General features: G+C 41.1%; 1 protein-coding gene across 1 annotated transcript; it reads right to left on the reverse strand.

Moving 5' to 3' along the window:
- Positions 1-18,004: 18,004 nt before the first annotated feature.
- lrrc73 (leucine rich repeat containing 73) lies at positions 18,005-121,394 on the reverse strand. The gene is made up of 6 exons (XM_069883587.1): positions 121,005-121,394; positions 118,425-118,585; positions 82,279-82,401; positions 28,456-28,556; positions 25,618-25,807; positions 18,005-21,068 (listed from the first exon to the last, which is right to left on the reverse strand). Exons 1-6 carry the CDS (start codon positions 121,274-121,276, stop codon positions 20,998-21,000), a joined length of 918 nt encoding a protein of 305 aa, XP_069739688.1. The 5' UTR covers positions 121,277-121,394; the 3' UTR covers positions 18,005-20,997.
- Positions 121,395-129,082: the final 7,688 nt, after the last annotated feature.

Here is a 129,082-nt window from a genome sequence, read left to right on the forward strand (position 1 = left end):
CGAGGATAGCACTAGATAAATTAACAGAATGGTATAAACAAGGAGGCTTACAACTACCAAACTTTAAAAATTATTATAGAGCCGCACAATTAAGATACCTATCAGATTTTTATCAAACAAGGGAAAAGCCAGATTGGACTAGATTAGAACTAGATAAAATAGGGGAGAAGATACCTGAACATATATATAAATGGGATGAAAAATTGGTACAACGTAGGAATTCTCCAGTATTACATCATCTGCTCAATATTTGGAAGAAGATTCATGTAGAAAGAAATAAAACAAATTACCTACTACCAAAACTAATACTGACGCAAAATCAGCAAATCCCTTTTACAATAGATAACCTTTCCTTTAGAGAATGGGAGAAAAAAGGGATCAAAAGAATAGAAAATTGTTTTTCGGGAAATAAATTATTTTCCTTTGAACAAATGAAGGATAAATATAATATAACTCACGATACAGTGTTGGCATACTACCAACTGAAATCCTACTTGAAGGACAAATTGGGATGCAGTCTGAGGTTACCAGAGGGAAGTAATTTTGAATATGTGATTACAGACACAATGATAATCAAAAAATTTGTAACAAACATGTATATTAAACTACAAGAAAAGGAGAATGAGGAAACAAATGGTAAAACTAAACAAAAATGGGAACAAGATCTAAACATAAAGATAAAGAATGAAACATGGGAGAAGTTATGCTCAGGAACTATAAGAAATACAATAAACACGAGGTTAGGTATGATACAATATAACTGGATACACAGGCTATACATTACACCTCAAAAGTTAAATAAATGGGACCCAACAGTATCAGACAGATGTTTTCGCTGTAAAAAGGAAATGGGAACAACAATTCATGCAATTTGGACATGTGAGAATGTGAAAAAATTTTGGGAAGATCTAAACCAGATATTAAATAAAATCACAGAAAGCAATATACCAAAAAACCCAGAGATCTTCCTCCTAAGTAACATAAAAAACAAAGAATTTGGACTCGATTTGGATGGTGCACGAAAAAGATTTGTTATGATAGCCCTAGCTGTAGCAAAAAAATGTATTATGTCAGCCTGGAAATTAGAAGATAACTTGAGAATACAACAATGGTATACAGAAATGAATAAAAGTATTCCATTAGAAAAAATAACCTATAATTTAAGAAATAACATTACAATATTTGAACAAATATGGGAGCCAGACATGAAACATAATAGAGAAAACCTACCGTGGACATCTACCACCTAAAATGACAGAAGGAGAAGAGAATGAAAAGAACTGACTCAGTGGAATTTCTTGTTTATTTTTATTGAGTGACAACATTGTTTGACGGATTTAATGTATCTTAGATTCTGAACTTTAAATAAATGGGATGGGAGGTAGGGAGGGAGGGAGGGGAGGAGGGAAGGGGGTGGAGAAAATGACACTATATATTTAAGAAGGAAAATGTATGTATCTTGATCAATATGGTTTATAGTGTGAAAAATAAAAAAATTAAAAAAAAACCTTCTCCAATGTCAGCAGACCTTTCCTTAAATAAGGAGCCTAAACTGTTCTCCATACTCCAAGTGAGACCTCACCAGTGCCTCAACATAAATGCCAATATTAAATCCACTTTCTTCACTAGTGACTCAACCTGGAGTTAACCTTTTGGGATCCTTCTTGAGGACTCCCAAGTCCCTTTGCACCTCCAAACTTTGAACAATCTCCTCATCTAAATGATAGTCTGCCCTTTTAATCCTTCTACCAAAGTGCATGACCGTACACTTTCCCACTTATTTGCCCATTCTCCTAATCTATCTGAGGTTCTCTGCAGCCTCTCCATTTTCTCAGCACTAACTGCTCGCTCCACCTATCTTTGTATCTGCACACGTAGCCACAAAGCCATTTAATCCAAAATCCAAATGGCCCCAACACTGACCTCTGGGGGGGATATCACTGGTTACTGGTAGCCAACCAGAATAGAATCTTTTATTCCCACTCTCAGTTTCCTGCCGATCAACCAGTGCTCTACCCATGCTGGAATCTTTCCTGTAATTCCATGGGCTCTCATTTTGTGAAGGGACCTCATGTGTGGCACTTTGTCAAAGGCCTTTAGAAAGTCAAATGTACACAATCCACTGCATGTCCTTTGTCCAGCCTGCTTGTGGTTTATTCAAATAAAATGCAGTAGGTTTGTCAGGCAAGATTTTCCCTCAAGGAAACCATACTGACTTTGGCCTATCTTACTCGAATAACTACTCTAATATTCAGCTAACAGGTCTATAATTTCCTTTCTGCTCCCTCCCTTTTTAAATAACGGAGTGACTGTTGCAATTTTCCAGTCCTCCAGAACCATGCCAGAATCTACCGATTCTTGGAAGATCATTACCAATGCCTCCACAATCTCTGTAGCTACTTCTTTCAGAACCCAAGGGTGCATTCCATCTGGTCCAGGAGACTCTTCTATGTGTAGATCTTTCGGCTTCTTAATCATCTTCTCTCTGGCGATTATGACTGCACTCACCTCTCTTCCTTGAATATATTGCTTATGCAAAAGACTGATGCAAAATGCTCATTTACTTCCTCTGTTATTTCCTTCTCTCATAATTTCTGCAGTGTCATTATCTATCAGTCCCATATCTACTCTCGCCTCTTTTTAGTTCTTAATGTACTTAAATATCCTTTTTGATATTTGTGATAGTACAGATTCTATCACCAATGTGTATATGTACAGATTGTAGTGTAGGATGACTGTGATTGGCTGAGAGTGTAGCCACACCTACTGGCAGGTCTTAAAGGATTGCTCCTAGCCAGACCAAGTCATTCTGGACTGGTCGACCTACTTGTGATATGCTCCAGTCTTTTAGTTAATAATAGCCTTGGTTTAGATCAACAAGTCTTTGGTTCTTTCGACGCGCTCTACAATATTATTTGCTAGCTGCAGTGAGCTGGAATTCACTGACTGTGTGTTGTTCAGATGGTTGGCTCCTCCCCTGGCTCCACCCTCACCTACCCAAATAGAAACCCTGGTTTCCCACCTTACCTCAGACTCACCTGAGGATTATTGTGTCTACTGGCCATTGATTGTAAGCTATTAAAAGCGTGTTTATACACCTCACTTGTCTCTGAGTGCAATCAGTCATGTAACACTAGTTTCCTTTCAAATTTCACCTTTTCCTTCTGAATGACCTTCTTAGTTGCCTTCTGCATGCATTTAAAAGTTTCCCAGTCCTCCATCTTCCCACTAATTCTTGCTTTCTTGTATGCCCTGTCTTTTGCCTGTAATTTGGCTTTGACTTCTCTTGTCAGCCACAGTTGTCATTTTGCCATTTAAATATTTCTTTATTGGAATATACCTATCTTGCACTTTTCTTATTTCAGGCAGAAACTCCAGCCACTGCTGCTCTGCAGTCCCCTTTGTTCCATTGCTATACAGACACATCGGATGAACTTGTGGTGAGGATTGACACGTGGCCTTATGATGTGATAGCAATTAGTGAGACATGGTTGAAGGAAGGTTGTGACTGGCAGCTAAATATTCCGGGATTTTTCTGCTTTAGACGTGACAGAATTGGCGGGGTATGAGGTGGAGGTGTGGCGTTGCTTGTCAGGGCCCTAAGATATTACAGTGGTGCTGAGGCAAGATAGACTGGAGGACTCATCACACGAGGCTCTGTGGGTTGAACTAAAAAATAAGAAAGGTGAGGCTACAAATATAGGGGTATATTATAGGCCGCCAAAAGAGGATGGGAACTGGAAGAGCAAATGTGCAGGGAAATAGCTGAGATGTGTAGTAGAAATAGGGTTGCGATAGTTGGGGCTTTCAATTTTCCTAACATTGAATGGGAAACACAATCAGTGAGAGGGCAGGATAGCTTAGTCTTTGTACAATGTGTTTAGGATTGCTTTTTATAGTAGTATGTTGGGGTGCCTACTAGAGGGGAGGCAGTGTTTAGGGAACAGAATAGGGCAGGTGATCGAAGTGTGCGTTGGTGAGAACTTTGGATCCAGTGATCCCGGGTCCATAAACTTCAACTTAAATATGGAAAGGGATAGGTCAGGTGCGAGGTTGAAGGTCTTCGAGTGGGGGAAGACCAGATTTGAAGAAATTAGAAAATTGTATGGGCTGATCTTTTTTCTGGAAAGGATGTAGAGGAGATTTGGAGGGTATTTAAAGAGGAGATATTGAGAGTACAGGATCTTTATGTGCCATTCAGATCGAAAGGCAAGGCCAAAGGTTCAAGGGAACCGTGGTTTTCTGGAAAAATAAGGAAGTTGGTTTGAGATAAGAGGGGGGAATTTACTAAATTTAAGAAGCAAAAAATGGATAAGATGTATGATTATTACATAGATTGGAGAAAAAAACCTGAAGAAGGAAATTAGAAAGGCAAAAAGAAGGTATGAGGTGTCAATAGCTGATAAGGTAAAAGTGAATCCTAAAGGATTTTACAGATAGGTGAATAGTAAAAGGAGGGTTAAGGATAGAACAGGACCGCTGGGAAATGGGAGCTGTGAATTGTGTAAGGAACCGTATCAGATAGAAGAGATATTAAATGATTTTTTCTCATCTGTGTTCATGAAGAAAAAGGACATTGGACTATGTGAGATAAGTGAGGCAAATGACTTAGTTATGGAAAAGATAAGGATTAGTACAGAGAGGGTTTTAGAGCTTCTAGGGTCAGTAAAAGTGGATAAGTCTCCCGGTCCTGATGGGATTTTCCCAGGACATTAAGGGAGGTCAGGGAGCAAATAGCGGAGGCACTGTCAGTGATTTTTTAAACTATCAATGGAGGAGGGTGTTGGTGGCGTGGATTTGGAAGCTTGCTGATATAGTTCTGTCCCATTCTTCAGTTCCACCCACATAGCCTCAGTAGAAGAGTCCTCTAGTCTGTTCTCTCTGAGAACTGGTGTGACATTTTCCCTGAATAGCAATCCCACTCCTCCCACTCTATTGCATCTGAAAGAATGGAAGCCCCGAACATTGAGCTGCCAGTCCTGTCTCTCCTGCAACCAAGTCTCACTTATGGCACATGTCGATCCATCCTTTAGGCTCATCTGCCTTTCCTCTGATACTCCTTGCATTGTAATTGACACACCTCAGAACATTATTCCTACTATGTACAACCCTTTGATTCCTTACTTTGTCTGCAGTCTTAAACATAATCTTTTTCTTTCTCCACTCCTCTATCTGCTCTGACACTTTGGTTCCCAACCCCCTGCAAATCTAATTTTAGTCTCCTGAATCTGATGTTGTAATCCTTCCTGCAAGGCTAGAAGTTCCCCTCCAGTTTAGATACAAACTGCCCCGCTGGTACAGGACACCCCAGTGATCCAGAAACCTGAAGCCCTCCCTCCTGTACCAAATTGTTAGCCTCGTGTTGAGCTGCATTATCCTCCTATTTCTACCCTCACTTGCATGTTATACAGGTGACAATCCTGAGATTACTACCCTGGAAGTCCTATTCTTCAACTTAGTGCCTAACTCCCTGAACTCTCCTTGTAGGACCTCCTCACCCTTTCTACCCACACCATTGGTCCTTACATGGACCACAACATCTGGCTGCTCACCCCCTCTCTTGCAAATGCCGGTAACTCGATCTGAGATATTCCAGACCCTTGCTCCTGGGAGGCAACATATCATCCAGAATTCTCAGTCTTCCACTGAGCCTCTTATCTGCCCCCTAAATATGGAATCCCTATCACTTTTCAATTGGATTTAATTACTACCATCAGGAAGGAGGTACATCCGCCAAGAGATTTCTGAGTGGACAATGAACCATAGACACCATAGACATAGGGACAGAAATAGGCTATTCAGCCCATCAAGTATGGCCTGTCATTTAACCATGAGCTGATCCATTTTCCCACTCAGCCCCACTGCCCGGCTTTCCCCCCATAACTTTTGATGGCCTGGCTAATAAAGAACTTATCAATCCCTGCCTTAAATACACCCAATAAACCTGGCCTCCACCTATGGCCACAAATTCCACAGATTTACCACCCTCTGGCTGAAAAAATTCCTCTGTATTTCTGTTCCAAGCGGATGCTCTTCAATCCTGAAGTTTAGGCCTTCTGGTCCTAGACTTTCCCACCACAAGAAACAACATCTACTCTATCCATGCCTTTGAACATTCAAAATATTTCACATTATTCCCAAACTTGCTGATCATTTGTGCTACACTCATGTCTAAAACCTCCATCACTGATCCCTGTGGAACACCACTGGTCATAGACTTCACATCAGAAAGGAATCCTTTCGCCACTCCCCTCTGCCTCCTATTACCAAGCCAATTTGGATCCAAGTAACCAGTTACTTGGCCTTAATCTTCTGGTCCAGCACACCATACCACAATAATTTCCCTTCTGCTTAGTAAGGCACACCTGCCTGTGGTTACATTGTCCTTTGTCTTCTGAGCAGACTGCAGTGTCCCCTTCTGTCATATTATAAGACTGCAAAGCCACCTTGTCTTTTATTGCTGGACTGCAGTGCCCCCTTGTGTTTCACTCTACGACTACAAGTTCCCCTTTTTTTGCAGGTCATCCCATACTCATTTGACCAAAGTTCAAGGAATATGGTGATGCACAATTGAACTGACAATGACCACACCAGCAGTGCGAGTATAAGAGAACTTTAATAAACTAATATGTACACTAAGAGGCCTTGTCTCTCTGCAAGACAAACCTGGAAGGCCAGACTGTAGCTCTGGACTGCTTTCTATACAAGGTCACTGGGATGACCCCTGGTGACCTAGTGATGTAATTACATCTCACCACACCGATCAATCACACAAAAACTGAAGTTGCCGAAACTGAACGGTTTTATTTACAAGAGATGAACGGCGTCCCTGTGTTGGTCCAACTTAGTAAGAAATTTAGCTTTGCCATTTTTATCAATACAGTCATCTATTCTTGGAATAGGATAATCATCTGTTTTAGTTACTGAATTAACCTTTTTGTAATCTGTATAAAACCTAACAGTTCACTCTGGTTTCGGTACCAGAATACAAGGAGAACTCCAATCTGAGTTTGAAGGTCTAATAATATCATTTTTTAACATATATCCCACCTCCTGATTACTTTTCAGAATGTTTATTCTGTATGGGTGTTGTTAAATGGGACTTGCTTCCCCAACATCCACATTATAGTAATTCACTGATGTATTTTTTGGAATATCAGGGAACAAATTTGTATATTTTAAAATTAATTCTTTCAACTGCATCTGTTCTTGTGACTTAATATGGCCTAACTTTTCCTCCAAATTTTCCAAAATTGCTGAGTTAGACAGGCGTACAGGAACCATGGTTTCTTTAAGGTTACCCTCACAAGATTCTGATTTCATAATCTTATGATCCAATACTTCCTCAACCCTGTCAACAGCTAACACCTCTGATACAGATTGTTCTCCACTACCATTATCCTCATAATTCTTTCTTTGGCTTGGCTTCGCGGACGAAGATTTATGGAGGGGGTAAAAAGTCCACGTCAGCTGCAGGCTCGTTTGTGGCTGACCAGTCCGATGCGGGACAGGCAGACACGATTGCAGCGGTTGCAAGGGAAAATTGGTTGGTTGGGGTTGGGTGTTGGGTTTTTCCTCCTTTGCCTTTTGTCAGTGAGGTGGGCTCTGCGGTCTTCTTCAAAGGAGGCTGCTGCCCGCCAAACTGTGAGGCGCCAAGATGCACGGTTTGAGGCGTTATCAGCCCACTGGCGGTGGTCAATGTGGCAGGCACCAAGAGATTTCTTTAGGCAGTCCTTGTACCTTTTCTTTGGTGCACCTCTGTCACGGTGGCCAGTGGAGAGCTCGCCATATAATACGATCTTGGGAAGGCGATGGTCCTCCATTCTGGAGACGTGACCCATCCAGCGCAGCTGGATCTCTCATAATAAGGTTTCAACAATTCACCCTTTAAGTAATGACCACAAGACATTTCTTTAATCTCCTGTTCATTTATTGTTTTGTCTGTTAAGTCAACAAGACCTGTATCTGCTCTCTGCAGCCGAATTCACTTTTTTCTTGACAAAGAGAAATCCTTACTCACTATTACCCTGCTCTTTCAAAACCATTTCAGAAGCACTGGGCAAATCTCTGTCAACAGGATCTTCTTCATTTCTCAATAATTTCTTAGACACCGACCTGGTTACTGCACACGCAGGATATTCCTTCCAAGGGCTACCTATTAATCTCTAAACTGAACCAACTTTATCCTCTGCCAAATCATTCCCTAATAAAAATGAGACCCCCTGCATGGGTGACTTTGAATTTACTCCTACCACAACAGGTCCTTTAACAAACTCTGAATTTAGTACTATATTGTGAAGAGATATCGACCCCACCTCACCTCCAGCACCTTTAATCAAAAGTTGTCTCTCCTGTGTCAGTCCTTTGATCTAGAGATAAAACACCTTGTACCAACAATGACTGTGCAATAGACAATAGGAGCTGGAGTAGGCCCTTCGGCCCGTCGAGCCAGCACCGCCATTTTACAGATCATGGCTGATCACTACCATCAGTACCCCTTTCCAGCCTTATCCCCATAACCCTTAACTCCTTTGCCCACTAGAGTCTTATCTAACTCTCTTTTGAACATAATCAGCGAATCTGCCTCTACCACCCTCTGTGGCAGAGCATTCCACAGATTCACACTTCTCTGGGTAAAAAAATGTTTTCTCATCTCCGTCCTAAAGGGCCTACCCTGTATTCTTAAACTATGCCCTCTAGTCCTTGTCTCCCCCATCATTGGGAACAAGTAATCCGACTTCACCCTGTCTATCTCCCTTATAGGACCAGTATCTCTAAGAATTTTAACTGGAAACTGATTCTCCTTCCTTTACTGAAACAAAACCCTCTGAGACAAGGTTTGAAAACATCCATGACACCCTTATCAGGTTTGGAACATCTGCTCTGCCTAAATTCAACTGCCTGAATACATGCTTCTGGTAAACCCTTCTTTCCTCTTTTGTTTTTTAATACTAGATAATTCGCAATAACATGACCAGGTTTCTTACAAAAATGACATACAAATCCAGAAATTCTGTCTTTTCCAACCTTCTCTCCAGACTTAATTTCAGGCTTACTATCCTGCTCCATATAAACAGGCATAATAATCTGTTCCACATGAACTTTCTGAGATGTATTTTTGTGAATCAGAGCAAATTCGTCTGCTAATCTAGCTGTTTGTCAGCTCGTCCCCATTTCTCTCTCATCCAGGTATAATTTAATCTCCTTTGGGACACCTTTTAATTTCCTCAATTAGCATCTCAATCTCTCAAAATCATTATTTATTCCTTTTGAGGCTCACCAACGGTCAAACCATACAGATTTCTTCAGAGGAAAATCCATATAAGATTAATTCCATGTTTTAATCAAACTCCTAAATTTTTGTCTATACTCTTCTGGAACCAACTCAGAAGCTTTCAATACTGCTTATTTAACATTATCATAATTTGCCAATTTGCAGTCAAGCTAGAGTATGCAATTTGTGCTTTTCCCTTCAATTCTCTTTGGAGTATTAAAGACCACTTTTCTTTTAGCCATCTTGAGCTCTCATCAACCTTTTCAAAAAGCTGAAAATAGGTATCTATATCTCCCTCATCAAAAGGAGCCACTAGATTTACTTCTCTACTCGCCAAAACCCTCTCCCCAGGAGGTACAGCCTCAGCTCTCTTACTTTCCTCCCTCTCAGTTTTAATCCTCTCTAATTGATACAACCTGTCCCTTTCAATCTTTTCCAAGTCATATTTTCTCTGTCTTTCACCTTCCTCTGCCTGATATTTCCTTTGTCTTTCAGCTTCCTCTCTTTGCTTTTCAGCCTCTTCTCTTTTGGTCCACCTCATACTGTCTCTGTTTCTCAGCCTCCAACACCTTGCATTTTTCTCCCATCCTCAATTTCTCCAATTCCAATTGCAATTCACCAGATCTATCCTCTGGAAAATCTTCTAAGCCTTTCTCAACAAATTTGCTCTCCCCTATATAATATTTCACTATAATCCTCTGTATTTGTATTTTCCTCATCCAATGTTTAACTTCAGTCAGTTTTAATGCTTTAGAAATAACCATCAGTTCATCTTTTCTCTTGCTCTGTAGGTGATGGTTGAAACAAAAATGTATCAACATCCATTGCTGCTGTTTTTCAGACACAAGCTTTAAATTAGCTTTGGAAAAAAAACAATTGACTAATAACCCACAAAACTTGTGTTCAATCGACTGGATGAGCCCCATAAAATGTTACGAGCCCAAAGGCCCCCAAAACCCACCAGCAATAGATATTGACCACGACAGGTAATTACTTAAACAAAAGTTATTTTTAATTATCTTTAAACATAAAAACAGAATCAAACTTTACCTTATAACTATTAACTTAACTAACCCAACTTAACCCCCTTCTAATTCTAAGCGCACATGTGTGTAATGTGTGTGTAAATTTAAGAAAAGTTCTTTGGTTCACAGTTCAATCTCACTTCTCATTCTTCCAAGTTCTCTGGTTGCAGGCAATTCTTATACTGTGCACGGAATTTAACATGTATGGGGAAGAAAGGGGAGGAGTCACAAGCCGGCCAGTGAGAGTAGGGTCAACCAGGAAAGGTCATGTCATTTACATTCATCATGTTCACCCCATTTTTTAAAAGAAAATGCTGGGGTGTGTGGTGTAGTTAGCTGACCCTCATAAGTTCAGTCTGTCCGGCAATCTTCTTTGGTGTTGTGACCAGCGAGTTCCTACCTGGGGTTTCGTAGCGGTCTCTGATGGTTTCATCTGATCCATCCTGGGGTTGGCAGGGGTGGTGGGGGTTGGGAAGTTGGGCCCTGGAGAGTTAGGGAGCCATACCTGTCAGTTGGGGGAGGGGTCCAGATGCTCCTGGGTGTGTCAGGTCCTGGATAGATACCTTGTCCTCGCGCTCATCCGGGAATGCCATGAAAGTGTACTCTGGGTTTGCTTGGAGCAGCTGGACTTATGGGTCCTCACATGCCTACAGAGTAGGAACGACCTGGGCAATATCACCCAGGGAGGTAAGGTAGTACTGACACCGATCTCCTGGGGAATGTAATCCAGGTGTCTCGTTGGTGGCCTACACATGAAGGACCGGATAGTGTGGAGCGCCTCTGGGAGGACCTCTTGACAGTGGGGAACAGGGAGGTCATTGGACTTTAAGGCCAGCAGTACTGTCTTCCAAACCATGCCATTCTCCCACTCCACTTGGCCATTCCCTTCAGGGTTATAGCTGGTGGACGAATCTAACATGTTCCAGGTGGAGACCAATGTAACCAGGTGGGCAGGCCCTTAGTGTTTTTTTTCACATACCCTCCAGGGTCCCAAGATCTGGCACTCCTCCACTGAGAAAGTGGCCCAGGCTATCATTGAAGTAGACGGCATTGGAGACATTATCTCGCTGGTAAGCGTTTTACCTGCTGACTGACCAATGGCAGTCGCTTTTATGTTTAACAATCAGCAATGGGGTAAAATCAAAAATGATAAAATTCTGAGTTGGAGAATCGAGCTCTCCACCTACAATTATGACATCGTGTACTGGCCCAGAAAGTTCAACGAGCCCTTGGATGTCCTGTCTCAGGGGACTTGTGCCAGTGCATAGATGGATCGATTGAAGGCACTGCACGAGGACCTCTGTCACCCAGGGATCACCCATTTTTTTTCACTTTATCAAGGACCGTAATCTCCCCTACTCCATCGAGGACATGAGGACGGACCAAAAATTGCCAGATCTGCGCGGAGTGCAAACCGTGCTTCTACCAGCCCAACCAGTCACACTTGATCCACACCATTTTCCCCTTTGAACATCTTAAGCATGGACTTTAAAGGACCCCTATCCTCCACGAACCACAATGTGTATCAACATCATAGATAAGTACTTGCGATTCCCCTTTGCCATCCCCTGCCTGGACATGACTGCAGCTACCATCATAAAGGCTCTGAATATCCTGTTCACCATTTTCAGATGCCCCTGCTACATCCACAATAATAGGGGTTTGTCCTTTGTCAACAACGAGCTGCATCAATATTTGCTGTCCAAGGGCATCGCTTCTAACTGGACCATCAGCTATAACCCCGAAGTTAACGGCCAGGTGGAGTACGAGAACGACATGGTTTGGAAGTCAGTACTACTGGCCTTAAAATCTAATGGCCTCCCCGTCTCCCACTATCAAGAAGTTCTCCCAGAGACACTCCACGCTATCCGGTACAGCCACCAACGAGACACCTCATGAGAGACTGTTTACATTCCCCAGGAGATCAGCGTAGTACTACCTTACCTCCCTGGCTGATATTACCCGGGCCATTCCTACTCTGTAGGCACGTGAGGACCCATAAGTCTGACTCTCTGATCAAGAGGGTCCAGCTGCTCCATGCAACTCCACAGTATGCTTACATGGCATTCCCGGACGAATGTGAGGACAAGGTATCTATCCAGGACCTGACACACCCGGGAGCATCTGGACCCCTCTCCCCAACCAGCTGACAGGTACCCCCACCCCCCCAACTCTCCAGGACCCAACTTCCCAAACCCCACCACCCCTGCCAACCTGACAGCTGATACACACACCCCCATCCCCCCAGCCCAGCCAAGTACCCCCACCAGGCCAACTGGGATGGATCAGTCGAAACCAATTGAGTCTGCTACGAACTCCCGGTCAGGGACTCGCCAGTCACAACACCAAAGAAGATCGCCAGACAGACTGAACTTATGAGGGTCAGCTGACTACTCCCCACACCCTGGCACCTTCTTTTAAAGATGGGGTGGATGTGGTGAATTTAAATGACATGACCTTTCCTGATCGACCCTACCCTCCCTGGCCAGCTCGTGGCTCCTCTCTTTTCTTCCCCATAAAGACTGTCAAGTCACAAGTCTGCTCCCAGTTCATTTCTGGGTCAGTGTGAGCAACGAACACAGGGATGTGCTCCATCTCTTGCAAATGAAAGCCTCCAGTTTCAATTACTTCAGTCTTTATGCAATTGATCGTGCATCATTAAGCATTTGTAAAGCAACAGGCATGAAAGTTGACATTGGGACCAAATGCAATGTCATGTTACAAAGAACATTCAACCAACTGAGGAAATCAGAATAGATCATGCCTTGCACCAAGTCCACAAGCCTAGTGACTTGCAGGGGTAGCAGAATCAGAACCGATGGCTCAGTGTGACTGCGGTGGTACACACAAAGATGGCTGCATATACTAAGTTGTTTTGTAGTTCAAGAAGATGTCCTGCCTTTGCTGGGCCTGAGTGCAAGCATGGACATGGGACTTGTTTCATTTAGCAGAGAGGTACACTAGCTAATCACGGCTGAAGATGATGTGACACAGAATCTTTTCTGAGTTCAGTGACCTTTTTACGAGGGAACTGGGGAAACTGCCGGTGACATATTCCATGCAGCTCAATCCGGAAGTGAGGTCCGTGATCCATCTGGCACACCGTATACCAGTAGCAATGAAGGGCAGGTTAAAGCTGAGCTGGACAGGATGCAGGACCTGGAAATGATTACTCCAGTCTCCAAGCCCACCGAGTGGGTGTCCTCCATGGTGGCAACTAAAAAAAAAATGAACTGGAGATCCAGATCTGCATTAACCCAAGAGACCTCAATACAGCTTTAAAATGACCACACCATCCAATGCGTACTGTGGAGGAAGTTGCCGTGCAGATGGCCAGCATGACCGTTTTTTCGGTCTTGGACACAAAGAATTCCTGGCAAATCAAACTTGACTACAAGTCGTCACTGCTGACCACATTCAGCATGAGTTTCGGCCGATACAGATTCCTGCAAATGCCATTTGGAATCAATTCAGCCAGCGAGGTATTTCGGAGGTCAATGGAGTAAATCTTTGCTAGTTACTTCTGTGCCATCATTGTCGATGACATACTCATAGGCAGCAAGGAGTTGGAAGAACACAATGCAAATTTAAAGAAGGTTCTCGACAGAGCCCAGAAGGTAAACCTTAAGCTCAAGCCTCAGAAGTGCAGGTTTCGGCTAGACCAGGTCAGTTATGTTTTCACAGGAGAAGGCCTGCAGGCGGACCCTTCTAATACCAGGGAAATCAGTGAAATGCCAGTACCGACAGATGTAACAGATGTTACCTGGGCATGGTCAACTACCTGGGCAAGTTCATCCCGAACTCCAGTGATCTTACTGTCCTGCTAAGGCAGTTGACGCACAAAGACATGGAGTGGTCCTGGCACAAGCAGCAACAAAATGCATTAAAAAGGCATATGTATGTCCACCTGTTCTATTGGACTATGACGTACGAAGACTAGTCATGCTAACCTGTGATGCATCACAGTACAGTCTCGGGGCAGCATGCCTGCAAGGTGGAAAACCAGTAGCCTAAGCATCCAGATAACTCACCAGCACAGAGACCAAGTACACCCAAATAGAGAATGTGTTGTTGGCAGTAGTTTTCACCTGCTCAAAATTTAACAACTACATCTATGGCAGACCAGTGACCATAGAGACTGTCCACATAATTCTGAAGAAGCCAATTCATGCAGCCCCTGCACGATTACAGAGAATGAAGCTCAGGCTTCAGAAAACCTTAGTTGACAAGTGTGGAAAAGAAATGCATTAAGCTATCCTGTGCTCCCAGAAAATGCATGATCCAGTAAGCTGAGGAAGATGACACTTTTGATATAATGAACAGTAATGCACATCTCCCCCTCCTGGTTGGAGGAGTTGAGACAGCACACAGCTGAAGACGCAACTTTGAGGACCCTGGGGAGTTTTATCAAGAGCAGCTGGCCAGAAAAGAAGCGCAGTCTTCCACCTGAAAGCAACCCTATTTCCCATTCTGGGACAAATTACTCATCAATGATAGAATCATAATGAAGGGCCCGAGAGCAGTAATCCCAAGTTCACTGCACATCTATTTCAGCGTCCTGCACAGAGGGCAGCCAGGGGCAGAAGCAACCAAACGCAGGGCTAGAGATGTAGTTTTTTGGCCAGGGATGACCGAGGACATAGACCAGGAGGTGCAAGCTTGCTCGATGTACAACAGCACTAGGCCACACAGCAGAAAGAACCACTGCAGCTTCACCCAGGGCCAGACACCCCCATGTCAATCGTGACAACAGACATCTTCAACTGGCACAGTGAGTAGTATTTGGTACTTATCAATTCATACTCTGGATGGTTTGAGATAAACCTTCTACATGACGTCATCTCCTTGGCAGTCATTAAGTTGAAGAGTCAATTTTCGGTGCATGGGGCACCCCACACTCTGCTATCAGACAATGGCACACAATTTACCAGTGAGAAATTCAGACAGTTTGCAGCAACATGGGAGTTTAACCACATCACTAGCAGCCTGGAAAACCCACAAACGGGTTGGCTGAAAGAGCCATGAGGTGCACAAAACAGCTCATGGAAAAGTCTCACTGGGGAAGATGGATGTGTTCCTCAACCTGCTGAATCTAAGGAGCATCCCTTGTGATGCCACATTGGGCTCTCCGGTGCAAAGACTTGCATCCAGGCAGACGTGGACAACCCTGCCAGTGGCAAGGAGGCTTCTGGAGCTTCAGCTAAAGGACCCACAAGAAATTAAGTCCCAGCTACTTAACACGAGACTAATTGTTGAAACAGCTGATCACTTGAGCCATTAGCAGAAGGGCCTTAAGACTTGCCACAAGGCTATGACCTCATGGGGATAGTCAAAGGAGCTGCCAAGAGCTCAGGTCATACTTGATAACATCAGAAGGGTGAATCAAAGAAACTGTTGACATATCCTACCCATAAGGGAGCCACCCCCATCCCGAACAATTCCTGATGAGACTGTATACCGGGATTTGGAATGTGAACCCAGGGAAGGCAGAGGTCTCTCAGGAACAACCCATGAAACCAATGGCTGCATCCCTGAGACCATGGATGGCACATCCTCTCAGGCTGAAGCACCCGAAACATCCACTTCCACTAATGGTTACTACATTACACGTGCTGGGCATATTTGTAAGCCCAACCCAAAATATTGGGACTAAACTGGACTGGGTGTTGTGACAGATTATGTTGTTTTGTATGGTATATAGATATTTTTTTTGGGAGATAAATTGGGGCAGGTTTTTTTTTAGTGTATGTCGTATATAAACACTTCAAAACAGATCTCATTTAAAATACTGGAGCTCAGCTCAAGCCTGATAGGACGGCTCCTGTGGGCCTTTGCAAAAACTTTGGGGAGTGCCCAAGAGACTTCACTAATGGATTGCTGTTTTGAAAAGCAACAGATGAAAGAGATTGGAGGAGTAGTTCAAAGCCACAGGCTGTCTGGGAGTGCAGCTTGCTGTTCTAAGTTGGTAATGTAGTTTTTGCAAGCAGAGAGAGTTGAACAGTTTTTTCTCAGAGAGAAAGAGACAGAAAGAGAGAGAGAGACAGAGATCAGTTCTGCAGTTTTACAGTCAGCAGCAGCAGCTGGGACTGGAACAGGACAAGCTGGCAAGCTTGTGGAAAACCCCATTTGGAAGATGGGTTGTGAGTGCTTAGTTCAGCCTGGTCAAAGCACTTGTGGTTCATGCAAGAGGAGAGGACTAGCTGCCTAATGTTTCACTTGGAATTAGAGAAACAAAAAGAAACTCTGTGGTGACCTAAAAGAAAGAGGTTATCATCTGGAAAACCCTGATGGGGCAAGTTTCTTCGGCAAGACACTGACATGGCTGATTAGAAGGGATCAGTTTGTGACCTGGAACAACAAATCTCTCTCTCTGAAAACTGACAAGAACTTTCCTGAGCAGTAACCATTTACCTTTCAAGCACCAAAGCCTGGTGAACTTCATAAGTGTAAATTCTGTGCACAGTATAAGAATTGCCTGCAACCAGTAAACTTAGAAGAATGAGGTGAGATTGGACTGTGAAAGAACTTTTCTGAACTTACATACACATTACATACATGTGCATTTAGAATTAGAAGGGGGTTAAGTTAGGTTAGTTAAGTCAATAGTGGTAAGTTAAAGTGTGATCCTGTTTTCATGTTTAAAGATAATTAAAAGCAACTTCTGTTTAAGTGACCATTTGTCTTAATGAATATCTATTGCTGTTAGGTTTTGGGGTCCTCTGGGCTCGTAACAAGTATTCATTGCTGAACTGTAACTATCTTGATGCATTGCACCAACGTGTATTGTGGTATGTGGGAAATTGCTCAAGGGATGTAGACAGCCACTCCCATTGGCAGCTCTGCACATGGTGCTGTTGCATTGCAGCCACCGTACTCACCAAAGCACTACTGCTCATGCTCAAGTCCCTTGAGGCACGGCAGTTGAAAACGGAACATGGCTGATGTTCGGAGCCATTAGATGAAGCTCCCATGGTAGATAGTGTTGTTTAACAGTAAAGCGTTGACTAAGGTTACCACTTGTGTTGTCTGCTTATTCGTTGCTTGGAAAATAGTGTTCAGTTCTGGTTGCCTCATTACAGGAAAGGTGTAGAAGCTTTAGAGAGGGTGTAGAGATTTACTAGAATTTTGCCTGGATTGGAGAACATGTCTTATGAAGCAAGCTTGGCAGAGCTAGGGCTTTCCCCATTGGAGTGATGAAAGATGAGAGGTAATTTAACAGATGTATGTAAGGTTATGAGAGGCAGAGATAGGGTGGACAGCCAGCACTCTTTTCCTGGGACAACAATAGAAAATACCAGAGGACATCTGTTTAAGGTGAGTGAGAGAAAGTTTAGGGGAGATATCAGAGGTAAGTTTTTTTTTACACAGAGAGTGGTGGGCCCCTGGAATGCATTGCCGGGATTATGGTGAAGGCTGGTACAATAGGGACATTTAAAAGTCTCTTCGACACATGGATATTTGAAAAATAGAGTTGTGGGTGTGAGGTAGGGAAGGATTAGATTGTCATATTCTATTTTCACATTACTGAAGAGAATAAAGGTGTGATTGTCATATACATAAGTACAATGTACAGGTGTACCAAAATTCCTACTTGCTGTAGCCTCATGGATACACCAGCAATAGTAGACATTAAATTATCACAACATGCCATGACACAGGAGGCAATAAATATAAAAGGATAGGTCAATACTCACAGTTGCAATTAATAAAAACAATATGTTTAATAGTGCAGACAAATCTTTTGGTGATTCTTAAAAAGTTTCTGGTTGGGGTAGTACAGGAAGTTCAAGAGCTTGATAACTCTTGGATCATTGTTAGCTATAGGTGAGGTGCTGGTCGACTGGAGGATAGCTCAATGTTGTGTCTTTGTTTACAAAGGGCAATCAAGGGAGCTATGAATGGTTCTGGAGACTGTTGTAGAAAAGAGAGAGCGAGGAGATACTGCACAAGCTGTTTGTGCGACCAGACTTGGAGTAATAAGGTACAGGTCTGGTCGCCCTGCTCACGTTGGTTGTATAACTGACTCTCAGCTCTCCTTCTGCAGACGCCAGTAATGACAGTCTGACACCAAAGTGAATGGAAAAAAGGGAGCTGATTAATGACACCAACACCTTCTCTCCCATTTGCCAGTCTGTGAATCACTGTGAATACTCCCACTGACCTGCAATTGTTGGAGGTCCTGAGCTCTAATTCAAAACCATCCAGAGCACCAATTTCTGTGCTGGACCTTTGACAGTTTCTCTCCAAAGGTTTTCTACTCTAGTTTGGTCTTGTCTTTACAAAACCACAGATCAGTGCTGTGGCCCCACTAAACAATGGAAACAGCCAATAATTTTGTTTCAATTAATTTTGAAGTGTTTATTTTCCAATTTGCAAGCAAGCATTGTGGAATGATAATAAAAATTGAAAATGCAGGGAATACTCAGCAGGTCAGGAAGCAGCTGTGGAAAGAGAAACAATTAGCATTCAATCAAAATTATGGAATGAGCTTCTGGCCAAAGTGGTAGATGCAGGCTCAAGTTTAATATTTAAGGGAAAGTTGGATTGGTATTAGGACAAGAGAGGTATGGAAGGTTATGGGTCAATGGGATTAGGTGGGAGATTGGCATGGACTAGAAGGGCCGAACTGGCCTGTTTCTGTGCTGTAATTGTTATATGATTATATTATATATATGAAATCATGGTTTGCAGATATCAACGACAACTTTCACAGCAATCTCTGCAGTCCTATCAATTGGTAAGTCATTTATTTGGGTTCTGTTGTGTGGAGCTCTTTCCTTAAAGCTGTAGTTCCTCCCATAGCTCACCAAACCTCAGCTGGCAACCTCCACAAAGGCCTGTGCAGGGCAAGTTCCACCTTTCTGCTCAGTAGCTGAGCCAATCTCACCACATAATGTAAAGTGATGAGAGATCAATTTTCCTTAGTCCATTGTTTATGGGCCTGTGCGTGTGTGTCCGTGTGTTTGTCTACACATGCATGATTGTGTGTCTCTGTGCGTATATCTCTAAGTATGTGAGTGAATGTGTGTGTGTGCAGGGCTCGCCATGAGTCTGCACTATTTGAACTAACGGACTGTGCAGATGCAAGCCAGACGGTCCACCTGACAGTCAGTGAGCTCTGGCAGGTTCTCTTCAGCTCACCTTGATCGAAAGCAGCAGCAGTTTCTGGTCAGCGCTCCAGTGGTGCAGAGAGCACACCACAAGCAGCCAAACATTCCAGCATTTCTGGACGCAACTGAGTTGCTTAAAAACAAAAATAAAGTTATCAAAAAATAAATTCTTCAATATTTCTGTTATAATTTCCTGTCTCATTCAAAGTCAATTTCTCATCCTATTCCTCCCTGCCTCAGGTCTCAGCAGATTCCGCACAGGATCACATCCTGACGTCTCTTTCCTTTATTTTCTCTAACCTAATCCTCAGTATGACTGGACAGGAGGCAGCGTCGCTGATCCCATCTACCTGGAGCTATCTTCATGTCACTGACCAATAGTTCTCAGTATACTGGTCTTGAAATACTTTCCCATTCTCAATGGTTAGGTATTCCTCACAAGGTGACGAGCCATTCCTGATCCTCCAGGAGCCCACATGGTGAAGATGATGTTACAAAGCGGGGATGAAGAAGGAAGAAGTGATATATTGCATCTCAGAGGGGAACCTACAGGTGATGTTCCCATGTGCCTCCTGCCCTTAATCCTGGTGGTCTAGGCCATCAGAGAATCTTGGTGAGTTGCTCCCATTCATCTTCTGAGTCATGGTCCATCAGTGCCAGAAGGAGTGACGACTTTGGGTAAAGAATTGGGTTCCAATCTTGAAACTTGTTTGTTTTGGATGGTGTTGGAACTTGTTGAGAGCTGCTGGAACTGTACTCATCCAGGCAGTTGGAGAGTATTCCATCACACTCTGGAATTCTGTCTTGGAGATAATGGGAATGCTTTGTGGAGTGAAGAGGTAAATCTAGTCACTATTACAATGGAAGTATACAAGTAGATTCCAGCTAAAGGAACAGGGCTTGCATCACTGTGGCGTGAATACCATAGTGTTTGTCCTGTTCATTCCATCAGAATCCAGTTCCCAGGTGGCAATTGCTGTATTGGAGATGACAGCAAAAGTTACGTGGGAACAATTTATATCATTTTGTTAGTTACTGCAGAGCTTAATGACCATTTCTGGCTCATTCTGTCAGCAGAGAGAATTGGTGTTTCCATTATCATTCAACAACTTCACTTGGAAGAGGTCACAGAAAGGTAATGATTTCCTTGTTTCACAGACAAAACAGTAAGAGCAGCTTTGGTGGAGGCAGCAGAGCTGATTGCAGAATCTACATAGTTGCTTCAATAATAGGTAACAACAATTCCATTCATACAGTGCATTATCACATCAAAACATTTCAGTGCTTCACATTATTCATTTCTTTTCTAGTGCAGTGACCGTTAATCAGACTCTGATTCCAAATAAATTATTGGAAGTTAATAAATACATAAAGGCAGGTGATGTGTTGTGACTGGAAGTGCTTCTCCAGTGCTTGTCAGGTAATGGCGACAGTTCTATGTGATCCAAGTGACACAATATGTTCAGGGTCTCGTTTCTGTCCATTGATAAAGTCTGATGGCAGCATCGCAAGACAAGGAGATGTGAGTGGCAGGTGCTGTGTGGTTGAGGGCTGCAGGGGCACAATGCACCCTAGCGTCAGCAGGCTGCTACATTTCTGTTTCAGCCAGCAGAGAATCTTCCAGGCCCGTTGACATGAGGATAGTTGGTGATGCTTGATCTGGTGAGACAGAGGTAAGAGCAGTCAAAGCTTGCAGAGAGGAAAGCTTCACCAAAATGATATAGAACACTACAGCACAGAATCAGGCCATTCAATCCATCTAGTCTGAGCTGAACAATTATTCTGCCTGCACCAGACCATATCCCTCCACACCACACCCACCCATTTACCTGTCCAAATTTGTTTAAATGTCAAAATTGAGCCTGTAATCACCAATTCAGCTGGCAGTTCCTTCCACACTCCCATCTCTCTCTGCATGAAAGTGACATCTCTGTGTTTTGGTAATGTTCATTGGGTATCTGATTCAGGGTATTAATTACTCATTCCTAGTTGACATGTGGGTATCCAGGAGTTGGGCCACATTGGCCGGTGAATCATGAACAAATATTTGGGTCTGATGAGAATTTGATAGTTTTGGGTTTAGGGTTATTCAGATCCAGATTCAGGGCATTTATAAAAAGAATGAGGTCCAACTTACAAACATTTAAATTAAGAGCAGCCAGCACCTTGTGCCTGCTCTGCCCTTCAATGAGGTCACAATGAATCAGACTAGAACTTCAAATCCACATTCCCATCTCCTCCTTCCATCCACCTCCTGCCCACGTGTTTCTCCCAATGGCTAATAGATAGTTAATGATGTACAGAGGGATCCAGGCCCCCAGGTCCAGAGCTCCCCGATAATGGCCACACATGCAGGCAGGGTGGTAATGAAGCATTGAGTACAAAAGTAAGCATGTAAGCTTGTTACATTGCAGCTGTATAAAACTTAGGTCAGGCTGTACTTGAAGTTTTGTGTGTAATTCTGGTCAGAGCATATGCAGTTTTTGGAAAAGGTACAGAAGAGATTTGCCAAGATTTACCAGAATATAGACAGGATGCACAGTTGGGCAGAAAAATGGTAGATGTTGTTATATCCAGACAAATGAGAAATGATGAATTTTGGAAGGTTGAACTTGAGGACAGAGTCCATGGTTAAAGGAAGAACAGAGGGATCTTGGGGTCTAAATCCATAAATATTTTAAGGTTGCTATGCAGGTGGATAGGTAGTTAAGAAGGTTCATGGTATGCTAGCCTTCATTAATCGAGGGATTGAGTTTAGGAGGTGTGAGGTGACTTTGCAGCTCTATAAATCTCTGGTGAGATCACACTTAGGTTATTGTGTTCAGTTCTGGTCACCTTGGGGGCCTGAGCTGTCGGGGGAGGTTGAGCAAACTAGGCCTTTATTCCTTGGAGTGCAAAAGGATGAAGGGTGATCTCATAGAAGTGTAAACAAATCATGAGAAGAATAGATTGAGTGATTGTGGAGAGTCTTCTGCCCAGCGAAGGGAAATCAGTAACCAAGACACCAAGACAAGCTGAACAAGAAATTATCTGGGACATGGTTGAAGGAAGGTTGTGACTGGCAGTTAAATATTCTGGGATTTTGCTGCTTTAGACGTGACAGAATTGGTGGGGTACGAGGGGGAGGTGTGGCGTTGCTTGTCAGGTAAAATATTACACTGGTGCTGGGGCAAGATAGATTGGAGGACTCATCGCGAGAGGCTCTGTGGGTTGAACTAAAAAATAAGAAAGGTGAGGCTACAAATATAGGGGTATATTATAGGTCGCCAAAAGAGGATGGGGAACTGGAAGAGCAAATGTGCAGGGAAATAGCTGAGATGTGTAGTAGAAATAGGGTTGTGATAGTTGGGGATTTCAATTTTCCTAACATTGAATGGGAAACACAATCAGTGAGAGGGCAGGATGGGTTAGTCTTTGTTCAATGTGTTTAGGATTGCTTTTTACAGCAGTATGTTGAGGTGCCTAATAGAGGGGAGGCAGTGTTAGATTTATTGTTAGGGAATGGAATAGGTCAGGTGATCGAAGTGTGTGTTGGTGAGAACTTTGGATCCATTGATCATGGGTCTATTAGCTTCAACTTAAATATGGAAAGGGATAGGTCAGGTGCGAGGTTGAAGGTCTTCGAGTGGGGGAAGACCAGATTTGAAGAAATTAGAAAATTGTATGGGCTGATCTTTTTTCTGGAAAGGATGTAGAGGAGATTTGGAGGGTATTTAAAGAGGAGATATTGAGAGTACAGGATCTTTACGTGCCATTCAGATCGAAAGGGAAGGCCAAAGGTTCAAGGGAACCGTGGTTTTCTGGAAAAATAAGGAAGTTGGTTCGGGATAAGAGGGGGGCATTTACCAAATTTAAGAAGCAAAAAATGGATAAGATGTATGATTATTACATAGATTGCAGAAAAAACCTTAAGAAGGAAATTAGAAAGGCAAAAAGAAGGTATTAGGTGTCAATAGCTGATAAGGTAAAAGTGAATCCTAAGGGTTTTACAGATATGTGAATACTAAAAGGAGGGTCAAGGATAGAACAGGACCGCTGGAAAATGGGAGCTGTGAACTATGTGAGGAACCGTATCAGATGGGAGAGATATTAAACGATTTTTTCTCATCTGTGTTCATGAAGGAAAAGGACATTGGACTATGTGAGATAAGTGAGGCAAATGGCTTAGTTATGGAAAAGATAGGGATTAGTGAAGAGAAAGTTTTGGAGCTTCTAGGGTCAGAAAAAGTGAATAAGTCTCCTGGTCCTGACGGGATTTTCCCCAGGATGTTCAGGGAGGTCAGGGAGCAAATACTGGAGGCACTGTCAGTGATTTTTCAATGATCGCTGGAGGAGGGTGTGGTGCCACGGGATTGGAAGGTTGGTAATGTAGTTCCATTGTTTAAAAAAGGCACGAGGTGACGGCCAAGTAATTATAGGCCTGTAAGTTTGACTTCGGTGGTAGGGAAAGTTATGGAAGGTATTCTTAGAGATGATGTGTATAAATATCTGGATAGGCAGGGTTTGATCAGGAGCACCTAGCATGGATTTGTGAAGGGGAGGTCATGTTTGACGAACCTTGTTGAGTTTTTTGAATAAGTGACAAGAAAGGTGGATGAAGGTAGGGTAGTTGATGTAGTCTATCTGGATTTTAGCAAAGCTTTTGATAAGGTTCCACATGAAAGGTTAGTAAGGAAGGTTCAGTCACTAGGGATTAATAGAGAAATAGTAAGATGGGTTCAGAGGTGGCTGGAGGAGAGACAGCAGAGGGTCATGGATGGAAGCCTGTGATGAGTGGCGTGCCTCAAGGATCGATGCTAGGTTCCCTGTTCATAATTTATATTAATGATTTGGATGATGGGGTGGTTAACTTGGCAAGTAAATACGCAGATGATACGAAAATAAGGGGAGTGGTGGATAACGAGGAAGGTTTTCAGGGATTACAGAGGGATTTGGATTGTCTGGAAAATTGGGCTGAAAGATGGCAGATGGAATTTAATGTAGAGAAGTGTGAGGTGCTTCATTTCAGAAAAAAATAATCAAAATGATGCTGTGACTGTTTAAGGAGTTGGTGAGGCCAGGTTTGGAGTATTGTGTTCAGTTCTGGTCTCCAAATTATAGAAAGGATATAGATAAGGTGGAGAGGGTGCAGAGAAGATTTACAAGGATGTTGCCTGGCTTAAAATACTTAGAGTACAGAGAAAGATTCAAATGGTTAGGACTTTATTCATTGGAACGTAGACAGTTGAGAGGGTATTTGATAGAGGTGTTTAAAATTATTAAGTCTAGATGCAAGGGGAGGTTGAAACAAGAGGACACAAGTTGAGGGTAAGGGGGCAAAATTTTAGGAGAAACATTAGAGGATGTTTCTTCACTCAGAGAGTGGTGGCTGAATGGAATAATCTTCCAGAGGAAATAGTTGAGGAAGAGTCAATTCTTTCATTTAAGAGGAGGTTGGATATATACATGGATAGGAGGGGGTTGGAGGGTTATGGGCGGAGAATACCAGTTGTTTGAGTGAACCGGCGTGGACTTGAAGGGCCGAGATGGCTTGTTTCCATGCCATAAACTGTTATATGGTTATATCTGGATTTAAGTTGATACATGGAAGGATCTTACCCCCCTCACTATGCCAACAGGTGCTCTGTGGTTAGTAAGGGTTACTTAAAGTGGTATATGAATGGAATAAAAAGGTTGAGAACCACTGGAATAGAGCAACATCAGCGATAAGTCTTTCGACCAGGAGCAGTGAGGGTCTGGAACTCACTTGCTCAGATGTACATGGCGGCAGAAACCCAATTTGGCCTGATGAATGCTCATAAAGCAATATCATGCATGGTCGTGGAGCAGGGATTAGGATTATGTGGGCCAAATGGACTTCTCTGCCATAAATTCTAGAGATTCATTGCCAGCATGAACATCAAATCAATAAAAAAATTAAAAGGATATATATTTATTCAGCAGTTGTTCATGGTTCTCAGAACCAACCAAAGGCAATTTCCATGCAATTAACATAGTAACTATTGCAGGTAACCTTGTCCATGGGTACCTCATTGAGTCAAAGGTCTCCAGAACTCCCATTTCAATCACTAGTCTCCAACTATTACTACTTATGTCATAGAATCCATGAACTATCTATCCCTCAGCTCCCATTTCAAGAGAGACATTCATTGCAACCTTTAATACTTTGATTCTACTGTAGCCATGACATATTTAGGTAATTTCTCACTGTTTTGCGAAATCCAGATATCCTTCTCTCTGTCTGCATCTTCTTGCTCTTCATTCTCATTGTCTTCCTCTTCTTCTCCTTCAGATAAGAGATCTGAGATTTGCTGTTGCAGTTCCAAGCTAATGTTATTTTCTGCAAGGATGAGGCTCCGCATGGAGGTGGGATAATTCTGCACCATATCCAGAAATATCTGAAAGAGGCAAAACAAATGCAAAGTTATGATAGCGTCCTTGAATCTCCACTGCCTATGTTATTAAAACATACCAACCTTGTTCTGGGTAATATTCCCCAGTAGATGCACATCACAACTCTTCCCAGATAGTACTCAGCTCCAGAAGAGGAAATCTACCTCTTGAACCAATCTTTTTTGTCACCTGCACTGTCAATCCACTCTGATTTTGATTAACAGTGTTTTTGTGAAACTCTATTGAACACTTTGCTACATTATATGATGGTGTCATCTGAGAGCAGTGGTTGAAGTGGGAGTTCTGGAGACCTTTGACTTAATGAGGTACCTGAGCACAGGGTTACCTGCAATACTTATTATGCTAATTGCATGGAAATTACTTTTGGTTGTATCTAGGCTCTTTCAGGTGGCCAGAATACCCCGATGTAAAGCCGCATATTCTAACCCTATGCGGCTGCGGTTGTAGGGGTATCCACCTGAAAGAGCCTGACACGCCGCCAAGGCACACTCATCAACCCTCCTCTGAGAGGGATAATCTGCGGATCGGCAGTCCCCTGACGCACCTGAATGCAGCCGCCTGAAAGTGGCTGCTAAAGGGCGGGCTGATGACACTATCAGCCAGTGACTCAACTCCCTGCTGCCTGACAGCCCCTCCCCCTGCTGACCAACAGCCACCCTCCACACTGCCCCTTCCCCGACGTCCCCTGCCAGCTGCCCCCAATGTCCCCCGCCAGCCACCCCTGCCCCAACGTACTACCGACCTCCCCCCCCCAGCAAGGCAGGGTCTGTCAGGCAGCAGAGAGGGGGGCTGTCAGGCAGCGGGGTGGCGGGCGGCTGTTGGGCAGTGGGGTTTCAGGCAGCAGAGCAGGGGTGGCCGGCAGAGCCGTTGGGGTAGGGGCGGCCAGCAGGGGAAGTTGGGGGCCGGCGGAGCGGGCTGTCACAGCCCGGCTGGCCGCTCCTGGACTGGGGCTGCTCTCTGCTGCTCAAAATAGCAGTCTTCCCTACCCATAAACCCCCATGCAGCTGGAACTGTGTGGGAAACACAGAGCAGTTCCACCTGCGTGGGGGATTATGGGTAGGGAATATGGCCATTGCTATGCAGCATATTTCTGATGGGTGGCACCAGTCGCCCTGTTTCCTTAAGATGCGGAGTGCCAGGAGAAGCCTCTGGAAAAACAGGCCCTTTCAGGTGGGCTGCCATCTGAAAGGTGAGTCTTCAGGCTGGAATCCGCTCCTGCAGCCACCCTCAAGGCAGAGGATGCACCTCAAGCGGCTTCTGAGAAATATCCCTATCAGGACCTTCCCGAAACAAATTTCAGATTTATTGTCATACATGACATCATATACAACCCTGAGATTCTTTTTCTTGTGGGCCAGACAGAATTATCACTCATTTGCAGTGCAAATAAAACTGTACACAATGTTCGCATGGAAACAAATAAACAAATGTAAACAACTGACTGTGTAATACAGAGAAGTGAAAAAAACAAACAATAAAGTCCAAGAGTCCTTAAACGAGTCTCTGATTCAGTTTGTTGTTGAGGAGTTTGATGGTGGAGGGTAGCAGCTATTCCTGAACCTGGTGGTGTGAGTCTTGTGGCACCTCCACCTCTTTCTGATGGCAGCACCAAGAAAGCATAGGCTGGATGGTGTGGATCCTTGATCATTGCTGCTGCTCTCCGACAGCAACGTTTGCTGTAGATGTTCTCAATGGCGGGAAGGGATTTGACTGTGATGTCTCGGGCTGTATCCACTACCTTTTGCAGTGCTTTACACTTGGGGGTATTGGTGTCCTCATACCAACCAGCACACTTTCCAACACACATCTGTAGAAATTTGCCAGTGTTTCCAATGTCATACCAAACCGGCCAAATACAATCTGCTAAAAGGTATTGATACTGCCCTGTAATAAGCTTGTAATCAGAAATGGATGCCATGGAATAAAATAGACTAAAGCAGCAAGAAAATTGTCAATGTAATAGGAATCACAGAGTAGTATTGCAAGGTGGCTTTCAAACTGGAGGCAGATTTATTGCCCATTTCTCATTTCCTGTTTGAGGCTCACACTGTTTTTTCTGCATTTCAGCTCTGTGCCATTACTGCTTTAGGCAGTGACTCCATGTTCATGTCCCTCCTCATAAGTTAGTTACATACTGACGTTGCTCTTCCATCCAAGGGCAATGCATTAGATAAAATCTCTTGATGTATTGTCACTTCCAACACAATTAACCTCTCAACTCCTTTCAAACCCTTGCACTCACAGAATTTAACATCTGGGCTACTCTCTGTGAACATGGAAAATACTAGTACAGATATAATCAGCTGGGCACAGACCATTGCTCAGTTGGAAGTTCTTTCTCTTTGCAAACATTACAGATATGGATTGTCTATTGGGAAACCTAACGGTGGCTGTGAAGCTCCCAGAGGACACAACCTAAAACCACTGACACAACATGCGTAACCACTACAATTGTGAGAGTTCACTGACAGCCCTCCATCTGGATTAGCTGCATACTTCCAACTCCACCTCTACGTCCTGATGAAGGAGGACCTCACAATCAAAACCCTTCATTTTGATGTCCTGAGACCCTTCCTATGAAAATCATACTCTCCCATGATCAATTTCTGAATGAGGACAAGTGGCTGTATACCTGAGCAGACTGATTTGTGAGGCTGGTTCCCTCCAGGTCAACCACTTCCAGAGTCCGACTAGAAGCCACAGCAATGGCCAACATTCCAGCAATGTGATCTCCTGGAGAAAGAAGAGCAGAAACTGTGTACAACAGGAAATCATGACATAACTGAATAACGTGATCAGTCAGACTTGCTCATTTCTAGATCCGTTGCAGGGTAAAGGTTCAGTAACTAAAATGCAAATGAACCTTTTCATCTTAATTTAACAGAAGGACCCTCTGGCCCAATGAAACCCATGATGTCTAAACACAACCAATTAACCTTCTAACCTCGTACATTTTGGAGGGTGGAATAAAACTGGAGCACTGGAGAAAACCCATGCAGGAAATGAGGACAATGTCCAACTCCTTTCAAACAGCATTGGATTTGAACCTGGCCATTGGTGCTATAAGAAGTAAAACACAAAAGTCTGCAAATACTGTCATTGAAGTAAAAACACAAGGTTGGAGAAATTCAGCAATCAGACAATGTCTTTTATATAGCAAAAATAAATAACTGACATTTTGGGCTTGAGCCCTTCATCAATGTATGGAAAAATGTCACCATCCAAAAAAAAAAGTTAAGGGGGGGAGGCATAGGGGGAGGAGCATGGTAGCAAAGGCAGGAGATAATAGGTGGGGAAGGGAGGGAGGGCACAGGAGTAAGGAGGGAAGGCAAGGGAACGGAGAAGAGAGCTGAGGGAAAGAAGAAGGGGGAAGGGAAGGGAAGTGGGGGCTGGGGGAGGGAGAGCAAGTTAGTAGAAACCAGAAATGTCTTGACTAACAAAATCTGGCTGGAGAGGGCCCAGTCAGAAAATCAGTTGCTGTTCCTCCAATTTGCGGGTGGTCTTGGTGGGATAGTACATGAGGCCCAATGATAAACATGTCAGTATGGAAGTGGGATGCAGAACTGAAATGGTTGGCCACTGGGAGATCCCTGTCACTGGTATGGACAGAGCAAAGGTGCTTGGCAAAGCGATCTCCCAGTCTGCGCACAGTCTCTCTGATGAAGAGAAGACCACAAAGGGAGCACTGGATGCAGTAAATCAATCCTGCAGATACACAAGTGTTGCTTCACTTGAAAGGCTTGTTTGTGGCCCAGACTGTGATGAGGGAGGAGGTGTGGGCACAAATGCGGGACCTCTTGCGACCACAGGGGAAGGTGCCAGGGACAATTGGTAGGAAGGGATGAGTGCTTGAATGTGTCACAGAGGTAGTGGTGCCTACAGAAGTTAAAGAGGGGAGGAGAGGGGAAGATGTGTCTGGTAATAGGATCCTGTTGTAAGTGCTGGAAATTCTGGAGGATAATGCGTTGGATATGGAGGCTGGTGGGGTGGTAGGTAAAGGCAAGAGGAATCCTGTGTTTGTTGCATCTGGGGGTAGAGGGGGCCAGGGTAGATAGATGAGTGGGAAATGAAGGAGATGCAGGTGAGAGCTGAGTTGAAGGTGGTGGAAGCAGGCAGACATTTTGGAAGGTCTGGATTGGAAGACCTCATCTTGGGAACAGATGTGACAGAGATGGAGAAATTGAGAGAAAGGAATAGAATGTCGGTGGAAAGCTCTTCTAGAAATCTCGAAAAAGGAGAGAGTTATCAGAGATGGGCCAGGCGAGTTTGAGATCAGGGTGGAAGTTGGCAGCAAAGTGAATGAAGTTGATGAGCTCCTCGTGGGTGCATGAGACGGCCTTGATTTAGCCATCAATATAGCTGAAGAAGAGTTGAGGAGCTTTGCCTGTGTAGGATTGCAGCATGGATTGCTCCACAAAGCCAGGAAACAGGCAGGTGTAGCTGGGACCCATGAGGGTACCCATGGCTACTCCTTTGATTTGTAGGAAGTGACATCAGTCAAAGGAGAAGTTGTTTAGAGTGAGGACAAATTGTGCCAGGCAGACAAGGGTGGTGGTAGAGGGTAACTGATTGGGTCTCTGGTCCAGAAAGAAGTGAAGTGCTTAAAGACCTTCTGTGTGGGGGATGGAGGTATAAAGGGATTGGACATCCAACCTGAAAATGGGACGGTCCAGCTTTGGGAATCTGAAGTCGTTGAAGAGATTGAGGGCACGTGAGCTATCGCAGATGTAGGTGGGGAGGGAGTGGATTAAGGGAGAAAAGATAGAGTCAAGGTAATACAAAACTAGTTTGGTGGGGCAAGAGCAACAATGGGTCTGCTGGATGGTTGGGTTTGTATATCTTGGTTAAAAGGTAGAAACAGGATCCCACTACCAGACACATCTTCCCCTCTCCACCTTCCATATGGATCTCTCCCTCTGTGACTCCCTCATGCATTTATCTTTCCCTTCCAATCACCCCCTCCCCCCAACACCTTCCCCTGTGGCATTAGGAGGTGTCATACTTGAGCCCACACCTTCTCCTTCACCACAGTCCAGGACCCCAAACAGGCTTTTCAAGTGAAGCAACACTTCACTTGTGTATCCGCAGGATTGGATTTACTGCATCTGATGCTCCCCTTGTGGCCTTCTCCACGTCAAAGAGACTGGGCACAGACTGGGAGATCATTTCGTTTAGCACCTTTACTCCATCCGCACCAGTGACAGGTACCTTCTTGTGGCCAACCATTTCAGTTCTGCGTCCCACTCCCATATTGACATGTCTATCCATGGCCTCATGTACTGTTCCACGAAGACCACTTGTAAATTGAAGGAACAACACCTGATTTTCCTTCTGGATGCTCTCCAGCCAGGTGGCATTAACATCAACTTTTCTGGTTTCTGCTAACTTGCTCACCCTTCCCTTCCCCCTGTCTTCTTTCCCTCAGTTCTCCACCCCAACCCCTCTCTATTCACCTCACCATCTCTTCTCCTCTTGCTTACTGCTGTGCCCTCCCTCTCTTCTCCACCTTTGCTTCCATGCTGTTCCCCTCCCATACCTTTTCATTTGGACGCCTGCTGACATTTTTTTCATACCTTGATGAAGGGCTCAGGCCCAAATGGGAGTTGTACATTTTTATCTTTGTCTAACCTGCTGAGTTGTTACATTGGTCCTATAATAGAGTTGCGCCAACCGCTACATTAACTTATGTTCATTAACACCTGTGAACAATTGTTTCCCCATCCTTAGTCAATCCAATCTCTCTAAGAGTAAATTGACATGGTCTGGGACTAGCATTGTAGATAGGTCAGATCAGGGCCAGTTCTTCCAATGCTCTGAACAGTTAGCAATGAATTTTGTGACAATGTATCTGCTTTGTGATTATCCAGAAAAAAGCAGAGGTCTTTCAACAATGAATTCTCATTTACTGAAGATTTAACCATTTCTCAGCTTATTGTGTTGACAAAAGCCTGCACTACATTATCAAATTGAAGTAACACAGTTTCTGTTTCCTGGCAGGTTTTATAAATTAATTATAATCTGTTTGTTTCTTGGAGTAAAGTGGTTAATGACAATATAAAGGAAATTGGTTGTCGTCATGGATACCAAAGACTCAATCATCTTCTCAGGCCATACGTTTTCTTGCTTATTCACAGCTTGTGAGCGTCTTTTGCAAGTCCAACATATATTCTCCATTCCCAAGTGTACTTGAAAGAAGAAATAACTTCGTATGGGCTCCATTCACAATTGGGTGCAAGACGACAGGAATTGTTGGCTTCCAGGTGGTGTATCAGCGAGTAGGCCTCACACAGCAAGATCAGCCTTGATCATTTGGAACAGCCGAGCACATGGATGGGTCAGATGACTTGCTCCTGCTGCTCCTTATGCTAGACCACAGAAACTTCCAGACTTCTGACTGGCTACTGCATGGGTTAGCAGCAGTAGTTAGGTGCTCCTGGTTTTCTAAAATATTTCTTCCATTCATTCATTTCTAAAGTTTCAATCAAAGTACTTTATACTTTTCCTCCTTGTTTCTTATCATCGCTAATTATTTTTAAAATGAATATGAGGAGTGTTAAAGCTGGAAAAAAAGGCAAAGAGGAGGAAGAGACAGCTATTCTGACTATGGACTCCATTTCTGATCTTTTAAACAACTATATATGGGAGATAACTGAAATGACAAAAGAAAGTCAACGTGAAGTCAAATCTACACTTGAAAATGTTTTGGAGTCGCTATCAGAAAGCAGTCTGTAATCTGTGGAGCGAGTCTTGGAAACAGTGTGGACAAATTAGAGGAACTTTGCTCGGGATTGTCTGCTAACAACCCTAAATTATATTCAAAAGTTATTGACTTGGAGAGCAGAAGCAGAAGACAGAATGTACGAATTATGGGCTTGGCTGAAATACTGAAACTGGCCAAATGAGATGCTTTTGGAAGTTTTGGAAATAAGTTATTTTCTTCTAAGCTTGAGCTTGACAGAGCTCATCGCTCTTTGATTTCCAAGCCCAGCTCCAGGACGATGCCCACATTCGGTTATTCTGCGGTTTCACCACTACCAAATAAAAGATCTCGTAATTTGTGAAGTTGTTGGAAAGGAACTCTTCGATATTGTGAACAACAGATCAGATTTGTATATGATCTTTGTTCTGAATTGATGAATCTGCATTTAGAATATAAAGAAGTCACAGCTGGACTGTACAAGAAAGGTTTCAAGCCTGCTTTGTTATACCCAGTACTCTTCTGAATAACACCCTTCAATGTTCACAAGAAGTTTTTGAATTCGGTAGAAGAAGCACAAAGATTCTTGGAAGATTTGCCTTTAACATCAAGTCTTGCATGAACTGTTATTTGGTGTCTAAAGCTTTTTGTTTTCTTTTCTTGACTGGGTGAAGTTCAGCTGCTCTCTCTCTTTTGTTAATTGGAAGGGGTAATGCACTTGTTTGGTTTACAGTTATGTAAGTTTGTTTCTCTTAATTTTACTACACTTTAATTACTTTTTATTGGATGAGAGTACTAAGTTGGATACATTAATTTTATCTAAATAATAATGATTTGTATCACTACCTTAGTTACTTACTAATAGCGCATGAAATGCTTTACGTGCTTACGTGCTCAGGTTATTAGATGACCATGGGAAATAAGGCTAATAGTTCTAATAATACATATGCGTATAGTCCATGTTATCTGTGGGAAACTTTAAAGTTTTTCATGTATGTGATTCGACTATTTGTTCTACTGAGCCTACAAATCTAAATGGGGAGTAAGTGGAGATTTTACATTCATTGCTCTTTTAATATTAATGGCACACTTTTTTTGTTATTTAGAACAGGGTTTCCCAAACTGGGTTTCATGGAAAGGTGTAGGGGTTCAAATCACTTATTACCTCTTTAATTCAATTTGTTCTGGGACAGCATCAAACAGTGCACTCCACCCTAAGAAAACAAAATGGCGTCATGAGGCCTGATGTCAGGAGTGCAGATGTCAGGCATGCACATCATTTTCAACCAATGAGAATCTGATTTCTTTTGGCGCGAAGCTCGTCATATTTTAAAGATATTCCACGTGTGCACTATTAAAAACCATGGATTGTTGGATTAAAAAGAAACCAGGAGACAGAAAAATTCATCTGAAGAAGGTATTGAGGTGCCATTGTTTTTTCATGAAGATTCTCCAATTACGTCTATATCAGAAAAATCAAGAAACTAAGGTATGACAAAAATATTTGTTGCTTGGATTCAGCTCAGCCAGGAATGAAGAGGTAACAGATGCACAAACATCTGTGAGGACAAGAAACAATTTTATTCATCTCACTGAATGTAAATTAGAGGCAACAAATAATTTCAACGTGGAGAATGATAAGTTTATTTATTTTCTTACTATGTGCATATACGAGGTCTTTTAAACTGTAATTGACAATTGGGGTTTTGTGATTTCCAAGTGCTCCCCAAAGGGTTCCGTGAGTTAAAAGGTTTTGGGAAGCCTTGTCTTAAAAATGCTTGTGACATCAATGCATTAAGCGCGCATTTTATTCAATAGCCGACCATGGTAAAGGGTGAACGAATACAACATTCATGCACATGCATTAGGGACCTGAGTGTGAATTTTTAATGTAAATTTTTTGTCTTTCACTTTGGTTGTAGCTTTAAATGCAAGTTTATATTGTTTGGAAACATTTAATAATGACTTTGTTGAAAAAAGTTATAATTAGAATTTACAGCAGAAAGTTAAAATGACTTTTTCAAAAAAACAACCTTCTGATTTTTGTTGTTTGGGAAGGAAGGTGGGTATTTTGGTTTACAAAGTGGTTATGGCTTTAAGTTCTGTGTAAGCTGTGTTACTGCACAGCTTCAAGCTGCGACCTGGAGTTTGGTGATAATTTGTGGCTGGTTTTCTTCGTAACATTAATTAAAAACAAAGAATACTTTTATCAATTTTTTTTTCTTTGAACGTGAAAGGTTTAAATAACCCATTTGTGACAGAATATAGATTTGTTTTTGGGAGAAAAATTGGAGCAGGTTTGTTAGTGTAAGTCATATATAAACACGTTGAAACAGATCTTATTTAAAATACTGGAGCTCTGCTAATGCTAGACACGTCGGCCCAAGAGCCTTTGCAAAAGCTTTGGAGAGTGCCCAAGAGACTTCACTAATGGATTGTTGTTTACAAAAAGGCAACAGATGAAAGAAATTTTTGGAGCCGCAGACTGTCTGGAGTGGAATTTGCTGTTCTAAGAGGATCATGTGGTTTTGCAAGCAGAGAGAGTAAAACAGACTTTCTCTGTGTGTGTGTGTGTGTGTGTGTGTGTGTGTGTGTGTGTGTGTGTGTGTGTGAGTGAGAGAGAGAGAGAGAGAGAGAGAGAGAGAGAGAGAGAGAGAGAGCAAGAGAGAGGGAGAGATCAGTTCCGCAGTTTTACAGTCAGCAGCAGCAGCTGGGACTGGAACCGGAGAAGCTGGGAAGCTTGTGGAAAACCCCATTTAGAAGATGGGTTGTGAGTGCTTAGTTCAGTTTGGTCAAAGCCCTTGTGGTTCATGCAAGAGGAGAGGACTGGCTGTCTAATGTTTCACTTGAAATAAGAGAAACAAAAAGGAACTCTGTGGTGACCTGAAAGAAAGAGGTTATCATCTCAGTGGGCAGCTTTCTTCGTCAAGACACTGAAGTGGCTGATTAAACAGTGGTGGGTTGTCCAGAGTACAACAAATCTCTCTCTGAAAACTGACAAGAACCTTCCTGAGTGGTAATCATTTACCTTTCAACCACCAAAGCTTAGTGAACTTTATAAATGTTAAATTCTGTGCATAGTATAAGAATTACCTGCAACCAGTGAACTTGGAGGAATGAGAAGTGAGATTGGACTGTGAACCAAAGAACTTTTATGAACTTACATACACACACATTACATACACTTGCACTTAGAATTAGAAGGGGGTTACGTTAGGTTAGTTAAGTTAATAGTTATAAGATAAAGTTTGATTCTGTTTTCAAGTTTAAAGATAATTAAAAGTAACCATTTGTATTGGTGAATATCTATTGCTGCTGGATTTTGGGATCCTCTGGGCTCATAACACAGTTAAGAGAAAGAAAGTTTTTACACATGTAAAACAATTGTGATTTGAAGTTGTTTTCTTACATGAAACCCATATTTATAGCTGTGATAATTCTCATGTCAAAATGGAGAGCGCAACTTCTTCATTGCTCCTTCAATGCTAAATCCAGGGGAGTCTTTATTTTAATTAACCAAAACATCCCTTTCATGGATCATAATGTTATATCAGATAAAATGGTTGATAGATTATCATTACAGGTAAATTATACAATAAAATGGTAGTTTTTGCTAACATATACACTCAAAGATTATGCTGGATTTTTTGAAAGATTTTTTTTTACAGTTCTACCAGATTTGAGTCTTCACTCATTTGTGCTGGGGGAAGACTTTAATTGTTGGTTATTAGATGACCATGGGAAATAAGGCTTGGATTGTTCATCCCCTAAACTTGCTACTTTGAACAAATCTGTCTGTAATTCATTATTTTTTTTTAAATCAAACTTTGGTATCTCAGATGTATGGCGTTTTTTTTAACCCCATTAGAAAAGAGTATTTTTTTCTCCTGTTCATCATACTTATGATTGATTATTTTTTAATAGATAATTAATTGATTTCATTGACTTGATCATGTGAATATCAGAATATAGTGATTTTTGACTATACTCCTGTTATTTTGTCTATTAATTTTCCGGATCTCCCTCCCACATGTCTAGTCAAGTTATCTTGTTTTTACTCAGATATAAATCCTCATTGTGATAAATGCATAAAAGGTGATGCTTCTTTAATCCATATCTTCTGGACATGCTCCAGTTTGGAAAAATATTGGAGAAGTTTTTCAAATATTATTGGTAATTCTCTATTTAAAATTAGAACGAAATCCCTCAATCATTCTGTTTGGAACTCTTGGAGAGGTCGATGTTTTACTAACTTCAATTAAAAGTTGCATTTAATCTTTCACTTCATTGTTGCCCAGACATGCTATTTTAATTAAGTGGAAAGATAATACCCCACCTTTTTCATGCACAATGGCTGAGGGACGTATAAGCCCTTACCCATTCCCTGCTTTATATAACATATGCTCACATCTGTTTCCTTTAACCATTCTCTCCTTCCCTTTGTCAATGCACCCACCACTCACCCCAACCTGCAAATGTTTCTCCAAATACCTTAACATGGAATATAGGACAGGACAGGGCCAGGCCTTTCAGCCCACATGTCTATGCTGTACATCATGACCAAACTAATCTAAAACTCTAATGCTTATATGTTACATATCCCCCTATTCCCTGGATATTCACGTATCTATCTAGAAACCTCTTAAATTGCTATTACAATGCTAGAAACCTGGGTTCTAACCTGGAACTGTATTGTAAGGAGTTTATACATTGTCCCTGTGGGGTTTTCTCTTGGTGATCTGGTTTCCTCCCACCCTCCAAAATGTATGGGGCTTGTAGGCAGGCACAGATTTCAAGGGCTTGGAGGACCTTCTTTCGTGCTGTATCGTTAAAATTAAATGCAATGATTGTATCTCCCTCCAGCTCTATCTCTGGCAGCAATTATAGGCACTCACCATTATTTGTAAAAACACCTACCCCACACATCTCCTTCTCACCCACACCTGAAATCCATCGTTTTAGTATGTCCCATTTTTACCCAGAGCCGAATATTCTATCAATTATAGGATTTTGCCTCTTGTGTTTTTATAAACTTCTATCAGGTCACGACTCGACCATCCACAGTCCAGAGAAAATACCCAAGTTTGTCCAATCTCTCCTTATAGATCACGTGCTCTAATCCAGGCAACATCCTGGGAAATCTATTCTTTCTAAAACCTTCACATACTTCCTATAACAGGGAGTCCAGAATTGTAGACAATACTCCAATTGTTATCTAGCCAAAGTTTTATATAGCTACAATATAACTTCTGAACTTTTATATTTAATATAATATGAAGGTGTAGCAGGCCGAGTGACCACGTGAGTGGACGGGCCAAATCGCCACAACAGTTGGCCATCCCAAGATGGAGCCGGCCCACCTTCACTACCAAGAAGAAGCCCGCAGTTGACAGCATGTGCAAAGTAAGGGAACCCACCCCACTTCCGTGGGCGTTCCCCACGGGGCAATATGGCGAATTCAAATAATAGTCACTTTTTTGTTCACCCTCATACTGTGTGGATGTATCTTCATTTCGTAGCGCTCCTGCAGCAGTTGCTAAAAAGGCAAGAATTATCATCTGGCTTCTTTACTTGTGTGACCACTCTCAGTGATCTAAGGACCCAAACACCAGGTCATTCTGCACATCAATATTTTTAAGAGTCTGCCATTTCAATGTTTCCCTTTCATTTGACCTTGCTACGTCACAGTCCAGTAGCAATAGAAAATCGCTAAGCTAGTATTATTTTCAAAATAATATTTTTATTATTAATTACTAATAATATAATACCTTATCTAACTTATCTAATCTTATCCCCCAATTCTGTGCAAATATATTGTGTGTGTGTGTGTCTGAAACCCAAACCATTACAGCTTAGGCACAATTCTGAAAATTTATTCCAAAGTCAGTCTTAGAAATTCCAGTGTTGACATGAACACTCTTAAACTGAGGCAAAGAAGTGATTATGAATGAGGCGAGGGAGACTGAGAGACAGATTGCCGCAAACTCATGAAATCTTGATGAGTTACCTCTAGAGTGATGTCCTTTCAGATGAATGGTAGTGACAAGTCCCCTTTTCCTCTCGTAGGGGAAATGAAATGAGTGACTTTCACAATACTTCCAGAACCTTGGCGTGGATCAATCCAAAATGACTGTCACAATGGTCACGCTCCAAATGCAGTATTTCACCTGCTACCAGAACCCAAATACGGGTCAGTCAAAGTGACCTTTCCTTTGATCATGGTGGGGTATAATAATTCCACTTCAAAGTGACCTTTCCTTTGGTCATGGTGGGGTATAATAATTCCACTTCAAAGTGACCTTTCCTTTGGTCATGGTGGGGTATAATAATTCCACTTCAAAGTGACCTTTCCTTTGATCATGGTGGGGTATAATAATTCCACTTCAAAGTGACCTTTCCTTTGATCATGGTGGGGTATAATAATTCCACTTCAAAGTGACCTTTCCTTTGGTCATGGTGGGGTATAATAATTCCACTTCAAATTGACCTTTCCTTTGGTCATGGTGGGGTATAATAATTCCACTTCAAAGTGACCTTTCCTTTGGTCATGGTGGGGTATAATAATTCCACTTCAAAGTGACCTTTCCTTTGATCATGGTGGGGTATAATAATTCCACTTCAAAGTGACCTTTCCTTTGGTCATGGTGGGGTATAATAATTCCACTTCAAATTGACCTTTCCTTTGGTCATGGTGGGGTATAATAATTCCACTTTAAAGTGACCTTTCCTTTGGTCATGGTGGGGTATAATAATTCCACTTCAAAGTGACCTTTCCTTTGGTCATGGTGGGGTATAATAATTCCACTTCAAAGTGACCTTTCCTTTGGTCATGGTGGGGTATAATAATTCCACTTCAAAGTGACCTTTCCTTTGGTCATGGTGGGGTATAATAATTCCACTTCAAAGTGACCTTTCCTTTGGTCATGGTGGGGTATAATAATTCCACTTCAAAGTGACCTTTCCTTTGGTCATGGTGGGGTATAATAATTCCACTTCAAAGTGACCTTTCCTTTGGTCATGGTGGGGTATAATAATACCACTTCAAAGTGACCTTTCCTTTGGTCATGGTGGGGTATAATAATTCCACTTCAAAGTGACCTTTCCTTTGGTCATGGTGGGGCATAATAATTCCACTTCAAAGTGACCTTTCCTTTGGTCATGGTGGGGCATAATAATTCCACTTCAAAGTGACCTTTCCTTTGGTCATGGTGGGGTATAATAATTCCACTTCAAAGTGACCTTTCCTTTGATCATGGTGGGGTATAATAATTCCACTTCAAAGTGACCTTTCCTTTGATCATGGTAGGGTATAATAATTCCACTTCAAAGTGACCTTTCCTTTGGTCATGGTGGGGTATAATAATTCCACTTCAAAGTGACCTTTCCTTTGATCATGGTGGGGTATAATAATTCCAGTTCAAAGTGACCTTTCCTTTGGTCATGGTGGGGTATAATAATTCCACTTCAAAGTGACCTTTCCTTTGGTCATGGTGGGGTATAATAATTCCACTTCAAAGTGACCTTTCCTTTGGTCATGGTGGGGTATAATAATTCCACTTCAAAGTGACCTTTCCTTTGGTCATGGTGGGGTATAATAATTCCACTTCAAAGTGACCTTTCCTTTGGTCATGGTGGGGTATAATAATTCCACTTCAAAGTGACCTTTCCTTTGGTCATGGTGGGGTATAATAATTCCACTTCAAAGTGACCTTTCCTTTGATCATGGTGGGGTATAATAATTCCACTTCAAAGTGACCTTTCCTTTGATCATGGTGGGGTATAATAATTCCACTTCAAAGTGACCTTTCCTTTGGTCATGGTGGGGTATAATAATTCCACTTCAAAGTGACCTTTCCTTTGATCATGGTGGGGTATAATAATTCCACTTCAAAGTGACCTTTCCTTTGGTCATGGTGGGGTATAATAATTCCACTTCAAAGTGACCTTTCCTTTGGTCATGGTGGGGTATAATAATTCCAATTCAAAGTGACCTTTCCTTTGGTCATGGTGGGGTATAATAATTCCACTTCAAAGTGACCTTTCCTTTGGTCATGGTGGGGTATAATAATTCCACTTCAAAGTGACCTTTCCTTTGGTCATGGTGGGGTATAATAATTCCACTTCAAAGTGACCTTTCCTTTGGTCATGGTGGGGTATAATAATTCCACTTCAAAGTGACCTTTCCTTTGGTCATGGTGGGGTATAATAATTCCACTTCAAAGTGACCTTTCCTTTGGTCATGGTGGGGTATAATAATTCCACTTCAAAGTGACCTTTCCTTTGGTCATGGTGGGGTATAATAATTCCACTTCAAAGTGACCTTTCCTTTGGTCATGGTGGGGTATAATAATTCCACTTCAAAGTGACCTTTCCTTTGGTCATGGTGGGGTATAATAATTCCACTTCAAAGTGACCTTTCCTTTGGTCATGGTGGGGTATAATAATTCCACTTCAAAGTGACCTTTCCTTTGATCATGGTGGGGTATAATAATTCCACTTCAAAGTGACCTTTCCTTTGGTCATGGTGGGGTATAATAATTCCACTTCAAAGTGACCTTTCCTTTGGTCATGGTGGGGTATAATAATTCCAATTCAAAGTGACCTTTCCTTTGGTCATGGTGGGGTATAATAATTCCACTTCAAAGTGACCTTTCCTTTGGTCATGGTGGGGTATAATAATTCCACTTCAAAGTGACCTTTCCTTTGGTCATGGTGGGGTATAATAATTCCACTTCAAAGTGACCTTTCCTTTGGTCATGGTGAGGTATAATAATTCCACTTCAAAGTGACCTTTCCTTTGGTCATGGTGGGGTATAATAATTCCACTTCAAAGTGACCTTTCCTTTGGTCATGGTGGGGTATAATAATTCCACTTCAAAGTGACCTTTCCTTTGGTCATGGTGGGGTATAATAATTCCACTTCAAAGTGACCTTTCCTTTGGTCATGGTGGGGTATAATAATTCCACTTCAAAGTGACCTTTCCTTTGGTCATGGTGGGGTATAATAATTCCACTTCAAAGTGACCTTTCCTTTGGTCATGGTGGGGTATAATAATTCCACTTCAAAGTGACCTTTCCTTTGGTCATGGTGGGGTATAATAATTCCACTTCAAAGTGACCTTTCCTTTGATCATGGTGGGGTATAATAATTCCACTTCAATGTGACCTTTCCTTTGGTCATGGTGGGGTATAATAATACCACTTCAAAGTGACCTTTCCTTTGGTCATGGTGGGGTATAATAATTCCACTTCAAAGTGACCTTTCCTTTGGTCATGGTGGGGTATAATAATTCCACTTCAAAGTGACCTTTCCTTTGGTCATGGTGGGGCATAATAATTCCACTTCAAAGTGACCTTTCCTTTGGTCATGGTGGGGTATAATAATTCCACTTCAAAGTGACCTTTCCTTTGATCATGGTGGGGTATAATAATTCCACTTCAAAGTGACCTTTCCTTTGATCATGGTAGGGTATAATAATTCCACTTCAAAGTGACCTTTCCTTTGGTCATGGTGGGGATCTAAACTCCTGCAGACAGGGAGAAGTAAACACGTTGACCATTACCACTCCAGTCCCTTCAGATGCTGCTGCTCAATGTCCCACTTCTTTAAAATGGCTGCTGATCACAAAAGTGCCTGTTCTTTTAAGTGTGTCACTCACATGTTTCTTCACACCTGTATCCCTGGAAAAGCAACACATTTCCTCTATTCTCTTCAAAAGTCGTGAAGTTGGTACATGCTGGACCTGATTGTTGCCACTTCCAGTCTCTCCAAAACTGCAGGGTTGCAGCTTGATTTGTTAACTCTTAAAGTGACAGCCCCACTAAAATAACTTCCTAGAAGTTCAACAGCTCACACTTGTCCAGATGAAGCTCCATCTGCCACTTCCCCGCTCATATGTGTAACCGATCCATATCCTTTTGTGTTTTGTGATAGCCTTCTACACGGCCCACAATCCCACCAATCTTAGTGTCATTTGCAAACTTGCTCACCCACTCAGCTACTTTTTCATCAGTCATTTATATCATATACATCAGGGGTGCCAACAGCGGCCCTTGCAGAACACTATATGTGAGTAAAACGCAATCTTGAGAAAGGATCCCTCTTCTCACTGCTACCTTCGGGCAGAAGGTACAGAAGCCTCAAAACCAGCACCCCAGAGTCAAGAAAAATTTTCCAACAGCAGTCAGACTCTGACACTACAAAAGGACTGCCTGTACTATTGGTAAGTCCCTTTTTTCCACTAGGTAACTGTGAATATTTGTTATGTATCTGTTTATTTTATTTTTTAAAATTTAAATTTAGAAATACAGCAGGGGAATAGGCCCTTTCGGTTCACGAGCTCATGCCATTCAATTACACCTAATTGAACAACAACCCCAGAACGTTTTGAAGGTTGGGAGAAGACTGAAGCACCCGAAGGAAACCCACGCAGACATGGGGAGAAGTACAAACTCTTTACAAACGGTGCCAGATTCGTCCCCAGTCACTGGCACTATAACAGCATTGTAACCACTACACTAACCAGGCTGCCCACTGCGTGAACTGTACCATATTTGGGTCTATTGTCTCATTTTAATTTAATTAAATATACTATTGTGGTTGTTTTTGCCTTTTTAAAAAACTTTTTTTTAAACAAAGTACTTGTTCAGCTGCAGCTAGTGAGCACATTGGTGTATTGTACAATGTATGTGACAATAAACTCATTATCACCATTGTTAACAGTAAGAACATCACTGGTCATGAATTTCCAGGCTTCCAATAGTCCCAGCCAATTGTGAATGCAAACTATCAATCCACTGTGGATCTCAAACACCTCGACCTTCTGGATCAGCCTACCATGAGTGCCTTAAAGTCCATGTGGACATCGGGTGAACAAGCAGAATTCTCCTAACCCAATATCAAATCTGGGAAATGACCACTGGTTTATCACGATTTATCCTAATTAATTATCAAAAACCAATCTATCTTGTTCAACTTCCCAAATTTAACCTGTCAAAATTTTTTATCTACTTTAATCAAATTACTCATCAGTAACTGGCTCACATAAACTCCCAATCTCAGCAATGACCAGAATCAGAGATTAGGGGATAACAGAGACATACCGGACTACAGACAGTGAAATCTGGAGCTGAGTTCCTCCAGCAGTTTGCTTCTTGTAATCAAGGATGACACTTTATGGTGCTTCTAGTAAACTGTACCAAATTGTGAATCTTACAGCTTCTGTTAAGGAACATGTGTGGAAGTATAGTTTATATCTTAATGCTTAAAACTTTTGCTATTAGAATTAGAAGGCATCTTATAATTATAAAATGGCTGAATCACATAGTGTGCCATATAATGGTTGAACTCATTTTGCAAACTGCAGAAAATAGGTTGTAGACCTTGTTAAGACAGAGGTAAGAAATGGTTTGCAGAAACTAATTAAAATTGAAATAAAGCTGGCATAAATGCCATTAAAATTGTATCCTTCAAGGTAATGTTGATTATTTTCCAGACAAAAACACATACCATTTTTTTGTGTAAGATAAACACCAGAAAACAGAGTTGAGAACATGGTTTTTTAATGATAAAATGATGTAATGCAAAGGTGGGGGGTCACTTCTACCCCTTACCCATTTGAAATTGTATAAATATAGGATGAAATCTCTGTATCTTTGGAGTGAGAACTAAAGGCTTCAGACAGGTGTCAGAAATTGACCTCCCCTGATTAGCCTTACTCACTTCCCACATACGAATTGACTATTACTGAAATAAAGATCTGTATGCTTTAAAGAGATATTTTGCTGTGATCAATTCTACTGTCTGATTTCATTTCAGAAGTGTGGGCTGACTTCCACATTGGCATTGTTGGCAGGATCTTGCAGAAATGATTGACACGGTTGGAATAAGTGGCAACAGTGAGACCGGGACTTCAGACAGAGTTGACAGTGCACCTCTGGGACCTTTGAGCCCTTGTTTGAGGTTGATCTTGTTCCCTGTTGAGATCCATAAAAGAACCAAGAGAAATACAGCATAGAGGTCAGTGGAGAAATAAGGTTTAAGGATACATGAGTGACTGCAGTGATTATACAAAATAGGGTTATATCGTTTGCCTGAAGTTAAATTTAATTTGAGCATTTGGCCAGAGAGGCTGAGATAAAAGGTTTTAATTTGTGAAACAGGCAGGACCTAAGAGATGGGACAGCAAATGGATAAGAGAGATAAGGCAGATGGAACTGCCCCAGTATAGCAAATGTGTTATTTGTATCCAAAGTATGGTAAAGATTAAGAGTAGAAATTTAAATTGGTCAGTGAGTTGCACAACTCAGCATATAAAAAAGGGGGGTAGGAATTGAGCAGGAGGGCAGAAAAGGGCTGGCCAAGTGAATTTATGATAGAGTTAAAAAGGTAATGATATATCAAAAAAGGGACTGGTCCCATCACGGTCCCATCCATGTCTAGCTTACCAGAACTGTTCCAAAATGACACAGAGCATGAGGAAGAATTTATAATACAAGGTAATACAACCGAGGCAGAACAATTAATGTGAAAAAAAGATGCATCAAATAAATGGAAGAGGAGTCATGTGATGGAGTAGTGGCGGGTCGGGGAACTCCAGCCCTCTCCGGAAAAGTTTAAAAAAAACACAGAAAACACAAAGGCACAAACATAAAAATTAAAATAAAGTGAAATTAAAGGTGGGAAAAAATGGCAGCGAAGAAAGAAAAGTCGAAAGCAACGGGAATAAGAGAAGAAGAAAGGACGTCGGAAGAAGAAGGTGAAGGCCTTACCTGTCCGAGGAGGCCCGCCGCGGAGAGAGAAGCCCGCTCCCTAAGGTCAGTCGAATTCCTGAGCTCGGGACAACAAAAATGGCTCGTGGAGCCAAGCAAAAGTGCGCAATGCACAAGACAAAAAAAACACTGACGGGAGGGGGGAGCAGCTGATGAGTCGATCTCCACAGCTGAGAATGACAGCTACAACACAACAACAGGAAGAGAGCATAGAAAACAATGAGAACAAGAAAGAAGAGAGTAAAAAGAAAACAAGGAAAGAAACAGATGACCAACCCAGAGGAAGAAGAAGAAGAAGAACATAGAGAAATGGAAGAAGAAGGGAAAGGCAAGACAATGGATATATTTTTTTTTAAAGAATATATGGAATCAGTAAAAGAATGGCAATCACAAGAATTTAGTGAAATAAGAAGAATTAAAAGTACAGAAGAAAAAATGAATAGATTGGAGATGGTCATGTCAGATATAGGAAAAAGAGTGGACAAGGTGGAAGAACGAGAAACAGCGGACTTAAAAAAGAAATTAGAAGAATCTAATAAAAAAGTTAAAGAGACACAAGAGCTGTTAGCTCAGAAGATAGATATAATGGAAAATTATAATAGAAGAAATAATATAAAGATAGTGGGCCTTAAGGAACATGAAGAAGGCAAGAATATGAGAGAATTTATAAAAGATTGGATCCCCAGGGTCCTAGGAAGACCAGAATTACAGGAAGAAATGGAAATAGAAAGGGCACATAGAACATTAGCCCCGAAACCACAACCACAACAAAAAACAAGATCCATTTTAGTAAAATTCCTAAGATATACAACAAGAGAAAATATATTGGAGAAAGCAATGAAGAAAATAAGAGAAGACAAAAAGCCACTGGAATACAAACGTCAAAATTTTTTTATTCTATCCAGACATAAGTTTTGAACTGAAGAAGAGAAAGGAGTTTAATACAGCAAAAGCGATCCTATGGAAAAAAGGATATAAATTTATGCTAAAGTACCCAGCGGTACTTATAATAGTTATTCCAGGGCAGCAATACAGACTATTCTCGGATCCAGAGGAAGCACGAAAATTTGCAGAACAACTACAAAACAGACAGAGAGATGAAGACATGTAACGAGAGTAAAAATGACCACGAACTATATATATGTGTGTATATGGGTATATATAAATGTATATATATATATATATATATGTGTGTATGTATATATGTGTGTACATGAGTGTATCCGTATTTAAGGGAAAATATATAGAGTATAGATAAGAATTAATAAGGGAATGAAAGGGAAGATAGGCAGTAAGGAGGGAATTAAGAGAGTGACCTTTGTTATATATGAAAATTAAAATCTTTTCTGGGGGGGCTGGGTGGGGAGGAGTTACAGTCACTGCGAAATCCTAGATGCTTGAGAGTGAATTCGCAAATCCAATTGGAGAGGGAAGATGTGGTTGCCCGACAATGGATAAAGGGCAACTCAGGAAGGGGAGGGGATAGTGGGGTTAAAGAAATTTTAGATAGGAGAATAAGGGAAATGTTTGATGTTTTAGAAATGTTGTCTTATAAAGTGTTCAAAACAAGAAAGCAGAAATGGATAAGAAGGAAAGGTGATGATGAGGAAACAGAAAGGAAAGATAAACAAAGTATAAAATGGCTACGTTGAACTATATGACTTTAAACATTAACGGAATACATAACCAATTCAAAAGGAAGAAACTGCTAAATGTACTGAAAAAAAAATTGATATAGCATTCATGCAAGAAACACATTTAACTGAAATGGAGCACAAGAAATTAAAGAGAGATTGGGTAGGACATGTAACAGCAGCATCATATAATTTAAAAGCTAGAGGAGTAGCTATATTAATCAGTAAAAATGTACCAATTAAAATAGAAGAGGAAATAATAGATCCAGCAGGGAGATATGTAATGATAAAATGTCAGATATATTCGGAGTTTTGGAATTTACTCAATGTATATTCACCTAACGAAGAAGATCAAAAATTTATGCAAGATATTTTTTTGAAGATAGCAGACATGCAAGGGAACATACTAATAGGAGGGGATTTCAACCTTAATTTGGATTCAAACATGGATAAAACTGGGAAAAAAATTAACAGAAAGAACAAAGTAACCAAATTTATAATTAAATCGATGCAAGAAATGCAACTTTTGGATATATGGAGGAAACAACACCCAAAGGAAAAGGAATATTCATATTATTTGGGTAGACATAAAACATACTCAAGAATAGACCTATTCCTGTTATCAGCTCGTATGAAAGACAGAGTAAGAAAAACAGAATATAAAGCTAGACTATTATCGGACCACTCACCCCTGATATTGACAATAGAGTTAGAGGACATCCCTCCAAGAATGTATAGATGGAGATTAAACTCCATGCTACTTAAAAGGCAGGATTTTAGAGAATTCATTGAAAGACAAATTAAAATGTACTTTGAAATAAATACGGAATCAGTGAAAGATAAGTTTATACTATGGGACGCAATGAAAGCGTTCATCAGAGGGCAAATAATAAGTTATGTAACCAAGATGAAGAAGGACTACAATCAGGAAACAGAGCAGTTGGAAAGGGAAATAGTAAATATAGAAAAAGAATTAGCAATGAAGTAAGACACAACTAAAAGAAGAGAATTGGCAGATAAAAAAAATATGAAACACTACAAACATATAAGGTGGAGAAGAACATAATGAAGACAAAACAGAAATATTATGAACTAGGAGAAAAAACGCACAAAATTCCAGCATGGCAGCTTAAGACAGAACAAACTAAGAGAATGGTATTGGCATCAAGGAAAAAAGACAAACAAATCACATATAATCCAACGGAGATTAATGAAAACTTCAGAGAATTCTACGAACAATTATACCAAACTGAAAACGAAGGGAAAGAAGACAAAATAGATGAATTTTTAACTAAAATTGAACTACCAAAATTACAAACAGAGGAACAAAATAAATTAACAGAACCATTTGAAATAGTAGAAATACAAGAAATAATAAAAAAACTACCGAATAATAAAACACCAGGAGAGGATGGATTCCCAATAGAATTCTATAAAACATTTAAAGATTTATTAATTCCTCCCCTCCTGGAAGTAATCAACCAGATTGATAAAACACAAAGCTTACCAGATTCATGCAAAACAGCAATAATTACAGAAATACCAAAGACAGGGAAAGATCCACTCGCACCAGCGTCATATAGACCAATATCTTTACTTAACACAGATGATAAGATAATAGCTAAACTATCAGCAAACAGATTAGCCGACTATGTACCAAAAATAGTAAATCTAGACCAAACTAGATTTATTAAAAAAAGACGAACAACAGACAATATTTGTAAATTTATTAACTTAATTCATGCAGTAGAAGGAAATAAAGCTCCAACAGTAGCGGTTGCTTTAGACGCAGAGAAGGCCTTTGACAGAGTAGAATGGAATTATTTATTCAAAGTACTACAAAAATTCAGTTTACCAGAGAAATATATTAATTGGATTAAAGCATTATATAAGGGGCCATTGGTGAAAGTGACAGTAAATGGATATATATCAAAGCAATTTAACTTAAGCAGATCAACAAGGCAGGGATGCCCACTATCGCCCTTGTTGTTCGCGTTAGCTATAGAACCACTAGCAGAATTGATCAGAATAGAAAATAAAATAAAAGGGTTAAAAATAAAAGACAAGGAATATAAAATCAGTTTATTTGCAGATGACGTTATAGTATACTTAACAGAACCAGAAATATCAATAAAAGAATTACATAAGAAATTGAAGGAATATGGAGAGGTGTCGGGATACAAGATTAACGCAAATAAAAGTGAAGCAATGCCAATGAATAATGCGGATTTCTCAAAATTTAAGAAAGAATCACCATTCAGATGGCAAATGCAAGCAATTCGATACCTAGGTATACAAATAAATAAAAACCTCGGCCATCTATATAAACTCAATTATTATCCACTAATGAAAAAATTACAGGACGACTTAGAGCATTGGAAAGACTTACCACTAATAGGAAGGATAAACTGTATTAAAATGAACATTTTCCCAAGGATACAATACCTATTTCAGGCATTGCCAATACACTTGACGGAGAAATTCTTCAAAGAGTTAAAGAAAATAATAAGGAAATTTTTATGGAAAGGGGGTGAAACCGAGGATAGCACTAGATAAATTAACAGAATGGTATAAACAAGGAGGCTTAAACTGCCAAACTTTAAAAATTATTATAGAGCCACACAATTAAGATACCTATCAGATTTTTATCAACAAGGGAAAAGCCAGATTGGACTAGATTAGAACTAGATAAAATAGGGGAGAAGATACCTGAACATATATTATATAAATGGGATGAAAAATTGGTACAATGTAGGAGTTCTCCAGTATTACGTCATCTGCTCAATATTTGGAAGAAGATTCATGTAGAAAGGAATAAAACAAATTACCAACTACCAAAACTAATACTGACGCAAAATCAGCTAATCCCTTTTACAATAGATAACCTTTCCTTTAGAGAATGGAAGAAAAAAGGGATCAAAAGAATAGAAAATTGCTTTTCAGGAAATAAATTATTATCCTTTGAATAAATGAAGGATAAATATAATATAACTCACGATACAGTGTTGGCATACTACCAACTGAAATCCTACTTGAAGGACAAATTGGGAAGCAGTCTGAGGTTACTAGAGGGAAGTAATTTTGAATATGTGATTACAGATACAATGATAATCAAAAAATTTATAACAAATATGTATATTAAACTGCAAGAAAAGGAGAATGAGGAAACAAATGGTAAAACTAAACAAAAATGGGAACAAGATTTAAACATAAAGATAAAGAAGGAAACATGGGAGAAGTTATGCTCTGGAACTATGAGAAATACAATAAACACGAGGTTACGTATGATACAGTATAACTGGATACACAGGCTATACATTACACCTCAAAAGTTAAATAAATGGGACCCAACAGTATCAGACAAATGTTTTCGCTGTAAAAAGGAAATGGGAACAACAATTCATGCAATCTGGACATGTGAGAAAGTGAAAAAATTTTGGGAAGATCTAAACCAGATATTAAATAAAATCACAAAAAGCAATATACCAAAAAACCCAGAGATCTTCCTCCTAAGTAACATAAAAAACAAAGAATTTGGACTTGATTTGGATGGTGCACAAAAAAGATTTGTTAGGATATCCCTAACTGTAGCAAAAAAATGTATTATGTCAGCCTGGAAATTAGAAGATAACTTGAGAATACAACAATGGTATATAGAAATGAATAAATGTATTCCATTAGAAAAAATGACATATAATTTAAGAAATAATATTACAATATTTGAACAAATATGGGAGCCATACATGAAACACAATAGAGAAAACCTACCGGGGACATCTACCACCTAAAATGACAGAAGGAGAAGGAAATGAAAAGAATTGACTCAGTGGAATTTCTTGTTTATTTTTATTGAGTGACAACATTGTTTGACGGGTTTAATGTATCTTAGATTCTGAACTTTAAATGAATGGAAGGGGAGGTAGGGAGGGTGGGATGGGAAGAGGGAGGGGGTGGAGAAAATGACACTATATATTTGAAAAGAAAAATGTATGTATCTTGATCAAGGTGGTTTATAGTGTGAAAAATAAAAAAATTAAAAATAAATAAATACATGGAAAGACAGAATTAGACAGTGGAAAGAGGAGGCCCATAAGAAGTGGGAGAGAAAAAAAAGAATAAAAGCCACAGGAGTGGAAACTGGTATATCGACCCTGACCTTCCTTAGTAATCAAAGTAATCCCACCTGTCTGTGCAGTATATTTTTAAAGACTGAAATTAAACACTTTTCCATGGGTTTCAGAAACTAACCCAGCTAAGTATTTGGATGAGCAGCATATTAAACTAGAAGGTGCTAATCAGTTGTGATCAATATTGAAATAAACATTAAATGCAATGTTTAATGTTTAAAGATCACAAATGGCTAAAATTTAAATAAGGAACAGACCAGCACCAACTTCAGAATGTGAAACTGATTTATCATTTCAGATTAAAGGTATGATTTTACTATTAAAATGGTAGCGTACTGTCTTGCCCACACCTGCACCTTAGAGAGAGAGAGAGAGAGAGAGAGAGAGAGAGAGAGAGAGAGAGAGAGAGAGAGAGATTTATTTTCTGCTGCCTAAATTATTGATTTAACTCTTGGTTCTGGTAATCTGTATGCGTATTCTAAGACTACATTAAGCTTCCAGCATTTTCAAAACAGCACTGAGCCCACGTTAAATGTTCTAATTGAAACTCTTCAAAGATAAAAACTGTTATGGACCAAAACATGCCAGTAATTAGCAAATACATGAACAAAATTTTTTTAGGCATTATAAAATGAATTGATTTATCAAGTGCCCATTTTTTTCTCGTTTCTGAAACTTTCAACATGTTAGAAGGGAAATGCCATTGCCTAATTATCAGTCTTTCCTTTGTGCAACTTTTTCTTTTCCCTTTAAAATAGTAGACACTTATAGCTTCCAGAAGGTTAACGACTTTGAAACTCATTTTCAAAAATAAACAATAAGAGGGAAAAAAAGGGAATAGAAACAAAGGGAGTAACTTAAGAGATGTAGAATCATGCGATCAGAGGGACAGGTATAAGTGTAGGAAAAGGATGCAAGAAAGAAAGAAAAATAAACAGAGAAGTCCTGCAGACTGAATGTGAGAAGAAAGAAATCAAGTGCCAAATGGATAACAAACTGAAGTGAAAGAAGAAAACCCCAGGGACCTGATGCCAGGCAGGGCGACCCTATTCTTGCAGAACGATGAGGGTGAGGAATCCAAAGATTCCTTGTGCGCAAGACCATCCCTAGATGTACCCTAGTAGCCACAGTCACTAGTCCTGTGTCTCACTAGGTACAATAAAGAAGGTTTCAGACTTAGTTTTGAAAAAAGTTTGCCTCCCACCTTCGATCACTTTTATTTGTGTCAGGAGACTGTGCATGAGTGAGGAAGAAGTAGTTTAAAAAAACTCGCAGCTTCACAACTATTGGACATTAATAACAGTTAATGGTGTTCAACTCCCTCAGTGTTGCAATCTCAAGTTAAGCCCCTCCCCAAAGACAATGCACTGGAATTTTGAATTTTGGAAGCACTCCAGATTTATGCTGCAGATCAGACATTGCAATACGTTGAAAAAAATCTACAACATTGCTTAAAATAACCTAGAAGAGCGGTGATGGCCTTCTGGCCAAGTAATAAAGGGAGACAGTTGAAACCCAGAGTGAAATACATCCAGCATTTAGTGGCAGCTCTCCTGACATCTCACTTTTGAGCCACTATGAATTTTGCCCTTAGTGAATTCATCTGACCTTCCATGATTGTATCACTGTGAACTCAACAGCCTTTTTAGCACCACGTCCAGATGAACGAAGAACCTGATTATGATTGTTTGAAGCATAATTATCTTTTGACTTCTGGCATGACAAGATTTAATAGACAGTCCCATTGATGAAACTACAACTTGGTTTATTAACTGGTCAGCCTTTGTTGAAGATACAGGTCTACATTGTGCAGGTTAGGTCCCTGTGAAAAATACAGAAATGAAGTAATGAAGACGGCTGCCTTCTATCATCCAGTTTTCCCAGGAATTTGAATTGTTTGCCCTTGTCAGAGCCTACATGATAGGGAAAGGAATATTTCTGCCCACACCAGAACCCTTTCCCCCTTGGGGATGATTATACAGATGCTGCAGCAAAAGCTGCTGTTATAAACGCTCCCTTCACCGTTTGTTCAGAAAGTGATAAACTGCTTGGAAATAGAAGGGTCTTGCCTGATATGGGGATGAAGCATAAAATAACTTCAGGGGGTATGACAGAAATCCAGAAACTGAATTATGAACCACTCCTGCTGGACCATTTCTGTACCTATTGGAATTTTTAAATTTACTGCTTAATATACATGCAATAATATGTTTGACTAAGGAGGAATGATAGGAGTGATACATCACTAATTTGAGAAAAGAGGCACAAAGAAAGGCACAGGAATGTGTCCACAAAAAAATCCTGCTAAAGAAATTAAGTGCCCTCAAGGAAGGACATGAATGCCTACCATTTGAGTGTATATAGATTGATTTTGTTTTGATTTACCTGAGACTTTAAAGAATAAGTTGACTAAGTTGTCAGAGGATAGTGGTTGAATTGGATAAAGGTATTGCCATTAGCTTTAGGTGAAATGTGCATAACCTCGCACAGCAGGTCCAGGGTTAAAATCCTAAAACTGACGTGATGCTACTTCAGATTTACATGTGTTAATTGACAAAATTGTCACCTATGTACAGCAACTAAACCAAAGCACTGTCAGTCCAACACTCACATGTGTAAGAGACGCAGAGGCATCCCGAAGACCTATTGATGGCAAACAGATGCCCTTCATTCAGCCCGGTGACTATGTGCTTTGATGTAGAACATTGCTTGATAATTATTGAATAAGCATCAAGATGACCTAAACACTCCAATTTTCTTTAAGCTAAGGATCATGTTCCTGCAAACTGTCAAGTTATGCAATTAATAAGTGGTTAAATTGAAAATTAACAAGATAATTTGATTTCTGAATGCATTGACATGCCGCCACTCAGCAACAGAGACAATAATCGAACAAAAAAATGCAAACAGCAAGATTTGCGGACAAATACTCAGTTATAAGATTATGCTGACTGGCCAAACATGTACACAATGCTTGATATTTTTGTTACTTGATTATATACTGCCAAAACTGCCAAAATGTTTGGCCTGGAAGTCAGCCTGAAGAAAACTGAGGTCCTCCATCAGCCAGCTCCCCACCATGACTACCAGCCCCCCCACATCTCCATCGGGCACACAGAACTCAAAACGGTCAACCAGTTTACCTACCTCGGCTGCACCATTTCATCTGATGCAAGGATCGACAACGAGATAGATAACAGACTCGCCAAGGCAAATAGCGCCTTTGGAAGACTACACAAAAGAGTCTGGAAAAACCACCTGAAGAAACACACAAAGATCAGCGTGTACAGAGCCGTTGTCATACCCATGCTCCAGTTCAGCTCCGAATCATGCGTCCTCTACCGGCATCACCTACAGCTCCTAGAACGCTTCCATCAGTGCTGTCTCCGCTCCATCCTCAACATTCATTGGAGCGACTTCATCACCAACATCGAAGTCCGCAAGCATCGAATCCATGCTGCTGAAGACCCAACTGCACTGGGTGGGTCACGTCTCCAGAATAGAGGACCATCGCCTTCCCAAGATCGTGTTATATGGCAAGCTCTCCACTGGCCACCGAGATAGAGGTGCACCAAAGAAGAGGTACAAGGACTGCTTAAAGAAATCTCTTGGTGCCTGCCACATTGAACACCGCCAATGGGCTGATATCGCCTCCAACCGTGCATCTTGGTGCTTCACAGTTCGGCGAAGAAGACCGCAGAGCCCACCTCACTGACAAAAGACAAAGGAGGAAAAACCCAACACCCAACCCCAACCAACCAATTTTCCCCTGCAACCGCTGCAACCGTGCCTGCCTGTCCCGCATCGGACTTGTCAGTCACCAACGAGCCTGCAGCAGACGTGGACATACCCCTCCATAAATCTTCGTCTGCGAAGCCAAGCCATAGAAAGAAGAATATACACAATGATACCAACATTGGCAAGGAGCTAAATACCTTGCTGTAAATACCACATTGCAGACATGGTGGCATCCAAGGGACACCATGCCAGCAGGTACGTAAGGTGTCAGGAGTGGGATCTTGCCAGGAGGCCATTTTTCAAGTTTATAATTAGCCATTTTTCTTCTTATTTGAAGACAATACTGCCTTGACTGTTGGTTAAGATTTTGTTTTACTGCTTTGACTATTAGTTTAACATTTTGTTAAAAGAAATAATTCCCTGCTATGAACTGCCTGAGGCACTGAGTTCAGATAATGGTCCTCACTTTGTAGTGAAGATAAATGAAGAATTGTATAAGGAATTGGGGATCTTACAGTGGTTCCTTTACGCCCATTAACCCAGGCAGCAGGAATAGTGGAATGTGTGAATGAAACATTTAAAAAAACTAAGCTGGTGAAACTGACTGAGGAAACAGGGCTAAGATTGGCTAAAAAGTGCTATCCCAGGCTAAGTCAGGACTATCTGCTGCAGAGATGGTCCATGGACAGCCAATACGGACAGCTTGGGGAGCAAAGCCTGCACTGCCAATAGGGATGGATTTATTATCATTAGGCGATGACATAAGCAAATATCTGAGAAATCTAACTAAATGTTTTTTGAGAGTTGCATTCACAGGTGCAACAAGCACACCTAAAGGAGGCTGATCCAACAGATCGAAATGGTGACTATTCTAATGTTGTGGTCAGTGTGGTATCCAGCGAACAAAAGGAAAAAAAAAACATACAGAAGCTATGAGTGAGTTGAACCAACCAATTGACTTTATTGGACCTCTCCAAGAGCTTATCAGCACCACTCCCATGATTCTTTTTCGCCCATCCCACCAGGTCTATTGTGATTCCAGCCCAGCACAAGCCTGCACTTCCATGCCCTGGTTCGCTTGTGGATCAGTGCAGCTCACTATATGACCCCTCCCCCACTCCCCAGATCCTGTGTTCACAGTTCATAAACAGTTCGTATATTTGGGAGGTCGACCTCTCTACCACGGGGCTGGAACAGTTACTGGTTGGTCGAGGTCAAGGTGTGCCGATTTGAGGCGGTCGACCATGAATGTTTCCTGCCTACCCTCAATGTCCAAAAGGCATGTAGTCCCATTGTGTCGGAACACCTTGTACGGACCCTCGTGTGGGTGCTAAAGGGGCGTCAAGTGCACGCCTCCCCTCACGAAGATGTTTTCGCAGTCTTCAAGATCCTTTGGGACTTAGTATGGAGTTGGACCATGGCGTGAGGTTGGTACGGGGGCCAAGGTGCCCACTTTCTTGTGAAGTCACATTAGCAGGGCCTAGATGTTTCCTTCTGGCCACGAGCCGCTGGCACAAACTCTCCTGGGAGAGATTCAGCGGAGGACATGTCCAAATCCTCCTTTGGCAGAGTGCGGATGCTAACGAGCACAAAAGGCAACTCGTCCACCCTATCCAGGCCTTGGAGCCGCATCTTCAAATGCCAATGAAACCTTTCCACCAGGCCATTAGACTGTGGGTGGTAAGCTGTGATGTGACGTAACTGGATCCCTAGGAGCTGTGCCAGCGCTGCCCATAGACTGGACATGAACTGTCCTCACCCCGTCTGACATGATATTGGAAGGAAGGCCAAAACTGGCTATCCAGTTGGTGATGAGGGCCCTGGTGCAGGATGTCGTAGAAGTGTCCAAGAGAGGGACAGCTTCTGGCCATCGAGTGAACCTGTCCACCACTATGAACAGGTACATGGCACCTCTGGAAACCAACAGTGCCTCGATGATGACCACGTGGACATGGTCAAATCAACTGTATGTCGGCAGGAAGGACTGAAGAGGGGCTTTTATGTGCCTCTGCACCTTGGATGCTTGACAGTGCAGGCAAGTTCTGACCCAGTGGCCGACATGTTTATGCAGACCATACCACATAAATGTGTCTGCGACCAGTTGAGTTGTCACCCAGATGGATGGGTGGGCCAAACCGTGTTGTGGGTTGAAGATGCGACGGCTTCATGTGGCGGGAAAGATGGGCCTAGGTCGGCCAGTGGACATGTCACAGATAAGTGTGGCTTTGAATGGCCTGAAACGCACGTCTTCCAGCTGTAGCCCTGAGACGGTAGTGCGGTAGGCTGCTATCTCACCATCCTGCCGCTAGGCCATTGCAAGTGCTGTATAGTTGATTCTGGGGGACAGGGAGTGCATAGACAGGATGGACGTATGGGACAGAATGTCAGCCACAAGGTTGCTCTTGCCGGAAATGTTCTTGATAGCCGTCGTGTACTCTGAGATATAAGAGAGGTGACGCTGCTGCCTTGCTGACCACGGGTCCAACACCTTGGTGAAGGCAAAAGTGAGGGGCTTGTGATTGGTGAAGACCATGAGATCCTGTCCTTCAAGGAAATAGTGGAAATGACTAATGGCGAGGTAGAGGGCTAGCATCTCACTGTCAAATGCACTATACTTCCACTCTGGGGTCCACAGGTGTCTGCTGAAGAAAGCGAGTGGTCTCCATCAATTAGCTGCTCCAGGACATCACTGATGGCTGTGTTGGATGTGTCAAGGCCAATGGGCACATCAACGCACGGATGCACTAGAAGGGTAGTGTTGGCCAGAGTGACTATGGCCTGATCAAAAGCTGCCGAAGACTTTGTGTCCCAGCTGAGTTCTTTGGTCTGACCGGACAGCAGCTTGAAAAGAGGTCGCTGACAGCAGGATCTGATAGTAGAAGATGACCATGCCAATGAACTCCTGCAAACCATTGACTGTAGTTGGGTCAGCAAACTATGGCCTTAACCTTTGATGGAAGAGGTGTCAATCGATGTGGTGCCCAAGGAAATCGATCACCATCAGACAAAACTGACATTTCACTGGGTTGATGGCTAGGCCATAGTCGCTCAGTCACTGGCAGAGTAGCCACGATGAGGATGTCATATAGGTAGATAAAAATGAGATCCAGGCCACACCCCACCGAGTCCATGAGTCTCTGGAAAGTATGTGCTGCGTTTTTGAGGCTGAATGGCATGTGGAGGAACTTGAAAAGGCTGAATGGAATGATGAAGGCTGTCTTGGGGATGTTGCTGGGGTGTACGGGGATCTGCTGGCACCCCCGGACCAAGTTAATTTTTGAGAAGATCTTCGCTCCGAGTAGATTGGCCATGAAGTCATGGATGTGGGGAACTGGGTACCAGTTGGCTGTCGTGGCATTGTTGAGCCGGCAGTAGTTCCCACAAGGTCTCCATTCCCTAGGCACTATGTGTAGAGGAGAGGCTCTGGGGCTGTCTGAGCGCTGAATGATTCCCATCTCCCCTATCTTCCTGAATTCTTCCTTGGCAAGCTGCAGCTCGTTAGGAGGAAGCCTCCACACCTGAGCATGTAGCGGCAGTCCCTACGTGGGGGTGTGGTGCTGAACGCCATGCTTTTGCATCACAGTGGTGAAATAATGGCCAGGAAACCTGCCATTGCCTGATAAGGTTACTGAGTTGAGGTGGGGGGGGGGGGGGAGACCAGAAACATGGCTTCTCGAAGGATGAAAGTCTGGAATTGATCAGATGGTGCCCTTTCAGGTCCACTAGAGGCAGTGGGCTCGAAGAAAGCCTGCGCCAAGTAGGGGCTGAGACACGTCAGCCAAAGCGAAGGTCCTAGTAAAATGGCAGGAGCCGAACTCGAGCGGGATGGTCCACACCCTGTACTTGCATAAGCTGCTATTGTTGGCAGCGGTAAGAGACGGTTCCGCTTTCCTGGCTCGGGTGTCTCAGTTCAAGGAGGAAAAGGCGTTGATCTCTGCTCGTGTCCACGAGAAAATGCTGCCCTGAGTGCTGGTCCCACAGATAAAGTAGGTTGACTCGGTGGCCGACAGTTGGCCCTGGTGTTTCCCAGATGGAGCAAGATGGATGGCAGCAGCGGACTCTAGAACCTCATTTCAGATGGTAGAAATACCACCTGCTGCGGCTGTCGCTGGCCTCCTTGATGGAATGTATGATTTGACAAATCGTATTTATTTTTGAGTTGCTCAAATGACATCAGTTGCCCCTGCTCGTAACAGTCCTCTATACACCTGATGCCATTACGGCGCCAGGCGTCCAGGATCTTGTTACCTACCATTAATGGTATTAATTTATTAGGAGTCAGGGGTGTTTTTGGCGACAGCCCCACTTTGATGTTCACATATTGGTTAATTTTGTTCCAGATATTAATCACTTGTTTTAATATGGGGCTGCCCTTCTTTCCTGACAGCAATTTAGTATCCCATTTAAAAATCAAGTCCTCTGCCATCCTCTCACCCACCAGGTGCAGATCAATTTGTGCCCAGGATGGTACACCTCCTCTCTGGAAGAGAGAGACGATGTATCGCGACTGGGCTGCCCAGTAATATTTTTTGGAAGCCTGGCATCCTCAATCTGCCTGGACTGTAGTCCCATGTTAATTTTTCCATAGACACCCTTGCCACCTTACCACTCCAAAGAAACATTCTGACCTTATGTAGCAGCTGTTTGAAGAAACCCTGGGGTAATGGCACAGGCAATGTCTGGAAAAGACACTTGAGTCTTGGCAACACATTCATTTCAATACAGTTAACCATGTCCACTAAAATTATGGGCAGGGACTCCATCTATTTAAATCCTCCTCGACTCTCTCCAGCAAGGGGGTGTAATTTAACTTGTATAAATTATTCAAGTTGCCATCAATATTAACTCCTAGGTATCTGATCCCCTCCTGCTGCCACTTTAAATTACTATTTTCTTTAAGTTGGCTATAATTCCCCTCGGTGAGTGGCATCACCTCACTTTTTCCCCAGTTGATCTTATACCCGGAGAGTTTCCCATATCCCTCCAATACCACGTGCAGTCAAGGCAAAGAAGTCACAGGATCTGCCAGATTCACCAGCATGTCATCAGCAAATAAGTTAGTTTTGTGCTCCTCCTGGCCCACTCTATAACCTTTAATGTCTGGATCCTGGCGAATGGTCTGAGCCAGTGGTTCCATTGCTAAAACAAAGAGACCCAGTGAAAGTGGGAAACCTTTTCTACTAAATTTGGTAAGTGGGAAAGCTGAAGAAATTTGTCCATTGGTCATAACCTTTGCTTTGGGTGCAAGGTATTGCACCCTAATCCAATTTTGAAAAAAATGGCCCTAACCCCACCTTCTTCAGCACTTTAAATAAAAATTCCCACTCCAGTCTATCAAAAGCCTTTTCTGCATCCAAGGAAACAGCTAATCCCTTCTCATTTCTGATTTGTGCCAGATGCATTACACTCAACAGCCTGCCAATGTTATCCACTGCTTGTCTCTCCTGAACAAAGCCTGTCTGGTCTTTGTTTATCAATTTTGGTAAATGCAATACCAATCTTTTTGCCAGGGTCTTGGCAAGGATCTTATAATCGGTATCCAGCAGGTAGATTGGTCTATAAGAAGAAGGCAAAAGCGGCTCTTTACCCTTCTCTAAGATCACCATAACAATCGCCCTTGTAAAAGGTTCTGTGTCTTTCTTGCCTGGTAAATCACCTCCATATACAGAGGCATTAGTAAATCCTTAAATTCTCAATAGAACTCAGGTAGGAATCTGTCTTCCCCCAGAGACTTGCCAGCTTGTAGTTAACTCAATGCTTTCCCCAGCTCTTCCTCTGTAAGAGGAAGGTCTAGTCCCTCCTGCTCCTCCGGGTTTAAGTTTGGGAGATCTAATCTGGTTAGAAATTTGTTCATTTGTATAGAATCCCCAGTCAATTCAGATTTATACAGTTCTTCATAAAATTCTCTGAAGGTCTCATTAATTTCCTTTGGTTTATAGGAAATCTGGCCATTCCCTGTTTGCATTGTATTGATTGTTCGAGAAGCTTGTTCTGCACTTAACTGCGCTCTTTCCCCCAACTCTTAATATTTTTGCCTCGATCTCGTAAGGGCCTTCTCCATACTATACATCTGAAGATATATTCCAATTTCTCGTTTATAAGAGCTCTATAGTGCTCCTTTAAGCTTGATTTCTGAAAATCCTTCTCCAATTGTGTAATGTCCTTTTCCAATTTCTCCACCTCCCTCATATATTTTTTCTTGACCGTCTTTGTGCACCCAATTATCTGGCCTCTCAAGTGTGCCTTAAGGGTGTCTCACAGAAGGAATTTATCTGTAGTAGAGGGGGAGTTGGTCTCACAAAACAGGTTCTTATGAAACTACAAAACTTCAGCTTTTTCAACAACACAGAGTTAAGATGCCACCTGTATGCTGTGTCCTGTTTATCTGGCATTTCTATAGTCTATGGGGGGCGGGGGGATGATCTGAGAGAAGCCTTGCCCCATAACTCAGCTTCCATGATCCTACCCTCTCTATGGGCTGAAGCCAGAAAAAAGTCTATTCGAGAGTAGGAATCATGTTGCTTTGTGTAAAACGAGTAATCTCTCTCTCTTGGATGCTTTTACTGCCATGCATCTATCAAATTCAGCTCCCTCATGCAGTCAATGGTGGCTTTTGCCACTCTAGTCCGAGTTATTCATTTTGGGGATTTATCCAACTCTAGATCCAGACATAAAGTCACACCCCATTAGAATATTTTCATTTGCCTCCACCAATTGTAGGGAAATGTCCTGTATAATTTTTTCCTCATCATAATCTTCCCGTTTTGTCTGTAATCACCTTTTGCACCTGCACTAGAACACTCTTCCCCACCAGAGTTGCTACCCCCCTTGCCTTTGAGCCAAATGAGGAGGATATGACCAGACCCACCCACCCCCTTTTTAGCTTCTGATGCTCCCACTCAGTTAAATGCGTCTCTTGGAGGGTCAGATCTAACCCCATTTTTTAAATGTGTGCCAAGACCCTTTTTCGTTTCACTGTTCCGTTTAAGCTGTTAACATTGAAAGTAGCACACTGTAAACTTTTAGCCATTACACCAGGGCTCCCTCCCTTAATGTTTTCCCTTCATCTTCACCGCCACCCCCCACAGACCCAATCTCTTACCATCTGACTGTTGCTCCACTCCATCCAAGCAGCGACAGGCCCTAGAGGAAAAAAAGGACGCCACAAACCCATTTACCCACAACACACGTACCCACTCACAACCATACCCCTTCAAATAATAAAAGGGATCACATACCCCACACATATCATACATATGTCTCAGCTGCCCTCCGCTCACCTCTCTGGCGGTCACTTTCCTCCTCTCACCGCCATTACCCCTTACCATGCAGTCACCATGACTCTCCATTCTCACCCTCAGAACTCTCCACCCATTCAGTCCCAGAACCCCTCAGACCCTTACATATAACATCTTTTATCTTTTTTTTAAAACAGAAAACAGCCAAAACCCCATTCTTTATATAACACAGAAATCCAAGTCCTCCCAGTCTACCAGTTTTAACAATTTTTTAAAGTCTTATTGCCCCTTTAATTCTTTTCCATTTACTGCCAGTAGAGTATTTATAAACTGATGTGCTTTTTCCTTTTCTGATGTAGAACACAATCCCCTAATATTTTTTCACGATCTTGAAAATATTTTAACTTTATAAGGATCGACTGGGGTCTTTGTCCCAGTCCTGGCTTAGGGATTGGGGATCTAAAGGCTTTTTAAATTTTAATGGAGATTCCCAGCGCCTCCTTTCCTTGTACTTTTGTGATCCATTTAGTTAGGAACTCTGTAAGATTCCACCCCCCCCCTCCTTAGAGTCTTCTTTCAATCCCACTATTTTAATGTTGCAGTGTTTTGTGAAGTTCTCCAGGAAGTCCAGCTTCCCCCATACCTCATCTCTCTTTGAGGAGACCTTTAATTTCTTGCTCCATTGTGGCAATTCTATCCTCCCCTGCCCTCAATCTCTCCTCTACCTCTGTCACTCTGCCTGTTATATTCACCAGGGCCCCCATCATCCTGACTAATTTTTCTGACATGTCTCTGGCCCTTCTGTCCACTACCTTCTCTAACCTATTTTCCATTTGCATCAGGGTCTGTAAAATGTCTCTTAAGGAGGACTCTGGGCCTTCCTCCTTCCTTTTCTGTTGTAGCCCTGGCCTTCCAGCTTCACCTGGCCTCATGGCTGAGACCCTTGCACATACGACCACCACCATTGCAACGATTATGTTCGCCCCTCCGACCCTCATCTGACTCAATGGCCCTCGCGATCGCTGTCCCGGTCGACCTCCACTGCATCCTCGTTGGAGCTCGCGATGCCCAAGCTCATGCTGGCTCCACTTGAGCCCACCACTCCCCAACACGACACACCGCCAGTGGACCCAATCAGGGAGACCTCTGCTTTGCACGTAAACACGAGCTGCAAGGGAGAGGCAGCTGTCCTCCCTTGCTCCCGCTCATTTGCTCTAAGGCATTGACTGGCCTTACTGGCGCTCGGGGCCATTCCTCCTTTCTGGGCACAACCTGCCTGCGGAGCTCCCGTTGTTGCTGAGGTTGGGGAGGGGGGGGTTTGCGTTGTTCTCGACAGCCCTCGGATCAGCACTGCCGTTACTCCTTCACTTGCCTCGGATCCTTGTTGGGTCACCCATATCCTTATTGTAATTTCATTTTTTTTCTTGATTGAAGCTTCCTCATCCCCTTCTTGGCTTCAGGCAAGGTTTTTATTATTTTTTTGTCCTGGATTTCAATTTTTAATGTTGTTTTCCAGTCTAGGTCTGGGAGCTCCTAGGATCTGCAGCCTCCTAGACTCTCAACATCACATGACTTCCTCGGCAGTCTCCTGGTTGAGCAAAGCGTCCACGTGGTAATATCTTGTGGAGTTTGCGGTGATCTGCCTGACCTGGAACTGGGCCTCAGCCTGTTCGAACCAGACTAGCGACTGTGAGGTCTAAAAGGTCGGCAGCTTCAGCAAGACTACATTCTGTGTGCTCGTGTTGTTCATCATGGGGTCCAAAATGGCATTTTGGACCTTAGAGATCACCACAGTGGTCGGTGTATTGTGCAGCGAATAAAAGTGTGATAGAACAGATCTATCACCAATGTATATAGTGTATATAGTTACAGTATCTAGACTGTGCTTACAGCGATTGGCTGAGATCTTAGCCACGCCTACTGTCTGGGCCTTAAAGGGTTGTATCCCTAGCCAGGTCGGGTCATTCTGGATTGGTCGGCCACCTGTGAAGAGCTCCTGTCTTTTGCTAATAAAAGCCTTGGTTTGGATCAACAAGTCTTTGATTCTTTCGACGAGCTCTACAAAAAGAAAAAAACCACACAGAAGCTGGGAGTGAGTTGAATCAACTAAATGACTTTACTGAAACTCTCCAAGAGCTTATCAGCACCACTCGTGCGATCCTTTATTGCACCTCCAACAGGACCGTTGTGATGTCGCCCAGCACAAGCCTGCACCTCAGTGACCCAGTTCGTCTGTGGATCAGTGCAGCTTGCTACAGCATCAAACCTGAAAATTATGTTCTGTTAAAGAAATGGGATCGTAAGAAATTGGGAACTCGCTGGAAAGGGCCATTCTAGGTCCCATTAAAAACTGACTGCAATAAAGCTTGGAAGGACAGCCTCACTAGATACACCAAACAGACTTAAGGAAAAAGGCCCACCTAAGACATTAAAATTTTTATTAAAATAGACTGAGAAAAAAAATGTTCACCTACAACATGATAAATTTATTGTTATGCCTCTTGTTGCCTTGACATACCAGAGTCATGAACGAAAAGAAGATTTTTGGGCAGAAGCATAATACCTTTTTAAATGTTTCTTACTTATAGATTGATAATATGAATGTTTATAGTTGTTGAATTTATTCCCTATTCTAACCAACGCAATGGAAGGTATTTCATCAAGACCAGTACCTACCCCATACAGAAAGTGATAGAATGGATTTTGAGATAGAATAGACTACATACAAGTGAAAGGAAAGATATAAACATATGGAGGACAGCAGGTATAACATGACATTCCCACCTCCTGTTATTGGTTAAAGAAAGGATATGTATTTCTTTTTTAATGGAACTTTTATTACCGCCATTACAGGAAACAGTTTCCTTGCCTTGCTTGCCATAGGGACTTTAGGACCTCGAGAAATCCCGTACCCTGAGAATGCTCAAGCAAGAAGACAGATCATCGTCCGAGAAGTGACAAAGGAATTCTGTGTGGACTATCATAGTCCAAAAACCCTAAAGTCCGACGTTGGATGGGGAGTACTCAGTTACATATCCAATGGAAAATTGGCAGGGATGATGACTACGAAGAATTGAAGCATCTCATCTGTGGCTTGATGGTGTTAGGCAATGAGGCTATGTCATGACTGGAAGCTGTTAATCAAGAGCTGGTGGAATTTAAACCTTTCGGACAACAAATCTGATATTCGGTGGATTACCAGTTAGCTACCCAGGGTGGTGAATTTGCCATTGTCAGAGATAAGTGCATCACCAACGTCACAGATGAATCCTTAAGTATCTCTACAGCAATACTGGATATCCATGATCAGTTGGACAGTTTTAGACAGGGTTTCACGGGACAGGATGAGTAGCTTGGCTTGGTTAAAGTGGATATTCAGAGGATCATGGAGGTTATAATATATATTTTACATATAATTATGACTCTAGCCGCAGTATTGGTTGCCTTCTGTGCTGCTGTTACCTGCATGAAGGTTTGCTATAAAACCATACTGGCATGGGTATCAGCCTCTTTCCCCCTGGAAGTTATCATCAAATGATACAAAGGAGGGAATGTGGAAGTATAGTTTTGCTATTAGAATTAGAAGGCCTCTTATAATTATAAAATGGCTGAATCACATAGTGTGCCATAAAATGGTTGAACTCATTTTGCAAACTCTGCAGAAAACAGGTTGTTGACCTTGTTAAGACAGAGGTAAGAAATGGTTTGCAGAAACATAATTAAAATTGAAATAAAGCTGGCATAAATGCCATTAAAATTGTATCCTTCAAGGTAATGTTGATTATTTACCAGACAAAAACACATACCATTCTTTTGTGTAAAATAAACACCAGAAAACAGAGCTGAGAACATGGTTTTTTAATGATAAAATGATGTAATGCAAAGGTGGGGGGTCCCTTACCCATTTGAAATTGTATAAATATAGGATGAAATCTCTGTATCTTTGGAGTGAGAGCTAAAGGCTTCAGACCTCTCCTAATTAGTCTTATTCACTTCCCATATACGGATTTACTATTATTGAAATAAAGATCTGTGTATGCTTTAAAGAGTTATTTTGCTGTGTATTCTACTCTGCTGTCTGATTTCATCTCAGAGGTGCAGGCTGACTTCCATACATGGATAATATACTACACTTTTTTACATTAAGGTTTATTTGAAATGAAATTTTGATCTAAAATTCAATTAAAATACTAATGTTGCCTTTATTTTGTTAATCACCCTACTTCTGGGTAGGAATTAATTTAAAGTGATGACACGTAACAAGCTGCCATGGAAACCTGGTGCTGTTGCTAAGCTATATCATTTCTTGATGGTAAAGGGAATAGTTCCGAGTCTAAAAATAATCTGCTTCCAAATATATACTGTGACGAGTGAAGGTAACCCCAGTCTCAGTGAGATTGACTCTGAGTTCCATTATAATTAATCTAGAGGAATTCCTGCAAAATTCTGACTGAATCAACAGAAACAGGAGGGTTAGTCCTGTCAGACCTAATCAAGCAGTCAAGAGGTCCAAAACCATACATTCCCCAAGGTCACTGTGCAGGTTGACAGGATAGTTAAGAAGGCCTATGGGATGTTAGGCTTCATTAATAAGGTGATGGAGTTCAAGAGTCAAGAGGTCATGTTGGAACTCTACAAATCTCTGGCGAGAGCTCGCTTAAGAGTATTGCATTCATTTCTGGTCACCTCATTTTTAGGAAGGATGTGGAAGTTATGGAGAGGGTGCAGATGAGATTTATCAGGATGTTGCCTGGATTGTAAAATAAGTCTGATGAGGTAAGGTTAGCAGAGCTGGGACCTTTTCTCTTTGGAGTGTAGAAAAGATGAGAGGAGACTTAATAGAGGTTTACAAGATTATGAGAGGCATAGATAAGATGGACAGCCAGTGTCTTTTTCCCATAGCAAAAATAACAAAAACCCGAGGACATATGTACAAAGTGGAGGGAGGGAAGTTTAGGGGAGACACCAGGAGTACCTTTTTTTTTACACAAAGAGTTGTTGGTGCCTGGAATGCCTTACCAGGGTGGTGGTGGAGGCTGGAACATTAAGGGCATTTAAGAGTCTCTTGGACAGGCATATAGATGGAAGAAAAATAGGTGGTTATGGGGTAGGGAGGGATTAGTACTTTTTTTAAAGAATATATGGGATAGCACAATATCAAGATTCGAAGGACCTGTTCTGTTCTACGTTCTATAGCATAATTTAATGACAGGACAGTGATCATCAATGGAATTTTGAAGGTATTCACTACAAATACAAACTCTCTCTCCATTACAAAAGTTGAGATACAACAGTGACCTATAACTTGATGCAACAGATTTATTTTTAATTTAATATACCGTCATCCTGACTTTATTCCACTTCACTGAGGAGACCGATCATAAATTGGCCAAATTTTACAGAACATCTCCATTCAGTCCTTAATTCTAATCACCAGGCTTAGGTTCACTTCTTATCTTAATCCTTCATTCCACTCAGGGGCATGGCCATGCAAAGGATCGAGTCAGATGTGGGCTAGAGGAGCTCTTCATGAAGAGTGATTAAAAAGACAATTCAAAGCTATCAGACTTTGATTTTATGTGCTAAAAATAGGAAATGACTGGTAAGAAAAAATAAGACCCCAAAAGCTAAGGCTGAAGAAGTTCAAAAGTCACTGAGATCATCGACAGAAAGTACAAAAAGGAGTGGTGAAGAAGGAGCCACCATGATGTCAGAGCAGAGTCGAATAGATGGGAGGTCGACACCTGATCTGCAAAAGTCGCTGGAAACAATGGAGACATTGAGTGGATGATTTTCTAAGGTAGAAAATGTGCTGAGAGATGTGTCAAACAAAATATTGGTGATGGTAACAGTGCTTGAAAATCTGATGATCTGATAATGGCTCATGAAAAACTGAAGGCCCTGGAAGAAAATGCAACAGCATGGAAATGGTATAAACAATTGCTGCTGGATAAAATTGATCATATGGATAATTTCAGTAGAAGGAATAATGTCCATATCATCAGGCTAAAAGAAGGGACTGAAGGGAATGATCCGCTGGGGTTCTTTAAGGAATGGATCCCACAAGTGTTGGGAACAGTAAGAAAAATTGTTTGTGGGCAGAGCCTACTGGACACGGCCCAGTAGACCAGATGATCAAAAACCATGACTGGTCCTGGTAAGATTTCTGAATTACAGGGATCGGGAGGCAACGTTAAGAGCAACAGTAAAATATGCCAGGGAAAATAATGGCCCAATCAAGTTGGAGAGTAGAAAAGTGCTGTTTTTTTCAAGACCTTAGTGCGAACTTGGTTAAACAAAGAAAGGAATTTGATGGCGTCAAGCGATAACTGAGAAAACGGAACAAAAAGTACCCAGCGACGTTGAGGATCAATGTGTTGGAGGGACCCCAAAGATTTTGTAAATTTCCAAAGGAGGTAGAGATATATAAGGACTATAAGGGGGATCTCAGTATGAAATCCAGAAAGAAGAACAAGAAAAAGATAAAGTAAACTGTGAATTTAAAATCTGTGTAAAAGTAAAAACAGGGTTATATTTTGAATTGTCTTTTATTGTTTAATTAACATAGTACTGAAATGTATAAGGAGAGCTTAGGAGAGGGTGAATACTTAGTAAAATAGTAGCAGGGCGGATACCCTGATTTACGGGGATTAATGGTACCAGAGAAAGAGAGTTTTGGCAAAATGGCACCAAAGTTAAGGAGAAGGGTTTTCTCTCAGATAGTACCACGGATTTTTGTTTTTGCAGGATTCTAGGGTTTCTTGTTTATGTCACTGTCAGTGCAGGGGCATCACATGTTTTTTTAAAAGGGAAAAATCACTGTATTATATGATAAGCAGAAAGGTCATATGGTCGAGCTGGATATGTGTAAATATGAATGAGTAAAACATTAAAATTTATTAGTTATAATGTTAATGGTTTAAAAAATCCATGAAAAGAGAAAAAGAGTCTTGACACACTTGAAAAAAATTAAAGGTGGACATAGTTTTCCTACAGGAAATGCACCTTACAAAATTGGAACATTATAAATTAAAAATGGACTGGGTGAGACAAATAATTTTGTCTTCTTTCAACTCCAAAGCAAGGGGGAGGGGTGGCAATTTTAATAAACAAAAATATACCAGTGTTGGTTGAGGACACATCCATTGATTCAGCAAGAAGGTTTGTAATGGCACATTGTTGGGTATATGCAGAATCCTGGACGCTTTTGAATATTTATGCTCTGAATTTTGATGATGAATCCTTTATGCAGAATATCTTCTTAAAAACATTGGAAGGAAGACAAAATGTATTGGTTGGGGGATATTTTAATTTTTGCTTGGACCCCATCTTTGAAGACAGCGACAAAAGCAAAAACTGTGAAAGTTACTTTATCTTTTATGAAGGATTTAAATCTGATAGATGTATGGAGATAGTCACACCCCAGGGCAAGAGATTATTCATTCTACTCAAAGGTTCATGACTCTTATACAAGACCTGATCTTTTTTGATATCTGAACAATTGGAAAATGTAGTGGTCGAAACAGAGTATCTGACTAGATTGCTGACTCTAATAACAATAATGCCAGAAAAACAAGAGGGTTTATAGATGGTGTCTTAATTCTATGCTGTTGAGGACATATTTGTGTATTTTATTAGGGGACAAATAGAAATGTTTTGTGAAATGAATTGCCCCTCTACTAATGATAGTTTTTTAAAAATATGAGGCACACTCAAAATTCATTTAAGAGGACAGAAAATTTTATATACAAAAAAAAGAAGGAACACACGGTAGAGGTTAATGGTCTAGAGAAAAAAATATTACTAAGCTGGAAAAGAATACCAGTGATCAGGTTCAAAAGATAAATATAAGACCTTGGAAAATAAAAAAAAACATTGCAAACATATAAAAACAATTTTATTTTAAAATCAAAACAGAAATATTATGAATTGGGTGCTGGCCTTTAAACTGCCTTTACCATTCACCCGCTGGTTTGCTTGTTGGGGCCAGTGCAACTGTGCAGGCTGCTAAGCTTTGGTTATGTTCATTGCCTGGAGTGCCGGCTCGATCGCCGCCATGGCAGGCCGCCACAAAATATCAGAAACTGGAGCTGGGAAATTATGTTCCATTATTTAATAAAATTAAGGAAGATCTAAATAGGTGGAATGATTTACCTATTATTTTAATAGGGAGAGTGAATTGTATTAAAATGAATATTTTTTCAAGGGTTTAATACTTTTTTCAATCTATTCCTTGTTAAGTCCCTCAAAAATTCTTTAAGGATCTTAATTTAATTGTAAGAACATTTCTATGGAAATGGAAAATGATGTCTTTGGAGAAACTAACTTGGAAATTTGAATTAAGTGGTTTATAACTCATTTTCAGAATTATTATAAAGCTGCATAATTGAAATTTATTAATGCAATGTTTGATATGAGTAAATCTTCTATTTGGGCTTATATAGAGAAGTTTATGGCTGAATTTATTTATAAATGGAATTCAAAATTGTTAATTGGTATAGACCCACCAATTTTGAAACATTTAATTGAAATATGGAATAAAATTGATTATCAGATAGGTGGGAAAGGAAAACTTTCAGTGAAAACACCCTTATATCAGAATAAATTTTTCCCCAGAATCAAGAATCAGTTTTTGAAAATATGGAATCAAATAGGGATTTAAAAAGTTGAAGATTGTTTTGAAGCAGGGAGTTTTAAAAAAATCTTTTAATTGAATGAAAGAGAAGTTTCAAATTCCTTTGAATATTTTTTTGGTTATTACCAAGTTAAAAACGTTTTGTTGGAGAAATTAGGTCATAGTTTACAATTACCTAGGCAATCTGCTTTAGAATTATTACTTACTAAGGAAGTTTCAAGTAAATTTATTTCTGAGATGTATAAGTTATTACAAAATAAAATGCCTAAACTGGATGTTCAGAAATCGAGCGTGAAATGGGAATTTAATTTGAATAGAAAGACAGATGAAAGTGTTTGGAGGATTTTGTGTAAAGACAGGATGACTAAGGTTATAAATATATGGTATAGATTGGTACAATATAATTTTTTACATCAATTGTATTTAACTCTTCAGAAATTTAAAAAAAAAATGAATTTAGTTCTTCAGATCTGTGCTTCAAGTGTGGCAGGAAATAGGTACTTTTTTCATTTGATTTGGACTTGTTCTAAGGCTAAAAACTTGGTTACATGTCAAATCATTTTTAGATCAGGTATTAAAAGTAAATTTACCATTTGATCCAATGTTATTTTTATTAGGGGATATTAAGTTGATTGTTTTAGGGTTGAGATTGACTATGTATCAAATTGAATTTTTACGTTCTGCTTTGGCTGTTTCTAAAAAAATGTTTAGCTATTACATGGAAATCTGATTTGGTTTTAGGTATGAAAAGATACCACTGTAGTGACAGCTACTCTGCTTACTGAATAACTCCACAACCAAACGGGTTGAGTTCAGTGAGCAAAACTGATTTATTGAGGTCTGCCTGGCTGTTCTTATTCTCCCAGCCTGGACCTGACTGAGAACTGGGCCATGGGTCCAGACGTCATCAGGGCGTCACGTGGGCCACAGAGCGTGGGCTTCTAAGCCTGGTGCCGAGGTCGGGAAGAAACCCCCGACAGCGCCAATTTGGCCGGCTGCCCTGCCGCGTGCGTGATATGCAGGGCCGGTTCACCTGCCCAATGGCGTGCCGCCACACAGCACCCCGCAGAACCGGAGCCAATGTCCTTCTTTGCCAGACGGCCTCACTTCTTGGGCTGGGCCGCAACCACTGGCTCATTGGGGTCGAGGCATGCTGGCTTTAATCTGACAACAGTAAACAGTTCCCTCTTACCACTGATATCCAGTGTGAAGGTGGATCCTGAACGCTGGATGACTCTGTAAGGCCATTTGTACGGTCTTTGAAGGAGTGCTGTGGACAGGCCTCGCCTGACAGACATATTCTGCGGAATACAGCTCGCTGGGGATGTAGGAGGCCCATGTGCCGTGTCTGGGCAGTGGTTGGGGTGTGAAGGAGTCCAATTGGGCCCGGAGGCAGGGAAGTAAACTGTGTGGTGACTGTTGAGGGCTGTGAGGTGTATTGATAAACTCACCGGGCAGGGCTAGCGGTGCACCGTAGATCAGCTCAGCCGATGACGCCTGCACGTCTTCTTTGGGTGTTGAACGGATGCCCAGAAGTACCCAAGGCAGCTCATCAACTCAGTCGGGGCTGGTGAGGCGGGCTATAAGTGCCGACTTAAGGTGGCTGTGCAATCACTTGACAATCCATTGGCCTGTGGGTGATAGACCGTTGTGTGATGCAGCTCGATTCTGAGTCTGTTGGCGAGCTGTGCCCAGAGCGCGGAGGTGAACTGTGCACCTTGGTCACTGGTGAGGTGGGTCGGGACGCCGAACCGGGCAACCCAACCAGTCAAAAGTGCTTGGGAGCAGGAATCTGCAGAGGCATCTGGCATCCAAATCGCCTCGGCCCAGCGAGTGGTGCAGTCTACCACCGTGAAAAGGTAGCGGTTACCTCGGGAAACAGGTAAGGGGTCAACAATGTCCACATGTATGTGGCTGAACTGTTCTCGGACATATTCAAAGTCCTGCACAGGCGCTCTGGTGTGCTTGTGTACCTTGGAAAGCTGGCAATGGGTGCAGGTCCTGGTCCAGCCTGCAATCTGCTTTCGAAGCCCGTGCCAGATGAAGCATTCTGCCACCATACGAACTGTGGACCTGATGGAAGGGTGGGAAAGGTCGTGGAAATGGTGGAAGACTTGCCTGCGCCACTGCTGGGGAACCACTGGTCGCAGAGTGCCCATGGAGACATCGCACAGGATGGTATTGTCACTGAGAGGAATTGGGAGGTCCTGGAACTGCAGGCCTGTGATGGCTGTCCTGAAGGTCTGCATCTCTTCGGTGGACTTCTGGTCCCAGGCAAGCTGGTCATAGTCTAACCTGGGTGTCAGCGAGCAAATGGCCAGTCGGGAGAGCGCGTCGGCGACCACATTGTCTTGCCCCGCCTTGTGCTGAATGTCAGTGATGAACTCCGACACAAAGAACAGGTGATGCTGTTGGCGGGCCGACCAGGGATCTCTAGCCATAGCGAGCGCCTGAGTGAGGGGTTTGTGGTCGGTAAAAATGGTGAAAGGCCTCCCCTCCAAGAAATAGTGAAAATGATGCACAGCGAGGTACACACCCAGCAACTCACGGTCGAAAGCGCTATACTTGCGCTCTGGTGGATGAAGAAGTTGGCTGAAGAATGCCAGTGATTTCCATTGTCCATTAACCTGCTGCTTCAGGACAGCACCGACGGCGGTGGCGGAGGCATCGACAGAAAGCGCTGTATGAAGGTCGGTGCGCGGGTGGACAAGCAGGGTAGCCTTCGTGAGGGCATCTTTCGTGGCTTCGAATGCCCTGCTGGCCTCTGGAGTCCAGGCGAGCATCTTGTCCTTGGCCGCAATGAGGGCGAAGAGCGGCTGCATGATGCGTGCAGTGCCTGGAATAAATTGGTTGTAGAAGTTGACCATATCCGCAAACTCTTGTAGCCCCTTGTCCAGGTGCGGGAACTCCCTGATTGCGGTGACCTTCATAGCAGCTGGTGTAGCTGCTATGATGGTATGGCCCAGGAACTGCATGGACTCTTTCCCGAATTGGCATTTGGACGGGTTGATTGTTAGGCCGAAGTCGGCCAGTCGGGAGAAGAGGGTGCACAGGTGAGAATTGTGTTGTGCCCGGTCTCTGCTGGCAACAAGAATATCGTCCAGATAAATGAACACAAAGTTCAAATCTCTGCCATGAGGCGCTGGAAGGTCTGCGATCTTGAGACCGATTGACATTCGTACAAATTTGAACAGGCTGAAGGGGGTGATGATTGCTGTTTTGGGGATGTCCTCAGGATGCACCGGGATTTGATAATATCCGCGCACCAGGTCGACCTTTGAGAACACCCTTGCGCCATGCAGGTTGGCCATAAAGTCCTGAATGAGGGATCGGGTAACAGTCAGGTACTGTCGCGTCGTTAAGCCATCTATAATCTCTGCAGGGGCACCAGCCACCGGAAACTTTCAGGACAAAATGGAGCAGCGAGGTCCAAGGACTGTTGGAACATCGAATGATCCCTAGCTCCTGCAGATGCGAGAATTCCTCTTTCGCTATCTGGAGCTTATCTGGCGGGAGCTGGCGTGCCTTGGCATGGACTGGCGGGCCTTGGATGGGGGTATGATGAAACACCCCATGGCGTGGTGAGGCAGCGGAGAACTGCGGCTTGAGGAGGGATGAGAACTTGTCCAGGATGTGCTGGAACTCGTCCTTGAGTGTGCTGACTGTGGGCATCTGTGGGCATCTGTGGCTGCTTTATGTGGGAGGCATTGAGACGAACAGATTGGAAGGTACGGGCATTGACGTCACCTACCTCGGAGGTCCACCAGGAGCCCATGGGCGAGGAGGAAGTCGACACCCAGGATGGAGGTTCAGAGAGATGAAACTGTGAACCTCCATGAGAACCTCCACTGGCTGAGCTGGATGTGGACGGTCTTGGTACCGTACGTTCGGATCTCTGTCGAGTTGGCTGCACGGAGTGGGGGCCCTTGAGGCCGGATCCAAGACTTAATGGCTGTGGACGGGATGATGCTGTTCAGTGCCCCGGTGTCGATGAGGAAGCGTCAGCCACTGTTTGCATCTCGCAGGTAGAGAAGGCTGTGTTCTTGGCCAGCTGCCGCAGCCATTAACAGCAGCCGGCCTGGTCGTTTCCCTGGAACAAGTAGGGCTGACGGCACTTCCGAGCCTTGGCTCTCCAGCGCTGGTGGAAGAAGCAGAGGCCTGAAATGGGTGGCTTGCTTCTGGCTATGCTCTTTGAGGCCCCTGCAGGAGCTGAGTGTTCCTCCGCAACACTAGAGGAAGGTTTGGCGTGGTCATGCCTGGGGTTCGTAACCAGTTGGACTGCTGAGCCCTCCGGGAATCGTTCAACCCATAGCTCCTGAACTTTTTGAGTGACCTTCCTGGGACATGAGGGGGAACTTCTTTACTCAGAGAGTGGTAGACGTGTGGAATGATCTTCCGGGAGAAATAGTGGCGGCGGAGTCAATTGTATTATTTAAGAAAAGGTTGGACAGGTATATGGATGAGAAGAAGATGCAGGGTTATGGGCATTGTGCAGGGAGGTGGGACTAGAAAGGGGTGTTTGGTTCGGTGCGGACTAGAAGGGCCTAATGGCCTGTTTCCGTGCTGTAATTGTTATGTTATGTTATTATTATGCAATTGTAGTTGGATTATGGAGCGGTCCAATTATAAATTTGACCCTTCAATGTATGTAACGATGTGATATCCCCGAAAAAGAATTATGAAAATGAAAGCTCTGGCAGTACATGAAGTTATATTTTTGTACTTGTGGGAGGGAGAGGGAGGGTGGAATTTTATAAATATTTAATGTACTTGATGGGTATAAAAGTTTAAAGATTGTGTGAAAATATTTATGGAAAATGAAAAATAAAATATTTTAAAAATCCTCCATTCCACTCCATTTCTTTGCATATTTCTCATATTTAATCACAGCATAGAAGGAATTATTAGGTTATCCTGTCTTAGAGTAATCCCATGAATGGAAATGATACTGATAATGACTTTATTATTATAGACACAAGTACACATATGTCCTGAAATTCCTACGCTGCAGCCAGCCTTTTTTTTGTGAAAGAAAATCTCTAACAGCACAAACAAAGAAAATAAAGAGAGAAGTGTTACGGGTTATATTAAAAGATAGATAATAAATTTTCACAGTTGCAGTTTAGAGCAAGAAAAAAGTTCAGTAAATGGGATACTGTAGTGCAATAGCACAGAGAGGCCTTTTTCTGGTCCCAGAGTAGTTTATGATTAAGGTAATAAGGGGAGGTTTAAGAGCCTGATATACATTGGAAAAGTATAGTTCTTGAACCAAGGTATTGGACTTCAGGCTCATGATTTTTTGGGAAATTTAATTTGAAGATACAGCACGGTAACAGGCCCTTCAGGCCTATGAGCCCATGACGTCCAAATACAATAATTCACCTACAACCCCCTGAACGATTTTGGAGGGTGGGATGAAACTAGAGAACCCAGAGGAAACCCATGCAGACACAGGAAGAATGTACAAACTCTTTGCAGACAGAGCCAGATCCAAACCTGGGTCAGTGTCGGTGTAATAATGTTCCACTAACTGTGCCGCCCTGTGTATATCAGAAAGCTGTGAGAGACAGGGTCATTAAATATATCCAAGGTGGAGACTAACAGACCTTTGGCACTACAGAGTGCAAGGAAGAGACATTTGAGCCATGATCTAACTGAATGGCCGAGCAAGATTGATTTCCAACTTGCCTTCTCCAGCTCCAGTTTTTGATATTATGTGGCGGCCCGCCGTGGTGGCGATCGAGCTCGAGCTAGTGAGCGTAACCAAAGGCCAGCAGCCTGCACAGTTGCACTAGCCCCAACAAGCAATCCAGCAGGTGAACAGCAAAGACAGTTTAAAGGCCAGCGAGCCTAAAATGGGGCTGGCCTGGCTGTGCAGCCAACAAACAGGGACAGCGCACAGGGAAGAAGGACATTGTTATGCAGGAAAGTATCCGCGCATGTTGTGATGTCAGCCAAGAGGGGCCACAGCGGGAACAATGCAAGTATAAAAGTCAGGCCTGAGCCCTAATAAAACTCAGAGCTTAACCTGACTACATTACGTGTGACTTCTTTTGAGTAGCACACAGCTACAGCTGGTGACCACGACAGTTTAGACAGCATCTAATCCCAGCGATGAGCGAACAGGCAGCAGTCAATGCGGTCGTCCTCAAGCTGCTGATGTTCTGGATGAATTGACCATGTGTGTGGTTTGACCAGGCTGAGGCACAGTTACAGATCCGGGAGATCACAGCAGAATCCACAGCTACTATCATGTGGTGAGCGCCCTGGACCAGGACACAGCAGGCTTGGTAGTCAACTTCATCCAGGAGCTCCCATCGGAAAGTGCGTACAGCGTCTTCAAGGACTTGCTGATTGAGACCTTCGGGCTCTCATGGCGTGAGAGAGGGGCACATCTGCTCCACCTGGACAGGCCAGGAGAAAGGCCCCCTTCAACCTTCATGAACAAGATGCTGGCCCTCCTGGGCAAGCACGAGGACATCCAAGTGCTCCTGGTTGGCGCGGATTTTAGCAAACCCCGGAAAGTCACAGCATAAACGGACGTTCTGTAGAAAACAGAAGAGAGAGTGCTCAGCGTCACTAAACCCTGCAGCCAGACCCGTGCAGAGCCGCTGAGAGAACAGCAGCGCCCCAGAGGAGGTGATCCAGATGACTAGTGGTGTTTCTACCGCCAGAGATGGGGCGCTGGAGCCCACCCATGCAGGACGCTATGCACGTTTCTGGGAAACACCGGAGCCAGCTGTCACTAATGGCCACAATGGCTGGCCACCAAGACAGCCTCTTGTACATTTGGGACAGCCAGTCTGAACGACGCTTCCTCGTGGGCAGAGGTCAGTGTCCTACCCCGTTGGGACAGGACACCAGGAAGAGGCAGTCAGGCCTGCAAACATCAACATGATTTGGACTTACGGTACCCGCAAGGTGCAACTGCAGCTGGGTGGCAGCCTTTTCTCTTGAGTGCTCACGTTAGCTGCAGTGGAACAGCTGCCTGCTCCTCAGGGCAGACTTCCTGTGTGCCCACAGCCTGCTAGTGGACCTCAATGAAAGGAGATTGGTTCACGTCAAGACTTTTCAAACCTTCCCCCTCAAAGACTCCAGGCTCCCAGCATTCCACCTGGACTCTGTACAGAGATCGGACAATGAGTACGCCAGGTCCTGGCCAAGTTCCCTGTAGTGCTCACCCACTAATTCACCACGGTGATGTCCCGACATGGAGTACAGCACCACATCCTGACCCAGGGCTCATGCAAGGGCAAGACGCCTTCCTCCGGCTTCAGCTGGCAAAAGAGGAATTCAGGAAGCTGGAGGACCTCAGCATCATATGGCAGCCAGACAGCCCATGGGCTTCTCCCCTGCACATTGTATCCAAAGCAACTGGGGGCTGGACACCATGCGGTGACTCCCACTGTGCTGCACATCCAGGACTTTGCAGCTAACCTGCATGGGGCAAGGATCTTCTCCAAGGTGGACCTCGTGCTGGGATATCATCAGATTCCAGTACATCCTGTGATATCCCCAAAGACCGATATCATCACCCCGTCCAGCCTCTTGAAATTCCTCCAAATGGTGTTCAGGCCAAAGAATGCTGCACAGATCTTCTAGCAACTCATGGACACAGTGGGCTGAGACCTGGATGGCATCCTGGTGGCGAGCAGGATCCAACAGGAGCACATGGCATACCTCTGCACCTCTACACCCAACTGAGTGAGTTCAGCCTGATGATCAACTCAGCCAAATGCCAGTTTGGATTGGAGGCCATCGACTTCCTGGGCCATAGGATAACCAGGGAAGGAGCCACACCGCTACCCAGTAAAGTGGAAGCCATCCGGAAGTTCCCCAGACCCAACCCAACCAAAGGACTTCAGAAGTTCGCGGGGATGATCAGCTGCCCGGACCATGCGACCTTTGTTCACCGGGAGGACTGGCAAGGGAAAGGACATTACCTTTAACAAGGAGTCAGCAGAAGTCTTTGTGAAGGCCAAGAAAGCCCTGGTGGATGTTGCTCTTTTGGCACATCCCAGGTCAGATGCACCAATGGCCCTGATGGTGGATGCCTCAGGAATGGCGATCAGCGGAGTTCTGGAGCTACTGGCGCTGTACTTACCTATCTGCCACTTCAGGTACTACAAGCCCCTGAGTTTCACCTTGGCCAAGATCTTGGACCCTTTGTCAGCCCGCCAGCAATGACAGTACATCTCGGAGTATGCCACAGATGTAAGGCACATCTCCGGCAAGGACAACATGGTGGCCGACACACTGTCCAGGCAAAGCATTCACACGCTATCAAGGGGAGTGGACTTCATGGCACTGGTGGAGCGTAACAGAAAGACTAGGAGATTCCCCAGTACAGGGCTGCCATATCGGGACTGCAGCTCCAGGTCATCCCAGTCAGTACAGGTACACCACCCTCACGTGCAACGTGGCCACCGGTCAGGTCAGACCCATCATCCAAGCGGCTTGGAGAATACAGGTTTTTGACTCCATTAACAGACTGGCTTACCCATCCATCAGGACCACGGTTTGGCAGGTGGTCAGCAAATACATGTGGCATGGATTAAGGAAACAGGTTAGCGAGTGGGCGAAGGCGTACACGCAGTGCCAAACAAGCAAAGTACAGCAGCACTCCAAGACCCCACCTCAGCACCGAGCCAGCAGAACAAAAGTTTGGCCACATCCACATGGTCATAGTAGGATCCCATGGTTTCCACTATCTGTTCACGATGGTCGACCACTTCACCATGTGGCCAGAAGGAGTCCTGCTGGCAGACACGTCCACAACTTGGTGCGCCAGGGCCCTCATCTTGTCCCGGGTGACACAGTTCAGGTTACCAACCCATGTCACATCCGACAGAGGGGCTAAGTTCATCTCCAGTCTGTGGTCCCACCTCGCCAGCCTGTGGATGCCTAGCTGCATCACAAAACAGCTTACTACCCACAGTCCAATGGTTTGGTGGAATGCTTCCACAGGCACCTCAAAACCACGCTCAAGACCAGAATCCAAGGACCCAACTGGGTAGACAAGCTACCATGGTGCTGTTCGGCATCTACATGGCACCCAAGGCAGACATCAACACCTCTTTGGCCGAACTCGTCTATGGAGCTCCATTAGTGGTCCTGGGAGAATTCGTACCATCCCTAGGTGTACAGCAGGATGACTCTGCAGAATTCCTAAGCAGGCTAAGGGAAAGAGTCGGCAACCTGGCCCCGATTCCATCTTCCAGGCACAGACACGCGAGGACCAACGTGCCCAAAGACCTGCAGGACTGTGAGCATGTTTTCATTTGGAGGTTGGAGGCAAGATGGAGGTCTTCACCACAGACAGGTTGAAGCTGGCACACCTGGACCCTCCACGCCCAATCGAGACACCAGCACCATGCCGAAGAGGCAGGCCACTGAAGGCTGCAAAGACTTTGCCTCTGGGCACCAAGGACAATAACAAGGACAACACTGCTGGTTCTAGGGGGAGGGTTATGTGGTGCTCCAGGTAGCGGTGATCGAGCCAGCACTCTGGGGAGCAAACGCAACCAATGGCCATCAACCTGCACAGCGGCATTGGCCCCAACAAACGAATCAGCAGGTGAACAGCAAGGGCAGCTTAAAGGCCAGCAACCTCAAAATTGCGCTGGCCTTGCTGCGCACCCAACAGACAAGGACAGCGTGCAGGGAAGAAGGGCTTTGTTATGTAGGAAAGTACCCACACGGGAAACCCAAGGGGGGGGGGCCATGGCAGGAATAGTGCAGGTATAAAAGTTGGGCCTGTGCCCTAATAAAACTCGGAGCTTAACTTGACAAGTCTAAGTGTGTACTTCTTTCAAGGAGCTCACGGCTACATTTCCAATACTCTTATGGGGAATGTGAGATTATGATTTCTGACAGAGACAAATATTTTTGAATAATGTGAAATTGGTAAATGGTGATATACAGAGAGATCTCAGTAAACCATCTCAGAAAATGCAGAAAGTTTATGTACAGTAAGGAATTAGAAAGGAAAACAATATGTCCCTCCTGATCTCCCATGGAGGTTTAAACTGGTTGTGAAAAGGGTTGTCGGTAGTGTTTTCATCAAAGTCCTCAGAGGTCCTGCAGAAGCTACATATGGCAGTCCAGACCATGAGGGTTGTAGGTTCTGAGGGAGCACCATATCAGTGCAGGGCACTAGAGTGAGAAAACACCCTCCCACACCCCCAACCAGAAGGAGAAGCCCAGGGTAGGACACTACAGGGTAAGAGACCACAGCAATGACTGTTGTAGGCTTCATACGAGGCCAGTAGGCTGAATTGGATGCCTCGAGCTCAGATTCTGCTGGACCGGCTATGTGCGGCTATGGAGGTTATGGGGTCACAGCAGGCAGCAGCATTGGAGGAACTGGGGTATCCACGGACACTCAATGTCTCTGAAGGGGTCCTCTTTTGCTTCTCTTTCTCATCTTGATAATGGGCACACAAATAACAAATGTTGTGTATATGATGCTCATAACAATAATCTTGAATCTTGGATAGAAAACAATAAAAAGCAATCTGGTTCACTATGTTTCAAGGAAGGAAATCTGTTATAAAACACAGTATTGCACAGAAACAGGCTCTCCGGCCTATCTAGTCCATGCTGAACTATTTGCTCTGCCTAGTCCCATCAACCTGCACCCTGACCATAGCCCTCCATATTCCTCCCATCCATGCATCTATCCAATCTTTCCTTAAATGTCAAAATCAAACCCACATCACCACTTGCCCAAATTAATCTGAAACTTTGCTGCTAGCATACGACATCTATCCTTCTATTCCCTGCATATTCATGTGTCTATTCAGAAGCCTCTTAAACGTAACAATTGGGTCAGTTTCCACCTCTACTCCTGGCAACCTGTTCCAAAGATTGACTACTGTCTGTGTGAATTAATCTGCCCCACCCGCCTCCTTTAATTCGTCTGCACAACCTCCAGCACGTGATGTTTTACCTTGGGAAAAATAATCTGTCTACCCTATCAATACCTCTTATAATTTTATAAATTTATATCAGGTCTCTCTTCAGCCTCCGATGCTCCAGAGAAAACAACCCAAGTTTGTGTAACCTCTACCCAAGCCCTCTAAACCAGGTAACATCTTAGTAAACCTCTTCTGTACTCTTTCCAAAATCTCCACGTGCTTCTTGTAATGGGGTGACCAGAAATGTACACGGCATTCCAAGTGTGGACGAACCAAAGCTTTTTGTGGTGGCAATTTAGAAAATTTGGAAATCAGAGCACAGTATTGGGACCAGGAGTCTGTCAATTCAGACTGAGATAAGGAATAATTCTTCAAATAGCAGATTAGAATTTTTTAAAATTGTTTATCACAAAGAAGATTAATGGCCAATTAAATTATTCAAGATGAGAATCAATAGAGTTTTTGATACTGAGTGAATTGTAATACTGTACAGGGATCTGGCAAAAAAGTACATGGAATGAATACCAGAAGTTAGCCATTAGTTTACTGAATGTGATTCAGGATCAAGAAGCTGTATAGCCTTTTCCCATTTCTATCTCCTATATTCTAAAGTTATGAATTTCAAAATATGGTTCCCACAGAGTTGGCTCAAAGCAATATTTTGTGTTAATGTCACTTGAGGAAAGAAAATCTCACCTAATGGATTATAATCCAAATTAAGGACACGGAGTTGAGAGCTGTGTGCGACTGCAATCACCAGACGTGCCCATCCCTTCACTGTGATCGCAGGGTTTGCGCTCAGCGTCAGCTCCTTCAATCCTAGAGAAAACAGAAGTGTTAAAGCTGTGCTTTGCCACTGATTAAGTTACAGTCCAGGAAGGACAAATAAAAGCAAAACATAAAAAAACAAAGATTCATGCTCACCTTCTTTGGTCCTGTTATGAATTTTATGTATCACCAATCCCACCTAGTCCCTATTTCTAGCTTTAAGCATTTTCCTGTTAGAGAAGAATTCTGGAGACAAAATCTGGGAGTGACAGTGAGCTCAGAGAAAAAAGCAGTTCATTCATGTCCAACTTTCAACCTTCACTTTTTAGAGTTATGGCAGGAAACCTGAAGAATAAAGGAACTTTTGAATTTAATAATATCAAATATTACTTCTTGACAATGCAAGTAATAATTCTAATGTTTCATTAGTTATATTAATGTGTTTACTTCTGACTGGGAATACTTTGGCTGAGTGTTGTATACAAGTCGCCTGAAATGAGACATTAACTCACCATGGCGCCTAGTTAAGTAATGAGATTAACTACAAATACACCAGCCTGTTTATTTCTGCCATGCAGTAATATCGTGGCTGACCTGTTCATTGACCTCAATAGGGTTTCCAACAATGTAATTCCAACAGTAAGGGAGATGTTGTGGCTGGAGCTTGTGTGGCCACTGAATGGGACATGATCCTGGAAGCAGGTGTGACCTGGGGACTGGGCAGACTGAAGGAGCTGAGTCCTTACTTAACATCTTCAGCCACAGCCTCCACAGTGTTCCTCCAGGCTATCCGAGTAAACTGTAGGTTTTATGGAGAAAATTAGTGCCTGGTGTCAACGTTATATGGGTCATACAACTTTCCTTTTAGATATGAGAAATCCATGTAATATGGGACTGTTTGCAACCCTAACCTCCATTCTAATTTCCAGTCTGATCCCATAACCATTAATGTCCAAAAATGTATCTCCCTCAGCCTTGAAAATAATTATCCAGCATTTATAGTTCTCTGGAATGGAAAATTCCACAAAATAAATACTTCCTTAGCTCAAAAGTGATGTCCCTTTATCCTGGGACTAAACTCGCTAGTACTGATTCCCCACCTGGGAAAACATCCTCACAGCATCCATCCTATAAAGCCAACACAGATTCTTATGTTTCAATAATGTCACCTTTTATTCTTCTGTACCCATTTAATCAACCTTTCATCATATGATAACCTCTTTATCACAGGATTCAAGTTGATTAACCTTCTTTGCACCTTCTCATCTGATCTTAGTCAAGGAGACGAGAGCAGTAAGGATACTCTGTGTGTGGTTAAAACACAATACTGGAGAAACTCAGCAGGTCAAACAATGTACTTTATATAACAAAGATAAGGATACAAAAACAATGTTTTGTGTGACAAAATCTAGGCAGGCACCTGCCTATATTTGTTATACCTTGATTTAGGGCTCAAGTCCGAAACATTGGTTTTGTATCATATTCTTTGCTATATAAAGGACACTGTTTGACCTGCTGAGTTTCTCCAGCGTTGTGTTTTTACTTCAATCACTGTGTCTGCAGACTTACGTGCTTTATTCTAGGTATGGTCTCACCATACCCTTTGCAAAGGTTGATATTTCCAACAGTTAGGGTCAGGTTTTTTTTAATACTTTACTTATAAATTTTTAAACAACAATAATAATTGCATTACATTCAATTCTAAATTATTTTAAAAGAAATTATACATGCGGCATATATCCTCCCATCCCCTTCAACTCACCTTCCCAGCACCACCACCCCTAAAGAAAGAGAAAAGGAAAGAAAAAGAAAAGAAAAACTGGAGAATGCCAAGAAAATAAAACAGTCATATAATAAAGTCTATTGGAGGTTACCAAGAAGTGAGGTCTTCAGAGAGAAAATCATACATACAAACCAAAATTTTGTAAATATTAATTTTGGCCTTATAGACTTAATATTAGTCAGTAAAAATAACATTGGGTCCTGTGGGAATTTGACCCCTGTAATTTGTTCCAAAAAATTATCTACCCCTAACCAAAATTGTTCAACTTTAGGCCATTGCCAAATTGAAAGAAAAAAAATTCCAAACTCAGATCTACATTTAAAACATAAATCTGATATGACACGATTTTATATATTTAATTTTTGTGGAGTCAAATATAATTGATGTAAAAAACCTATATCTTACATTTATAAGTTTAGTCACATTATTCTTACACAGATCTATCTAATCCTTTTCACTTATTTGAGTATTTAAATCTATTTCCTATCTTAGCACCCCAATTTTGGGAGCCTTAATTTGAAGTAAATTATACATTACTGAAATAAATTTATTTACAGTAGTATTACAAATCAGTAATTCTAATTCACTTTGATTAGGTAATGTCAAAGTAGGATTTATTTTGGCAGATAAAAAAGCTTTAACTTGGTAATAAAAAAATAAAGTATTACCAGGTATAATAAATTTTTCCCTCATTCTTTCAAAAGTAATAAATCTCCCATCCTCAAAACAATCTTCAATCCTCTTAATACCCTTCCATCTCCAAATCCTCTAAAATTGGTTATCCATTGAAAAAGGAATAAGCCTATTTTGACATAGAGGCATTTTCCTAGATATTAAACCTTTCATACCAATTTCATAAACAACAACTCAATCAAATGTTTCAAAATAAATGATTCCTTACTTCCAAATAACAATTTAGAATTCCATTTATAAATGAAATCTTGGGGATCCATATCACCTATTACATTAAATTCAATAGAAGCCCAAATTGGAATACTATCTAAATTAAACAATACATTTATAAATCTCAGTTGAGGTGCTTTATAATAATTCTTAAAATGAGGAAGATGCAAATCCCCAACTCATATTTCCAAGTCAATGTTTCCAAAGAGACCCTTGACATTTTATCTTTCCATAAATATTTTCCAACTGCAATATTTAAATCCTTAAAAAATTTTTTTAAAGAATTGGAATGGAAGTTGATTGAAAAACAATTGTATTTTAGGAAAAACATTCAGTTTTAAAAATTTAAAAAATTTTTCACATTATGAACCATATTAATCAAAATACACACAAACATTTCCCTCTTGAATATACACAGTGGTATTTTCTCCCATTTTTCCCCCCTCCCTTCCCTCCCTCCTTCCCACCCCCTTCCAAACCCATTAAACGTTCAACATATACAATACAATAAACCCATTAAACAATGTCATCACACAATGAAAATAAACAAGAAAATTGTGTCATTCACTTTTACACACTGGGTCAGTTCATTTTGTCTTCTTCTCATTCTATCATTTTAGGGGGTGGAGGTCCGCGGTAGGCCCTCTCGTTGTGTTCCATGTACAGTTTCCAAATTTGTTCAAATAATGTGACTTTATTTTTTTAATTATATGTTATTTTTTCCAGTGGAATACATTTATTCATTTCCATGTACCATGTACCATTGCTGTACTCTCAGGCTCTCTTCTGATTTCCAAGTTGACATTATACATTTTTTTGCTACAGCTAAGGCTATCATAATAAATCATTTTTGCGCTTCATCCAGTTTGAGGCCTAATTCTTTACTTCTTATATTACTTAGAAGAAAGATCTCTGGATTTTTTGTTATGTTGCTTTTTGTGATTTTATTTAATACCTGATTTAGATCTTCCCAAAACCTTTTCACTTTCTCACATGCCCAAATTGTATGTACTGTTGTTCCCGTTTCCTGCTTACAGTGAAAACATCTATCTGATACTGTTGGGTCCCATTTATTTAACTTTTGGGGCGTGATATATAGCCTGTGTAACCAATTATATTGTATCATGCGTAACCTCGTATTTATTATATTTTTCATAGTTCCAGAGCATAACTTTTCCCATATTTCATTTTTTATCTTTATGTTTAAATCTTTTTCCCACTTTTGTTTGGGTTTATAGCTTATTTCATCATTTTCTTTCTCTTGCAGCTTGATGTACATTTTTGTTATAAATCTTTTTATTATCGTTGTTTCTGTAATCACATATTCAAAGCTGCTTCCTTCTGGTAATCTCAGTCTGCTGCCCAATTTGTCCTTTAAGTAAGTTTTCAGGTGGTGGTATGCAAACATTGTACCATGAGTTATTCCATATTTGTACTTCATTTGTTCAAATGATAATAAATTATTTCCCAAAAAACAATTTTCTATTCTTTTAATTCCTTTTCTCTCCCATTCTCTAAAGGAAAGGTTATCTATTGTGAAAGGGATTAGCTGATTTTGCGTTAATAATAATTTTGATAGTTGGTAATTTCTTTTTTTTTGTTTCTACATGAATCTTGAGTATGTTGAGTAAATGGTGCAGTACTGGGGAACTTCTATATAGCACCAGTTTTTTATCCCACTTATAAATTATATGTTCTGATACCTTCTCCCCTATTTTATCTAGCTCTATCTTGGTCCAATCTGGTTTTTCCTTGATAGATTGTGCTGCTCTATAATAATTTTTAAAGTTTGGTAGCTGCAAACCACCTTGTTTGTACCATTCTGTTAATTTATCTAGCACTATCCTCGGTTTCCCCCCCTTTCCATAAGAATTTCTTTATTATTCTCCTTAGTTCATTGAAGAATTTCTCTGTTAAGGGAATTGGTAACAATTGAAATAGGTATTGTATCCTTGGGAATGCAACTTACCCTCCCTATCAGTGTTAGTGGCAATTCTTTCCAATGTTCTAAGTCATCTTGTAATTTCTTCATTAATGACTGATAATTTAATTTGTATAGGTGGACTAAATTATTATCTAATCTAATACCTAGGTATCGAATTGCTTGTGTTTGCCATTTAAATGGTGATTCTTTTTTAAACTCTGTGTAATCCTCATTATTCATTGGCATTGCTTCACTTTTATTTGCATTGATCTTGTACCCCTATATTTCTCCATATTCCTTCAATTTCTTATGTAGTTCTTTTATTGATATTTCTGGTTCTGTTAAGTATACTATGATGTCATCTGCAAATAAACTGATTTTATATTCCTTCTCCTTTATTTTTATCCTCTATTTTATTTTCTGTTCTTATCAGTTCTGCCAATAGTTCTTCTGCTAAAGCGAACAGTGAGGGAGATACTGGACATCCCTGCCTAGTTGACTTATTTAATTTAAATTGGTACGATATATATCCATTTACTGTCACCTTTGCCAATGGTCCCTTATATAATGCGTTAATCCAATTAATATATTTTTCTGGTAGGTTGAACCTCTGTAATACTTTGAATAAATAATTCAATTCTACCCTGTCAAAGGCTTTCTCTGTGTCTAAAGCAACAGCCACTGTTGGTATCTTATTTTCTTGTACTGCATGGATTAAGTTAATGAACTTACAAACATTGTCTGTTGTTTGTCTTTTCTTAATAAATCCAGTTTGATCTAGTTTTACTATTTTTGGTACACAGTTGGCCAATCTGTTTGCTAATAGTTTTGCTATTATCTTATAATCTGAATTAAGTAGAGATATTGGTCTATATGATGCTCGTGTTAGTGGATTTTTCCCTGTTTTTGGTATTACTGTAATTATTGGTGTTTTACATGAATCTGGCAAGTTTTGTGTTTCTTCTATCTGGTTCATTACTTCCAGGAGAGGAGGAATTAATAACTCTTTAAATGTTTTATAGATTTCTATTGGGAGTCCATCCTCTCCAGGCATTTTATTGTTCAGTAGCTTTTTTAATATATCCTGTATTTCATCTATTTCAAATAGTTTTATCAATTTGTTTTGCTCCTCTTGCAATTTCGGTAATTCAATTTTAGCTAAAAACTCATCTATTTTGTCTTCTTTCCCTTCATTCTCAGTTCGGTATAATTGTTCAAAGAATTCCTTAAAGTTTTCATTGATCTCTGTTGGGTTATATGTAATTTGTTTGCCCTTTTTCCTTGATACCAATACAATTCTTTTAGCTTGTTCTGTTTTAAGTTGCCAGGCTAGTATTTTGTGCATTTTTTTCTCCTAGCTTGTAATACTTCTGCTTTATTTTCATTATGTTCTTCTCAATCTTGTACATTTGTAATGTTTTGTATTTTAATTTTTTGTACGCCAATTCTCTTCTTTTTGTTGTATCTTCCCTTGTTGCTAGTTCTTTTCCTGTACTTACCAGCTGTTGACCTATTTAATTTCCCTTTCTAGCTGTTCTATTTCCCGAATGTAGTCCTTTTTCACCTTAGTTACATAACTTATTATCTGCCCTCAAATGAAGGCTTTCATTGCATCCCATAATATACATTTGTCTTTCACTGATTCCGTATTTATTTCAAAGTACATTTTAATTTGGCATTCAATAAATTCTCTAAATTTCTGTCTTTTAAGTAGCATGGAGTTTAATCTCCATCTATATGTTCTTGGTGGGATGTCCTCCAGTTCTATTGATAATAACAGGGGTGAATGATCAGATAACAATCTACTTTATATTCTATTTTTCTAACTCTCCCTTGGATATGGGCTGACAACAAGAACAGGTCAATCCTTGAGTATGTTTTATGTCTACTTGAATAATATGAGTATTCCTTCTCCTTTGGGTGTTGCCTCCTCCATATATCCAAAAGTTGCATTTCCTGCATTGATTTAACCATAAATTTGGCTGCTTTGTTCTTTTTGCTAGTCTTTCTCCAGTTTTATCCACCTTTGGGTCCAAATTAAGGTTAAGATCCCCTCCTATCAATATATTCCCCTGCATATCTACAATCTTCAAAAAAATCTGTCATAAACTTTTGATATATATATTGACCAAATTCCAGAATTCTAAATATATCTGACACTTTATCATTACCTATCTCCCTGCTGAATCTATTATTTCCTCCTCTGTTTTGATTGGTACATTCTTATTGATTAATATAGCTACACCTCTGGCTTTTGAATTATATGATGCTGCCGTTACGTTCCCTATCCAGTCTCTCCTTAATTTATTATGTTCCACTTCAGTTAGATGCATTTCCTGCAATAATGCTATATCTATTTTTCTTTTTTCAGTAAATTTAATAGCCTCTTCCTTTTGATTTGGTTATGTATTCCATTAATATTTATAGTCATATAGTTCAACATGGCCATCTCATACTCTATTTACACTTCATTTCCACTTCCTCACCACCATTTTTCCCCATTTTCATCTCTCAGTTTTCCTTTTTTGAACTCAATGTATGACAACACTTCTAAAACATAAAATACTTCAACCACTCCCACATCTAAAATTCCCTTAACCCCAAGTGTTCCTCCCCACCCCCGAGTCACCCCTTGTCCTTTGCTGGGCACACACAACTCCCCTCTCCATTTGGATTGCGAACCCGTTCACAAGTGTCAACTGATTTTGCAGTGACTGTTATTCTCTCCCACCCAACCCCCTCCAGAAAAGACTTTTATCTTCACATTAAAACAAAGCTCACCCTCTTTTTTCTCTTTTTTCCCCCTCTCCCTTACTTCCCTTTTCTTTCCCTTCTTTAGTTCTTACTTATACATTATTTTTACATTTTTATATGTAGTTTGTCGTCGTTCTTCGTTCTTGTTACATCTCTTCATCTCTCTTTCTGTCTGCAGGCGTTCTGCAAATTCTCATGCTTTCTCCAGATCCTAGAACAGTCTGTTTTGCTCCCCCGGGATAACTATTTTAAGCCCCGTTGGATATCTTAACATAAATTTATAGTCTTTTTTCCATAGGATCGATTTTGCTGTGATAAATTCCTTCCTCTTCTTTAGAAGTTCAAAACTTATGTCTGGGTAAAAAAAAAATTTTTTTTGACCCTTGAATTCCAATGGTTTTTGTCTTCTCTAATTTTATTCCTTGCCTTTTCCGATATATTTTCTCTTGTCGTGTGTCTCAGAAATTCTACTAAAATGGATCTTGGTTTTTGTTGTGACTGTGTTTTTGGGGCTAGTGTTCTGTGTGCCCTTTCTATTTCCATTCCTTCCTGCATTTCTGGCATTCCCAGGACTTTTGGGATTCATTCTTTTATAAATTCTTTCATATTTTTGCCTTCTTCATCTTCCTTTAGGCCCACTATCTTTATATTGTTTCCCCTACTATAGTTTTCCATTATATCCATCTTCTGAGCTAACAAGTCTTGTGACTCTTTAGCTCTTTTTTCACTTTCTTCCCATTTTCTTCTTAAGTCATTCACTTCCATTTCTACAGCCATTTCTTGTTCTTCCACATTTTCTAATCTTTTCCCTATTTCTGATATGACCAGCTCTATTCTACTCACTTTTTCTTCTGTACTTTTCATTTCACTAAATTCTAGTGTCAACCATTCTTTTAATGCTTTCATTTGTTCTTGAAATTTTTTTTATCTACGTATTGTCCATTTATTTTATCTTCTATTCCTCTGTGCAGAGGTTGTTGTTGTTCTTCTTCTTCTGTGTCTGCTCTTGGGTTTGTGTCTTCTACTTCTCTTCCTTGTATCTGTGTCTCTTCTGACTTTCTTGTTTAGCTGCTTGCCTCAGTTTGTTGGGTGTTTTTTTTTCATGGCTTCTTGATGTTGGTCCTCTTCTTCTGAGCTAGTTATCGATTGGGCTTCCTGTTGCTGTTTTTCTTTCTTATCACTCCCTTTTTCCATTGCTTTCCTCTTCTTTCAGCTGAGAGCCCTGCTGTCAGGCATCTCTCAGCTGGTCGCGCTGTGTAAGTTCACTCCACAGCTAGGCCCCCCTCCCGTCGGTGTTTTCCTTTTCTTTGTTGTGCACATTGCGCACTTCTGTTTGGCTCAGTGAGTAGTCCCGCGATCGGGAGGTCGCGATCCTGTGGGGTCTCCACTAACCTTGGGGAGCGGGATCCTCTGTTCTCGGTGGGTCCCTGCCTCTTCATGCAGGTAAGGCCTTATCCTTTCTCTTCCAGCGTATTTCCTTCTTTTTTTCCCGTTATTTTTGGTTTTTCCTTCTTAGGTGCCAGTTTCTTTCTTTTCTCCACACCTTTATCTTTTATTTGCTGTGTTTTGTGTTTCTTGAGTTTTGCATTTTCTTCACTTTATTTCTTCTTTTCTGGAGAGGGCTGGAATTCTCCATCACATGACTCCTCCCCGAAAAACATTCATTTTAATACAATTTACTCTACCAATTAAAATAATAAGTAAATTATTTCACTTTTTAAAATCGGCAACAATTCACTGAAGCAAAGGTAGATAATTCAATTTATATAATTTTTTAAAGTCATAATCAATTCTAATACCTAGATACCTAGGCCACCTAAATTTTGTGGATATTTTACAATCTGTATAATCATCCACAGCAAAGGGCATAATCTCACTTTTTTCCCAATTAACTTCATAACCAGAGACAAGATGGTTTGGTGGGATCGTCCAGCAAGGCTATTTGGGTGGAATTGAGGAATGGCAGAGGCATGAATACATTAATGGGAGTGTGGGCTGAGGGAATTTGAGGTGCAAATTTGTAAGGAGATTGCATATATGTGTAATAAACATAAGGTGGTAGTTGTGGGAGAATTCAACTTTCCGAACATTAACTGGGACACCCATACAGTAAGAGTGCTGGATGGGGTTGAGTTTATTAAGTGTGTTCAGGAAAGTTTTCTGAATGAATATATAGAATAACTGACTCGAGAAGGGGCAGTATTGGATTTCCTATTAGGGAACAAGGTAGGTCAGGTTTGTGTTGGGGAACACTTTGGGTCTAGTGATCACAAACACTATTAGTTTTAGGCTAGTAATGGAAAAGAATAGGGATGGGCCAAAGGTTAACATTCTTGATTGGAAGAAAGCAAATTTTGAAGGGATGAGAAATGTTTTGGTGGGTGTGGATTGGGATAAGTTATTTTCAGGGAAGAATGTAGCTGATAAATGGAGGATATTCAAAGTAGAAGTTATGAGAGCACAGAGTTGGTATGTCCCCGTGAGGATTAAAGGAAAGGTTAGAAACTGTAGGGAGTCTTGGTTTTCAAAAGATATTGGGAACTTGGTTCAGAGGAGGAGGGATGCATACAACAGGTATAAACAGCAAGGAAGGGATGAACTGTTTCAGGAATATGAGAGTTAAAAAAAAACTTAAGAAGGAAATTACAATGGGTATAAAGAGAAATGAAGCTGCTTTGGCAGGAAAAGTAAAAATAAATCCAAATGGTTTCTATAGGTACATTAAAAGTAAGAATGAGGGATAAAATTGGACCCCTTAGAGATGAGGGGGTAGGCTCTGTGAGAAGCCAGAGGAGATGGGTGAAATTTTAAATAATTTTTTCCTTCTGTATTCTCTAAGGAAAAGAATATTGAGCAAGATGAAGTGAAAAAATATGGTAGGGAGCTCATGGATAATATAAGAATTAATGAGGAGGTAGTGTTGGCTATATTGAAAAAGATCAAGGTGGATAAATCTCCAGGTCCTGACAAAATATTCCTTAGGACCCTGATGGAGCTTAGTGAACAAATAGTGGGACCGTTGACAGAAATATTTAAAATGTCACTGGCCATGAGGGATGTGCCGGAGGACCAAAGAGTGGCTCATGTTGTTCCGCTGTTCAAAAAAGGATCCAAAAGTACACTTTGTAATTATAGGCCTGTAAGTCTGACATCAGTGATGGGTAAATTAATGGAAAGTGTTCTTAGAGATGGTATATACAAATATTTGAGAGAAGAGGGATTGATTCAGAGTCATCAGCATGGTTTTATACATGGTAGACCACGTCTAACAAATCTTAGAGTTTTTTGAGGAGGTTACTAAAAAAGTTGATGAGGGAAAGGTGGTGAATGTTGTCTATTTGAACTTTAGTAAGGCTTTTGATAAAGTTCCCCATAAGAGGTTAGTAAGGAAGGTGGAAGCATTAGGTATTAATGATTCAACAATGGTTGGATGGGAGATGTCAGAGAGTAGTGATGAAAAATTGGTTGTCGAATTGGAGGTCAGAGTCGAGTGGAGTGCCTCACAGATCGGTGCTAGGTCCACTGCTGTTTGTCATATATATATTAATGATCTAGATGTTAGGGTGGCAAATTGGATTAGTAAGTTTGCAGAGGATCAAAGTTTGGTGGTGTTGTGAACAGTAAGAAAGATTATCAAAGCTTACAGGGCAATATAGGACAGTTAGAAGAGTGGGCTAAAAGATGGCAGATGGAGTTTAATACTGATAAATGTGAAGTGCTATATTTTGGTAAGATTAATCAAAATAGGATATACACGTTAAATGGGAGACAATTGAGGAGTGCAGTGGAACAAAGGGATTTAAGAGTCATGGTACATAATTCTTTGAAAGTTGAATCACATGTGGATAGCTGGTGAAGAAGACATTTAATATGTTGGCCTTCACAGTATAGAATACAGGAGTTGGCAGATGATGTTGAAATTGTTTAAGGCATTGGTGAGGCCAAACTTGGAATATTGTGTGCAGTTTGGTCGTCAAATTACAGGAAGGATTTAAACAGTATAGAGAGTGCAGAGGAGATCTACGAGAATCTTGCTGGGTTTCAGGGTTAGAATTACAGGGAACGGTTGAGCAGGCTGGGACTTTATTCTCTGGGGTGCAGAAAGTTGAGATTTGATATAGGTATTCAAAGTTATAAGTGGGATGGATAGAATCATTGCGGATAGGCTTTTTCCACTGAGAACAGGGGAGAGTCAAACAAGAGGGCATGGATTGAGAGTAAAAGGAGAAATGTTTAAGGGAAACATAAGGGAAATTTCTTCATGCAGAGAGTGGTGGGGGTATGTAATGAACTTCCAGCAGTGGTGGTAGAAGTGAGATTAATGTTAATATTCAAGGATAGGTTGGATAGGTATATGGACAGAAGGGGTGTGGAGGGTTATGGGCCAAATGTGGGTCAGTGAGACTAGATGGGAGATGATGGTCATCATGGACTAGAAGGGCCAAACTGTACGGTTTCTGTGCTTTAAATGGTTATATGGACATCCCCATATTCTTTCAATCTCATCAGTAATTGCAATAAAGAATTTTTAGGATCAATTAAATAACCAAAACATCATAAATAATTTTTATATTCTTCTTGATTCACTTTAATTCCCTTAATTTTAAAATCTTGTCTAATAAGTTCACCTACAGGTTCAATTGCTAAAATAAATAAAGCCAGGGACAAAGGACAACAGTGTTGACTTGACCTAGTTAATAGAAAGGAAGCAGAAATTTGCCCATTAGTAATTGTAAAAGGAGCATCTAATTTTTTCTGATCTTGATATGTCAAGCTAGATACATTTACCTGAGATAGAAATTTATGAATTTTACCTTCCTCTCCAATAAATTCTGATCTACATAAATCAGAATAAAAAAAACTTTAAAAACATCATTAATTTCTTTAGGATTATGTGATCGTCTTTGACCTCTTCCTAACAGCATTAATTTTTATATAAGATTGTTCAGTTTTTTACTACCAAGCTAAAATTTTATGAGCTCTTTCTCCTAATTCATAATATCTTGGCTTAGTTCTATCAATTAAGTTTTCTGTCCTATATATCTAAATTTCATTATAATGAAACTTTTTCCTTATTAATTGCTTTCTTTTCTCATCCGAAGGTTTTTTTTGGTGACAGAGTATTTTGAGGTGTTTTGGGAAGGATTATTAGAGCAGGTTGCACACCAACATTTTAAAACACAGAATATTTGCAGGACTTTTTGCAAAAAGAGCAACAAAGTTGAAGCATACAGTTTGCTTAGGAGAGTATGTGATTTTTGCAGGCAGACAGAACAGTTTTGCTCTCAGAGAGGGAGGGTGTAAAACAGAGAGAAAGGAGACAGAAATCAGTTCCAGAAGGACAAAGCAGGCAAACTTTTGGAAGACTGCCTGGTCAAAGGAGAAGACTGACTGTCTGAAAGGTGACCTGAAAGAAGGAGGATCATCTGGAGAACCCTGAAGGGGACAATTTTCGTCAGCAAGACTGATTGAGAAGAAATCAGTTGCAGATGTCCTGGAAGAGGAATTTCTCTCTGAAAACAAGCAGTGGTAATCATTTGCCTGTTAAGCACCAAAGACAGGTGAACTTTATTAATGATAACTTCTATGCACAGCACAAGAATTGCCTGCAACCAGTGAGATTAAACTGTGATCCAAAGAACTTCTCTAAGCTTATATACACATTACACACACTTGAACTTAGTATTAGAGGGGGGGATTAAGTAGGTTAGGTAGTTAAGTAATAAGTTAAAGTTTAATTCTGTTTTCTTGTTCAAATTAATTAAAAACTACTTTTGTTTAAGTAACCCTGGTATATGTGCTATATCTATTGCTTCTAGTTTTTGGGGTCCTGTGGACTCTGTAACATTTTGTAATACCTTTTCCAAAACCTGAATTTCCATTTTTAATTGATTAACCTCTTTGGTATAATCTTTCTTAATTTTTGATGTAAAACTTATTATTTGTCCTCTTAAATATGCCTTTAATGTGTCCCAAACAACACATTTATTAAGAATAGTTTGAATTCTAAAAACACCTGAATATGCTTTCTTATAAAATCACAAAAATCTGTCCTTTTTAACAATGTTGAATTTAATCTCCATCTCTAAACTGTTTGTTCCTTTTTCAAAAATAAATTTCGATATTAAAAGTGGCGAATGATTAGATAAATTTCTGGCCTTATAATCTATATTCATAACATTTCCTTGCAACTGTGCCAGAATTTAAAAATAAATCTATCCTAGAGTAAGAATCAAATCTATGTGAATAAAAATAATAGTCCGTTTCTTTAGGGTTTAATCTCCTCCAAATATCTATTAAATTCAAATCTTTCATGACATTCACAATTCCCTTAGCAGGTTTAGTTCAAATAACTGATTTGGCTGTTTTGTCCAAAACTGGCTCAAAACAACACTTAAGATCCCCTCCTACCAACATTTTTGGTGAGTCTCAGCTAAATTCATAAATGTATCCCTAATAAACCCTTCATCATCTGTATTTGGTGCATAAATATTCATTAAAGTCCAATGTTCAGAATAAATTTGACAATTTATTAATATAAATATTCCCACAGGATCAATAAATTATTAATTTTAATAGATAATGTTTTTTAAATAAAATTGCTTCACTCCTTGCTTTAGAGTTAAAAGTAGAAGTTGCATATTCAACCCAATCTCTTTTCAATTTTTGATGTTCTTTCTCAGATAAATGAGTTTCCTGTAAAAAAGCAACATCAACTCTAATTTTCTTCAAATAAGATCACTCTTTCTTTTTATCATCTTATTAAGCCCATTAACAATATAACTTATAAAATTCAAAGTTTTACTATTTTCCATTATATTAAATTCAAAACATTTATAACTCCCCTCTGCCTCTCCTCTTGGAACTCTCGCATTCTAAAATCATTAAGTATTCCTGGCATCTCCATCAGGAAAAAGAAAGGAAATATAGAAAAAAAGAGAAAAATTAATACAACTCCCCCCCCCCCAAAAAAATACTGTTTAAAAAAAAAAGTACTACCGCCCTCAATCGTGCGGGAAGTGACTCTCGTCGGTAGGTGGCACACAACTAGGGAAGGAGAAGGAAAAAACCCATCTCCCCAAGAGAGAGAAATAAACAATTTTTGAATAGCCTTCATCATCTTCAGGTTACGGAGCAGCTTTAAGATCCTTGTTAACTTGATCATCATTGTCAAGGCAAGCAATCTCTTGCTGTATCTCCTTATTTGACATTTGCATCTTCTCAAACTATGGTATGAATGCTGTTAATAAATTAAATTGTTAATCTATTTTATTATTTAGAAGAAATTGCAAATTCTAAAGCTTCTATCTCACTGTTGAAGAATTTTGCCTTATTATTCCCTTGAAAATTTTTGAGTATTGCAGGATGGCAAAAAAAAAACTTATAGCCCTTCTTCCAAACTACAGACTTTGCAGGATTAAATTCCTTTCTTCTTTTCAATCACATTCACAGTAAGATCCACATAGAAAAATACTTTTTTTTGTCAGCCACAATCAAAGGGTCCTGAAATTGACGAGCTTTCTGGACTGCTACTCTCAAAATAGTCTCTTTATCTTGAAAATAAAGACGTCTAATCAAAACTGAGCTCAGCTTTTGACCCAACATTGGTGTCTTTCTAAGCACTCCAATTCATGACCATTTGGAAATTTTTCAGGTCCCAAGGTATCCAGAATCTTCAAAAAACCTGCTTTCTGGCAATCCAACAATCTTCACATTATTTCTTCAACTATGATTCTCTAAAGTACCAATTTTTTGAAAAAGTTCTTTTTTTCCAACACTCCAAGCCATAACTGAATCTTCTAACTTATTAACCACGTCTTTACATTGATCCACTTCATCATGTAACTTTTCTTCAACTTCTCAAACTTGTGTTTTAACTTTATCAACCACTTTAGCATATGTCTTCATCTATTCCTTAATTATTTTCATTTCTCCTTTAACAAATTCAAATTGAAATCCCGTCTAATAGATCCATACTATAAATCCATTTTCTGACTCATTGCCTGCAACTGGTTCATCAATTGCCTTCCCATACTTTGCCCTTTAATTTCAGATAACTTTATGTGCACAGCCTCTTCTTGAAATTGAGCCTGTTGATATTGTTCTTCTGTCTCCTCCACTAGTCTTCTTTGATCTTCCTCTTCCTGCTCCACATCGCAAGTAGTGGAAAAAATGTTTCCTACTCAGCCTTTGAATACAAAGGAGGCAGTTCTTGACATTCATCCTTAGTGAGAGCTGTCTTTTCTGTCTCCCATGAAATTCCAATTGATCTGTTCTGCACATGCACTCTTTTCTTGTAGACTTTGTAGTTCCACAGCTTCTTTGGGACTCCACCGCCATCTTCTTCGGCTTCCAGGAGTGATGGTGCCAGAGTCACCTGAACTCTTGCTGCCATCACTCTCATTAACCGTGGAGGAGGAGAAAATCCAGCCCAAGGCACCAATGTCAAGGTAGGCCCAATTTTTTCAAATCTTGTGACCTCTTTTAGAACTAATTTTCTAGTTGTTGGAGACTTTCCTTTTGTCGTCGTAGTCAAACTGTGCAGGCAAGACTTGAAATAGATTTTAGCTACTGAAATTTTTTTTTTGTTCAGTTATTAATTAATTAATTCTCCCGGGGAGGAACTTTCCCACGTTCTTCGTTCACACCATCACGCCCCCTAAGGTCAGGTTATGTGGGGCTGGGGCTTGAGGAAGATTCAAGAGTCTGATTCTTACATTATAGACTTCTCGATAGTCAGCCAGAATTAGAGGAGCATATGTGTAGGATAATCACAGGTGGTTTGTAGAAATAGGGTTGTAATAATAGATGATTTTAACTTGCTTAAGTTAAAAGCCACTGAGAAACAGATAAGTAGACATGTTTTGCAAAGATGCAAAAATAACAGGGTTGTTGTCAAGAGTGACTTCAATTTCCATAATATTAATTGGCACCTCTTTAATGCAAATGGTTCAGCTGGGGCATAATTTGTTAAGTGTTTTGAGGAAGGATTCCTGAAACAGTAATGTGGACAGGCTAACGAGCGGGGAGGTCATACTGGATCTAATACTGGATAATGAACCTAGTCAGGAGACAGACAAATCAGTGGGGGAGCATTTCAGTGATGGTGACCACAGCTCCCGATCTTTAGTACAGCTATGGACAAGGATATGGGAAAGTATTTAATTGGGGAAGGTCTAATTATTATGGAATTAGGCAGGAATTTGGGAGAGTACCAAGTGAACAGATGTTCTTGGGGAAATGCACAAAGAAATGTGAAGATTGTTTAGGGACCATTTGCACATGATTCTGGATAGACTTGATTCACATATGGTTGACAAGAGAGGTAGAATATTTTGACAAGAGAGGAAGAAAGAACAAAGATTGGATCTGCAATTGGAGATTAAGGGAAAGTTTCTGGATATTAGATAAATTATGAGATTATAGCTTTAACAAATGAAGATTATACAGATTGCAAAAAGGATCAAATAATGACTTAAAAATTTATATAAAGTTGAATGATCTCCCCTTGCTTAAGAAGGTTGAAGAGAATTTAAATAAATGGGTCATTCTCCTGATAATATTGATTGGTAGAGAGTGAATTCAGTTGTGGACCCTCCCATTGTAGTTCAGGGAAGGATAAGCAGGTTTTTTAGGTGGAGAGGGTCAAGAACATCAAATTCCTGGATGTCAACATCTCCGAAGATCTCTCCTGGAGCCTCCACGTTGATGCAATCACAAAGAAGGCATGCCAGCGGCTATACTTTGTGAGAAGTCTGAGGAGGTTCATTATGTCACCGAAGACTCTCTAAACTTCTACAGGTGTGCTGTGGAGAGCATTCTGACTGGTGGCATCACTGTCTGGTACGGAGGTGCCAACTCTCAGGGCAAGAATAAACTCCAGAGAGTGGTTAATTTGGCCTGCACATCACAGGCACCAGACTTCATTCCTCCGAGGACATCTTCATGAGGTGGTATCTTAACAAAGTAGCCTCTATCCTCAAAGACCACCACCACCCAGGCCATGCCTTCTTCACTGCTAACATCGGGGAAAATGTACAAGAGCCTAAAGACGAGCACTCAGCAGCACAAGGACAGCTTCTTCGCCGCTGCCATCAGGTTCCTGAATAATCAATGAACCAAAGACACGGCCTGACTTTCCGTCCACTGTGAAGATCTACCGGGACCAATTCCTGAAGAGGGCGCACAAAATCAGTGAACCGGTGCGGACTCGAAAGGCCAACATGGCCTGTTTCCGCTCCGTAAATGGTTCTATGGTTATAATGTGAATGTCTGCACTTCAGTGCTGACTTGTTCATGACAATAAATCCTGATTCTGTTCTGATATTCCCACTTCACTCACACTGATAGAGGAAGGTCACACACAAACCTTTCAGTGTATAAGAACATTCAGTGTTGCCAGCAGCAAAGTTGAATGTGCCTCCACATTGACTTTAAGGCTGCCCTCCCAGCAGTGTTTATGTCTAAGTGTACTACGTACACAGAGAACTATAATAAATGATTTTTTTCTTTCATTGATTTCCAGCTTTAACTCTTTTGGGTAACATATATAAAATGCAACAAGATTTCCAGTGCCATTGTGAAACAATGTGAAAATCAAATAAACATAGATGCTGGAAATTTAATGTAATTGGAAATACTCAGCAGATAAGGCTGCCTCTGTGGGAAAAGAAACAGAACTAATATTGCAGCATAGACTAAGTCCTAGTATGACGAGCTATCTTATTTTAACATAGTTTATAAGAAAAAAAAGAATAGAAATGGGCCATTCAGCTCTTCTAGCCTGTACAATCCAACAACAATTTCTGATGTATCCCCTTATCCCTTTCTTCCTCTAACAACCAAATCTTTCAATTTCTAAAGTTACTGAAATCAACAACTAAACCTGCAAGGATTCCATCCCCTTCTCTCAATTTCTCTTTCTCCACCGCATCCGTTGCCAAGATGAGGTCTTCCAGTCTAGATCTTCTGAAATGTCTGCCTTCTTCCACAAACATGGCTTTCCCTCTACCACCATCAACTCAGCCCTCACCTGTATCTCCTCCATTTCCCACTCATCTGCCCCCAGGTGCCACAAACATAGAATCCCCTTTATCCTCACTTACCACCCCACCAGCCTCTGCATCCAACACATTATCCTCCAGAATTTCTGGCACTTACAACAGGATCCCACTACCAGACACATCTTCCCCTCTCCTTCCCTCTCTGCCTTCTGTGGGGACCGCTGCCTCCATGACTCCCTCATGCACTCATTCCTCCCCACCCATCAACCCTTCCCCCCCGGCACTTTCCACTATGGCTGCAGGAGATGCAACACTTACGCCCACACCTCCTTCCTCACCACAGTCCGGGGCCACAAACAGGCCTTTCAAGTGAAGCAATACTTCACTTGTGTATCCACATCTGGCGCTCCCTTTGTGGCCTTCTCTACATCAGAGACTGTGCTCAGACTGGGAGATCGCTTCACTGAGCATCTTCGCTCCATCTGTACCAGTGACAGAATCCACACAGCAGTCAACCATTTCAGTTCTCTGTCACACTCCCACATTCACATGTCTGTCCATGGCCTTATGAACAGTCCCACCAAGACCACCAGCAGATTGGAGAAACAAAACCTCATTTCTGTCTGGGCACTCTCCAGCCAGATGGCATTAACATTGACTTTTCCAGTTTCTGCTAACCTGCTCTCTTATTTCTCCTCCCCTCCCTTCCCCTTTCTTGTTCTCCTCCCTCCCTTTCCCCTCCCTTCACCCAGCCATCCTTCCTCCCCTTGATTGCTGCTGTTCCCTCCCTCCATTCTCCACCTATAACCTCCTGCCTTTGCGACTACCCCTTCCCCCCCCTCTATTGTTGGGTTCGGATGCCTGCCGACATTTATCCATACCTTAATGAAGGGCTGAAGCCCAAAAAGTCAATTATATATTTTTACTTTTGCTATATAAAGGACACTGCTTGACCTGCTGAGTTTCTCCATTTTGTGTTTTTACTAAACCTCCATATTCTTTTAAAGTTTCTCTTCATTTCAAGCCTTATTTTGACACCCTGCATCTAGTCCTAGATTCCTCAGCCTCGGGAATCATCCACCATACACTTACCTTATTCAGTGCTCATTTTTTTGTATATTCAGCAGAATTCAGGAGAAATGAACTAAGATTAACCTATACTCAGAACTTTCAAATTTCATGTAGAAACATGAAAGATTCTGATGGATCACAGAACAAAGAACAGTATAGCACATGAGATCTGCACCAAACATGATGTATCTGCTTCTATCATTATCCCTGGTTACCTGCTCCATGCACATACCACTCTGTAAAAACACTGTCCTCCTTTAAAATTTATTTTTCTCAGTTTAAATGCATGTCCTCTAGTATGAGACATTTTTACCCTGGGAAAAAATTCTGACTTTTTATCCTGTCTATGCTTCTCATAATATGAGAAACATCTCCACGACACTCCAGAGAAAAAGACCTAAGTTTATCCAACCTCTCCTCACAGTTAATGCCCCGGACTCTGGAAGCATCCTGGTAAATCTCTTCTTTTTTTGTACATTTTATTTATTCAACACATATAATATCAAGGAATTAACAATAGTAACAAAATTAACATAATAAAATGTTTACAAATATATGCTGAAATGATATAAAAAAACTAAAAACTAAAGTAAAAAGAAAAAACCTAACTACTACAAATAAAAACTAAACCCCCTATTAACCACCCTCCCCCCAATCTAATCCCAAAACTAAAGTATATATTTCATTATAAAATGATTACAAATAATTAATTTGGATTGCATCAGTTGACATGCAGAGACCTCAAAAACATCATAAAATTATTATACCTTCAGGGAAAACTTCACTGATCAGTAAAAATACATTAATAAAATCATAATTTTAATTTCATTATTTTAGCATACAGACCCCAAAATTTGCAAACATAAAGAATATGTTTAAATTAGATCAGCCATGATTGCATTGAATGGCGGAGCAGGCTCGATGGGCCATTTTTGGCCTACTCCTGTTCCTACTTCCTATGTTCCTAATATTTATTCCTTAAATTATACATAATTTTTTTGTAATGAAATACAATGGAATACAGCATGTTTTTTTTTCCAGAATTTTCTGCTTTAATCAAGACAAAAGATCATTTCAATTACATGATCAGGTTCTACACATTGACATTCAGCTCAAAGAATGTGATGATTTCCTAAATTTCTATTTCACTAGTTGATGTTAATTGAACCCCACGCTTTTTTTTTTAATTAAAATTTTTTATTTTTCACACTATAAACCATATTGATCAAGATGCATATATTTTCCTTCTTAAATATATACAGTGTCGTTTTCTCCCCCTTCCCTCCTCCCCTCCCTCCCTCCCTACCTCCCCTCCCATTTATTTAAAGTTCAGAATATAAGATACATTAAACCCGTCAAACAATGTTGTCACTCAATAAAAATAAACAAGAAATTCCACTGAGTCAGTTCTTTTCATTCTCTTCTCCTTCTGTCATTTTAGGTGGTAGATGTCCACGGTAGGTTTTCTCTATTATGTTTCATGTATGGTTCCCATATTTGTTCAAATATTGTAATGTTATTTCTTAAATTATAGATTATTTTTTCTAATGGAATACATTTATTCATTTCTATATACCATTGTTGTATTCTCAAGTTATCTTCTAATTTCCAGGTTGACATAATACATTTTTTTGCTACAGCTAGGGCTATCCTAACAAATCTTTTTTGTGCACCATCCAAATCGAGTCCAAATTCTTTGTTTTTTATGTTACTTAGGAAGAAGATCTCTGGGTTTTTTGGTATATTGCTTTTTGTGATTTTATTTAATATCTGGTTTAGACCTTCCCAAAATTTTTTCACTTTCTCACATGTCCAAATTGCATGAATTGTTGTTCCCATTTCCTTTTTACAGCGAAAACATCTGTCAGATACTGTTGGGTCCCATTTATTTAACTTTTGAGGTATAATGTATAGCCTGTGTATCAACTTATATTGTATCATACGTAACCTCGTGTTTATTGTATTTCTCATAGTTTCTGAGCATAACTTCTCCCATGTTTCATTCTTTATCTTTATGTTTAGATCTTGTTCCCATTTTTGTTTAGTTTCCTCGTTCTCCTTTTCTTGTAGTTTAATATACATGTTTGTTACGAATTTTTTGATTATCATTGTGTCTGTAATCACATATTCAAAATTACTTCCCTCTGGTAACCTCAGACTGCTTCCCAATTTGTCCTTCAAGTAGGATTTCAGTTGGTAGTATGCCAACTCTGTATCGTGAGTTATATTATATTTATCCTTCATTTGTTCAAAGGATAATAATTTATTTCCTGAAAAAAAATTTTCTATTCTTTTGATCCCTTTTTTCTCCCATTCTCTAAAGGAAAGGTTATCTATTGTAAAAGGGATTAGCTGATTTTGTGTCAGTATTAGTTTTGGTAGTTGGTAATTTGTTTTATTCCTTTCTACATGAATCTTCTTCCAAATGTTGAGCAGATGATGCAATACTGGAGAATTCCTACGTTGTACCAATTTTTCATCCCATTTATATAATATGTTTTCTCCCCTATTTTATCTAGTTCTAATCTAGTCCAATCTGGCTTTTCCCTTGTTTGATAAAAATCTGATAGGTATCTTAATTGTGCGGCTCTATAATAATTTTTAAAGTTTGGTAGTTGTAAGCCTCCTTGTTTATACCATTCTGTTAATTTATCTAGTGCTATCCTCGGTTTCACCCCCTTTCCATAAAAATGTCCTTATTATTTTCTTTAACTCCTTGAAGAATTTCTCTGTTAAGCGTATTGGTAATGTCTGAAATAGGTATTGTATCCTTGGGAAAATGTTCATTTTAATACAGTTTATCCTTCCTATCAGTGTTAGTGGTAAGTCTTTCCAATGCTCTAAGTCGTCTTGTAATTTTTTCATTAGTGGATAATAATTGAGTTTATATAGATGACCGAGGTTTTTATTTATTTGTATACCTAGGTATCGCATTGCTTGCGTTTGCCATCTGAATGGTGATTCTTTCTTAAATTTTGAGAAATCCGCATTATTCATTGGCATTGCTTCACTTTTATTTGCATTAATCGTGTACCCCGACACTTCTCCATATTTCTTCAATTTCCTATGTAATTCCTTTATTGATATTTCTGGTTCTGCTAAGTATACTATTACGTTATCTGCAAAGAGACTGATTTTATATTCTTTATCTTTTATTTTTATCCCTTTTATTTTATTTTCTGTTCTTATCAGTTCTGCTAGTGGTTCTATGGGTAATGCGAACAATAAGGGAGATAGTGGGCATCCCTGCCTTGTTGATCTGCTTAAGTTAAATTGTTTTGATATATATCCATTTACTGTCACTTTCGCCAATGGCCCCTTATATAATGCTTTTCTCCAATTAATATATTTCTCTGGTAAGCTGAATTTTTGTAGTACTTTGAATAAATAATTCCATTCTACTCTGTCAAAGGCCTTCTCTGCATCTAAAGCAACCGCTACTGTTGGAGCTTTATTTTTTTCTACTGCATGAATTAAGTTAATAAATTTACAGATATTGTCTGTTGTTCGTCTTTTTTTAATAAATCCAGTTTGGTCTAGATTTACTATTTTTGGTACATAGTCGGCTAATCTGTTGGCTAATAGTTTAGCTATTATCTTATAATCTGTGTTAAGTAAAGATATTGGTCTATATGACGCTGGTGCGAGTGGATATTTCCCTGTCTTTGGTATTACTGTAATTATTGCTGTTTTGCATGAATCTGGTAAGCTTTGTGTTTTATCAATCTGGTTGATTACTTCCAGAAGGGTAGGAATTAATAAATCTTTAAATGTTGTATAGAATTCTATTGGGAATCCATCCTCTCCTGGTGTTTTATTATTTGGTAGTTTTTTTTTTATTATCTTCTATTTCAAATGGTTCTGTTAATTTATTTTGTTCCTGTTTGTAATTTCGGTAGTTTAATTTTAGTTAAAAATTCATCTATTTTGTCTTCTTTCCCTTCATTTTCAGTTTGATATAATTGTTCGTAGAATTCTCTGGTTTTCATTAATCTCCATTGGATTATATGTGATTTGCTTGTCTTTTTTCCTTAATGCCAATACCATTTTCTTAGCTTGTTCTGTCTTAGCTGCCATGCTAGAATTTTGTGCGTTTTTTTCCCCTAGTTCATAATATTTCTGTTTTGTCTTCATTATGTTCTTCTCCACCTTATATGTTTGTAGTGTTTCATATTTTATTTTTTTATCTGCCAATTCTCTTCTTTTAGTTGTGTCTTCCTTCATTGTGCTAATTCTTTTTCTATATTTGCTATTTCCCTTTCCAACTGCTCTGTTTCCTGATTGTAGTACTTCTTCATCTTAGTTACATAACTTATTATTTGCCCTCTGATGAACGCTTTCATTGCACCCCATAGTATAAACTTATCTTTCACTGATTCCGTATTTATTTCAAAGTACATTTTAATTTGTCGTTCAATGAATTCTCTAAAGTCCTGCCTTTTAAGTAGCATGGAGTTTAATCTCCATCTATACATTCTTGGTGGGATGTCCTCTAACTCTATTGTCAATAACAGGGGTGAGTGGTCCGATAATAGTCTAGCTTTATATTCTGTTTTCCTAACTCTGTCTTGCATGCGAGCTGATAACAGGAATAGGTCTATTCTTGAGTATGTTTTATGTCTACCCGAATAATATGAATATTCCTTTTCTTTTGGGTGTTGTTTCCTCCATATATCCAAAAGTTGCATTTCTTCCATCGATTTAATTATAAATTTGGTTACTTTGTTCTTTCTGTTAATTTTTTTTCCCAGTTTTATCCATGTTTGAATCCAAATTAAGGTTGAAATTCCCTCCTATTAGTATGTTCCCTTGCGTGTCTGCTATCTTCAAAAAAATCGCTTGCATAAATTTTTGATCTTCTTCGTTAGGTGAATATACATTGAGTAAATTCCAAAACTCCGAATATATCTGACATTTTATCATTACATATCTCCCTGCTGGATCTATTATTTCCTCTTCTATTTTAAACGGCACATTTTTACTGATTAATATAGCTACTCCTCTAGCTTTTGAATTATATGACGCTGCTGTTACATGTCCTATCCAATCTCTCTTTAATTTCTTGTGTTCCACTTCAGTTAAGTGTGTTTCTTGTACGAATGCTATATCAATTTTTTCTTTTTTCAGTAAATTTAGCAGTTTCTTCCTTTTGATTTGGTTATTTATTCCATTAATATTTAAAGTCATATAGTTCAACATAGCCATTTCATACTTTCCTTTCTGTTTCCTCATCATCACCTTTCCTTCTTATCCATTTCTGCTTTCTTTTTTTGAACACTTTATAAGACATTTCTAAAACATAAAACATTTTCCTTATTCTCCTATCTAAAATTCCTTTAACCCCACTATCCCCTCCCCTTCCTGAGTTGCCCTTTGTCCCTTGTCGGGCAACCACATCTCCCCTCTCCATTTGGATTTGCGAGTTCACTCGCAAGCGTCAACTGATTTCGCAGTGACCGTAACTCTTCCTCACCCAGCCCCCCCAGAAAAGATTTTAATCTTCATATATAACAAAGGTCACTCTCTTAATTCCCCCCATACTTCCTTTCTTCCCTTTCTTTCCCTTCTTAGTTCTTACCTATATTCCATTTTTTTTATACATACATACACACATACACATAGTTTGTTGTCATTTTTGTTCTTGTTACATATCTTCCTCTCTCTGTCTGTTTTGTAGTTGTTCTGCAAATTTTCTTGCTTCCTCCGGATCCAAGAATAGTCTGTTTTGTTGCCTTGGAATAACTATTTTAAGTACCGCTGGATACTTCAGCATAAATTTATATCCTTTTTTCCATAGGATCATTTTTGCTGTATTAAACTCCTTCCTCTTCTTCAGGAGTTCAAAACTTATATCTGGATAGAAAAAAAATTTTTGACCTTTGTATTCCAGTGGTTTTTTTGTCTTCTCTTATTTTCCTCATTGCTTTCTCCAATATATTTTCTCTTGTTGTATATATTAAGAATTTTACTAGAATGGATCTTGGTTTTTGTTGTGGTTTAGGGTCTAATGTTCTGTGTGCCCTTTCTATTTCCATTTCGTCCTGTAATTCTGGTCTTCCTAGGACCCTGGGGATCCACTCTTTTATAAATTCTCTCATATTCTTGCCTTCTTCATCTTCCTTAAGGCCCACTATCTTTATATTGTTTCTTCTATTATAATTTTCCATTATATCTATCTTCTGAGCTAACAGCTCTTGTGTCTCTTTAACTTTTTTTTTAATCAGATTCTTCTAATTTCTTTTTTAAGTCATCTACTTCCATTTCTACGGCTGTTTCTCGTTCTTCCACCTTGTCCACTCTTTTTCCTATATCTGACATGATCATCTCTAATCTATTCATTTTTTCTTCTGTACTTTTTACTCTTCTTTTTATTTCACTGAATTCTTGTGATTGCCATTCTTTTACTGATTCCATATATTCTTTAAAAAAGAATATATCCATGTACTTGCCCTTCCCTTCATCTTCCATTTCTCTGTGTTCTTCCTCTTCTTCTTCTGAGTCCACTCCAGGATCTGTGTCCTTTACCTCTGTCCCTTCTGGTTTTCTTGTTGGTTTGTTTGTTTTATTTTGTTGGGTATTTTTGGTCTTCTTATTTTTACTAGAAGTGTCTTGCTGCTGGTCTTCTTCCTCTGGGTTGGTCATCTGTTGTTTCTTTGATTTCTTTTTACTCTCTTCTTTCTTGTTCTCGTTATTTTCTATGTTTTCCTCTTGTTGCTTTGTTGTGGTTGTCAATTTCAGCTGTGGAGATCGACTCCTCAGCTGGTCCCCCCTCCCGTCAGTATTATTTTTGTCTTGCGCATTGCGCATGCGCGACTCCTCGCGCATGTGCGGTTGCGCACTTTTGTTTGGCTCCGTGAGCCATTTTTGTAGTCCCAAGTTCGGGGCTTCAACTGACCTTAGGGAGCGGGCTTCTCTCTCCGCGGCGGGGCTCCTCGGACAGGTAAGGCCTTCACCTTCTTCTTCTGACGTCCTTTCTTCTCCTCTTCTTCCCGTTGCTTTTGGCTTTTTTTTTTGCTGCTATTTTCTCCACACCTTTACTTTCACTTTATTTTGGTTTTTGTGTTTGTGCCTTTGTTTTTTCACTGTCTTTTTTTAAATTTTCTGGAGAGGGCTGGATTTCCCCAACCGGCCACTACTTCATCACGTGACTCCCTCCGAATCTCAGCATGTTAATGAAACATCAGATTTCCATGTTACAGTGACACATTTCCTTGCTATTACTAAAACCAACTTAACAAATTTTAATTGAAAATCTGACAGTGATAATTTAGGAGTGACACTTTCAAAATTTCCTAACAAAAGTAATTCATGATTTAAAGGAAAGTTCACTCAAGTTAATTGTTGCAAAAATTTACTAATAGAAACCCAAAAAAGGGTTGACCTGGAAAATATCTTCTGTCCCTTTTCCTGTAATTAGGAGACCACAATTGCCCACAGTACTCCCAGTGTGGTAAAACCTGTTTTACATAGCTACAAAATTACTTCATTACTTTTATAGAATTTCAGTAGAGGGGTGGAGCTCACTCCCTTGTCTGCATCAATGGAACTGAGGTAAAGATCGTAGTCAGCTTTACGTCCTTGAGTATAAACATCTCCAATTATCTGTTCTGTCATGGTGACCAAACCGCTAAGAAATTGCACAAGCGCCTCTACTTTTTCAGAGCCTGAGGAAATTTGGTGCAGCACTAGTGTCCTACAGATGCACCATTAAAACTTTCCTGTTAGGATGCATCATGGGAAATCATACAACTAAGATCACAAGAAACTGCAGACAGCTGTGAACCTAACTCAGACCATCATTCTCCATCAATACTTGTTGCTGCCTTGGAAAAGTAGCCAACACATTAGAGTACTCATCCAACCCTGGTCACAGACTCTTTGCCCTTCTTGTGTCAGGAAGAAAATTCATGAGTGTGAGATCATACATAACCAGATTTAAGGAGTTTATTTACTGCTCCTATTGTGGAAGTAAGGGTCTGCCAGAGGAGAGATTAATGTAGATTGATCAATTTTAATTAACATCCACATGTGCCTTGCTGCTTTGTGAAAAGATGCAGGGAGGGTTGTAAATACTTTGAGAAGTGTGGGGCCCCATGACGTATGTTAGGCAAATTTCAGGCTGCTAGTAAATCTCCGATAGCCTTGAGTTACTCAGATTAGGCGACTTGCAAGAATGAAGCTCAATGAAATGTATGAATGAAAAGTGTGAGACGAATCTATAGGGTGTACTGACAATCACCACACCAGCAGTGCGAGTATAAGACAGCTTTAATAAACTAATATGTACACTGAGAGGTCTTGTCTCTCTGCAAGACAAACCTGGAAAGCTAAACTGTAGCTCTGGGATGCTTTATATACAAGGTCACTGGGATGACCCCTGGTGACCTAGTGGTGTAATTACATATCGCCACAGTGTCATCCTGAAATTTGTTCTAAGGTTGAAAGGTACTAAATTTTAACTCTATCAAGACTTCTGAATGAACCCAGTAAAATGGAAGTTCCCTTTGTTCTGACTCACTGATCTCTGTAATTCTGTTATGTTGCACTCAGTACTCAGTGGCGGATTAACTCCCACCCAAGCCCCTAGTCTGAGCTTTAGTAAGGCACCCCCCCCAACCTTGCCTCCTCCCTCCCATATTCTAAATTTATCTGCTGAGTATGTACTCGGGTTGGGCGTGTGTACGCTGTTCTCGGTGATGGCTGGATAGAATTGATGGGCCAGGTGGCAATAGTCCGGTGGGGAGGGGTGCATGAGGAGGGAAGGGGCTGGGCTGGTAGTGGGGTGCCTTGGTGCTGGTAGTGGAGACCTCATCGCTGGGCTCTGTCATTGACAACCACCCACGTAACCAGTTCGGCTGTGTTGGCATTTTATCTCCTGAGCCTTCTGAATCGGGTTCAGAGAAATAGCTGAATATGAAAAACAACTGGGTAAAAATCAAGCATCGGCGAATTTCTATGATGCAATCTACTTTTATCTAATCTACCAGCAGAATACCCATTGTTGCTCAGGAAATAAACCATACCTCTGACATGGAACCAATTGCAACTGCATTAATGGAAGAATACTCAATGTTAACTGAGTAATTGAATTCAGCATTTTGCAGGTTGGCTGTAGTAAATGGTGCTAACCTTTGGTTGGTGGCTTTTGTTCATGCTGCTTGGAGTCTTGCTTGTTCTTCCTCAGCAGACTCTTGTTTCTGCTCATGGAATGCCTGGGGCATCAGCACTGAGGCAGGCCTGGTGCTGTTCTGTTTCCCACTGCCTGCCCCTTGCCTGGTTAGAGGCCTGAGCCCTGAGATGGGCGTATCATTGCTGTTCTCTTTCCTGCTTCCTGCTCCTTGCATGTCTGGAAGCATCAACAGTGAGGCAAGATTGATGTTCCTCTGCTGTCTCTTTGTATGACTGTGACCTTGTGATGAGCTTCTGCCAATGTTGCTTTGCTTTTTTGGGCCTGTAGCGACTCACCCACATGACAAGCGAATAGCCAGCAACACCTGTGGAGACGATTAGAGCCCAGAAGTTGACATAATTTCTGCTGGGCGTTAAGGACTTAGGAACCAGGCGTGCCTTTAAAATACGCGATTTTAAACTGGTAAAGCAGTTTTATCCAGAACTCTGCAAGGCTCAGTGTATTCCTTTAAATTTAGCGACTTACCAGGTTACCAGCCACATTGGTGCCCTGAAGGTGCAATGGTATTTGGACTCGACGCAACCAACTCCAGCACCATGGACAACATGAATGACTTAACTTTTCAAAATGCCGTTTCACTGAAACTGCCAACTTTCTGGACCATTCAGCCCCTCATCTGGTTCCAGCAGGAAGAGGCCCAGTTCCGGTCAGGAACATTGTCTCAGATGAGATCTGATGTTACTACGTGGTGGCTGTGCTCGACCAGGAAACAACAGGCCTCATAATGGATTTTCTACAGCAGCCTCCAGAGGTCAGCAGATTTAGGAACTCAAGACCCTGTTAGTTGGCACATTCGGCCTCTCACACCACATACAGGCTGCGCGGTTGCTACGGATGAACGGCCTAGGTGACCGGGCCCCGTCAGCCCTAATGAGTGACACGCTGGTACTAACAGATGGCCAAAGGCCATGCCTATTCTTTGAACAGCTCATTTTAGAGCAGATCCCAGAGGACATCTGCCTCCTACGAACAAACAAGGATTTTTCTAACCCATGGAAAGTGTGGCGCGCCAAACAAAACAACGGGGCCAGTGTCAGAATTAGTGCTACGTCATGGCCAAAGGCCACACTGCATTCCATCAGTTAAACCTGCAATGCTCGCACTGAGCAATGGCACCAATGACACCAATGAATCTTGGTGTTTTTACCATCAAAGATGGGGAACTGACTGCCATGCTTGTTTCAGGGAAACAAAAAAGCCAGCTGCCATTAATGGTTACTACAGCTGGCCACGCAGTAGCCTCCTGTTCATCTGGGACAGGCACTCCAGGCGCAGATTTCTAAAAGACACAGGAGCTGAAATCAGTATCCTGCCCTCCTCAAGCCACAATAGGGGCAGGCGGACCTCATGGTGGCTAACGGCAGCACCATCTGTCCAATCCACCACCACACAGACCGCCCCCTTGCAATTTGGTTCAAGCTGATTCTCGTGGATATTTACACTGGCTGCGGTGTCACAGCCATTGCTGAGGGCAGACTTCCTCTGTGTGCTCAGTTTGCTGTTGAAACTGAAAGGGTGGGACTGGTCAACGCCAAGTCTTTCCAAACCTTTCTCCTTGGGGAGGCCAAATTGCCAGCTCCGCACCTTGACTCTGTCATATGCTCAGACAACAAGTTCGCCAGGGTGTTATCAGAGTTTCCGTCCATCGTCACACTGCAGTTTTCCGAAACAGCCCCCAAACACGGCATGACACACCATATCCCCACGCAGGGACACCCCCTGCACACCTGGGCCCGCAGGCTACAGCCAGACAAGCTCCAGGTTGTGAGAGAGGAGTTTAACAAGACGGAGAAGATGGGGATCGTGTGGCGCTCGGATAGCCCATGGGCCTCCCTGCTCTATATGGTGTCCAAGAACTCAGGAGGATGGAGGCTGTATGGCTGAATGATGCAACCGTCTCTGATAGATACCCAGTCCCACACATCCAGGATTTCACGGCCAACCTGCATGGGTCATGCATCTTTTCCAAGATAGACCTGGTGCATGGGTATCATCAGGTTCCAGTCCATCCCAAGCATGCCCCAAAGATGGCCATCATAACCTGTTCAGCCTGTTTGAATTCCTGAGGATGTTGTTCAGCCTTAAAAATGTGGCGTAGACCTTCCAGCGCCTCATGGATGCAGTGGGGCGTGACATGGACCTTCTTTTCATCTACCTGAACGATATCCTGGTAGCCAGCCACTTCCGCCAGGAGCATCTGACCCATCTGCGCCTCCTCTGCTGCCACCACAGCGACTATGGACTCACCAAGTGCCAGTTTGGCTGTCCACCATCAACTTCTCAGGACAGTGGATCGACTGTCACAGAGCGGTTCCTTGCCGGGGAAAGTGGAGGCCATTTGCCAATTTGCCAGACCTAAAACAGTCAAAAGTCTGCAAGAATTTGTCAGAATGGTCAACTTCTATTTCCGGTTCATTCCCTCAGCAGCCCGAATTATGCACCCACTTATTGGTTTGGTGTCCGGCAAGGCTAAAGACGTTGCCTGGATGGAAGAGGCAATGGCAGCATTTGACCAGGCCGAGGATGTGCTAGCCAATGCCACGCTCCTGGCCCACCACTGGACGGACATCCCCATGGCACTCACCATTGACGCCTCCGAAACGACAGTCAGCAATGTATTGAACAATTAACAGAAGGACAATGGAAGCCACTTGTCTCCTTCAGCCAACACCTGTGGTCCCCAAAACTCAAGTACAGCGTGTTCAACATGGAGTTACTAGCCCTGTACCTCAGCACCAGGTATTTTCCAGAAGGGAGAGAGTTCACGATCTTCACAGATCAAGAGCTCCTCACCTTCACGTTCGCCGAAGTGTCCCACCCTTGGTCAGCCCGCCAACAGCACCACCTTTCCTACGTGTCCAAATTCACGATCAAGTATGTCTTGGGGAAGAACAACGTGGTGGCAGGAACACTGTCAAGAACATCTATCCAGTCGGTGCAAGCTCCGGCTCCATGAATGGATTACACAGCACTAGAAGAAGCAAAGGAGGAGGACAGCAAATAGCCAGCATACCGACCATGCTCACCGGTCTCTGCCTCGAAGACATATCAATGGGGCCCAGAGGTAGCAAACTCCTCTGCGACACCTTCACAGGGCAACCACGACCCATTATACTGGCCACCTGGAGGTGCTGAGTGTTTGCTGATCCACCCTTCCATCCGGTCGACCACCCAGCTAATTGTGGAGTGGTTCATGACTCATGGTCTACTCAAGCAGGTTAGACACTGGGCCAGGACGTGCACACACTGCCAAACCTCCAAGGTCCAGAGACAAGTGAAGGCACCGCTGCTACCCTTCCAGCCAACGCACAAGAGGTTTGAGTCTGTGCTCGTGGACATCGTTGGCCCACTACCTGTTTCAAGATGGGCGAGGTACCTATTTATGATGGTGAACAGATTCATGAGATGGTGAGAAGCTGCCTCAATCAGTTACCTGACAATAGAAACATGTACCAGGATCCTGATCACAACCTGGGTGGCAAAGTTCAGCCTCCCCATCCACATCACTTCAGACATGGTCCATGATGGCATGGTCTATGGTCCATGATGGCACAGCTCCTGGGAACTCAGCTACAGTGAACAACTGTGTACCACCCCTAATCAAATGGCCTGGTGGAGCATTTCCACTGATACCTAAAATCAGTCCTGATGGCACAACTCCAAGTTGGGTAGACAAGCTCCCCGGGTGCTGCTGGGCATCCGCATAGCACCTAAAGAAGACCTAGCAGTGTCATTGGCTGAGTTAGTGCATAGTTCACCACTCACACTGCCCGGTGAGTTCATGCCCACACCCCGTGATCAAGGGGACACACCAACAGAGGTGCTGACCAGGCTCCAGGAGAAACTAGGGACACTGGCTCCACTTCTACCCTCCTTTGTGCCCAACAACCTGGAGAGTGAGTACGTGTTTATGATAGTACAGACCTATCACCAATGTATATAGTTACAGTATCTAGAGTGTAATGACTGTGCTTACAGCGATTGGCTGAGAACTTAGCCATGCCTACTGTCTGGGCCTTAAAGGGTTGTGTCCCTAGCCAGGTCGGATCATTCTGGACTGGTTGGCCACCTGTGAAGAGCTCCTGTCTTTTGCTAATAAAAGCCTTGGTTTGGATCAACAAGTCGTTGGTTCTTTCGACGAGCTCTACAGTGTTCATCCGCAAAGGAGCACACAGGCTGCCCTTTCAACGGCCATACGAAGGACCCTTCAGGGTAGTGCGACACAATAGGACAACCGATTTTTTGGATATTGGGGGCCGGGAGGAGACATTTACGATCGACTGTCTCAAACTGGCACACCTGGACGGACATTGAATGATCAGTCGTTACACCACCTACTAAGAGATGAGGCCAACCACGCAAAACAGACAATATACAGGTTACGGTTCCCGCACATCCCATCGCCAGTTCTGGTGGGGGGAGGGGGGGTCATGTATCGGCTCACCTGCATGACAAGCGAACCAGCGCCAGCAGCCACAGGTAAGTCCGCAGCCAGCGGCATATGCGGAGACCCTCAGTGCAGGGCAAAGCCACGGCCCAGAAGTTGACATCACTTCCACCTCACTGGAGCGCTAAGGACTCTAGGACCGGGCAGGACTTTGAAGCATGCGATTTGAAGCGAGTAAAGTAGTTTTCTCCAGAACTCTGCAAAACTCAGTGTGTTACTTTCGATTTAGTGGCTTACCAGCCACAGGCCCATATTGAACTGGGTTTGGCCATTAGTTTTTATTCTGAATGTATATTGATGCACAGATCTGTAACTAATTCAGGTGTGTCTGGTGCAAGTTCAAAAAAGGTTAAATTCAATGTGATCATGACATTCAGCATCAAATGTTATCCCTACTGAACTTCCTTGGACATTGTTAGAGTGCTCCATATTGATTTTCATAGAGAACAGATAAACAGACATACATGCACTAATATACATGAAATTATTAAACATATATTTTTATTTCTGCATGATTCCCCGGCCTTGCCTTTCCTCTAATTACATTGATTAAAAGAGAACGTTCTGTCCAAAGTCCGTTTTGCTCATGCCTCGACAACACATTTGAAAGCTTCTCAGTCGATCAATTCAGATTTATTAAATCATAAATACCTTACTGAAAATGCACAGGTATATTTTTGTTCAGTTGGGAGACTTGCATGTGAAGCATGTTAACTTGGGACATGGGCAGGATGTGAAAGGCTCTTGGGAAAAGGCAAGGTGACTGCAGTTTGCATTGAAAGGCGATGACTTTACCCCTGTCTTCATGGCAAAATGTAGGCTGAGACAGCAGTGAAGTTCAGGAAACGAAAATAGGCTGTCCCCCTCCTCTGGTCTCTCCCTCCCACCATGCCCTTGGGACACTCAAACTCAACCTATTAACTTTGAAATGATCCCCAAGATCCCCATTTTTTTTTAGGCAGATCACAATGACTTATGAGTTAAATAAAATCCTTAGTGACCCTTTGTGATTCTGACGCCAATTACCTTAAATCAGAGAGTTCTTCCACTGTGATCGGGGTTTATTCACTCCATCAAAACCATACCTAATTGTGAAAGCCTCCATAAATCCTCATGTTGATTCTCTGAAATGTGATGGATACAATCTCTCCCCATAACCGAAGGATTTCCACACCTCATTTACAGAGACCTCCATATATTTCCTGAAGTGTGTGACTCCCACCCCCCAACCAAGAACTGAACAAGACATCACAACTCACACGCTGAGTGCCCAGAGGCAGTTAGTGGCCCTCTGGTGGGTGCCACTGGGTGATTTTCTGAAAGGCCACTTCAGTGAAGTGGCTTCTCAGTCAATCACCCAGTGGCACTCACCAGCCCCACCAGAGTGCCACTAATTACTTAACGGTCTCTGGGCGCTCTGGGAGAACTGCTTTAATTCAACCCCCACTCTTCAATCATCCTCCACCTTTCCACCAAATGTTTAGATATTTAATGTCTCGCCAACCTAATTGAACATTAAAAATCTAATAGTTTGGTGGGAAACTGGAGGATTGCACACATGCAAATCTTCATGCCACCACAGTGCCGCCAACAGCTCCCAGAAATCACTGCACTGTCACTTCAGTAATGGCATGATGCTGACTCTGGCCCACGCTCCACAGTCACCTGCTTCACCTGCGCAGTAGGTGTGAAACGATAAACCGAGACCAAGGATACCCTTTACTGAGTAGGCTGAAGCCTAGGTCCTCAGGCCCCCTTACCCTCCGGGCCCCTAGGCTTCAGCCTACTCAACCTAATGGTTAATCCACCACTGCCAATACTATGTTTTTATTTCTGCAGTATGTATGGGTTGCACATAAAATGAACCTTCCCACTGTACTTCAGGCCTCAGTACACACGACAATAAACTTGAACTTATTCAGGCATGCAAGCCATACCCTTCTTTACCTCCTTTTCTACTTACTTGACCACTTGGCCATTTACAGCGAGTTAATTTCTTGGACCACCAGGTACCTTTGCATAAATCTGTACTGTTAAGGGTCCTGCCATTAACTGCATATTTATCGTTTACATGCTGAAGGGGCTGTTATTGCACTGTATCTCTAAATTAAACTAGATTAAATTTGATCTCCCAAAGTACACCTCATACTTGTCTGGATTAAACTCTATCTTCTAGTTCTTTGCCCAAACCAGAAAGTGATCTTTATCCTGTTGTATTTTTGAATCCCACTACAAAGTCCACAATTCCACCAACCTTTTGTGTCATCAGCAAACTTATTAACCCACCATTTGCACTTCAATCCATATCATTTACATGTCACAGGCACCAATCCCTGCAAAACACTACTGGTCACTGACCAAAATAACACCAGTATTCCACCAGTATCATCTGTTTTCCACAGGCAAGCTAATTCTGAATCCAAAATATCAAATCACCTTGCATTTTGTGTATCTTTATCTCCTTGATCTGCCTAATGAGGGACCTTGTCAAATTTCTGCTCAGAGCATCCTGGACAAAATGTCAGATACTGAGGCAAGAAGAAGCTTTTTTTGTCCTAATTCTCTACCCCATTGACTTCTGGATGCTTCATCACCTATTCCAATTATTTTTAATTTAGAGGTACATCATGATAACAAGTCTTTCCAGCACACAAGCCCACACCACCCAAATTGCCATTAATCGTGTATAAGGCTAAAACCGATAGTTTTCACTCTAAAGGAACAAATTTAGATGAAGATTAAGATTGTCAAGGTTCATGATCAACCATAATCTTACTCAATCTATATAGCCTATTTATTCTCATGTTCTTATAAATTTTCACACTCTTACTATTGGACACTATGCGATGTTAGTTGAGACGTTAAATCAGATAACCAGTGTTTGGTACATTTTCCTCATCATCCACAGTGAATCCTTCCAGGTTGAGTTTGTGGAGCATTCAGAGACTTGTTCATCCTGTCTGCTCCAGAAATTCAGCTGAAATGACACAAATTCATACCTGACTTTGCTCCATCAGGTGGTAACAGTCCACAGATGAGATTTATTGCTTCATCTCCCAGAACACAGTCTCCAAGGTCCAATGATATTAGAGAGGGATGAAGGGAAAGAGCAGGGTTGAGGATGGCCAATCCAGAATCAGTGAGAGGACTGCCATGAAGGCTACAAGAAATAAAAATCAGGTACCATTAGTTAATTAGTATGGCAAAATCTAGAATAACACAGACAAATTGAACATACAGTCAACTCCAATATTCTGGCATTCTCAGAAGGTTGGTCATATCAGACTAGAAAATTTTACAGTCTATTGAATGTTATTTCTATTAATAACTCAACACACCTTTTAATTCACATTTGCTAGATTTAACCTCACATTTGTAAAAATAATGTTGTCCTTGCTCTGTTCTGATCTCTCTCTTTGTAACTGTGTTTTATTTGTTGTAACTATGAGTGGGTTGACTTACTGGATACCACACAAAGCAAATCTTTTCACTGTACTTCGATACATATGCCAATAGATTTGAGTTCAGATTTTAGTTTCCATTGATCCAAAGGAAGTAACCACAGCTGAAAACTCTCTCTTCATTTCTTTAATGCACCAGCCCTTGCAAAGATTTCTTAAATTTCTACTGCTAATCCATTCTTCCTTTAGAATGAAGATTGGAATTCTACATCATACTCAAGCTAAGGCCTAATTAATATTTTATATAGTTCTAATAAGACCTCCCTGATCTTATATTCTTGTTTCAGCCATAAAAGGCAAGCACCCGGTTTGACTTCTTCATCAGCTTAACAAGAATTTGTGCATGCATTTAAAAATCCTCTGCCCCTCTTAATACACCACCATTTATTGTATATTTCTTTGCTTTTTTTCCCCTCCCAAATTCATTATCTTAAACTTCTCCAAGTTAAATGCCATCTGCCTCCTATCGCTATCTTTCTGGAATTTAGGGTGCTTTTCCTCACTACCAAACACAATTGTGAAGCCCTTGAAGTGTCTCAATTGCAGCATCAACATGCACATTTGATGGAGTTGATGCAGTTCCTAAAATTCTCATCAACCATTACCTTTTGGTTTTCTGCTGCAGTTTATTTTTACTCCATTTTGCCATTTTTCCTTCAATTCTATTGCTTTTTTTTAAAATGAGGCAGATCATTTTGAAACAGGTTGTCAAGACCTCACTAGGGTCAGGTTTTGTGGTACCGGGCAAGTTATCCTCCATCCTAAGAGACTACCTTAGAAGAAGAGTACTTGCACCTTGCAACAAGGATCATTATCTAAATGTTACCGTGACAGTTAGAGAATTTAAACAACCCTATAAACGATGTTTGAAATGGAAAAGAATGCTCTAATATCTATGAGGCGACCAGGTCTTTCCTTTCAGGAAAGTCTATCTGCCATCATGATGCAACTTGGCGCCTATTACTCTTGCTGCTACTCCGAAGGAGACAACTGCAGATTTATTTAGGCGAGTTCTGAGCATAGTGCAGAGGTAGTGACCGGCTTGTCTGGAAGAGGAATATTCCCCTGTTCAGGAGGAATGTGATGTGTTGAACCTCAAGTTTAAGGTTTAGCCTCACCCTGACAATGGATGAGCCAGAGGGTTTAGCCTCACCCTGACAATGGATGAGCCAGAGGGTTTAGCCTCACCCTGACAATGGATGAGCCAGAGGGTTTAGCCTCACCCTGACAATGGATGAGCCAGAGGGTTTAGCCTCACCCTGACAATGGATGAGCCAGAGGGTTTAGCCTCACCCTGACAATGGATGAGCCAGAGGGTTTAGCCTCACCCTGACAATGGATGAGCCAGAGGGTTTAGCCTCACCCTGACAATGGATGAGCCAGAGGGTTTAGCCTCACCCTGACAATGGATGAGCCAGAGGGTTTAGCCTCACCCTGACAATGGATGAGCCAGAGGGTTTAGCCTCACCCTGACAATGGATGAGCCAGAGGGTTTAGCCTCACCCTGACAATGGATGAGCCAGAGGGTTTAGCCTCACCCTGACAATGGATGAGCCAGAGGGTTTAGCCTCACCCTGACAATGGATGAGCCAGAGGGTTTAGCCTCACCCTGACAATGGATGAGCCAGAGGGTTTAGCCTCACCCTGACAATGGATGAGCCAGAGGGTTTAGCCTCACCCTGACAATGGATGAGCCAGAGGGTTTAGCCTCACCCTGACAATGGATGAGCCAGAGGGTTTAGCCTCACCCTGACAATGGATGAGCCAGAGGGTTTAGCCTCACCCTGACAATGGATGAGCCAGAGGACAGATAAATGGTTGGAGGAAATCAAAGAGAGAAATTCCTTTGGTACCTGAGTAGAAGGATTAAGGACTTTCTGCAGGCATCAAGAAAGATAATTGATCAGACATGAAGCAAAGTGAAGATTTCACATGATGATGACCTCGAGGTTCTGAAGCCCCCCCCGCCCCGGATGGTGCCCACCCGACTGCATTTTGAGAGCACGTTGCGTGAGGATAAATTTGTAACAGACACAGGAATTCAAGTCAATGCTCTCCCGAGGTTGCACAGCCCGATCCCGGGCCAGGGGTCAGCCAGAAGCCACGGAGGGTACTTACAACAAGGAGTGGATGGACCTGTTGGCGGCCAGGGCGTCTGCCAGCTGCTGCACCCGGGCCAGGGTGCTGACCACGCCAAGGTTGAGGTTGAGCTGCGCCAGGGACTGGCACTCGGCCACATGGCGGCTGATGCGGCCGAAGTCGCGGTCCGACAGGTGACAGCCCCGCAGCGAGAGCAGCCGCACCGAGTGGGCCCTCAGGGACTCGCAGATGTCCTTGACCTCGGCGGAGGAGAGGGTCTCCCCGGAAATCTGAATGGAGCCGGCCAGCATGGCCCCTCCGCGCGTCGCCGATCAGCCGCCCGTTTCCATGGACACCGCGTCCACCGCGGCCCAGCTCATGCCGACGCCCGCGCGCGCGCGCCCCCTGACCGTCCTGCCTGCCAGCCAATCCGAGGCCGGCGCGCTGCAACAGCGACCCCCGCCCCCCCGGCGGCGGAGTGCGGGACCTTTTGGCCGCGTGTCGGGTCGGAGGGAATTGGACCCGTTCGGGGGTGGGGTTCGGAGTCATCGTCACAGGGACGGTCATCGCGCACAGAGATGGAGGCCCCGCCCCTCTCGGCCAGCCTGCCCGACGCTCTGTCCTTGTGGCTGCGGCTTCTTCCGCAGTCCCTCCCTCGGGATGGACGGACGGACGGAGATTCAGTCCCGCTCCGCTGTCGTGGGGGAGCTGCTGAGGCCAGGCCTCAGTCGGGGTTGTGATGCACCGTTCGGGTCCCCGTCCTCGCTGCGACCACTTCCAATCCGTTCAAAAGGGAGCATCTTGTCTGAGTCACCTGGGGAAGCAGCAGAAAGGAGAGCAATGCACAGGATGGAATTTGGCTCCCCACATAATGCATTTAGAAAGGTGCAAGCCAGGGACAAGCAGAATTGACAGCTCGTTGTTTTCAAATGAGAAAGATGAACAAGTTCAAGTTCATTGTAACGGTTGTTATGGGCCCAGAGGATCCCAAAACCCAGCAGCAATAGAAATTCACCAAGACAAAGGGTTACTTAAACAAAAGTTACTTTTAAACAGAAACAGGATCAAACTTTAACTTATTACTCTTAACTTAACCCTCTTCTAATTCAAGTGCACGTGTCTGTAATGTGTGTGTAAGTTCAGAAAAGTTCTTTGATCCACAGTCCAATCTCACTTCTCATTCCTCCAAGTTCACTGGTTGCAGGCCATTCTTATACTGTGCACAGAATTGAACATGTATAAAGTTCACCAGGCTTTGGTGCTTGAAAGGGAAATGGTTACCACTCAGGAAGGGTCTTGTCAGTTTTCAGAGAGAGAGATTGGTTGCTCGTTGGACACAAACTGATTTCTTCCGATCAGAAACTTGCCCCATCAGGGTTTTCCAGATGATAACCTCTTTCTTTCAGGTGACCACAAAGTTCCTTTTTGTTTCCCTTATTTCAAGTGAAACAGACAGCCAGCCATCTCCTCCTGTATGGACTACAAGGGCTTTGAACAGGCTGAACTAAGCATTAAGGAAGAAACAGTTCCCAGGACAGCCATCACGAGCAGTTTTAATTCGGTGCCTGAGTAATCAGGATAGAGAAATGATTCTACGGTTGGCGGAACAGAAGGCAAGACAAAGTCCAGCTCCATTGATGATTCAGAATAATAGATTTTTTCTATGCAGATTTGAGTCAAGAAACTATTAGACGTTGACGGGAGTTCTATTCGGCCAAAGATGTGTATTGGAAAGGATATAAATTTGCTTTTTGATACCCTGCTGTTTTGAAGGTTTTTTATGGCAATTATCAATCTCAATTTTTTGAGAATGATCACGATGCATTGGTTTTTGCTAACTCATTACCGGATCTTTGTGGTCAGGGAAGAGTCTCGCCGTCATCACCTAAAAGAATGGCCAATGGAAATGGACAGAATGGAAAGAATGGGAAAAATGGGAAAGATGGAAAGAAGGAGATTTTGACAGTCTTATTGATGTTGAAAATTCGAACCAGTCATTGAGACTGGAGTCGCTGGGCTGAATATTTCTATGATGTTGAATTACATTATATAATATATATATATATATATGTATATATTGTATTTCTGTCTGGGGGGAGGTGAATGGCACTGATATCTTTGATAGTCATCTGCCAGTGGTGGGGTTTACTACACCCAGTTTTTTAGGGAGTTACTACCTTTGGGTTGTTTTTTTTTTGGGGAACTAATTGTATTCCTTTTTATATAAACTTTTTCTATAATATTAGGGGAGGGAGAGTGGATTTCATTTATTAGTAGGTGAGAGATTTTTTTGTATTAAGTGATTATATTGTTTGTTAAAATGTCTAGTTTGAAATTTGCAACTTTTAATGTTCAGGGATTAAATAATCCAATTAAGCGAAAGCGAATTTTAGCTTATATCAAGAAAATGAAAATTGATATTGCTTTTTTACAAGAAACACATTTTTTTTTTCAATTTTTTATTTTTCACACCATAAATCACATTAACCATGATACACACTTTTTCCTTTTCACACATATACAGTGCCATTTTCTCCCCCCCTCCCTCCTCCCATCCCACCCTCCCTACATCCCCCCTCCCGTCCACTTAAGGTACAAAATCTAGGATACATTAAACCAGTCAGACAATGTTGTCATTCAATAAAAATACACCAGAAATTCCACTGAGTCCATTATTTTCATTTCCTTTTCCTTCCGTTAACTTAGGTAGTGATTGTCTCCGGTAGATTTTCGCTATTGTGTTTCATGTAAGGCTCCCACATTTGTTCGAATATTTCAATATTATTTCTTAAACTATATGTTATTTTTTCTAATGGAATACATTTATTCATTTCTATATACCGTTGTTGTATTTTCAAATTATCTTCCAATTTCCAGGTTGACATAATACATTTTTTTGCTACGGCTAGAGCTATCTTAACAAATCTTTTTTGTGCATCCTCCAAATCAATTCCAAATTCTTTGTTTTTTATGTTACTTAAGAGGAAGATCTCTGGATTCTTTGGTATATTGTTTTCTGTTATTTTATTTAATATCTGATTTAGATCTTCCCAAAATTTTTCTACTTTCTCACATGTCCAGATTGCATGAATTGTTGTTCCCATTTCTTTTTTACATCGAAAACATCTATCAGATACTGTTGGGTCCCATTTATTTAACTTTTGAGGTGTAATGTATAGCCTGTGTATCCAGTTATATTGTATCATACGTAACCTCGTATTTATTGTATTTCTCATCGTTCCAGAGCATAACTTCTCCCATGTTTCCTTTTTTATCTTTATATTTAAATCTTGTTCCCATTTTTCTTTAGTTTTACCATTTGTTTCCTCATTCTCCTTTTCTTGCAGTTTAATATACATATTTGTTATAAATCTTTTGATTATCATTGTATCTGTAATCACATATTCAAAGTTACTTCCCTCTGGCAAACTCAAACTGCTTCCTAATTTATCCTTCAAGTCGGATCTCAATTGGTAATATGCCAGCGCTGTATCTTGAGTTATATTGTATTTATCTTTCATTTGTTCAAAGGATAAGAATCTATTTCCTGAAAAACAATTTTCTATTCTTTTAATCCCTTTTTTCTCCCATTCTCTAAAGGAAAGGTTATCTATTGTAAAAGGGAGTAGCTTATTTTGCGTCAATATTAGTTTTGGTAATTGATAATTTGTTTTATTTCTTTCTACATGAATCTTCTTCCAAATATTGAGTAGATGATGTAATACTGGAGAACTTCTATGTTGTACCAATTTTTCATCCCATTTATATAATATGTGTTCAGGTATCTTTTCCCCTATTTTATCTAATTCTAATCTGGTCCAATCTGGCTTTTCCCTTGTTTGATAAAAATCTGATAGGTATCTTAATTATGCGGCTCTATAATAATTTTTAAAGTTTGGCAGTTGTAAGCCTCCTTGTTTATACCATTCTGTTAATTTATCTAGTGCTATCCTCGGTTTCCCCCCTTTCCATAAAAATTTCCTTATTATTTTCTTTAACTCCTTGAAGAATTTCTCTGTCAGTTGTATTGGCAATGCCTGAAATAGGTATAATATCCTTGGAAAAATGTTCATTTTAATACAGTTTATCCTTCCTATTAGTGTTAGTGGTAAATCTTTCCAATGCTCTAAATCGTCCTGTAATTTTTTCATTAGTGGATAATAATTGAGTTTATATAGTTGGCCGAGATTTTTGTTTATTTGTACACCTAGGTATCTTATTGCTTGCATTTGCCATCTAAATGGTGATTCCTTCTTAAATTTTGAGAAATCCGCATTATTCATAGGCATTGCTTCACTTTTATTTACGTTGATCTTGTAACCCGACACTTCTCCATATAGTTGGCTGAGATTTTTATTTATTTGTACACCTAGGTATACAAGAAACACATTTGACTGGAAAAGAGCATTTGAAATTGAAAAGAGATTGGGTTGGTCATGTGTTTTTTTTTCTTCATTTAATTCTAAGCCAAAAGGTGTAGCAATTTTAGTTCATAAGAATTTATCTTTTGAGTTGCATACTGTAGAGGGGAATGCTTGGAGGGTTTTAAAAGTGGACTGTAAAATCTTTAATGAACTGTGGACTTTACTTAATATCTATGCACCTAATGTAGATGATGAATGTTTTATTTCAGGCGCTTTTTTGTTATTAAGTCAAGCTAATGAAAATATTTTAGTTGGGGGGGATTTTAATTGTGTTTTGGATCCTTTGATGGATAAATCCCCAAAATGTATCAGAAAATCAAAGATGGCGATACAAATTGGGGCTTTAATGAAAGATTTAAATTTGGTAAATATTTGGAGAAGGATTAACCCTACAGAGAAAGATTTTTCTTTTCATTCTTCTCGACATGATTCCTTTTATAGACTAGATTTTTAAAAAATATCGGCACATTTACAAGGAAAGGTATTGCAGGCAGAATATAAGAGTAGAGTTATATCAGATCATTCTTTATTATTTTTTTCTTATGAAAGTTCAGAGGTACTACATTCATCCTATAGATAGAGATTTAATCCAATGTTGTTGTAAAAACCTGAGTTTGTTTCTTTTGTTAAAGAACAGATTTTTTTCTTAACTGAAAATGTTAATTCAGTTAAAAGTCATTTTGTATTATGGGATGCGTTAAAAGCTTATTTAAGAGGGCAAATAATTAGTTATACTACTAAAGTTAAAAAAGGATATATGGCTGAAAGTCTTAAATTTGAAAAGCAAATTGATGAACTGGAGAAGGAATTTTAGAAGAGAGTGACAGAAGATCAGAAAACAGTTTTGACTAAATTGAAACTACAATATTATATGTTACAGACTTATCAATTTGAATGTTTACTTAATCGGTCTAAACAACGATATTGTGAGTGGGGTGAGAAGGCACACAAAGTACTTGCATGGCAGTTAAAGAAAGAACAGACCTCAAGGGTTAAAAAGGGTTAAACTGTTAAAAAGAATTCAACAGTTACCTATAAACCTCAGAAAATCAATGACCAGTTTTATTCATTTTATAAAAAAATTATATACTTCTGAGGGGAGATGGGACAATGGATCTATTGATTCTTTTTTTTCTACATTAACGTTATCAGCATTAGAAGAAGAGGATATTATAGATTTGGAAGCTTCGTTTACAGATCTAGAAATTAAGACAGACATGTTGGAAATGTCTAATGATAAGTCATCAGGTGATGATGGGTTTTCGGTGGAATTTTATAAAGTTTTTTTATGAGGATTTATTCTCGGTGTTTGGGGTGGTATTACAAGTGACTGAACATTATGAGTTACTAGAATCTTGTTCTAGTGCTTTAATTACTGTAATTCTATAGAAAGATAGAGATTCATTAAAGTTGTCTTCGTATAGACCTATTTCTTTATTGAATGTGAACTATAAAATAATAGCTAAAATGATAGCAAATTGACTTGCTAAATATTTGCCTAAATTGATACATGTAGACCAAACGGGTTTTATTAAAAATAGACATGCTTCAGATAATATTCTTCGATTAATTAGCTTGGTCAATGCATACCTGCAGCAACCCAACCATCCAATGGTGGTTGCACTTGATGCAGAAAAAGCTTTTGATAGGATCGAATGGGATTTTTAATTTAAGGTTTAGGAAAAGTTTAAATTGGCCCCTTTTTTATTGGTTGGGTTAAAGCTTTATATACAAACCTGACTTCTAGGGTGGTGACAGATGGACAAGTTTCGTCGTCATTTAAATTGACACGTTCTACCCAACAAGGTAGTCCATTGTCACCAGCCCTGTTTGCATTGGCCATTGAACCGTTGGCTCAATTAATAAGGCAAAATGTACAGATACAAGGGATGAGAGTTTTGGATGAAGAGTGTAACATTAATTTATTTGCAGACAATGTTTTGATATATTTAACAATCCTTGGCACATTTACAGGAATGTTTATTACAGTATGGATCATTATCTGGATATAAAGTTAATTGGGATAAAAGTGAAATTTTACCGGTTGGTGAAGGAGATTATTCAGTTTATAAAAATGTTACTAATTTGGTTAGATAAAATTAAATATTTAGGAATAATTGTCAATACTGGGTATCAATCTTTCTATAAATTAAATTGTGTTCCATTATTGAAAAAGATTAAAGCAGATTTAATTAAGTGGAAGGACCTTCTGTTAACTCTAATTGGTCAGGTTAATTGTATTAAAATGAATATTTTTTCACGTATTCAATATTTGTTTCAATCAATACCATGTTTTCTTACAAATAACTTTTTTCAGGACTTAAATAAAATTACTAGGGAATTTTTATGGAAAGGTAAAACTACCAAGGGTAACATTAAATAAACTTACCTGGAAGTATGCATTTGGTGGATTACAATGACCTCACTTTCAGAACTATTATGAAGCAGCCCAACTTAAATTTATTAGTGGTTTGATGGATTTGGATCGGCCTCCAAGTTGGGCTAAAGTTGAGATGGCATGTATTTCTGAAACTGCAATACATCAATTTATATTTTGGTGGAATACAAATTTATTACGGGAGTATAATATGCCGATATTATTGATGTTATGGACAAAAAAGAATAAGATTATAGGATCAAAAAGTAAATTATTTATTTTAATGCCATTATATAATAATCAGCTTATTCCTTTTTCATTATTTTAATAGTCATTTAAAGAATTGAGATTTTAAGGGTATAAAAACATTACAGGATTGCTTTGTAGAAAGACAATTTCTTTTAATCAATTGAAAGAACATTTTGATATCGCGGAAAATTCTTTGTTTGTTTACTATCAACTTCGATTATTGGTAAAAAATATGTATGGTAGAGAGATGATTTTACCTGTAGTGTCGGAATTCGAGTCTTTGATTTCTATATTTCTATTATGTATCAAGTACTACAAGTTAATATGGATAAGCCGGAATGGGAGAAATCTAAGCTTAAATGGGAAAAACGTTTGTTTTTCCTGAAGAATATTGGATGGATCTGTGTTATGATAGTGTTACTAGATTGACGAATGTATGATATGGAATGGTTAATTACAATTTTTTGCATCAGTTATATTTAACTTCTGAGAAATTGAAAAAATGTGGCTTTAGTCATTCAGATTCCTGTTTTAGATGTGGTACATGTGTTGGAACTATTTTACATGTCGTTTGGTCCTGTATGTATGTATAACCATTTTGGGAAGGAATTAAATTAATTTTGGAAAAATTGTATAAGTTTAAGTTACCATGAGATCCATTCATTTTTTTATTGGGTTATGTGATTCCTTTAAAGGGATTGGGGTTCGATAAATTTCAAACTGCATTTGTATATTTAGCATTGTTCATAGCTCAAAAATGTATAGCAAGTACATGGAAAGATAATACAGAGATTAATATAATGTGATGGCAGAATGAAATGAAAGCTTGTATTGTTATGTAAAAAAATACATATGTTTTGCATGATAATTACTCTTTTTTTGTTAATAAGTGGTTACATATTTGGATTATATGCATTTAAATGTACTTTGATTTATTTTATTTTTAGTTTTTCTTCACATATATATATTTCTGGCTCTCCTTAAGAGAGTTGGCTAAAGGGGTGGGGGGGGGGAGGTGGGAATTTAATATTGAAAAATTTAATTTAAAAAAAAAATTTCTTTTTATT

This window comes from Narcine bancroftii, chromosome 6 (genome assembly GCF_036971445.1).
Source record: "Narcine bancroftii isolate sNarBan1 chromosome 6, sNarBan1.hap1, whole genome shotgun sequence".
NCBI classification, from domain to species: Eukaryota; Metazoa; Chordata; class Chondrichthyes; order Torpediniformes; family Narcinidae; genus Narcine; species Narcine bancroftii.

Excerpts from the sequence above, each read along its gene's own strand:
- lrrc73 (XM_069883587.1), bottom strand. The coding sequence starts at position 121,276 with ATGCTGGCCGGCTCCATTCAGATTTCCGGGGAGACCCTCTCCTCCGCC. Across the intron at positions 118,586-121,004 it reads AGGTCCATCCACTCCTTGTT|CCTTCATGGCAGTCCTCTCA; the intron begins GTAAGTACCCTC and ends TATTTCTTGTAG. Across the intron at positions 82,402-118,424 it reads ACCTGATGGAGCAAAGTCAG|GATTGAAGGAGCTGACGCTG; the intron begins GTATGAATTTGT and ends TGTTTTCTCTAG.